The sequence below is a fragment of the Tamandua tetradactyla genome, chromosome 1, assembly GCF_023851605.1.
Source record: "Tamandua tetradactyla isolate mTamTet1 chromosome 1, mTamTet1.pri, whole genome shotgun sequence".
NCBI classification, from domain to species: domain Eukaryota; kingdom Metazoa; phylum Chordata; class Mammalia; order Pilosa; family Myrmecophagidae; genus Tamandua; species Tamandua tetradactyla.
This window is the reverse complement of record NC_135327.1, coordinates 201,681,508-201,809,367: the sequence shown is the minus strand read 5'-3', so window position 1 is coordinate 201,809,367 and position 127,860 is coordinate 201,681,508. Positions and strand designations below refer to the sequence as shown.

The window sequence follows — 127,860 nt, the reverse complement described above, 5'->3', positions numbered from 1 at the left end:
TAGAACCTCCAACACAATGTTGAATAATAGTGGTGATAGTGGACATCCTTGTCTTGTTCCTGATCTTAGGGGGAAAGTTTTCAATTTTTCCCCATTGAGGATGATATTAGCTGTGGGTTTTTCATATATTCCCTCTATCATTTTAAGGAAGTTCCCTTGTATTCCTATCTTTTGAAGTGTTTTCAACAGGAAAGGATGTTGAATCTTGTCGAATGCCTTCTCTGCATCAATTGAGATGATCATGTGATTTTTCTGCTTTGATTTGTTGATATGGTGTATTACATTAATTGATTTTCTTATGTTGAACCATCCTTGCATACCTGGGATGAATCCTACTTGGTCATGATGTATAATTCTTTTAATGTGTTGTTGGATACGATTTGCTAGAATTTTATTGAGGATTTTTGCATCTGTATTCATCAGAGAGATTGGTCTGTAGTTTTCTTTTTTTGTAATATCTTTGCCTGGTTTTGGTATGAGGGTGATGTTGGCTTCATAGAATGAATTAGGTAGTTTTCCCTCCACTTCGATTTTTTTGAAGAGTTTGAAGAGAATTGGTACTAATTCTTTCTGGAACGTTTGGTAGAATTCACATGTGAAGCCATCTGGTCCTGGACTTTTCTTTTTAGGAAGCTTTTGAATGACTAATTCAATTTCTTTACTTGTGATTGGTTTGTTGAGGTCATCTATGTCTTCTTGAGTCAAAGTTGGTTGTTCATGTCTTTCCAGGAACCCGTCCATTTCCTCTAAATTGTTGTATTTATTAGCGTAAAGTTGTTCATAGTATCCTGTTATTACCTCCTTTATTTCTGTGAGGTCAGTAGTTATGTCTCCTCTTCCATTTCTGATCTGATTTATTTGCATCCTCTCTCTTCTTCTTTTTGTCAATCTTGCTAAGGGCCCATCAATCTTATTGATTTTCTCATAGAACCAACTTCTGGCCTTATTGATTTTCTCTATTGTTTTCATGTTTTCAATTTCATTTATTTGTGCTCTAATCTTTGTTATTTCTTTCCTTTTGCTTGCTTTGGGGTTAGCTTGCTGTTCTTTCTCCAGTTCTTCCAAATGGATAGTTAATTCCTGAATTTTTGCCTTTTCTTCTTTTCTGATATAGGCATTTAGAGCAATAAATTTCCCTCTTAGCACTGCCTTTGCTGCGTCCCATAAGTTTTGATATGTTGTGTTTTCATTTTCATTCGCCTCGAGGTATTTGCTAATTTCTCTTGCAATTTCTTCTTTGACCCAGTCGTTGTTTAGGAGTGTGTTGTTGAGCCTCCACGTATTTGTGAATTTTCTGGCACTCTGCCTATTATTGATTTCCAACATCATTCCTTTATGGTCCGAGAAAGTGTTGTGTAAGATTTCAATCTTTTTAAATTTGTTGAGACTTGCTTTGTGACCCAGCATATGGTCTATCTTTGAGAATGATCCATGAGCACTTGAGAAAAAGGTGTATCCTGCTGTTGTGGGATGTAATGTCCTATAAATGTCTATTAAGTCTAGTTCATTTATAGTAATATTCAGATTCTCTATTTCTTTGTTGATCCTCTGTCTAGATGTTCTGTCCCTTGATGAGAGTGGTGAGTTGAAGTCTCCAACTATTATGGTATATGAGTCTATTTCCCTTTTCAGTGTTTGCAGTATATTCCTCACGTATTTTGGGGCATTCTGATTCGGTGCATAAATATTTATGATTGTTATGTCTTCTTGTTTAATTGTTCCTTTTATTAGTATATAGTGTCCTTCTTTGTCTCTTTTAACTGTTTTACATTTGAAGTCTAATTTGTTGGATATTAGTATAGCCACTCCTGCTCTTTTCTGGTTGTTATTTGCATGAAATATCTTTTCCCAACCTTTCACTTTCAACCTATGCTTATCTTTGGGTCTAAGATGTGTTTCCTGTAGACAGCATATAGAAGGATCCTGTTTTTTAATCCATTCTGCCAATCTATGTCTTTTGATTGGGGAATTCAGTCCATTGACATTTAGTGTTATTACTGTTTGGATAATATTTTCCTCTAACATTTTGCCTTTTGTATTATATATATCATATCTGATTTTCCTTCTTTCTACACTCTTTTCCATATCTCTCTCTTCTGTCTTTTTGTATCTGACTCTAGTGCTCCCTTTAGTATTTCTTGCAGAGCTGGTCTCTTGGTCACAAATTCTTTCAGTGACTTTTTGTCTGAGAATGTTTTAATTTCTCCCTCATTTTTGAAGGATAATTTTGCTGGATATAGGAGTCTTGGTTGGCAGTTTTTCTCTTTTAGTATTTTAAATATATCATCCCACTGTCTTCTAGCTTCCATGGTTTCTGCTGAGAAATCTACACAAAATCTTATTGGGTTTCCCTTGTATGTAATGGATTGTTTTTCTCTTGCTGCTTTCAAGATCTTCTCTTTCTCTTTGACCTCTGACATTCTAACTAGTAAGTGTCTTGGAGAACGCCTATTTGGGTCTAATCTCTTTGGGGTGCGCTGCACTTCTTGGATCTGTAATTTTAGGTCTTTCATAAGAGTTGGGAAATTTTCAGTGATAATTTCTTCCATTAGTTTTTCTCCTCCTTTTCCCTTCTCTTCTCCTTCTGGGACACCCACAACACGTATATTTGTGCGGTTCATATTGTCCTTGAGTTCCCTGATACCCTGTTCAAATTTTTCCATTCTTTTCCCTATAGTTTCTGTTTCTTTTTGGAATTCAGATGTTCCATCCTCCAAATCACTAATTCTATCTTCTGTCTCTTTAAATCTATCATTGTAGCTATCCATTATTTTTTCTATGTTTGCTACTTTATCCTTCACTTCCATAAGTTCTGCGATTTGTTTTTTCAGTTTTTCTATTTCTTCTTTATGTTCAGCCCATGTCCTCTTCATGTCCTCCCTCAATTTATCGATTTCATTTTTGAAGAGGTTTTCCATTTCTGTTCGTATATTCAGCATTAGTTGTCTCAGCTCTTGTGTCTCATTTGAGCTATTGGTTTGTTCCTTTGACTGAGCCATATTCTCAATCTTTTGAGCGTGGACAGTTATCTTCTGCTGCTGGCGTCTGGGCATTTATTCAGATTTCTCTTGGTGTTGGACCCAGCAAGGTTGTAATATTTTTCTGTGAAATCTCTGGGTTCTGTTTTTCTTATCCTGCCCAGTAGGTGGCGCTCGTGGCACACGTTTGTCTGCGGGTCCCACCAGTAAACGGTGCTGTGGGACCTTAAACTTTGGAAAACTCTCGCCGTCCTGGGGGTTCGCTAGCCGAAGCGGCTTGAGCTGGCCTGGGGTCCGAACGCAGGGAGGGTTGCTGGTCGCCGCAGCCAGGGAAAGAGCCCGTCCGAATTTCCTAGTCGGCCCTGGGCAACACGCGTGGCGGGAGGGCGCCAGCGGCAGCGGCCCGCCCGAGAGAGTGCACGTTCCCCGGGAGTCTCGGGTTTGGAAGGGGCCTCCCCCACCCGTCACCGTTCTCCGCGGCCTGGGGGTTTCCGATCCAATTCTCTCAGTTGGTCCGGGGGCTGCGCGTGGTGTGGGCACCAGCCGTCTTTGTTTCAGGGGACCGCCTCTCCAATTCTCCCAGCCGGCCCGGGAAGGGGGAAGGGAGTAACTCCGGCCGCTTGCCACCCCGCCCGGTAAGGCCCGCGCGCCTCGGCGATCTCACCCGAGCTGCTTCTCTCAGCCAGCCAGCCGTTCCAGGATGGGGTACGCTGTCTTTTTTATCTCTGTTGTGGCTTTGGGCGCTTTCTGTATCGTTTCTACTCCCCTAGTAGGTGTCCTGGAGAAGAAACTAAGATCCGCGCGTCTTACTAAGCTGCCATCTTCCCTGAGAGAAATCTTAATGCCAACATTTTGGAAACCAATGTTACTTGGGCCCCCAAAAATGTCTTTACATTTTTATAGTTTTACATAATCCTTAGAACATCCCAAACAGTAAGATAAGGTCATTATTAACATCTTTGCCTATAGATTATGAAACAAAAGGCACCCTGAGTTTAAATGGCTTCTTTGTCATGCAGTGCTTTCAATACATGACCAGGACAATCTTCCAACATTTGGTGAGGTGTCCTCTCACATGCCATGTAAGGTAACACATTCAGAGGCTCTAGAGATTAGGACATGGGGCGGGGTGGGGAGGCTGGTGGACATTATTCTGCTTATCACAACAGGAAAGTCTCATAGTAATCACGTCTTTAAATTACCCATACATGTTCTCACTGATTAATCATCTTCTTTGGCTATGAACTTGGTTTTTAGACTGTGTATATGACTCTTACCAAAGTAACTATCTTTATTTGGATAACTGGCTACAAAGACTTTTGTCTTTCAAGTGATACATGAATTGAGCACTTGTGATTACGGACCAGTTTTCAATGTCAATTATCACACTTCAAACAACATTTGTGTTCCTAAGTTGTGTGAAAACTGAATTTTAAAATAAGTTGACTCAATGTACGATTATTATATCATCAACATCTTTCATATGTACAAACTCCATACAGGTGCTGACCGGGGTACCAGTCAAAACCTTAAGGCTTTAAGTTTCCTCCCCTTCAGACTTAGGATATAATTGATACAGAATACAGTTATCAAAAAAAAAAAAAAAAAAGGAAAATAATAGAAACAAAAAGAAAAGGTGATGTATGTGTTCACATGTATGTGCATGTGTGTGTTTTCCTTTACTGTGGTTTCCAAAAAGCCTTTAAACAGAAACTTTATAAGTCCAATATGTTTGTTTAGGCTTTGGTTATGGTCAAACTTGGAATGCCTGAAAACTCTATTCTTTCTGATTTTTTTTTCTATTTTCAAACTATGTTTCATTTTGGCTCCAAAATAGTAGGAAAGGTTAAATTTACAGTGATCCATAATTACAGAGAACCAAGGTTTCTATGCCAAAGTAACAAGATTAATACCTTTTTGACAGAATTTAATAATATGGCTTTATAATATTTAATTTTGTTCAGAAAATGTCTCTCAGTAGGAAGCCTTTTTTTTCCTTTACTTACCTAAACATTATTGCTCTAAAACAATTTAATTCATATATCCTGGCACAAAGAATGTTTTATATAGCCTTGTCGTGATCTGATTTTTATAAGTCTTTGGAGGAGTGGATTAACTTGGAGTTAATTTGGATAGTCAACCAATTTTAACAAGCAACGCCTTCAGCCTACTGTCAGTAAAAGTAATTTGGTATGAAAGTATCTTATTTTAAGGACAACTAACTGAGATAAGCTTTGTTTTTTGCTTTAGATAACAGAAGTCCTTTTCATTTCCATTTCTCCTGTTTGAAATTGATACAGTTAGCCATGCTCCTTTCCTTTTCCCATTGTTTTCCAGATACAGTTATCAATAACAGCTGACAGTATGTGACATAGTATTTTTACTAAACAGCCTAATTACTTTCTTTAACATCCCAAACAACAATTTACCATCTATTAGGAAATTTCTAGTGGTTCCTCCTTGCTAATATCCTGGTGGTAAAACCAGTGGACATAAATCGGTTCTGTGAAATCCATTCTGATAAGGCTAAGGTCAACTATTCATACAGAAGAAAGAGATAAGAGACTCAAATTTTCCCAAAGGACAATTTTAGAAGATGCAAACAGCAGCCTTTCATAAGTACTGAAAAAACTGATTTTTTGAATTACTTAAACAGAATGTCTTCGGAACTATTATACTAAAGGTTCTTGAATGGAAAATGCCCTCACTATCTCACATCTTTTTCCAACAGTTTCTCTAGCTCCCCAGTGCTTAGTAGAAAGTAAATACAATAAGACCCTGTTGCAAGAGGGGGTTGCACAGGAGATGGAGAGGAAGGAGATCCAAGCCAGACTTTTCTTCCCTACCATCTTTGCTTTCAAATTGCTTGACAAAATATAGCCACATTGGAGGTGTCCAAATGCATTCACTTCAAAGGAAAAACTCCTGTGGAGAGATCAGAGCTGGTGGGAAAAAAGGATAAGAGAGAGGTCATTAGGATATCTGGGTGACAAGATTCAATTGCACAATTGCACTTTTTACAAAGGCATACTAGGGTGCAAAAATTATATATTAAAAGTTAATGTATATCATTGCTAACAAGGCACTGTGCTAAAAATTTTGCATGTATCTCATTAATCCTTGAAATAAATTCTATGAGTTAGATTCTATTATTATCCACATTTAACAAAAGGGATAATTGGGTACGATCACCCAACTACTTAGTGGTAAGGTTAGTTTTTGAAGTGAAACATTTTTATTCCAAGAATAATAAAACAAATATGGAAAATAAATGAATAAAAACACCTAGCAAGCTCTGTATTTGAATTCCATCCTTTTAAGGAAATCCTGCAACTTGAATTCTGTGGTGGGACCACTCAGACCTCTTTTCAGGCAAGTCACTCATCCCCCCAGCTGCCAGGAGCATTGTGTCCTGAAAGCGCACCTTCTCCAGGAACTGTCCTCAGCTGAAGGGAGCTGCCTTGTCCAAGGTTTTGGCCCCAACCTGGTGCCTCCTTCCACATACATTGACTAGGTAATGCAGAAATACAAAGGCCCAGGCCTTTGTCTTGATCTAGGATAGCTCTGAGATGATTTCATCTCAACTCCAGAGGTCCCACAGGCTCAGCTGAAGCTTCTTTTGCAACTTCACCACAGTTCAATTTTTTTCTCTATCTAATCCTGCTTCTTTTGCTTTGAAGGTGTTGATCCTAAGAATACTCCCCCAAACTTGCACACAAATCTCCACTTCACAGTTGGTTTCCTGGGGTCCTGATTTTTGGGGTTGATGCCAGGAATATTCCTGTGAAATAGACACTAAAATGGGATGTTGAAGTTGGATCACATGGCCAACTGGAAATAAGAATCTTACCAATGGTATTGGATGAAATGCTGATAGCCTCTGGCATACTGTGCAGGTACATTGATAAAAGCTTTATCACTGGGGGGCCATGGTGGCTCAGCAGGCAGAGATCTCGCCTACCACGCTAGAAACCCAGGTTTGATTCTGGTGCTTGCCCATGCAAAAAAAAACTTTCGCTGGTGGTGAACTGAGATGATGTGTCAGTACAAAGGAAAGATCTGTGCGATATCTCAGGCATGTGAAAGGTGTTGGAGAAGTGGTAATTATAAGGATCATGGAATTGAATGGCTTTTGCTGGGAGTTATTGAGGCTTTAAAGAATGACAATGAAAGGCTGAAGGCAATTAACCATCAAAGTGACGTATGAAAGCTATAATGCCTCTTGGACAGCATACTAAGAGACTCTCATCTCCCTCCAGTTGCAGTTCTCCCAGGAACTCATCTTCCTTATCCTTCCATACCAGATCAATTGCTAGGATCAAGTCACAACAGAATCCAGACATGAAAATGCTGGATCTTTAAAGGGAGAAAATGGACAAAATGCTGAAGCAGCTGTAGAACTTATCCAACCAGCAGAAGCCAGAATATATGTGGGACAGGATCCTAAGGATGCTAGAACAAAGTTGTCAAATCCATAAAGTTGGTAAGGAAGAGTTTATCGTATTGTTACATACAGGAAACTGTGTTAACACACTACTAGGATGGCTTTTGGATGCTTGGTGAAGGTGGTAGTTTACAATAAGGGAAGTCTAAATGGTAGAATAATGTAGATAATAGAAAGAATCCAAAGCCTTAGGGAAGTGGCCATGCTCAAATGGATATCCTAGATAAAGCCAGAGAACTCAGTTTTCTAGGTTCCACGGGAGTGCCCAGAGGAAATGCCAATTACCAAAGTCATAAGGAATATACTGGTGAGAAAGACATCAGCATTATTAAGATGTCCTTCAGTGGTGGCTTTCCTTTTAAATTAGGACTAATGGTAGAAGATTCTGTTACAGAATTTGATGACTTAATAAGCAATGACAGTGGTTTCACAATGAAACAAAAGAAGTCAGTTGGCACTGCTAAACAGCAGAAGCAAGATTGGCACATTATCATAACAAGCATCAAGGACAGAATTGCATCTGAGTGACCCACAAAGAAATGAACATGGTTGAAACAACACACTGTTCCTGGGAGTAATTTAGATGGGGCACCAACAAAGGTATTGCTTAATTTATACAACCAAAAGAAATCAAGGTAGGGATGACCAGGTAGCTAAAGGCAGCCACCTGGATAAAAAGTAAAAATGCATAGCAACCAGTGCTAATCTAATTTCTAGACTTGAGCCAATTCTCAGAACTGTAACCCAAAAATTGAAGGGAAGTCTGAGTTGGCAGCTGTGCCATGGGTAATGATTTCCCCATTCCTTTCTTTATGGGACCTATGGCCATTTAATGGGGTAATTGTCCAATGGGTAAAGGAGGATATCCAGACATTTTGATGACTCTCAGACATGGGATCTGTATTGACACTGATACTCAGAGACATGAAGTATCATCATAGCCCCCTGTTAGAGTGTACATATAGAGAGACCAGCTATAAATGGAGTAATGGCTCAGATAGAACTAACAATGTGATCACTGAGGCAAAGAATCCACTCTGTTGATCTTTTCCTGGTCCCCAAATTTATAAATCTAATGGACATAATTGGTAGTTGACAGTAACTCCACATTTGTCTGTTGTTCTGTGGAATAAGAACTGTTGTAGTAGAGAAGGTCAAGTGGAAGCCTCACAACTGCCCACCCCCCAGTGGAGTGAATCAAAAGCAATATTCCTTCCTGAGATGAATGGCAGTGATGAATGCCTCCCAGAAAATCCTAAAAACCTTCATTCCCTAATGGCCATTAATGGGGTAATTGTCCAATAGGTAAAGGGGGATATCCAGACATTCTGATGACTCTCAGACATGGGGTCTGTATTGACACTGATACTCAGAGACAATGAATTCCTTATTCCTAATCAATGAATTAGGAAATGGACAAACAGTGTGTTTTTGGAGAGGATAAGCAAAATTGATAAGCCCCTTAACTACACTGATCAAAAATAAATTACCAATATCAGGAATGAAAGAAGGTTTAGCACTATAAATCTTACAGAATTGAAATGATAAAGAGGGAATATTATGAATCAGTTTATGGCAACAAATTTAACAACACTGATGAAATGAACAAATTCCTTGATAAAATACAACTTACCATAAGGAATGCCCTGGCAAGAGGATGTCAGCACCCCTAAAGAGTTCATTGGGGAAGGCCAGTGCTGATGAAAAGAAAGGCCATTATTGAACTAGGCTCACAGAAGCCTGAAAAAATAGAAGCCAGGTGGTGGCACTCAGACATAACAAGCCAGGTGCATGAAATTATTAGTGGCAAGTTCAGAGGGGCAGCCAGGAGGACTGAATCACACAGAGTGAGGAAAAAGTCAAATAGCATAGTGTTTCTAGGAGCAAAATAAATGGGTAGCCAATAGGGGTACTACTAAGTTTCTGCCATGAAATAAATCAAGGATGGTTGAGGGCAGTTGCAATGAAACTGAAAAATTTCTTTCCCATTTTCTGGACCTGAGCCAGTTTCCAGACCCATTGATTGAAGAAGCAGCTATGTCTCCAAAAGATCCTGAAACTCCATAGCAAATATACACAGTAATATTTCCCCTAGTACTTCACAAAGAACTCTACAGCCATTTACTCAGGTGACCATACATTGGGGGAGAAAACAATACTAAATACTTTAAAGATTAGGATTGTTAGATACAGAGTCAGAGTAGACATTTTACCCAGAGACTTAAAGTGTCATCATGGCCCCCATTAGAGATGGTATATAGGGAACAGATAATAAATGAAATCCTGGCCAAGGGCTGACTCACATTAGGTTTCCTGGGCCCACAGACATATTTAGTAGGTTCCTGGTCCCTAAGTGTATAATTGGAATAGGCATACTTGGTAGATACAACTCCCTCATTGGTTTTGCTATCATAATGAGCAAAGTCAAATGGAAGCCTCTGATGTGTCCAATGACTCTCCCACTCCACTCAACATAGTAAATCAAAAACAACATATCCTGTTGAAGGTGGTGAAAATTAGCCTCACTCTTAATGTTCTATTAGATGCAAGAATGGCAGCACAATTATATCCTCATTTAACTTACCAGTCTAACCCCTTCAAAAATCAAACATATCTGGAAAATAATAGACTAATACAAACTTGACCACATAGTGGTCCCAAATGCAGCTGCTGGGCTAGATGTGGTATCTTTGCTAAAACGAATTAACACAATTTCAGGTACATGGAATGGAGCTATTAATTTGGAAAATTTTAACATCTCAATAAGAAAGAGGACCGGATGTAGTTTGCATTCATGTGAAATGGACAGCATTAGACATTTATATTAAGCCAAGGATGGTGGCATGTCCTGGGCCTATGTTAACTCTCCTACTGCCCTCTGTCATAATAGATTTGGAAGTAATACAATTGTCTAGACATTCTGTAGTTCATCCTATTGATCCAGTAGTTTGATGATATCATGCTAAGCACACCAGTTGAGCAAGAAATGACAATAATATTGGAGGCCTGAAGAACCACATGAGCTCCAGAGGGTAGAAGATAAACCCTTGGAAGATTCAAGGACCTGCCATACTGTAAAATTTGGGGGAGGGGAGGTTCAATGGTCCAGGGCATGCTAAGTATGATACTAAAGAAAAGAAAAATTACTTCACCCTGCCATAAATAAAGAATTTTAATGCCTGGTAGGCCTCTTTGTGTTCTAGAAGCAGCATATATTGCACCTGGGAATATTGTCCCAACTATCAGTTTTCAGTGGATCCCAGAGTAGGAAAGGGATGTGTCGCATATCCAGGATTATGTACAAGCAGCCCTGCTGGCCATACAGCCTGGTAGAACCTAAGAAATTAGCAGTATCATTGCTGAAATAAGATACAATGGGACCATCACACAATACAAGGCCATGGCAACTGCCCCAGAGAATTATATGTCTGTTAAAAAAATAACTCCTGGTATTCTATTGGACTCTGGTATAAATAGAACACCTGACCATGAGATATCAAGTGATCATACGGACACAACTGCCTGTCATAAGCTGGGTCCTGTCAGACCCACCAAAACAATTTTGAGTGAGCCCAACAATATTCCATCATCAGATGGAAGTGATACAGCTGGATTAAGCACAATCTCACAGGGCACAAAGAAGCTTCATAATCAGGTATCTCAGACCCCCTTGGCATTCATCATTGTTACAATTACACAATTCCTTCATCTTACACAATGCCAGATGGAGAATTCCGTACAACCAGCTGATGGGGTAAGAAAAGGTTTGAGCACTTGGTTTATGATTAGCTTGGCTTAGAATGTGAGTGACACCCAAAAATGGACAGCAACTGCATCATAGCATTATTCATAAGTAGTCATGAAAATTCTCTCAGTGAGTGAAACTTCATGTAGTTCACCTTGCCATTCACTTTGTGGAATAAGAAATGCCCAAGGTTAGAATACATATAGACTCATGGGCAATGAATGTCTAATAGCTTCACTGGATAGTCAGGGGCAAGGAAGGAGACAGATAGAAATATTGAGAACAAGGAGATCTGGTGAAAAGGCATGTGGCTAGACATATAGGACTAGACACAAAGTGTGAATATCTTTATATCAAAAGTTAATGTCTACCATAGAGAATCCATCACAGAAGAGGCACTAAAATCTACTAAAGTACAAAACTTTGACCAATTGGAGGTCAGCCCATTTCTATCACTGTGGGCACATAAACAGGGTAGTCATGGTGGCAGAAATGGAAGTTATGCATGTTGCCCAAGGCAGAGATTCCTCATCAAGGTTGATTTAGCTACTATCACTGCAAACATGACAACTGAATGTCCAACATGTCAGCAAGAGAAACCATCACTGTATTCCCAATACAATACCCATCTCTAAAGACTTTCCACCTACTTTATAGCAAGTTGATTACATTAGACCTCTTCAAGGGGAAGGGGAAGCAATGAATTTTTCAAGACTTCCAGGTATGGGTTTGTCTTTCCTTCCCGCAGAGCTACAAAATATTGGATACAGTATATGGCATAATATCTCCTTAGATGAAAGGATCTACCTCTACCAAAGTGCAGCAGTAGGCATAAGAAACAAGGCTTCCATTAGTCCGATCCTGAAGCCATCAACCTGATGGAGAATTTGTGTCATGCAGATGATTCACTGGAGTATCTTTTGGTATTTTCCTGTTCAATTTGATGGTAAATGGACAAGTGTAGCTGCTACAGCCTGAGAAGAACATTAGGATCAAGGATGAGAATTTAATCACCACCTCCAATAGCTAAACCATCTCAGACTTGGGTTGAGAGGAATCTGGAATATGTAGTTCAGGAGGGATATCTTGAGTATCTGCAGCAGCCTCAAGATCACCTCACTAATGTTTCTGGTCTAAGTTTCCCCAGGAAAAGAGGCTAGGATCCTGGTGGAGCTTTTCCCAGATAGGGTAAACTTACTACATGAAGCAAGTTGGCCTGAGATGTGTAGAGAGTATATTGTAGTGAGAGCCATGATGTGCCATTTGGATTCCCCCTTCAGGATTGAGGCACTTTTCTCACAGCTGCTGAACTTACAACAAAGTTACTCTCTAGAAATTGTTATCAGCTGAATAGAGCTGGTTCACTCCAGTTTATGGCCCTTCCTATGGGAAACTCATATCCAATGAATGGTTGATATGTAGATTCCTTTGTCTTGATTTGGGACAATTCTGAGGGCCCATCCAAGCTCCAGATCTCCCCATGGGATCGGTTGAGGTCTGTTGCTACTGGATCACAGTTCAAATTCACTCTCTGACCAATTAAACTTTTCTCCCTTCTTTAAAAGAATTTCTTTCTGAGAGCACTTCCCAATAAAGCTTTTGCAACTAATTTCTGTCTCAGATTCTATTTCTTAGTGAACCTGATTTATGATACATGATTTGAGCATCTTTTGAAAATCAGGAATGTCATTTCTAGCATTATGCTTTGTTCCACTCATGACAGGCAAATTTCAAATTCCCAAAGTCTTTCAATACCCTGTCTGAAGACTTACGATAGGTTTTACCCATCTCTAGATATCTAATCAGTAAATCTGAGCAGAGAAGGCTCTTTTCCAGGGAAACTCTAAACTGGCCCAGAAAATCCACTAACAGACTTACATCCCATTTTCTGTAATGCTCAGCCTGGGCACAATCAATATTTGCCCAATATATTCACTCATCAAGTTAAAAATGGTACAGGTATTGACTATAGCTAAGGAATAACTGAGGGGAAGATTGGGCACCAGAAGTATAAATGCTAGCCAAGCAGTTTCTGCTTCCCCAGGGGCACAAAAAATAAATTCCTTACTCCTAATGACCATTATTTGACAATTAGCATAGTCAAAACAGTAATTTAAAAAAAATTGCTATTCCACTAACTGATGTTAGATAACAGCATTACAAGTAATGTTACTACTATTAACACAAAATGCCTTATATTGGATAGAATTTTGTAGTTAATGAATTATCTCTAAGGTTTTCCAAATGTGTCCCTAAGTATCCTAGGGGTTTTGCAGAAATGTTTTGGAGTTGGGGGGAAGGGTAAATGGCAGGATGCTAGGTATCCCACACCAGCTTCAACCTAAGTGGCTCTGCTGTTAACTGTTTTATGTGTTGGACTTCTGCATAATATTTTCTCCAAGAAAACAATTAGCTGCTAAGAATTTCCATTTCCTTGTTGGCTTGTTTCTTCATATGAAAAATTACAGAGGTGTCCTGGATTATCTGTAGATTCCCTGATGACTCCAACTTTCATGATTTGTTTTGGGACTGAGGATGGAAACTTCCACCACAGCTGAGGCTCAGTGTAGAAGTTCTTTTGTCTGAATTTTCTCTGAGCCATGCTGTCCCCCAAATGACTTCTTGACATTTTCCTTATAGTGATTTTTCAGGAACTTAAATGATGACCTAGTCAAAACATCTTTCACAATATTTTTGTACTGCTAGGTTTTATGTGGCCAGAAACCATTATCTCCTTCATGCTGTTTTCTGAGCACGTGTGCCCTAGATAACTGAAGCTGAAGACACAGTTTGACTGGGGTGGAGGAAGATGTGACAGAGCAAGTTGGCATTACGGGTATCTATAAGGCAGTTTTCAGCATTGTAACATGACATGTTGCTCAAATCAAACTTTTTATTTTTAATAAAAAGACTGCATACATGCATTTAGGAGGATTTTTTCACTGGATAGCTTTCAAGAATCATTACTTAACAGTGGTTATTAGCACAATAATACCAGTAACATTTAATAACATAAATGCTCCTTATTAGTAATAATAATAGCACTAAAAGCTGTAATCATTTATATAGTGCTTACTATGCGCCAGACACTGTTCAAACTGCTTTGTTATAATAACCTATTTTATCCTCACAACAACTCAATTTTTTAGATGAGATAACTGGAGGCACACAAATAAAGTAATTTGCCCAAAGCCATGTTGCTAGGAAGTGATGGAACTTACATTCTAATTCAAACAGTCTGACTAGACTCTGCTTGAAATAGTACATGACAAACAACTTTGCTAATAATTCATTGACCATTGTTTTTTTCTGAAGAAAGTGAATACCAGGATAAAATAACAGAATGTAACTTTCCCTGGTTTAGCTATTTGTGTATCTCCTCTGAAGGGGTATTGTGGGCAAGAGAATATTCTTTAGAAAGATCAAATTTTAGGGCTTTCTTGTTAGACCTTCTTAAAATCCAATATCCTACTGGACCCTGCAGTGTTTGCCTGAAAGTACATCAAAAGATACATGGTATACCAGAGGAAAGACCATAAAATGTGGGCAGTTTGTTCTCCCAGAGACATGGGCCCTCTTCTTGTGACATTGAGTCAAATGGGTTAGACAGAGATGTTTAATACTGGTCAGTTTCCTATAGATAGTACAGGAAATATCCACCATTTGTGGCTTCACAATTTTCATTTAAAATCTTTGTAGTAAGCAGTACCAACCCATGCAACTAGTGCTGCAGCTAAGCAATCCATGTCTTTTCCAAACTCTCCTAACCCCCACTCCATAGCAGAGATATTCAGTTTGCTGATGACCCCACATCTCTAATCAAGCATTCATTGTTTATTATTACATGTACTTGTTAACCTTTATATTTATTCATTAGAGTGTGAGCTCCTTAGGATAGGGATCTATCCATGCAATTTAGGTCTTTAACACTAGTAGGGTCCCTGACACAGAAGAGATACTGGGGAAATATTTCCTGGGTAAATTCATTTATGAAAGAAAGCTCAGTGGAGGAAGAGATCCTTGGGATTTAGAAGAACAAATTTATGAATGGTGGATATATGCAGTTAAGTAAATAGTCTCAACTGATCCAAGGCTTCTCTTTGGAAAGGGCTACCTTTTTCATGAAGATTTCTTCAACCATCATGGACTACAGGGATTGCTCTCATCTCTAAATTCCTAAATTCCTGCAACAATTTTAAGTGGGCTGTAGAAGATTTTAAAATAAGATACCCAAATGCCAACTGAAAGTTAACACAAAGAGACCTTAAGACCTAGTGGGAGAGATTTCTACTTCTAGCTGTGATATAACAGTTGGTTTTTGACTGCCTTACTTTTCCTAAGGGTAACTATAAAATTTGTTTAAAAAATCTATAGATGAGAATCAAAGAACAACCAAGGTAACAAAGACTTGAGTGGGCAAAATCCTTTAATGAAGTAAAATGCATTGATGTGAGCCTTATAGTAACCATCGCTTTCCCTTCAGGAAATTTTCTAACTCTTGACACAAAGCACAAAGCTTGTGTCACTTAGGTCTTTCAGGAAGCAGACAATGAGACAAAATTAGATGTATAACTAATTTTTTGAAGATAATATCTATGAAATATGAAAGAAATGAGAAACAGAATTAGATCTATAAAGAAAAGGGGAACGAAGAAGGATTTGGCCAGTGATTAGAAACCATGACTCAGACCTGATAAAGTTTTGGCCAACTCAATAGGGAGCCTCAGAGCAAAAATTGTCCTTTAGAAGAATCATACTTAAAGCAGAAGTGATAATAATAAATAATAACCCTGTCATCAGCTGGCACAGATCAGAAAGAGCATGAGCTTAACTTAAAATCTAAGAGGGATCCTGAAGGCACTGAACTAGAGGCTGCCAGCCAACCACACTCATTGCAGATAACAGCAAGCTCTTTCTTGAAGGAAGATCCAAACAGAATACCTCCAAAACTGCCACAATTGCTGAATGTAAATGCCTAACATATATGTAGCTGGAGCTTCCTGTGGATAAAAGAAAGATATTTGGGAAATAAACAGTATTCAAAGAGAAATACTGGCCAAGACTTTTCCAAAATTGATGAAAGACAGCATCACCAATTCAGGAAGGCATGAAAAATTTTAAGTTGGATAAACATAAAGATCACAACACTTACATACATCAATGTAAAACTTAAAATTTAACAACAAAATTTGAGACAAAAATCTAAAAAGAAGGCAGAAGTAAGTACCTTGTTGAAAGTACCCAAACAAATAGCATTACTGATGATTTTTCCATGAAATGATGAAAACTGGAAAACAATGGAATGACATCTTCAAAGTGAGGTATTGTAATGGTCTATATCTTGATACTGGTGGTAGTTTCACAGATCTTATAAACTTGGTAAAACTGTATTGAACTGTATATTTAAAATTTTGTGCTTTACCGTTTGTATGTTATACTTTAATATACTATATGAAATAGTGTACCATGCAAATCCATTAAGTAGTTAAGCCAACAAAAATCATGATCTATTTACTATTTTAAAAGGTTATTGTGGATCTTGTGTAGAGAATGGCTTATAAGGGAGAGAGTGTAGAAGCTAGGAATAATTTAGGAAGCAATTGAAGTAGTGCAGGATGAATAGGGCTGTTATAGTAATAAAAAAGAGAGGGAAGAGAAAGGGTATCAGGTAAACTGGCAGGACAATTCACAAGCTTTCTGTATGTGGAGTGTGAAGGAAAGAATGAAATGAAGAATGGTTTCTAGAGTTTTGGCTTCAACTACTGGATGTATGTTTATGCCACTTACTGAGCTGCTGATGACTTTGGGCACATTTGGGTGGAAAATGAAGGATTCCATTTATGGCATATTTTATTTCAAATAGATAGTTATTAGACATCTAAATGAAGATGGCAGATCAATTTAGGTCATGTTACTACTTTGATCATTTTTAAATTTGAATTTCTATTAATTATACATAACATATATGCACAATATATAGTTTTTGGAAAGGCAAGATGGGATTGTCTTATATATCCTTTATTTATTAAAATTCATCTTCTTATCCTTCTAGAATTTACTTTTTTTTTTTTTTTTTTTTTTTTTTAAAGGAAAGACAGAGAGAAGGAAGGAAGGATAGAAGGAAGGAAGAGAGGAAGAAAGGGAAACATCTTTTAAACATTTTCTTGTTTTATTGTATTTTGTTTCTCCGTTTTCGTTACATGGGCTGGGGCCGGGAATCGAACCGAGGTCCTCCGGCATAGCAGGCAAGCACTTTGCCCGCTGAGCCACCGCGGCCCGCCCTCTTCTAGAATTTACTTTTATATGAGATAATTCTGAGTTGTCTATGATGCTTCCATGTACATAATACATTTTGCCAGCACCATTTATTAAACAGTCCATTATTTTTCCACTCTCATCGGCTTTGTCCTATATTAAATTCTTAAATATACTGAGATGAATTTCTGGACTAACTGTTTAGTACCACTGATCTCTTTGTCTATTTACATGCCAATAACAGTGATTTCATTTTAGCACCTTCATTTTATGTTCTGCAGGTGATGCAAGAGCCCTGTCTCTAGTCTTATTTTTCATGGTTTTTTGGCTATTTTGAGCATCTGTTCTTTCATATAAGCTTTATCTTTCTAAAACCTTTGGATTCTACTTGGAACTACTTTAAATTTGTATAATAGCAATTTGGGGAGAATTGCCAATTTTATATTAATAAATCTTCTCATGATTTATGAGAAGAATTAATAAATCTTCTCATGATTTTTGACTAGTACGGCTAGTCATTGGTCCAGATTTTCTTTTATGCCATTCTACACAATTTTATATATTTTTGTCTTATAAGTATTTTACCTTTCTTATGAATTTTAGTCCTAAGTATGTTATAATGTTTGGCATAGTTGTGAATATAGGTTTTTTTTCTCATTTCCATTTTTAGGTCCATATTGCTACAGTAGAGAAAAACTAATAATGTTTGCACATTTGATATATATTTGCCAACTGTTCTAGTTGGCTAGCTGCCAGAATGCAATATATCAGAAATGGAATGGTTTTTAAAGGAGAGATTTATTAAGTTTCAAGTTTATAGTTCTAAGGCCGTGCAAATGTCCCAGTTAAAGCAAGTCTATAAAAATGTCCATATTAAGGCACCAACAAGAGGTTACTCTCACTCAAGAAAGGTTGATGAAGTTCAGGATTTCTCTCTCACCTGGAAAGACACAGGGCAAGCATGGCAACATTTGCTTGCTTTCTCTCCAGGCTTCTTGTTTCATGATACTCTCCCTGGGACATCTCTGGCTGTGTGAGCTCTGCAGTTCTCATGGCTCTCTCTTTGTTCTCTCGTGGCTCTCTCAGAATCTCCAGCCTTTTCCAAAATGGTGTTTCTTTTAAAGATTACCAGCAAACTAATCAAGACCCACCTGGAATGGGTGGAGTCACAAGGCTAATACCCACAATTGGCTGAGTCACGTCTCCATGGAGATAACCTAATCAAGTGATTCCAAACTTATTGGATAGAGATTAAAACATCCACAAGATTGGATCAGGATTAAAACATGGTTTTTCTAGGGCGTATAATCTTTTCAAACCATCACACCAATTTACTAAGTTTTAAGATTAATTTTTGGGCGGTGCAACCATGGCTCAGTGGCAGAATTCTTGCCTGCCATGCCAGAGACCCGGGTTCAAGTCCCAGAGCCTGCCCATACCAAAAAAAAGATTAATTCTAATAGTTTTTTTTAAAAAAATATATAGTTTCTTTAGATTACCAGTATATAATCAATCCTCAGCAACAAGAGATAATTTCATTTCTATTTTGTCCCAATGTTTATACAACTTGATTCTCTTTCTTGAATTATTGAATTCACTAAAAATCTCTAGCACAATGTGAAACCATAATGTGATTAAAGGCACCCCTTTTCTACTCCCAGATTTTAATTTAGTGGTTTTAATATTTTTTCATTTAGCATAGTACTTACTGTTGAGGATTGATTAAACAATTTCCTCCTGTTCTATGTTTCTTAAATTTTTATTAGAAATTACTGTGTAGTTCTCAAATATCATTTAAGTATCTATTGATATGATTAATTTATTGAAATAATGATATATATTATTAGAACATTTTTAATGTTGATTTATTCTTGCATTCTGCTTGGTTATAGTGTTATACTTCTAATATGATGTTACTTGCTATTATTTTATCTATGATTTTTGAACTTATATTTTAAGTGAGATAAGTCTATAGTTTTTACGTTGTCTTTACTGGATTTTGGATTAAAAGTTATGTTGCTGTCATCACATGAATTTTCTATGATATGAAATAGTTTGAATAACACTGAAAGTACACATTTTCCAAATCTTTATTCAACTCTTATATTGTCATTTTTTAGTGCTCTTAATTCTGCAATTAGAATATGACCTGCAGTCAGTTAAGATAAAAATATAAAACCACTTGACACCAGGAAGATAGAGAATTGATCTCCTGTCTTGAAGTACATCTGATTTTTGCAATGGGAGGATCCACAGAAGAAAAACATCATAATTTACTTCAAAAGCCATTTCCTAAACCTTACATACTTGAGGGAGAGGTGGAGAAGGGCAGGGCATATAGAGACACATGCCAAATCTGAAGAGGGCTTATTTCTAGAACTGACAATTTATTCTAACTGCCTGGACTCGGGCCTTAGTTCCCATGACTATAAAAATAAATTTAAAAGGCTACCTTACATACCAGCTTCAGAGTACCCAAGAATGTCCCTAAACCTTCATGTAAATAACCCCACACAATCATAAAACCAAGCAGAACATAAGTTCAATGAAACTTATTTTTCATGCATCTTTCTATCACGCCAAGGAAAACCACACTAAGAGCAAGCCACTTTTTTATAAACCCGGTGATTTCATCCATCTCTTTTGGGAGTTTTAGATGTTCTTTAAGTATTTAGTGATTGGTGATATGTGGAACACAGGTACAAGGGAAGAGAAAGAGAACCATCATTCATTGTTCCTGTTTTATGTCCAATATCTGCATTTTTAAGATGATTTTAAACTTGAAGGTCAACCCCACTGTGATGGTTTTATTAAAATGTTCCATAGCCTGAATATATTTCAATTATGGCTATTTCAATTTGAGCCTTCCTCTGTATTTTAACTTCTCTCATTCTCAGCTTACTACTAAATAGTCTAAAGGTCAAGCTTAATGTAGACTTGCTGTAAATTATACTTCTTCAATTGCACGCTCAATACACCTCAATAACAAGTGTTCTAATGACTCCGTTCCTATTCCGTTCTTCCTTATTCTCACCCAGGGCTATTCAAGCATTCAGAAAATGGTTCAATTAGGACTGACTTTAGAATGTTTCTGCTGAATATTTGGAGTTGTGAGGGGGTGGGGAGGTAGAAAAATGTGCAGCTTTCTTCACCTCAAGAAAGTTCACATATAATTGTGATGAGTTATTTTCTCTTAAAATTAGACACAAAGAGGGGAACCTAATGAGTTGCCAATGGTTAGGTCTTGCCCTTGCTAAGGCACAGGAAGGTAATGACTCTATAAATAACCAGAAGGTGGAAATATTGGAAAAGAAGTAAAGGAAAATGTGGCCCTGCTGGCATGTGTCGTTTTGAGACTGTCTTGACTTTCCCTTTAGTGGAAATGCATGGCCTGTGGGTGGATTATCAGAGGACACAAGGAGTACCTGTGCCTTTGTCTTTCAAAATCTCTATAGCAAGGTTCCATTTAATAAATTTGACCTTAGGTTGAGTAAAATGTCTTGTCTTTCTAGCCCTGCCTAAATGATTACAATAGCTAAGGAGAATGTAGTCCTAGCAGATTCCTAACTCAGATGTAGTCCTAGCAGGCAAAGGACACAGTTGAGGTCCAGGCCATGGGCTTGGGGGCAGCACAATCTCAGCCTTGGCAGGCTTCACATTAGAAGGATGATCATCCCCAAAGAGGGAACATGGTATTCATCTCCTGCCTCTCCTGGCATGGAGAAATATGCCCATCTTTTATAGAGGAGAGTAGGAGGAACTACTCCCTCTAAGTGTGTCAAGTAGAGGAGACCACATTCTATAGGACACCTTGTATATTGGTTCTACCTTTAGTTAGAATTCCCAACAACAGAGTATTTCATTGGAACATACGTTTTCCACTAATAGCCATTTAATGACTATGCAACACTTTAAAATCAGTCTTTAAAAGCTTTCAGTCTCTTTATTAGTGTTGAGATATAAAATGTATTACTTATGAAAATGGCCTGCTTGTAGCAGTATTATGCTTATTCTATGAAGAGGTATAAAGTGTCAGTTATTTTGAAGGGTAATATAAATGTCTTTAATGAAAGTGGGAGGGGAAGAGAATAGGGCAAGGTGGGTAACAGAAGGTGAAATAGTTCTCTGAAGAAGTTATTCTACTTACTTCACCCTACTTTGAACCTTTCCCTTACTGGTTTGTATTATCTCATTTTGGTTCTTTTTTCATATTTGAAGTTGTCCCTTGGCTTCCCTCACAGAGCCCTCATCTCTGAAAAGTTGTTGCACCCCTTGGTGTCTTCTTCTTCTCACCCTATACCCTCTGTGGGGTGCTCATTTCTTGCTGGGGCATTGGCTTCCTGGTCCCCCTGCTCTGTTCTGGACTTCCCGCCCAGCCACTTTCCATGTACCAACAATTCTTTCTAAAGTTTGAATCTGATTCTGTCACTCCCTAGATTAAAACTCCTTCAGTGTTACCTCCGGGTTTTCAAACTAAAGTTGAAATTTTTCTAGCCTTATACACTGTTATTTTGCAGGTCCCACTCAGGTCTCTCTTTTATAGCCATGCCTTCTATGTTCTTCTTCTTCAATTTATCTTCTCCCTCTGGTCTTCACCTGGTGTGGACATCTTTCAAAGCTAAGAATAGCTGTCACCACCTACAGGAAATATTCTCAAATTTCCTCAAAGGACAGCTGTCATGAACTCGAGGACATTTTCCCTAAATATACTTGGGTTATGTGCCTGTCTTCTGGAGTCCTACAGTCATATAATTTATCCCCAGTGCCTCATAATAAACCCAAAGTGGCCCGTTCCAAATATCTGCAATGCAAGCTGTGACTATAAAGTAATGAGAGTAATGTTTTAACAAATAAACAAAAACTTGTGATCCGGGTAAGGGCTAGCCTCTCTAAAATAGTCTGTTTGGGAAAGTATCTCATTTAAATGATACTGCCATTGTACACTAATGTGTTTTGAAAGTTCTATTAGAATATCCACTTCAATGTGTATAGCTCACTCATTTGAATATTTTCACAGTAGCAAATATAAATCTTTGAAGTCTAGGTTTGATTTTCTGGAAGTAGTAAAAAAGTATTGAGACAATTTTATGAATAATGTGAGTAAACAAATTGCATTTGAGTTTAAAAGTTGGATGTGATTACAATGCATGTCTCCAAAGATAATTCCAAAAGGAGAATTCTAAGAATTTTATTAGCAGTAAGAACATTATTGAAATAAGGATGTAATGCTCTAAAGTGCTCTGCAATTTTTAAAAATATAAATATTTTTTAGTTAAAGTTATCCTTGCCTGTCAAATTACTTTGTTACTAGTCCCTCAGGCACTAGAGGAAAAACTGATCTCCTGGGGGCTTTGAGGGCATCTACGAAGATCCAATGGGGTGTTCCACTCCTTCTGGCTCAGTAAGAGAAAGACACAGTGGTTCCAGTTCCCACTTCTCACCAACCCCTTGACCTCTTAAGACTTTACAGAGCTCTGGGAGAAGCTCTGTACAATCTTTGACACTACAATGTTCTGCTCCTACAAGCAATTGAAATAATTCAATATGCCTAAACCAGTTGGGGAGTATCAAGTCTCTTCTGATATTGACATTGCAAAAGCACTTCTCACCATGACTGAATAATATATTATAGTAAAACAACAGCATCAAACAGGGTTTAGGAAGCCTTAGTTTTCCTAACCAGATGACTGTAGGCAATGTAACTCACCCTCTGTGATCTCCGTGTGCCAGTCAACTTTTTGTTTTCTCTTGAATCTACTGCCCCACCTTTCCCTGCTGTGATCTATACCATGACGAACCACACTTCTCAGGTGTGCTTGCTCTTTGGTCTCTTGGTACGTTGGGCCAACGGGAGAGCCTAATGGAAAACTGGAGTTTGGGAGGAAAGGCCAAACCATGTTATTTCTCCTGCCCTCTCTTTATGTGGTTTCTCTGACAGTGGCTGCATCTCTTCTGTGACTTCAGTTCTTACTAAATGACACTGATGACTGGGCTCTAATATCATCACCTCTTTCTGTTGTTCTTTCAGCCTGAGACATTAAAGTGGCTTCCTGCAGTTACTAATCTTAGGGTTGCTTCACCGTCCCATGTTTAGCTTCTCAGCACTCCCATCAATGTTATGGGCAATTTTCTGTATTAATTTTCCTCTCTTGAAAGCCTTAGTATGGTTTCTGTTTTCTTGACTGGAACGTAGCTTGGTTTCTTCATCTGTCAAATGGTGAGAATACCACTCCTACACACAAAGTTGTTACAAACACCTATGAACTAGTGGATATGAATGTACTTTGAAAAGTAAAAACTAGTGCATAAGTAAAAACTGTCATTATTGTTATTACAATTACTAAGCAAGATAGACCTGAGACTGCTCAGGTATTCCATATGCTACCAGCTGATATTCAGCATGAACCAAACTTTAACAAAAAAAATGGGTAAATGAAGGGACCATGGGCCTAGCTTTCCTTTTGAGAATGCAAAATCCAAGGCCAGTGTGCTAGTTTGCTAGTTGCTGGAATGCGATATGCCAGAAAAAGAACAGCTTTTTAAAAGGGGAATTCATCAAGTTGCAAGTCTACAGTTCTAAGGCCACGAAAATGTCCCAATAAAATAAGTCTATAAAAATGTCCAAATTAAGCCACCAACAAGAGGTTACCTTCACTCAAGAAAGTCCGATGAAGTTTAGGGTTTCTCTCTCAACTGGAAAGGCATCTGGCGAGGTCTGCTAGCTTTCTCTCCAGGCTTCTTGTTTCACGAAGCTCCCCCAGGGGCATTTTCCTTCTTCATCTCCAAATATCTTTGGCTGCATAGGCTCTCATGGTTCTCATAGCTCTCTCATTGCTCTCTCCAAAATGTTTCCTCTTTGAAAGAATTCCAGTAAACTAATCAAGACCCACCTGGAATGGGTGGAGCCACATCTCCCTCTAATCATGGTTAATGCCCACAATTGGGCATATCACATCTCTGTGGAGATAATCTAATCAAGTTTCCAGCCTACAGTCCTGAATAGGGATTAAAAGAAAAGGTTGCCTCCATGAGATGGATCAGGATTAAAACAGGCTTCTTTAGGGTACATAATCCCTTCAAACCAGTACAGCCAGCCTCTCAATATATACTCCCCATCTAGCTTTTTTTCTACCCTCTCCTCTTTCCTTCATTTCTCTTCACTCCTATATTCTTCTTTCTCCTTGCTAGTCTTATCTCTCCATTTTGTACAGATTCCAAGCTGGCTACTGGGTAAGATGTGATTGGAATCCCCAGAGGAATATTCCTTTATCCTTCCCTTAGCACCTTAAGCTCAATACTAAACAACTATTTAACCATTTAATTAATAAATAGGCCAGCAGTTACCATCAAGAATGTCTTCCAAAAGTCATGCTTCCTTTTACTCTGTGAAATGTAGAAATGTATCTTATTGGCCTACATGGGTGTCTGAGCATATATGAATTCTCTCTCTTTTTCTTCTTTCTCATTCTCTTTTCTGCTCCTCTGTCCCCTTCCCTCTGTCTGCTTTTCCCCTCTCCTCTCCTTATGTTTGCTTTCCTCCCTCTTCACTCTTCTCATCTCTTTTCTTTCTCTTTGCATTGCCACTTTTTTCCTTCCCGTCTACTCTCCTCCCCTTCTTTCTCTCTCCCCCTACCTTAGCATTTTCAAAGCAAAAGCAAAAGCAGTAAAGCATAAAATTACTGCCATTTCTACAGACTTTTCTCAAAGTGGGGATAAGGATATGTCTAAAATTCCCTGTCTGCTAACAAAGGAAAAGGTAGTAAAAGCTCTTTCTCTTTCAAGAAACCTGGCTGCTGCCCGCCGTCATCCTCTCTTTAGAATTAGAGATCATAGGCATCCAAAACAAAAACAGCAAATCCATCGCCGTCCATGAAATATACATTCCCTAATTGCTAATGTTTCCTTTTTGATAACTAAAAAGACTGTGCACATTAAATAAAAGGAGATTTAATTTCTAGTTAAATACAGCTGCTGTAATTCTTATGCACCACACAGCTGTTCAGAGACCTGGCAACCGGCCACGTCGTATATGCCCCATCATGTCTGCCTCTGCATTGTCTCCCTGACACACACGCAGAGAACATCTTTGAGTGTTTGGGAAATATTTTTATTCATTTTCAGGTCTGCACCGCACAACAGAGAGACGAGCCTCCCTAGCTCAACACCTCTAAGCTTTTTGCACCTGTCAATCCGCTTTCTTTATCTCCCCCGGCAATGTCTTTTTTTTTTCTTCTAGGAAGGAAAATAATTTGTTTTAACATTATTTTCCAATTCTGAGCAGGGACAGACCCAAAAGATAGAGTACAATATTTCTTAGGCCTGTGCAAAAAAAAAAAAAAAAGAAAGAAAGAAAGAAAAAGAAAAAATGAAAAGAAAAAGACTGATCACATGTTTTTATTTTGAAAACCACGAGAGCAAAATTTGAGGTTGGAGTCTCAAAGAGACATTGTCAATCTGGATATGTATTTTGAGGGGGTGGAGAAGAAAGTAAATTGCTGCCAACTGGTGTGTCATTCCCAATTCATTTCAGAGTGAAAATAATGTTAGAAGATATAGGAAAAAATTAGAAAGATTAAAGTCTTCAAGGACATCCTAACCACTTACTTTAATTTAGTAGTTCTCCTCTAGGAGGCCTGAAATATTTCCTGCTCACTTTCAATAAAAGAGAATTGTTGCCATTGGATCACCACTATGCGGTATTCACGAAAGCCTTCGCCGTGCCCTGCTGCAGGAAGTCTTCTTTTCTTGTGAGGATTGAATCTTAGGAAGGCCCCAACAGCCACATTAGACTTTGACAATTTCTCTGACTCCAAAGTCTGAAGACCACAGTCTTGTATTCCCATTCCTTTAGGAGACATCGCTCAATGCCCAGGCTCAGATACCTAAACACAGCCCTTACCATTTGGACCTTCAGAAACACTGATGCAGCCATGGGGGTGGGTGCTAGGTGGTGGAGGTTTCGTGCTGAACCTGTTTCCATTCTTTTACCCAGTTTCCTGGAAAATGAATGCCTTTTTCAAAGCAGCTTGCTAGAGTAAGGGTGTGGAGACTTATGGCCCTAAAAAGAAATAAGATAACTGTCCCCACTGAGTTAACTTTAAAATCTTGGCTTCTTTCTTCCTTATAATAATGTAACCCATCAAATCAAGTCACTAAAGGCAAGCCCAAAAGGACTGAAGGCAGCACTGGACAGGGAGTTTAGACCCATCTCAGTCACTAATTTTTATATCCTTGGGAAAATTACTGCATCTCTCTGTTAAAAAAAAAAAAAGTGGGGCCAAATGATCCCAGAGGGCCTTGGTACAAACTCATGGTGAACAGACAGAGGGAAGAAGTCCAGAGGACAGCAGGAGTCAGCAAACGGTGACTCACGGGCCAAATCTTATCTGCCACTTGTTGTGCCAATAAAGCTTTATTGAAACACAACCATGCTCATTCATTTATATTTTACTTGGCTGCTTTAGTGCTACAAAGCAATGTCGACAGGTTGCAACAGAGACCAGGTGGACCACAGAGTCTAAAATATTTACTCTCTGACCTATTCAGCCAAAGATTCAACATTCTTCAATTATTGGTTTTTGTTAAAAGGGTGGCAGTCTGGCAAAACTAACTTATTAAGTTTCAATTCATTTGCTGTAAAGTGCAATATTTGCATCAAGTCTGTGCAGGTTAATGTTGACATTTCAGGGACCCAAAGAGCAATAAATCATACTCCCCAGAGACTCACATCAGTGTGTGATTTCTTCATTCCTGGTCCACCTGATGGAATGTGAAATGGAGTCAACAAGAAGACATGAGAATGTTAAGGAAGAGGAATAAGTTGTCATTGGGCCTGATGTAGAGAAAAACAAGGGCAAAAGCAGATTGGGGATGGGAGGGGGGCAGGAGAGACCTTAAAATTCAATCTCACCAAGATTTCCTGCAAACTGAAGTCTTGGAATTGGATGCCAAGTACAATAACAACAAAACCCCACTATCAATGGGAAAAATCTAACCTTTGTTTTATTTCCTGTGTCATTAACAAACTAAATTTGAAAAAAAAAATAATAAACTTCATTTCAGCTGTCTTAATTAGAGAATAAAAATAAGTGTTAAACAGAGTCAGTATTTCATTGACATCCTAGTTCCAGGACTGGGAGCAAGGGTGAAGAAAGAGTCAAAGAGGATGCAGAGATTTTTGAGCTATTCCTCTAGCTTCTATCATTTATGAACTCTCAGAGGTCAGGGACTAGCACCTATGGTGATAATTCCTACTTTATAGGAAATAAATGGAGAAGTGGGTACAAAAGTGTTGTGTACATTACAAAGTGCTATACAAATACAGGAAATTACTTGTTTAATTATCCACCTGTCCTCTATGCATACGCTACATTGTTTTTGAAAAGGATGATTATATGTACTCCAAATATGCCTTCTAGTTTGCTTTTAGCTTTCTTAGACAAATTATTTAAGCCTGCAAAGCTTTGCCTATTGTAAACTGTCCGACCTTCTTAACCCTACTCAGATGCTGCCTTTTCCGTGCAAGCTTCCTTTTCACCATGGTGAAGAAACTGTACATTCTTCCAGGCTTACTCCCTTTGGTACACACAGAAGTGATGCCTAATTTCTCTCTGTACCTCACTGAGTGGCTGACTTAGTACTTTGTGCCTTGTAGGTTCCCAAACTTTTTAAATTGAAAGGTCAGCCTTGGTTGGGCTATATCAATTTTAGACCTACTCATTGAGTTTTCCCAACTCTGGAAATTAAGAGGTCCCTCTGCTATATTTGCTCATGGGTCCCTAAATTTCCCTTTTTATAACACTTACTATATTATTATTATTGCCCCCTTATTATTCTACCTGCCTATTATTTGTATTATCTACTTATATTTAATTGTATATCTTCTCTGCCTTACTCTAAGCTTCAGAAGGCGAGACAACTATACCTCGGTTTCCACTTTGTTGCCTGAATGTGGCAAATACTCCTTAGTATATGACAATTAATGCTAAAACTAAATTTACTGAATGCTCACTATGTGCTAAAGACAGTGCTAAGTGTATCATGTCTTCTATATCTTTCTCCATCATACTTCTATGAGATAGGCATGTACTCTATGAAATATATCATCTCCAGTAAGATCACACATGTCCATGCCCAACTATGGCATATTGCTGCCTGAATGAGTGAATGAAGGCAGAGAGGCAACAGATCATCAGCCTGTTTTGTTTTCTGATATGGGCAGGCTCCAGGAATCAGAGCTGGGTCTCTGGCATGACAGGTGAGAATTCTGCCACTGAGCCACCATCGCACCACCCATCAGCCTGTTTTTGCTGTGCCAGTAGTGACTGTCTCTAGTACTAGAATAATGCATGCAACATTGTAACTATGTCTGTTGGAGATGGAATTGCATGGTAGGGACAAACTACAAATTTATCAAAGTGATGGGTCTGTGTTTAGAGGGTAGTTGGTGAACCAAGATATTCAGAGAGGTCAAGAAACTCATAAAGTCTCTATTATTTATCAATTAAAGCAACAGGAGAAGCATCTGCACCCAATATATATAAGCTTTCTTTTCCCTGAGTCTAGTCATTTCAGCATCACTGCTCTTAAGCCTCAGTTCCCACCTGCACAAAATGAGGATGTTCAAGGCCTCAATTAGCCCATATCCTACCTTTGTGTGATTTAGAAAAGATTTCTTCTTCTGGGTAGATGCAGCTCAGGGGATGGGCTTGCCAACTGTAGGATGGACCTGTTTCCAGTGCACAGCCTCCAGGGGCCCTCAGGCAGGGCACATCTGTCCACAATAGGCAACTGGTTCAGATGATAGTAATAAGGCCTGTGTAGCAGGATCATTGTGAGAACTGATGAGATAAAACATGTAGAGACTTAACACATGCCCTGTACATACTACATGTTGCATACATGTATGCAGTCCTGAGCGGGAGCCCATCAATATGAGCAGATCCAGATGGCTTTGTTATAGAGATGGAGCCACCCAGCAGCCTCTGGTCCCTAGCCAGCACAGAGCACTTGCCCATCCCTCCATCCCCACTTACGTTTCTCTTCAAATATATTCACCAAGGGAAAGCACTTTGGGTAGACAGAGAACTTCCAAAAGTTCCAGTGTTCAAATGTCCTGGACTTCACTGTGGTTTGAGGGAAGTTTTTAATTTTTCCTTCAAGGATAAGAAAGTATCACCATTTCGGTGGTAGACAGTGCAGTCTCCCTGGGCCTGAATCGAGAGTCCTGTGTCCTCAGTCCCTGGTGGCCTCCAGGGCAATGTGGCCACTCACAGCCCTGCAGTTCTCCAGAGCTGTCAATACCAGGCTGACCCATGGGCTCCTCCACTTTAGAGAGCCTAAGTTCTGCTTGCTTCTAACCCATGAGTTAGTTGTTTGCAACAGTTCTGGTCTTACAAAGAGTTTTCTGTCTCATTCTCTTTCTGCTTTCTGGCTGTCCTGTGCTGCCCTGGCTGTCTGGGACCCCTGAAGGACCTATGCAGGGAGCAACAATTCCAGGGACGACCCCTACCCCTGACCTTTGCTTTCTTCATCATCCCCTTTCTCTTGGGTCTCTTTGGCCTTAACCTCTGCTGTCTAGTGACCACTCCATGTTCTAATAAATTCAGCTGTGGCACTGCTTTGGTGGGTGTTGTGTTGAGTGGGTGATCTCTCTCAAGGACTGGCAGTAGGGCTCTAGCAGTAGGATTTTCAATAGGAAAGCTCAAGCCTGCAGTAGAAAAGTCACCCTGGGCCGAAGACCTTTTGGAAACAACCTTCAAGGCACTACGCTGGCCAATAGCTTGGCCACCGTTGCCACTCCACTGGCACCAGCCACAGTGGAGTTGTGAATGGCAACCTTGTATCCCAACACAATCCAATGTGCATGACTCCCTCTCCCTGTTATGGGCTGAATTATATGTCCCCAGAAAGTCACGTTCAAATTGTAACCTCCAGTCCTGTGAATGGGTCCCTTTATGGAAATAGCATTTTTAAAGATGCTACTGGTTATGATGAGGCCACTTGGATTAGGGTGAGTCAAATCCAATATGACTGATGTTCTTATAAGCAGTAGAAATTTGAACACAGACAGACAGAGATAGAAATTGAGTTATGCCACCAGAAGCCAAGGAGGGTCATGGATTGTCAGCCACCTACCAGAAGCCAGAAAAGAGGCATGGGATGGGTTCTCCCCTTTTAGAGGAAGCATGGCCCTGCAACACATTGATTTTTCTCACCTCCAGAAATGGGATGAATTTATATTATTTAAGCCAATTAGTCTGCTGTACTTTGTGCCAGTAGCCCTGGCAAGTTAAGACACACTTTCAGTTGTGCTTCTAGGAGGCCCTGCTGACTAGAATCCTCAGTAATGCTAAGTACCAGAACATTGGGGCAGTCAGAAAGTGAAGGGCAGGAAAGCTGAACTGAAGCAGGTGACAAAACTCCCTAGGAGTTAACACCTCACCAAATTGCATTGGTCTATGATATAATTTATGGGGCACCTGCTATGCTAAAGGTTCTGAAAAACTTGAGTGCCTCATAGAATATACCAGCTAACTGGGATCTGAGAGGTGATCTACTTTCACTCTTCATTTTAGAGAATCATTCAATAATTTATTCATCCCTTCAACAAATACTCATTGAGCACCTTTTAAGGTGCTGTTCTAAGTGTTGTGGGCATAGCCATCCACAATAAAGTAGACTTACCATCCTTAAGGAGTAGACACCTACATACACACACACTACACCATGCACATACATACACCACACATGTCACTCTATGCACATACATCCCACACACACCCACACAGCACACTACACACACACACAGTACACAATACAGTAGTCCATATATGCACACCTTATACAGATCCCACACCACACCACACATGCACACACAGTACACCACAAACACACAGCACACCCTGCACTCCAGTCCATATACACATATCCCACACACACTCCATGCCACATATATATACACACACACATCACACCTAATACACACATGCCACATAGGCACACATGCACATACAATAAACAAATAAATATATTACATAGAAAAAATGAAGAAGAAAAGAAAAATGAGGCCCAAAGAGATGAACTGGTTAACATAAGCTAAGGAGAGGATTGCCACATCTCATAGGTAGTCTGCAAAAAGGATTTTATGGATTTTAATTTGCCACAATTGTCTCTCACTATCAAAAATGTCTGATCCACACTGAACTATGATAGAAGTGAAAATTTGAGATGGGGATTTCAAATCCATGGAAACAGATCATTCCTTCTATATGCATAATTCAAACAGAAACCTAGTTCTATTTCTAGCCAGAAGAGGCAGCAGGACAGGAGATGACTTCTAGAAGGTCCTCCCTCCCTCCCTCGTACACAACTACCTCTCCCGTGCTCCTGCCCTAGGGCTTAAAATTGCCAGGTTTCTTCTGCTTGGGATAAAAGGCTTCAAGATGTTGATGCAGCTGTGTTAGCTAGAGGGGAGACATTTTATCATTATCAGCCATTAGCACCTAGGCTTGAATCACTTTTCTCAGATGAACTCCACACACAGTGAAGCCTTGAAGAGAAAATCTAACTCATAAAGTGCTCTCCAGGGGAGACCGGGAGGAATGAGTGTCAGGACAGATTGAAGTTAACCAGGTGCTTGGAGGTAAATGGCAATGAATGGAAACAGGAAAGAGGCTGAAAAAAATAAAAGGCAAGATATTGAAAATCAGGTATTGCTAAAGTCTGCCCTGGACCTGCCAATCTATCACAACCTATGGCATAGGTTGAAAATAGGGAAAGAACTCTTTGTTTGCTGGGAAAGTGATTTTTTTACTTCTTTTCTTCCATTTTGATTCAAGAATGCTGAATATTTTGTGGAGTGTAAGCTCCATTTGGCCTTCAGAAATCCTGAGCTCAGGAAAGCCCCAGGGGATGCTGATGACCTCTGATCCCAGTTCTTATGAGATGGGTAGACATCTCTAATCAAATTTTCCCTGTGAGTAGCTTTTTTTTTCTTTATATATCTTGAGTCTTAATTATGCTGGAGTATTAGATTGTCTAGTCTGTGGGTTGTCCCAACTGAGAACTTGGACCGCTGGCAATAAGTGGACTCTTAAGCACCCTCTCTGAACGTGTACGGTATTGGGCATATTTCTCCTGCTTCTAAGGTTTGATCAAACACCAGTTCAGCAAGGACCCATAAGCACTGTCAAGTATCCTACCCCACAAGTTAGGAAATTTGTCCTGGCTATCCCACCTCTAGATACCTCTTTATTCCAACAGCAGCACCTATTGGCTGCATCAATTATTAGGCAATTATGATCATGACCTAAGTCATGAATTATATTTTTATATATTTAGTGTTCTCAACCCCAAATCAGTTGTAAGTTCTTTGGTTGACCCAGATGCATTAATGGTAGAACAAATAATTCCTACCTATAGGAGAAGCTGAAATCACACTGAGTAACTCTCGCAAGCATTTGACCGTTATCACATAAGTGTGTCCCAAATGATATTCTCCTTTACAGAATGAAACTAGGATCTACCCTCCAAGCAGAAAATCTGGGGCTGGAATAGTCTTTTAGGTGGACTGACATCCAAGAGGGATGATTGTACAGGGCTAGGGACAATGCCAATGGCCTAGTACAGCCCAGAAGTCAGCTGACAGAGAAACAATGGGGTGCTGGAACAAACTAAGCATGGATGGCAGGCCTTTAGCAAGAAGAGAATGGAGCAATTGTGAGGAGACAGGCAATCGGAGTGGCTGAGAGTTGAGAAAATTAGGGAAAGATTATTTTGCAGGTATGGTGCTAACTTTGATGGCTTTTCTCCCATTCATTTTCAATCCCCTTTCTGTTCCCCTGAAACGTGACAAAGAAAATCTATTTCAGTGCTCAAAAACCTAGGAAATCACCTATGTACTTTAAGTGGTACTTTCAGAGGCATGTGATTGAATTGGCCACATGGCAAAATGATAGCTTTAACAATACTGCATAAGGAGCTAGCTGTCAGCACTTAGATTACACTCTTGACAAGTAGCACCATCAAAGAGCAGACGGCGTGTGCATCCTCATTTGCTGACAGTGGGGAGAGCCCTATGTGCTAAGAGGAGTTGCTCATTACCATGTATTAGTTGATTATTTCCTTACCTCTCCAGATGTGTCATTCTTACAATCATTATGGTGATAACAATAATATAGAATTATTTCCCTGAATAGTTGGGTTAAAATGTAATTTATTATAATAAAAGGAAAGTCTCACTAATAAGTCATTTTTGGTTTTTTTTTGGTTTTTTTTTTTTAGTTCTCAAATACATCCATGTCTTCACTTCCCTTCTGAAATAATTTTAACCCTCTTGCTATTTTCATTTTGTGGGAAGTTTCTCTGCAGCTTATGCCACAGTCAATATTAAAACCGGGATTGGATCTTTCCCAGTTCCAACAAGCTTGCCCCAGAACTGAATTCACAAAGCACCCCCCACAGATGGCCGTGCTTGGAGGAAATTGGAACTAATTCCCTGTTTCTTTACTGTGGCTCTGCCCGGGCTAGGGATTGTCCAACCACTTCCCCTCAGCCTGCCTTCCCCATTCTTTCCACTGCCTTCTGACCATTTTTCTTTGTGGCCTGGACAGTGAGTCTTTTGCTGCCTGCCAAGCAGCTATCAAAGATATTGCCCACTGATGGTCTGCTTGGGGAAAAAGAAAACTCGACACAGTCAGAGTTCTGTAACTACTTTCGTTTTTGTTTGCAGCAACCAACCTGGGTGTTTAAGCAGAAGCCCCCTGTGTGGGGTGCTTGGTACTGAGCTGAGCTCACCTCTCCAAATTGGAACAAGTGCTGGATCTAATGATTAGGTGTTCTCCCTTTTTAAATAAAAGAAAACCCAAGCTATAAATGCACTTATGACAGCAAGAACATAGTGTGAGCCCCCAAAGCCCCTGTGCCTTGTCTCAAGTCTTCTCTCAAATGGAATTAGGCCTGAAGATCTTACCCCCACTTGTGCTTCATTATTCCCACAAATTTCTTTCCCTTTTGGTTCATGCTTCTCTGGCAAAGGCATCAGCATGGGCAGTGAGAAGCAACGAGGCCATACCCTCATGAGCAAGCAAGACCTGGCTTCATTTTCCAAGCCCTCTTTGTAGATAGTCTCTGTGCATGACTATTTTTCCATGGTTTACACTAAATCTAATATTTTGATATTTTACCCAATCTCATTACATAGCTTGGATGATGAAATAGCAGAAGCTTCAGTTTTGCTTTTGACATAATTCCATTCAGGTTTGTGTTTATATTATGTTCTGTGCTTAAAACCTCTAATTAGTCCAATAGTATATCAGGGAAACAAAAGAGATCAGGGCATAACAACATCAAAGATAACCTGGTCCTCTTACCCTCTTCTGAGTTGATAAATTTCCTTCTTGCCAATTTATCATGCTCTGCCTCAGAAAATATTTTCTATGATTATCCGTTGCCAGTTAGATTTATTTAGAAAACCTCAACTTTGGTTATGGTTCCAGGTCATGTAGGGATAATTTTGTTCATATTATTTCCTCAACCTAAAACTCCCTGCTTCCTCCTTTTTCCAAACCACCTTTCTCTTTCAGAAATGCTGGTCCATTATTTATGAATCTATGCTAGACTAAAGCACCTCAGCTCTTTTACTCGACTCACTGCAACTACTCTGTCAACATTGTCCAAGAAGTGTTTTCATGTACATTAGTTCTGCAGCCTCATTTTGATTGTCATGCCTTGGGTGAAAGAATGGAAGAATGGGACAAGGGTTGAAGAAATGTTTCTCCTTTCTATCCTTAGATATCTCCTCTTCAGTACAAAGCAGGCTAACTAATGAATGTTGCTTATTGAAAGTATAAGGCCCCAGCAGTGGTACCTTAGGAAGCAGCTTAGCCCTTAAACAATAGTAGGAATACTGATCATCATATTTCATATTTTAAGGCCTTGTTCTCACCTGTGCAAGCTTAGAAACGCTATTCAACCCATTCCCCCAAACATTTCAGATAACTGGTAAACTTCAAAGAACTAATAAACCAAGGGTCAGTTTAAATATTAAAGATGAAAGGGAGGTTTATACCTTTTAGGCACCAGAAGGTCCCCGAGCCACCTTCTTCCTGAAATAGGCATAGTGGAGTAATCTGACATTTGCTTGTGAGATGCACGAAAGGAGAGGGATGATATTGAGGGATATTTTAAATTTACTGCTAAGCTTGCAAAATCACCACTACATCATGGAGAACACATTCCTAGTGTCTGTGAACTTGGGTCTGCCAAATACAGGGTTTCTCTCTTCTAGACACAGCTAAGTAAAGACTGACCATCTTACCTAGCTAGGTAAAGACTGACCATCTTTCATTTGAAATGAAATAACTTTGATTTCAAAATATTTCCATCTTTCTCTACCACCATGAGTTGCAGTTAACTATGCCTGACAGAGGAGCTACTCCTGGTGGTAAATTAAGGCAAAGCAGTTCCCCCACCTTCAAAGGCCACCGCAGAAGGCAGAATACTCTATTTATAATTTAGGGGATTTTTTGAAATCATAACTCTTTCATTTATAAAGTGCCTTAAGCCTTCAGACACAGCAGTCAAATGCAGCAATATCTGGTGTCATTTAAGAAGTACCCGTGTATTTTTTAAAACATTATCAAAGAGCTTATGTCTAAATGATGTTCATTGAAGGAGCGCGTTGACAATATTTATGACTGAGAGGTTTGAATTTACTTATCAATAGGAAAACACAAAAGTGTTTCATAACCACGGATTATTTAATGTTCCTAATATCAGAGTCTTCCTTGATGTGATACTATTTTTGTTTTCAACATGAGTTTATAGATGTGTTCAAATGCCTCTGGTATAACCAACAATTTACAAATCAACCAGACATCTACTCGATGGGGTAATTCAGAATTTTTGCCTTTGAAATCCCCTCAGGAGACCTGAAAATCCAGTTTGTTATGTCTTTCTTTAAGACTTAAAATAAACTAACATTGAACTGAAACATGCTGAGGTTAATTTGCACACCAGCTTCTTCTGTAACAGGCATTTTTACATCCCGCTTACACAGTACTCTGCTTTGGACCTTAACTATTTAAAAATATCCCAAAGTTTAAAGAAGAAGAGCAGTTAAGAGTCTTTGCCATTTGGAAATACTTTAATGAAATTAGTAGGCATCCGTATTGTTTTGCCTGCTCCTGGGGAGAAGAGGTTATTACATATACTCCCTAATATTTCCTATGGTGCCTTGCACACATTTGATTCGTGGTTAGTGTTTGTTGATGACTGGCAGTATTGACTGAGTGGTATCTTAAAAGGTCAAGAAACTATTGCAGGTAGCAGGGGGAGAGGCCAATAACAAAGAAGGTATTCCAAATTGCTTGGAGCCCAGATGCACGACTCTCTAAAGCATACGAGGTAAACATAGAGATTTGGAGCAAACTTTATTTTTAATAGCAACCTTGAAAAATCAGTGACAGAAAGTATTATATCTGAAGTGGTATAAATGCCAGCACAAATTACCGTGGGTCATGAAAATATACAACAGAGTAGATTTGATCCCCATTATTTGCAGATTCCATAGTTATGAATTTGCATTTTTGTTATAACATATTTGTAACCCCCAGTCTTTTCAAGGTCATCTGTGGGCATGTACAGAGAAGCAAAACATTTGAATTGCCCAACACAAGTGTTCCCACCTGAGACTGAGTAAGGCAAAGCTCTGCCTTCTTGTTTCGTCTCTCAAACTGTAAGTGTGTCCTTCTCACAGTATTTAGTGCCATGTTTTCATATTTTTGTGCTTTAGTGGTTGATTTTACTGGTTGAAAGCATAGTGCTGACCTGCTTTCTGGTGTCCCTAAGCTGAAGAAGGCCATGATGTGCCTAATGGAGTAAATATGTGTGTTAGTTAAACTTTATTCAAGCATGAGTGATAGTTAAGTTTCAATAGGCATGCTATTAGCTGTGAGCTCAGTATTAATGAATTGACGATATATATTAAACAAAGTGTTGTTAAGCAAAACACACTCATAAAACAAGTTTATGTATTGATTGGTTGACAAAAATATGTCCAGATGGTCACAAAACCTGACCATATATATCTCCTAGGGGCAATAATTTGATATTCACTAATTCAGCATTTGCAGTGACTTTATAAAATGTAACTACCACAATAATGAGAATCAACTGTACTTAATGAGTAATTCATCGCATTTTTCAAAAATGCATCAAGGTCCTCTTATGTCTTTCCCAGTAGTCTAGCATTGAACTGTTTGATATGCTCACAAATAGCCTCTGAGGCTTCTAAGCAGTTGAAATGTGGTTAGTCTGAATTAAGATATGCTAAGATAGATTTTGAATGCTTAGTAAAAGGAAAAGAATGTAAAATATCTCCTTGATAATTTTCACATTTTTTATATATTAAAATGCAATATTTTGGATTACTGGTATAAACAAAATATGTTATTAAAATTAATTAACCTATTTATCTTTACATTTTTAAACATGGCTATTAGAAAATTTAAAGGTCATATGTGGCTCACATTTGTAGTTCTTCTTATATTTCTATTAAACAGCACTGTCTAAAATATAGATAAGCAAACAGGTATCATAGGAGGCAATATAAAAGTGGTCAAGGAATGATTTAAAGCAAGAAGTATTCTAGAATTTCACAGAAGAGAAACTCTAAAGCCAGATTAGTTGGAGAAAATTTCCTTAGAACACTTTTTTAAAATATCTCAACTTAAGAGAAAATATTTATATTTTAAATATAATATTTCAACTCAAAAATGATTACGATTTAAGAAAATGATCTAGAACTTAAAGGACATTTCAAGAAGAGGATTTGCATATGAGCAGTAGGACCTAGCAAAGAATGTAAATAAAATCGTTAGTAATAATAAAATATAGCTACTGTTTATTGAGGTCTTACTATGTACCAGGCATAGTGCTCATTTACTTCTATCATTTTACCCTCACAATAACTAATGAATTACATGCTAGTAGTAACCCCTCTTTACAGATGAAGGAACAAAGGTTTAGTGAGATTAAGTAAACTATTTGACGAAGGATTCACTTTAAAAGGGTGTCATCGTTTTCCAGGATGCTATCAGCAATACCACCCAATGAGTTGGCTGACTCAACAGGAATTTATTCCGCTCAGGTTTTGAGGCTAGAAGAAGTCCAAAATCAAGATATTGGCAAAGCTTGCTTTTTTCCCTGCATCCAACATTCTGGCATTGGCTGCCGGCAATCCTTGGGGTTCCATGGTTGATATCTGCACTCCTCTTGTCACATGTTCTCTCCTTTCCTGGCTTCTGTGGCTTCCAGACTCTCTTTTAAAGACCCCCAGTAATCCAGATTTAGATCCATCCTTACTCAGTTGAGCCACATCTTAATTAAAAATAACATCTTCAAGAGGTCCTATTTAGAATGGGTTCAAAACCAGGGGAATTCAGACTAAGGTTAAGAACTTGTCTAAATTGATGTACATAATTCAATCCACCAAAGAGGAAGACAGGGATTCTGACTCAGGCCATCTGGTCTCAAAGTCCAGGCTCTTAACCACGAAGCTGTCAAATATTTGTAATTGATGACTATATACTTACTGGGTAAGAGTTTTATAAGTCTCTCCCACTTCCCAACTCCAAAGTCCATGGGGTTGGGCATTTTGCTGGTTTTGTGTATTACAGCCCCAGGCCTTACCCCCAGAAGGCAGTTAGGCATCAGACCATGGTCCCATCACTCACTGGGCAGCCTGAGACACCTGTCCTAATGGCGATTCCAGAAGTAATTCTGTTTGGATTTTGATCATCCTACTGTCCAAATGTCCTGTCTGTCATTTTTTGGCAATTTCACTTCAGAGTTAGGAAACAGAGCCTGTTTGCAAAGTACTCAGTGCAGTTTCCCACAGTGTGTCAAGGAGGATTGTGAGCATTTATATATAGCTGGGAAGACATCAAGGTATCAGGCTGGTGATAAGGTAGAATTAGAAAGCAGGAGAGTTTGATTACCTATAAAATTATCTGCAGGCAGAAATTTGTCCTTTTCCAATGGTATAAGCATTCAAGTGGCAAGGGTCAAATGCTGTGGTTGTAGTGCCAGATAGAATTTTCAAGGACCCTCCTCTCCTTTTATAGATATCAGAAACACTTCAGGCTTTGCTAGATACCTCTGCTATCTATTTGGTATGCAGAGGTGTAATTTGACCCATGCTATGACAAACTGGTGTTACAGTAACATATTTATAAAGAGGTAAATGTTCAAAGTCACTTAAACCTTAAAGTTTCATTCTTTACCCTTCTTTTTCCAAAACACTGCCTCTCTGGCTATTCCGAACCAGGTGAGTCCATGGATGAGACTACTATAAATGTTCTCCCCCATACACTAACTTCTCCCTTGCTGCAGAAAAATAGAAAAAATGTTTCCTCACCACATCAAGGTAACCCCAATTCTGTATTATTCATTGCTTTTAGTAGTCACTAAAAAGCCTTTTTAGGGTTGTAAGACTATTTGGCTTTTGGGACACATTTTGCTATTATTATCCATTAGTATCTTGTCTTAGATTAATTAATCAGATGAGTTAGCACTTCACCTGGCAGCAGCTCCAAGCAATGTAGACAGGAAATAGTCAACAGTACAAGACTCTTTCAGAAAAGTTAGCAGAACCGAGTTTTACAATATAATGGAGAAAGGAGAGGGGGCAGACTCTTTGGCAGCATAAAAAGAAGACAGTTTATTAGCAATGTTAATTTTTTTTAATTTTCATTGTTATTGTGATTGTTATTACTAATTAACAGTTATCAAGTTCTTATTATACGTTGGTTACTGCCTAGGTGTCTTATTTTGTGTAATCCACACAATAGTCATTTTAAATAGTTATTATGAGCTCTATTTTACACATGGGGAAAAGAAGTCTTCCTGAGAAGGTAGATCATGCATCCAAAGCCACACAACTGGTAAATGGCAGAGCTGGACTTAAACAAGTCTGTGTCACACTGAAGCCTGTACCCTAAGTAAAATCACACTTCTTCCCCATGATAAGGATCTGGAGACACAGGTAGAGAAAGCTCAGGGTTGGCTATCAAAGGAGACTAAAATAGCACTGAAGATAATTTTGTCTGGAATGAGTTCTTGGCAGAAACGCCATGGTCCTGAGTTCTGTTCTTAGTGTCTCAGCTCACTCACCTCTATAACATCTGCCAAATCACTTCCTCTTTATAAGTCTCACTTTTCCCAGCTGTGGAAGGATGGTGATAATATCTACTACCCCAAAGGATTTGCTCAAGTTCACTGTATTATTGCACATAAACTGATGAAAGATCCTGTGGAAGTTCAAAGTCTCCAGAACTGTATAATTACTCTCTTAAGCAAAGCACTTTTTAGAAGCCTTGAATTAGCTTTCTCTCTGAAATGCATATTTCTTCTCAGATGTATACCTTTGGTAGAGTAGGGAGTTGGAAGTTGGCATTCGTTCTAGAGTAAATGCAAAATCTTTAAGGAATCTTATAAGATGGCTCAAACCTCGTGGAAAATTGACAACAAAGCCGCAACCTACATATATGACACCTTTTGATTTCAATAGCTATATCACATTTGAATTTTATAGAAGCCAGTTAGTTGTAAGAGCCTGAGGCCCAGAGTTTAAAAGAAAAAAAAAGAGGTATAATGCAAGCTCACAGTGTGACCTGCAACAATCATTTAATGCCTTTTCCCCTTACTCCCCTCACCTGTGAAATGGGGACTGGGGATGAGATCTTACATTTAGCTCTGTGATTCTCAAGTGAGCTGTTATCAGTGATTGCAATATCTGCCTGTTCTAGGCACAAGAGCACACGATGGTCAGGCAAAGAATTATAAATTGATTCAACTTCTTTAAATTAAAGGAAACTACTGGAGATAATTTATTTCATCAATTTTGTTAGTGGAAACAGAGTTGCTGAAAACTTTCTGAAAAATGTAATGTCTCCATCAAGTATAGTTGCCCAAGAATCTACATTCTCCATAATCTACCAGATTTACTGAACATAATGTGTTCAGTATTATGGGATAAAAATACAAGATAAATTTTTGCCTTGACCTTAAATAAACTTCAGCATATAAGAGTAGGCAAAGGAATAGATGCACCAAAGAAAATTATCCAAGGCAGAAAAAATTGATGGATTTCCCTACCACTGAAATATTATGAGCTGGCATACTTTGTATATATTACTTAATATTCTAGCTTTTGTATTTTATAAGTGAACATCAACTCCATTATTTCTTTGTCCTCTTTGGGGTTAGAGCATGGGGATACAGGAGAAACAAGGGGGTGAAATTACCATTTACCGAGAGTGGAACAAAGACACACAAAAAAATAAGCTATAATTACTAATTACAAGCTCACCCAGTAAGAATGTTTCAGAATCATTGCTTTTCTTGTCTGTGTGGCCAGGTCCTTGTGCTGGACCCAAAAAAACCATCCACAATCTGTAGGTATAACACGGAGTAGGATGAAACTGAAAGTCACACAGTTCACTTTCCCATTTCACTATTCCAGAATGATGTCAACACACAGTCAGTCTGTACCTCCGAGTCCCAAATTGAAGTAGGAGAAGGAATTAATAACAGCATATGGTAAATTTCTCTAATTTCATTCCATTGTATAAGACCTTTCAATGGTCCATAAGAATAAGGGTGGGGAGTACCTCATTGTCAGCCAAGGACCCCACAATCCATCAGTGGGCCACTCAGCAAAACATACTAAGCCCTTTACATGTAATAGAAGTTGTTCTGGGAAAGGAAGGCGCAAAGGTAAATAACCTGGTCTCCTCAGCACAGTCTTTTGATAGACACAGAAATGTTAGAAACAACTGAATCTAGCAAAAGGTATTGAGCGTTAAAGTAGCCATGTGTGAGAATCATTTGGGAACATAAAAGTTTATTCTTTCTGCTGAAATAAGGGAAGACTTCGGAAGGAAAGGCCATTTGAAGTAGGTTTTGAAGAATGGATTGGAACTTTCCAGGTGGACAAGTAAAAATGGAACGTATTCCAGGCAGGAGCACATGATTAGTAATAATCTACTATGTGTTTGATATTATCAGGTGTTACAGGGAACTCAAAAGTATGTAATAAACTGTTTCTTTCCTCAAGGAGCATCTAGTCTAGTTTGGGTGATTATAAATCATGAAGAATTTCAGGACTGGAAAACTAGGCCTGAGCGTGAGAGAAGATGGATAGAAATAACTCACGAGCTAATGAACAATCCCTGCCAAATGAACAGCATAGCCAAATGAACGGCATGGACTTTAAGTGACCTGGGATTGCAGTTGAAGAGAAAACACTGGTGACCATGACTCTAGAGGAACACTTTGTGGAGGTAAGGAAAGGGAGACCTTAAATGGGAATCTTATCTGAAGAATGATAGAGAGAGATCATTCCAGACAGAGATAAGTTACCAGAAAATGCTGGAAGGAAGAATTTGGTAAAATAAGCCACAATGTATGCAATAACTGTTTTGTGTAAGAAAGCAATTGGTGACAAGTTAGAGCCCTAAAGACAATGGTCTTAAAAACTTGAGAAGAACTGAACCGTGAAACTTCATAGGCTGGGGCACAGAAAGGGCATGTCCTCAAGAGTGACCAGATTAGAGATGAGCTGGAACCAAGGCATTTGCCCCCAGCCCATTGTTTTGGGGCACCAAATTATAGAAGGCCACATTAAGGATTTGGGACATTTATTTTTATTAATAACATTACTATTTGTTGAATATTTGCTATGTGTCAGGCTTTATATTGAGCAGTAGATGATGATCATTGCAATAACAGCAACAGCATTTATGAATACTCAGGATGCACCAGATGCCATTCAAAACATTTTACACACATTAAATAACTTTATGAGGCAGGTACTGTTGTTATCGCTGATTTACAGATGGCAAAACTAGGGCACAGAGAGGTTAATTACTCCCCCACGGTCGCTCATCTAAAAGTCACTGAGCCAAGACTAAAACTTAATCCAAACTGAATGCAGAGACTGTGTTCTTAATTGGTATGTTACATTAATTGTGAACTGTGTGTCTTTTAGATTCTATTCTAATTTAATATATGGGTTGCATATATTATTGCTGAGCCCTACACAGTAGACATTATTTTTCTGATTTTATGGATGACCAGACTGAGTCTCAGATAGCTGCCAAGAAAATACCATAGTAGGCAGCAAAGTCCATGATTGAAGCCTAGCCAGCACTGGTCCAAAGTCTGGGCTCCTCTCACTATGCGGGGCTCCTCTCCTGCATGTTGTAGGAACCACTAGAGATTGCTAGCAAAATGTTCAAAGCGACATCTTAGAAATCCATATCCCTGCAGTATACCAGGGAAATCATATACACTTCACCTCCCATATGGTAGTCTGAGTCCATCTATGGCAAATAGGAAACTAGGCAAAGAGTTCGCAATTGCTCCAGCCCTATAGCCCCTGGGAAGGTACCCAGGATCAAATGAAAAGACCCTGCAACAACCCTCTGATTATTATTATTGGTGATAATAATAATCTTTATGAACAACAGCAATAACTATAATGATAGATGTGTAAATGTGGATGGTGTTTTGCTTGCAATATCTCCTTTCATCTGAGGATATCAAAGTGCCTTACAAATATTAATTAAACCCTGGGAAATAAAGATTATGTCAATTTTATGAAGGGGGCAACTAAGTTACAGTGAGGTAAAGTGCTTTGTGATAGACCACCCAGAGGCAAAAGTCAAATGAGGAAGCAATATTTTCTCTCAACACTATACATTTTCCAAAAGTCTTTGGTCCAAAATATCTGTATTGAATTCCTCTAAGAACTCATTTTGGATCTAAAACTGTACTAAGTTACATGGCCCAGTGCATTAGTTTCCTAGAGCTGTGTAATAAGTTACCACAAACTGGGTTACTTAAAAGCAACAGGACTTCATTTTCTTGCAGATCTAGAGGACAGAAGTCTGAAATCAATATGGCAGCAAGGCCATGCTTCCTTTGGGTTTGTAGGGAAAAATCTGTTCCATGCTTTATCTTCTAGTATCTGGTAGTTGTAGGCAGTACTTGGTGCTCCTTGATTTATAGACACATCGTTCCAATCTTCATCCTCACATGACACCCCCCCTTTGTATGTATGTATCCAAATTTTCTTCTTCTTATAAAAACACTAGTCATATTGGATTAAGGCCCACCCTAACCCACTATGCCTCATTTAAACTTTGCAGTTATATCTGCAAAGACCCAATTTCCAAATGAGGTCAGATTTGTCTGGGGATTAGGCTTAAACATACCTTTTGGGTGGACACAATTCAACACACAACGTTCTTCTAAAATATATATTAAGGTTTATGGTTCCTATTATCGATCTATCTAATTGGGGGATTCATACACACACACACACATAGAGGATATCCTATCTGAGGACATGAAATATATGATCCATTATCAAAAAGCCAAAAGAACAGAACTCTACAGTGAAGGACATAGAGAGATGGCCCTTGAAGACAAAGCAGACTTTGTGGAAGTGGAAGCCCAGAGATGAGAGGTAAAAGAATAGAATAAGCATGTGCTAAGGTGAGAGACATTAGGGACAGAGGCTTAACTAGAGGGTGGTATGTATTGGGCAGGGCATTAAGCAGCAGATGTTCTCTGAGAGGTGACATCATGCTTAACCAGGAAACTTCTTGAATTTGAGCTAGAATTCTGAGCTTGATGCAAAAGCAAGAGGGTTTGTGTGAGTTTCCTGAATGCTAAGAGATGAGCTCCAGGAAGGTGAGAGTGGTAACAAGGTGAATGGCACAATGGGGTAACAAGAGCTCCCAAGAACAGATACTTAGAAGGTGTATTGTCTCTGGAGAATTTTAAAATTCTAACACCAATTAATAGTCTGTTTTTTGTTATCACCTAGCACTTGCAATTCTAAATAATGCCAGTGATTGGAAAATTGCTCTCCCAAAAAGATCTTTCGCTCTAAACTATTGCTGCGCTTACTGTTCAGTTTCAAATTATGTGAGCTTTAAATTAGCATATTTTTATTATTTATTCTTTAATAAGTATTTTATTTACATTGAAGTAAATTTGGAGAACCTCCGATTATGATGTACCCTCACCCAACTAGAATTGCTATATATGTTCTTTTAGGGAGTAAATTTGTAATAGTTCAAAATCATCTTGTCTCATTTCCGGTCATGTCTCTAACCCCTCATAATAAACAATAGTAGCCCATCAGTCATAAAGACAAAGAAACAGAGCTTGAGATTCATTAATTCTATGCATCCACTTGAAGTTCTTAATTTGTGATTTAAACAGTGAAACAGATTGCAAACAGCAAGATATAATATTTATTTGACAAGTACAAATTTTAGTTCATATGTGAAATAGTTCACTGAATTTTAATACTATCTTTAAATTTGAAATTTATTCTTATTTTAAAAGTGTTGTTTGTTTTGTAACTGAAGAATACATCAAAGAAACAAACATTATTACTGGCTATTACATGATTATTTCTGAAAATAATTTGTCATGTGGAAGAGGGAGGTTTTCAAAAATGATCCACTCCAGATGCCAAAACACAGTGAGTATGCCACTGGCAGGATTGAAAGATGCAGGGCAGAAGAGGTGAGAGCAGATGTAGGAGGTGGTTGTGGTTTTAAATCAGGGGTGAATGAGATGATAAAAGCCATTTCAAGGCATACAGGTCAGGAGAAAAAGGGAATCCAATATGCTTTATCTGTAAGAGACATCCAGAGACAGTAAAGGAGAGGAAAGTCTTTTCCTTGCACTGCTACATACAATCTGGAATTCGATTGTACTCTGAAATGGACTGCCCCATAATTGTTTTTGCTTCTTCTATGAGCCTCTGTCGGTCCAAAATTATAGGTTCCACAACAGAATCTGCACTATAATTTTTCTTTATATTTTCCCACTATGCCTAGAACACTCCTGGGTATAATTAACTGACATCCTTTAAGGTGTTTCCTTGGATGACTCTTTCAAAACAATGGTTTTTTCTCAAGGTCCTTTGCTTCTCCTTAGAAAGAGCTTTCTCAATTTAAGATTAAGGACTCAATTAAATTCAGCTCATCCAATCGCTCTCCAAATTTGTCATACCCTGCCATGTGCTTAGCATTGTACTCAACACATTGAGTGTGAAAGAAAAATATGACATTGTACCAGCCATGAGGAATTTATAGTCTAGTTGTAAGATGAGGTTACAGACATGAAGCAGCTCAGGCAAAATCAAGTGCTGGGGTGAGTGTAAAAAAGTGCTTTTCAGACTTGAGTGCTGTGGAATTTCAGCAAAGCCTTTATGAAGATTGTAGGTTCCAGGCTAAGTCTTGAAGAAAGTGTTGGGTTTAGAAAGGAGTAGAGAATAGTAAGGAAAATGTGATGGACAAAAACAAGGAGGTGAGAATAATTTCAGTGTTTTTTTAAAAAAGCAAGGTGTTGGAAGTTTTTCCTCAAGAATGCTATACTCCATCGTTTATATAAATGATACAGAATTGAATTCAGTAAGTGCTTTCCTGAATCCTTAACTAAAGGTAGAATTTCAAGTGCTTAGAAGTCTAAGGAAAGAAAGTGATTCAAAGGAAGGACATTTGTAAGGAGACATGAGTGAGGAACATTACAAAATATTTCTTGAGAACTCATCATTTAAACCTCTACCTCTGGGTGGGCCATGGTAGCTCAGCAGGCAGAGTTCCCACCTGCCATGCCAGAGACCTGCGTTCGATTCCCGGTAGCTGCCCATGCAGAAAAACAAAAACCAAAAACCTCTACCTCTGCCTAGATGGTTATTCACAGGAGTTCTGGTATACTCTTGTTTTTGTGACTTACCCAAGCCTTCCCTTAGAGTCAGTGTGGAGGGAGATGCTCAGGGAACATTATGTTAAATGATCAAATGTCAAAGCCAGGATTGGAAGCCAGGTCCAGGGTACATTCTGCTCCTCCAAGCCATCCTGACCACACAGCAGGTGTCCTTCAAAAAGCCTATGAGCTAAGTTCTGTTGGTCTAAGCCTTGTGCCAGGTAATTTACCTTAGGAAAATAAGTCATTTTTATACAGCGATTTAGGATTCTTTTTAATACTTAGAAAACACAGAATCTCATAGTCTAAGGCAAAACTGAGCTATAAGTTGATATGGTTTTTGGCATATTCTCTCCCCGTATCAACCCACCTTCCTCTCTCTTGGCACAGCCGATCTTCCTCCAGGCAATCTCTCACATCCTTGGCTGTGATCTATCCTTGCTCATCGCTGCTTTCAACTCAGCCCAGCTAATGTAGAAATGAGTATACAGGATATTAGCTAATAGCTTAACATTAGGGGCATTTTGAACTTTAAAAGGAAATTTTTACCATCAAAGAGTGCCCAAGGTCACAAAGAAAGGTGGGGTGAGGGTACACTGATAGCTGGTGGGTCTAATATTTTGAAGAGGAAGCTTTCTGAATGCCCCCTCAAGTCTCTCTCTCTTACACACACACACACACACACACACACACGCACACACACACACACAAACATGCAGAAAGAGAGCATGCCTTCTGCTCTTCCCTTGCAAGTCTTTAACAAATGGCCCATCCCCAGGCCGGAGAAGCAGCCCCTCACTACACACACCTGGGAAGAGTTGTAACCTCCTTGAGAGAGTGTCTGTCAGATCCCAGACAACAAGGAAGACTTGCCAGCAGTTCTTCGAGTCTGAGTTCTCCCTGGGGCTCACTGCCTTTCATAAGCACCCAGCCAAAGGCAGAGTGGGGCGAGCCAGCTGGTCCCTTCAGCTGGCTCGCCGATAGAATCTAGAGAGCTTGTTTCAACAACTGTTTTTTTTCTCCCTTTTAATAAGTGGTTGCTACAGGTAATCAGCAACAACCTAATGATATTGAAGGTATATTTCAAAGCCAAATGATGTGTTGTTGTTTTGGGTTATTTTTAAATGATCAAAACAGTCCAAATCATGGTAATCCCATACTTATCTGGTGATCAAATAGAAGCAGAATGTGGCTATCAGAAAAGCAACTGGGTAAACATTCAGTTTGGGAAACAAAGTCCCTAAGCACCTGTAGCTGCTAAAAGGACAGGGTAACGGTAAGAAGAATCTTAAAAATGCTATACTGGGCTGACATCTATTCCTCTTCACCTGACAGTCAGCCTTTTACAGTGATGCCTGTGAACATTTTATGCCACATCATGACTTGAACTTCTCCTGCAGAAATTATATTAGAGATGGCAAATAATTACTTCATTCACAGTTCTTTCAATAGTTACATACAAGTTCAAATGGAACTACTACTCCCTAAGCACCAAGTGTTGTGTTAGACCCTTTGTTTATTCATCCAAGGTCATATGTCTAGGGTCTAAGAGGATAAATATGAAAGTCTGGCTTGAAAAACTGTTCTCTGATGACTGAATGGAAGTTACCACCCATCTTGTAAAGTCCTATAGGGTGCCTTAGGTGTGACAGGAGAGTATGTAGTGCCATCGATCCCAAAGATGGATGGATGTAAATATCAGAGGTCTTCAGATCTTTCCTCTCCCCCAGTCTTTAGGCAGGTAAAACACTATTAATATCATCATTGCAGGGACTTGGTAACAGCAACAATAGCAAATGATACTTGTGTATAGCACACTTAAATTTTCTAGCTTTATCCTTAAGGTGAAAACCGGCAAATGAAAACTGGCTATGATTTACCATCTAAGGAATAATAACATAGGAGGGATGAAGGAAGGGTCTTTTACCTTTATTCCCAGGAGGGTAAAAAGACATATTAGTGAACTCCTGCTCCTGCTAGCCCTGGGCCCAAATGCCCCCTACTACTCACAGTCCACTAAAGCCTCTTTAGGGAATGCAATGGGTAAAAACTATTAGTCAGCCAATGATGGCCTTTCACATAGTAATTACTCAAAAAGTATATGTTGAATGAATGGATGAACAAAGAAACAAATGTACGTCTAATCCCCATTCATTCTTGGGCCAGAATCTGAAAACTGTAAGACTCAACCCAAGTGGGCAAAATAGCAGGTTCAAAGTCTAGGATGAAAGCTTGAGTTTGGAATCTGGTGTTGGACAGAACTGCTCTATCTCCTGATGTTTTACCCCAAACCTCCTCAGTCATACCCCTGGCACAGTATGGAAACTCAGAGGTGTTTGAAGATTAAAGACCTCTATGGACCAGGAGCTGACACCCAGGACATGAAAATCAGAGCAGGAACTGAGAGAGCCTACCTCTGTCCTCAGAACTACCCACCTGGAATTTTTATCTGCATTAAGGTAATCTGTAAGTAACATCTTGTACTTGTTGTAGATATACCTCTAGAAAGGGAAGTCCTATGTGGCTAGAACTAGTCAACAATGTGGCAATATAAATTAATACAGAGATATTTAGATATCTATCAGCTATTGCTGCAATGTCTACAAAAACTGTATTTTTCTTTAAATGAAAATCGTAAACTTTCCCTTGTGATAACCCAGTGCTCCTAAAGTAGGAAGATCCTCAAGAAAATGTACCTGTGGATTATAATGGTTCTATCTCTGATTCTGTCTTCCGATATTATACAACTTGGAAATAAAGTGGTTTTGCCTATGGGCTCACACTTGATTACCAGATCTGGATCCCTAGCTGCCTAATCGCTGCAAGGTGGAGAAGGAGTTAAATGTCAAAGTTAAACTTTTCTACAATTTTGTGAAAAATCAATGCCCTTCATCTTGCCTCCATCTAGGAAACTTCCACCCCCCTCCTGTCAACACCCACCATGGACTACATTGTTAGTGCCCCCTCCAACCAGCATGGACTTCTAAAAAGGGAAGCCACCTTTTCCTCTTCCCTCTAGCACCTTCCATATTGCCGAAATCTGTTTTCCTGCACCCTAAGTCAACTTTTTTTTTTTTTACTCTAACCTCCTTTAGTCCCTCATTTGTGAATGCCAGTAGTTTTGGGCTTCTAACTTGGTGCATTCTCAAGAATTTCTCCGATAATAAAGAAAATAATAGGTTCTGAATGTTGATTAACTTCGAACTTACTTATCATTCTTGGATCCTTTCCTACAACAGAATGAAAACACCATCTGTTCTTGTTGATTGCTCAACAAGCCATGTCAGTGGCAGTCCGCTTACTTGAGAACACAGGTTTACTTCCTGAGAGATTCAACTTCTGCTGCTCCATCCATCATCTAAAATGCAGTCCCTAAACCAACCTTTTTCCAAGACTCACCTTCTCCCACATCCTATTCCTTATGGTATGCCTCTTTGTCCTGCCTCAGGTCGTCTCTTTCAATTTCCCTTTAATCTTTGATAACTTTTCTGTTAGACTTTGTAGCAGTAGCCAACTTGCTCATGTAACATTCTTTTAATGTTCTTCTTCCCTCTAACCAGCCATACTTCCCCTGGCATCCAGCTATTGTTTGCTTTAAACATTAAATATTCAAGCCCTAAGCCTCTCATCCCAAGTGTGTTCATTGGTCTGTCGAATGTGTCATCATGGCCAGTTGCTTTCTATTATCCTTATTTACATGTTGAAAGGGAAATGTATTTCCATTGCTTATCTTGGCACTTTTCCCCATTTCTCCCTAATGCCACGCCTTTGTGTATCTGAAATATCTTTTGGTGAAAATATGGCACCAATTAATAGACATGGTCTTACATATGGAGGTGGAATAAGTTGATACCTCCCTAGTAGAATATGAAAAGGCATTAAGAAAGCCCACCTTGCCCCAAGTTCTAAGGGTTAAGGCAGTACAAATCCTCTAACAAAATGAAAACATCTTCTGGTTTGGAAAGTTCATCAGGCCACTATCACTCAATAAATAACTGAAATGAATTTATTAGGACAGCCATGGCAGAAACATGAGTTCCTGAGGGAGGGTAGGGAAGAAGAAAGAATAAGGACAATTCTATAGTAGGGGACACTGCCTTGGAAGAGGAGGCAGAGATGAGCAGCAAAGGTAAGTGACAGTCTGTGAACACTGGATCAATGTTGTGAAGAATCCAAAAAAGGAGGAAGGGCACATCAGCCAAAGAGAGAGGAGCCAAAGGCATGTCCCATCCACATCCCAGGATTACCAGGACCAGCCTTAAGCTTGTGAGCAAATGGCTTCCCAGTGAGCCCCCACATTAAAATATATATTATTTTCTGCTCTCAAGAAATCAGTTGATTTTCCCCCCACTCTGTTTAAATCAATCAGAGCCATCCACAAATGGCAATCTACAAATCTCCTTGTGTCTAGCCTCCGCCATCTGGCTTTCTGCCCAGGCAATCACTCATCTGCATCCTAATCCACTGCAATTCACCCATCCTATTCTCGAGTGGCCCATCTCAGATCTTTAAAATCAGTGTTTATCTTGCACACGTTTTCTCCAAACATTCTTCTGCCAAGGCTTCATGCAACAAAAGTTTCAAATGTTTCTCATATATACAGCTACCTTTAACTGGCTTCAGCACTGCTATCACAGGAAAGTAGAGATCACAGAGGTAGAAAAGGGAAGGATATGTGAGAATAAGCCCTTTTCTGGATCCACAGGATGCAACTATCACACCCTTTTCCTCCTGTACTAGGCCTGGTGACTATGTCTCCATCAGTCCAATATAACCAAGTTCAACAAGTGTTTGCCAAGTGCCTACAACACTTTGTGTTGTACAAGGTATTATAGAAGCTACAAAAGATTCAGCTTTAAGGAACTTACAGTATTATTGGGGATACTAAAATTACATGTATCAGTCTAGACCAGGGGTTAGCAAACTATGGCACACAGGCCAAATTCAGTCTGGTGCCTGGATTTTTTATGATTCATGAGCTAAAACTGGGTCTTACATTTTTAAGTCGTTGAAAAAAAGCCAAAAGAAGTATAATATTTCTGAAATTTATGTGCAATTCAAATTCAGTATCTATAAATAAAGTTTTATTGGGATACAGTCGTACTCATTCATTTATGAATGATCTATAGCTGCTTTGATGCTATAATGGTAGAGTTGAATAGCTGCAAAGCCTAAAATGTTTACTACCTGTTACTTCACAGTAAAAGTTTGCCAATCCCTGATCTAGACTATTCAATTCAGGAAGGCAGGGACCATGACTGTTTCTTGCTGACATTGTCTCTGTAGATATCACCCAGGTCTTTGAGCCAGTGACGACTTTAAATGTATTTATCAAATGAATGAATGAACACCTAAGCTCTTTAACTGAACTAATCTTAATGTTTAAACACTCCTTTCTTTACAGGAGTGGTCTACTTTCTAGGGGCTCCCTGTGGTCCTTTTGCAGATTTATTTTTGCCTTCAGTGTTTGAAAAAGTATTTCCCTTGGAGGTTCCATAATCAAAAGCTGATCTTGGGCTCATTCAGCAGCTTTGACATGCTGTAATGAGGGCATCCTTGACTCTTATTCTTTCCAAGACAGTACGGGAATAACTAACTGTGGTGGTTTGGAGCTATGTACCCCAGAAAAACATGTTCTTAACCTTAATTCATTCCTGTTGGGCCTTTTGAGGTTACTTCAGTAAAGGTGTGGCCTAGCTGAAACAAGATGGATCTTAATCCTATTACTGAAAGCATTAAAAGGAAGATCACAGAGAAAGAGAAGCAGCCACAAGCTGAAAGTCAACAGAACCCAGAAGAGAAGGGAGAAGCCAGAAGAGGCCACTATGTGCATTGCTATGTGACAGAAAAAACAAGGATCACAGATCACGATAGCTAGTCTCAAAATGCCACACTCTTCTGAGAAAAAGCATTGCCTTGATGAAGACTTGATTTTGGATTTCTTTTAGCCTCAAAATTATGAGCCAATAAATTGCCATTTTTAAGTCAATACATTGCATGGAGTTTGCTTTAGTAATGAGGGAACTAAAGAACTAACCCACTGACACTGGCAGCAGAGAAATATATCCCTAAGAGGTGAAAGAAACTATTCCAAAGTCAGGACATGGGAATTAACATTTACAAAGAATATATTATGTGACAAGAGCTATGTTACTCATGAAGAAATTTTGTAGAGATAATTTAATCCTTTCAAAAGCCCTCTGATGTAGGGATTATCACTCCCATTTTGCAGATGAAGAAAATACGCCTTTCAATATTAAATGACTGGCCCAAGACCACAAGAACTATACAACTTTGAATTCAAAGTGAGTGTTAATCCCCAGAAGCATCTGCTTCCTGCTCTTGATAACACTTCCAGACCTCAGGTTTTTATTACATTTGGGCTAACCAGATGGATAATCAGCCCAAATTCTTCTTATAATCTTGATGGTTTAGTGATGTCCAGGTTTGGCCATTGACTCCAGACTGGGACTCCTTTATTGAGAGAACCTGGCTTGTTAGTAGGGCACATCCAAAGGCAGCTTTCTTAAACATTGCCTGGAAACTTGGCTTTAGGTAATGAATGTTTTGAAACTTTTGTATGCAATTTTGTCTGTTTTGACCATAAAATTTGTGGACTAATGAAATGTTTGTAAGCTTCTAACCCTTAAGAAAATACATTTTAAGCAACTACAGAAGGAATTGCCTTTCTGATGCTGCTGTCAGGTACTCAAAGTCTTTCCAGGGTCCCTGACTTCAGAAGAGTTCAGCCTGCAGAATTGGGCAGGTGCTCTGAGATCTCTGGAGAGACCTCTAAACTTGAGAGGTCTTTAAGGTAAGATCTCTAAAGTTCTGGCCTGAAGATGTGTTCAAAGATCAGCCTTAGTCAGAGAAAGGATATGAGGTAGTCAGCATCATTTGGCAATTTCCAACTTTCCTTTTCATGGTTACATAAAAGTCAATTTTAATAAAAGCCAAATTTAAATAAACTCATATTAAGATCTAATTGATATGTTAACAATCTCTGACTCAAACAAATGCACCCAATGCCAGGCAGAAATATTCGGTTGAGAGGAGTAGGGCTTGATCTTTATATCATTGTCAAATTAAGTTTACCCATAGTGTTGCAAGAAAGGATTTTCAACTAAGTATCAGGGGAATTGGGTTCTGGTCCTAGCTTTCTTGTACATTTGTAAAAGTGGAATAGCAAAGCTCAAGTGCCCTGAACCTCAGAGCTGTTGAGAATGTTGCTGAGACAACGGATGGGAAGTTCTCCAGAAGGTCTAAAGCAATACCCATGGGAGGCATCAAAAGTTCTCAATTTGGAGTCAGAAGTGTGACTTCAAGAAAGTTATTTTATCTTCCTGGAGCTTGGTATTCTCATCTTTAAAATCATGGAAGTGAACCACATAATCTTTAGTGAACAAAATTCAAAATGGGTTCAAAATGTAACTCAGTCTTCATCAGGAGTTTATGTGGGGATGGTCAGTTTACAGAGGTTCATTTATTCTATCAACATTACTTGCCAATTCCTAATGGCTCAAATTTTTAATAAATTTAAACATTTTTTTAATTAAAAAATTTTAATTAAAAAAATTTAAATTTTTAAAAATTTTACTTTAATTAATTTTACTTTATCTATTTTGAACTGAATTCATACTCTGTAGTTCTGTCAATTTGGGATTAAAATGTGATGGAAATTTTTTGTGAAAGAAATCTCCTGACCAATCCTGATTTCGAATGTTTTAAATGACATATAATTTTTACCCCCTCCCACAAATACATCTGGATATGAATGTATTAATACACACAGCCCATGGCTCTGTGGCCTTTTAGACAATGTAAAATGTTAGCCCTAAAGGAAGAGGCCTCAGACTCCAAACCTACTGTGCTGGTTTGAAAGGATTATGTACCCTAGAAAAGCCATCTTTTAATTCTGACCCATTTTTAAAAGGCAGCCGTTTCTTTTAATCCCTAGCCAGTGCTATAGGTTGGAAACATAGATTAGGTTATCTCCACGGAGATGTGACCCACCCAATTGTGTATTAACCTTTCATTAGAGGGAGATGTGACTCCACCCATTCCAGGTGGGTCTTGATTAGTTTACTGGAATCCTTTAAAAGAGGAAGCATTTTGGAGAGAGTCCCTTTTTTAGAACCCTGAGAACTACTGAGAGCCTATGCAGTCAGAGACCTTTGGAGATGAAGGAAAATGCCCCTGGGGGAGCTTCATGAAACAAGAAGCTTGGAGAGAAAGCTAGCAGATGTCACCATGTCCACTATGTGCCTTCCCAGTTGAGAGAGAAACCCTGAACTTCATCAGCCTTTCTTGAATGAAGGTAACCTCTTGTTGGTGCCTTAATTTGGACATTTTTATAGACTTACTTTAATTGGGACATTTTCACACCCTTAGAACTGTAAACTGGCAACTTAATAAATTCCCCCTTTTAAAAATCATTCTGTTTCTGGTATATAGCATTCCTGCATCTAGCAAACTAGAACACCTACACACTGCCCCATTTTATAAATAAGGAAAATTCAGGCTCAGGGCTTAAGGAGTGATTTGTCTAGAATCACAGAGCTCTTTAGCAATAGATCAGGGTCTAATGCCAAGGTTTTTTTTCATCTAGTGTAATAGCTCTTTCCTCACCAACAAAATTTCCTCTTCCTTCTGTAAGTAAACCAAATATATTATCATTATTATTTTTATGACTTTGCACATTACAATAAATTCATAAGTTACAAGGAATCTTTTGTTGTAGTGGGAATTTTAGAGAGCAATAAAAGACCAATGATATCAAACCAAGCAGAAGTTATCTGGTCTTTTTCCATCCCTTTATTGGGTGTGATAGCCTTAAGCACTCAGAGGGGGATTAGTTTTCTTGCTAATAGATGCCTGATTTTGAGGGGGGGGGGGTTGGGCAGAGACCCAGTTACTTTGCCTCTATAGGACTGACAAGATAGATTCACTTCTTTCCAGGTCCCAGTGGTCTCACATTGCATCAGATCATAAGAAAAGAAAAAGATATCACTCATTTTCTCCTACTGCCTGCAAGGCAAATGCCCAGTTGCTTTCTGGGGCACATTAAGCCTGGATGGATGTCATAGTTCAAAAAATGACCTGTTAAACACCATGCCCCACCACCAACAACCCAGTCTGCATATTGTCACATGACAGTCTTTCACTGCTCTGTATTTCAGTTCAAACATCTCAAATCACTCCATATATATCCCCTTAAATAAATCTAACCCCCTAGGCCTAATTTGAAGGCACCTGCGGTGGCTTGGAGCTATGTATATCCGAAAAACAAGTCCTCAAACTTAATCCTTTCCTGTGGACATGAACCCTTGGAAACAGGATCTTTTGATGAGGTTACTTCATTGAAGGTATGGCTCAGTGGAATCAGATGGTTCTTAATCCTATTACTTATAGGAAACATCACAGAGAGAGCCAAGGGAAGCAAGAAGGTGAAAATCAACAGGGAGTAGAAGAGAAAGGAGCAGATGCTGCCATGTGCATTGTCATGGGACAAAAAAGCCAAGGACCAAGGATCACTGTCACCCAGCCCCAGAATGCCAGTCTTTGGGAAGAAAGCATTTCCTCACTTTTGGACTTCCAGCCTCAAACTGTGAGCCAATAAATTCCTGTTGTTTAAGACAAACCATTGCAGGGTATTTGTTTTGGTAGCTTGGAAAGGAAAACATCATCCACTAACAATCTCCACTGTACTTATGAAGACTCTAATCACCCTCCAAGGCTCCAGACAATCTCACCTTTTCCATGAAGCTGTTCCTGACCTTCATCTTCCAAGGATCTCTCTCCCCTCTCTCTCCATGGCCTCAATCTCTCTCCCACCCTGTTCTGTACTGTTCTTTCTGCATTTGATTCCCTTACAGAGATTAGCTGGGAAGAGAGCTGTGGGGGTTAGGTTCAGGTGTCACTTGGCCAGGTGATGATGCCCCATTTTTCTATGGCTGTGGACTTAAAATTAGTATGTGAAATTCATTTGTGGTTGATTACATTTGCAGTTTGCTAAGGGGAGTGCCTTCTACAATGAGTGAGGTTTAATTTAATTAGCTGAAGGCTTAAAAGAAAGAGGTCAGAAGAGAGCCCAAGCAGCTCAGCACACCTCATCTCAGTGCTCACAACTCAGTCCAGACATTTGGAGATGCAGAAAGGAATCACCCCAGGGAAAGCCATTGCAACACAGAAGCCAGGCAACAGCTGTTGAGAGAAGTCCAACAGCTGTTGCCATGTGCCTGCCCATTAACAGAGAAACTCAGATGAAAGCTAGCTGCCTTTCTTCTGAAGAACTGTAAGTATTTAACTAGATAAATTCCCTTATTAAAAGCCAATCCATTTCTGCTGTGTTGTATTCTGGCAGCTTTAGCAAACTAAAATAGGCACTCTCTCCTTATCTCTGGCCTTATCAATTGATTGCTTTGAAAGTTTTGTGGTTTTGTTCTTTTGTTTCTTGATACCCTAAACTCTATTATCTCTCTCTTAGGCAAACCCTGGGTAAATCTATGAAAGAATTATGACAAGTTTTACGTCAGTGCTTCCTCTTCTTCCTTTAACTAAACTGTGCCTCTGAACCTTGGTTCAATGCCATGATATTGTGCTTCAGCATATGTGAGATCTAGTCATTCATGCTCAAAATTCTAGAAATTTCTAAATAATTTATATTGCTATTATTCAGTTGCCTTTCTTAGGGTCCTTCCTCTTCGGGTCACCAGCACATTTTCCCTTTTTGTTTCACCCAGCTTTTACTGTTAGCTACTTAAATAACTTTCTAGATGTGTGGACTTCACAGTTGGACCCTGGGAAAACTGATGGGTAGGCTTCCAATCCCTTAGCATTTAATGCACAACACATGAACAAGTCTTGCTTGTGCTACGTCTACTTGCTCTTGGTTTTTAAATGTCTTTTTTCCTCAATTTTATAGTAGGCTTCTCTGAGGGTGATAGAAGGAGAGGAAAGTGCATGAACTTTAAATAGGTGCCAGGGTTTGGGTCATTGTGTTACTATTTATGAGCTATAATCCTATGTGCGGGTGAAAAAATAACAAATTCTTAGAGCTAAAATAAGAATTAGGTGAAAAAAATGTACACAAAGTGCAAAATTTTCAGCTTATGATGGATGGGCAATAAAGGTCCCCATTCCCCCAAGCTCCAAAAAGACAGAAAATAGGGTTTTCTTTTAAATTTTATCCTCTAGAGTGCCCAGGACAGTAGATGTATGGTTCAAGAAATGTTATGGAACTAGCTATTTACTTGAAACCTTTTAGAAGTCTGCTATGAAATGATTAGAGAAAGGAGATAGAGTCACCAAATTTGCTAAATAAAAGTAAACAATCATTTCCTGGTGCCTGCCCATGTAAATAAATAAATAAATAAATAAATAAATAAATAAATAAATAAATAAATAAATGATGCTCAGTTAAATTTTAATTTCAGATAAACAATGAATAATTTTTCAGTAAAAATATTTCACGTACACTACTTGGGGCATACTTATAGTAAAAAATTATTCATTATTTACCCGAAATTAAAATTTTCTAGGGCATCTTCTAATTTATCTGGCAACCCTAAAATGGAAAGGATTTCAAGAATTATGTCTATGGAAGGGTATAAGCATAGAGTGATCTGCCTTTCTTCCTGTCAGAAAGACCAACCAGATAACCTACCAGATTCACTGACAGATTTGATTCATTATTCTTTATGTGGATTTGCCTCAACTTGTTGATCTAGATCCAAAGCACCTAATCAGGAAGACGTGGGGACATGCCTGAGGTTGAAAAAAAAGGCTACAAAGATTGCTACACCTGGCACACAATCCTACACCCTAGAGCAATTCCATCAGAAATTAAAAAGAGTAGATACTTATTTTCAAGACGTTTGAAGGTAAATTGAACTAAACTTTAGGTGTCATTTTTCTCCCTAAAATTATAGGCATCTTATCAAAATGGTAATAAGATTTCTTATTGTGGTCTGATCTGATCTGAACTTCTTAAATCTTGTCAAAAATGCAGAAATAAATTTTCTGAGCCTTTGCATAAGTAAATACACATTTTTTCTGGAGTTTGGCTTTAAGGAATTCTTTTCAAAACCGTTTCCTGATTCTGCCTGATTAATGACTTTCTTATGCCTTAATGCTTCCTGATCAATCACAAAATATTTATCATTATTGTATTTATCTTCTTCCTTATTGTTTCTCACACTACTTTTTATGCAGGAAAATGCTGAAAGACAGCAACACAAATTAAGACGCAAAGCAGGCCTAAAGAATTCCTTCTTCGTAATAAGTTATCCATTAAATACCACTTAAGCTTTTCTTGTTTTAAAACGTATGTCAACATAATCTCAAATACTTTTTATAAAGTACTAGTAGTAAGACATTAAAAATGACAAAAATGTCTTTAATCTATAAAAAAAATTTTAATCACCTGAGTTATCATTTGCCTCACAATAAAATAAATATTATCCAGACAGGTCTATCCAGCTGACTGCTTCCATGCAGGGCAACATGACAATTACTTTCTAATAGATTATCAATAATAATTGCATCTTTTCTTCTCGCCTCCAATTAGGAGGGCTGCTCTTCTCATGATTCATAGCACATGAATGATTTGCAGGCACATCCTGTTCTTCTTTTGGGAAAAGTAAACAAACCATGTTTTAAAAGTTGAAATGCATCCATTAATCAGTCAGCAATCACTGCTTTAAAGAGCAAGAGAGAGAGAGAGTGATAAAGTGCTTTCCAATTTGAAAATCCAAGTCCTTCTATCACATTCAAATACCAAATCAACAATTATGCAAATACAGTCCTCCAATCAATCAATGCATCCATCACCCCATAGGTATTTACTGACCAACTATGTGCCATGAAAAACAGAGATGAATTAGACTTATCTTCTTTCAGGGAACTTAAAAGATTGAGGGAGAAGGCAAGGTATGCATGCACAAAACAATAACAGAATATGGAATATGCAAGTCCCATCCAGTTAAAAGAGAATGGAGAGAAGGAAAAGGTGAGCATTGACCAGGGTAATCAGGATAACTGCTCTTTGACTTTTCCATTATTCCCAGGCATAGTGAGCAGCTACTTTGAAAATCAGTCTCTTGTTAAATTTATCTGAACAATAAAATGAAATCAGCCAGTGACACATTGGCATTGAGAATTTGTTTATTCTAGAATGACAGGCCAATCTTATTTCCATATACTTTTCAGGGTTTTGAAGAAATGTATTCTCAACTATTTGTGCACCCCAATGCATCTGAGCGCTAAGACACTCTCCCAAAAGGCTGTGGTGGTTCACACTGTCAGCAATTGTTTTGGGGTGTTTTGGGGGGGGGGTTGCTGTCAAGTAGTGGGGAGGGGTGAGGGTTGGACTTGAATATATAGCTGGAAAAAGGCCTTCCTGGCAATTCTAATATGCCTCTTGAAAGATGTGCCTCTAACCTACACTGTCCTTCTCTTTTGAGATAATTTGATCTAAAGATATATTATATAGACAAAACAAAAGTAAAATGCAAACATGAGGCAATAACACAATATTTTGAGCCTTACAGACCGGATTGGAGTCTTGACTCTGCTGACCACAAACGTAATTAGGACAAGTTACTTAAACATACCAAGCCCCATTTTCCTTAACTACAAAATGAACATAACAATAGTAACTTCCAGAGGTTTTTCGGGGTTTAAATGAGATTATATAAAAAACATTCAGCATAGTTTGTGGCTCATATTACTAATGATGCTCATTAAACGGTAGCTATTGTTAGTACATTGCTTATGCAAAACTTTTTTTGTTTAATTTGTATCTGACAAATTCTGGGTTATATCACCCAACTTCAATGCAAAAATGTAAATGGAATCAACTGAGGAAATATGATAATATTAAATATCTCTAGTTCAGTGGTTTTTATTCTCAGTTGCACATTAGAATCACGTGGAAAACTTTTTAAAAATACTATGACTGGGCCTCACCCTGGTCAAATAAATTAGAATCTGTAGGCTTGGCGTGTTTGCCTAAATATATATTTTTTAATATCCCAAGTGTTTTTTAGAGTGAAGTCAAAGTTGAGAGTCACTGCTGTAGATAATAGGAACAATGAAAAATATTAGATAAAATCAGCGAAGAGATACTTCACTCCAAAAGGGCGATTTTGCTTTGTTTAAAGGGTGCCTTTATGAGGGGAAAGTTTGGCTACTTTGAGACACTTGGAAGAGGTATAATTCAAGAGAGTTCAAAATCTTAGGATTCTTAAAAGATGAGTAAATATCAAAAACAATACAGATATGGAATTCTAATTATTAAAAAAGAAGATATTCAAGAAAAAAAAGAATGAGTAAAAGTCATGGCAATTGTGCTCCTTGTACTTGTTAATTTTTTTAAATTAGTTTCCATTTACTTAGTCTAACTTCAAGACTGTTTAATTTCTTTTGCTAGGTTAAGAGACCATTTTTTATCATAAACAATACAGACAAGGCGTTTATATCCAGCTGCTATCACTTAACTAGTTGTGACAATGGGGACATTTCCTTGCACCTCAGTTCCTCATCTGTTGAATTTGGGGATTAAATAAAAGAATATGTATGAAAAAGTTTTATAAATTATTTTTTAAAAACTACATAAAATGGTATTATGCATATATCTTCAGAGTTCTTAGTTATTTAATCTTGATACTGAGTCTGAACTGCTGGTTTGGGGCCCCTGCTTGAGGACACCAAGCATATGGGGATTACAAATGAAATAAGAGACAAAGTTAAATCCGCAAGCCCTTCAAAATGTATCCTTACCTTTAGCCAAGGATAATGATATTTGCATACAAAGCCTACTCAACAGAATTGATACTGCAATAAGCCTAGAAGGTCCTCAATGAAGTGATTAAAAAGAACAGAGAATTCTCCGTGAGGAGTCCTCCAGTGATCTGAGTTTGCATGTGGCAGGAACTCATATTCGGGTACCAGGTTCCCTTCAGGATTTAACACCCAGGCTCAAACCACCTTTCCTTCAACAGAGAAATTAGCAAGGTTCTTTCTGCCTGATTTACTCAGCCATTGTCAAGGGCAAATTGAAGACCAATTTAAAGTTAGGGTTCTCTCCGGTAAAGGGTAGAGCAAATTAATTTATCTCCAGAAAAGCAGATCCATCTCCAGCCCTGGTACAAAATGTAAGACAATTCGGTCAGCATAATGTCCTCAGATTCTGACATTTTTTTTTCTAAAGCTCACTTGATGGCATATCTTTTTTACTCTCTGCACCTCCTAGCACTAGGTCCTTTTCCCTCCCAGGGCTGTTAAATTCTAATCTCTTCCAAATCCTTCATAAAAAAAAAAAAAGAAAAGAAAAAATGTGAAACTGTTAACAGTTTTATGATAATATCACCTTCCTGGGAATTCAAACTTTAACCAGAAAAGTTTTAAGCTAAAGAAGTGAAGCTTTAAAAATAGACATTAAGGCAGCCCATGCAGGCAGAGTAGTGGAGTGGTCTAAGAGGCCAGCAGGCTGCCCAGTATTCAAAGACGTTACACTAAATGTACAGACTCCTGTATATTTATAGCCGATAAACCTGTATATTTATACCCTGTATATCCAATAAACATGGCTGCCTACGTGGAGGGAAAAAATTACAGTGAAAGAGTTGTTGTGTTCAACCCAGTGCCCGCCCACTACAGCCCTTTTTGCCCAACCTTGCTCCATACAACGCATGGCTCCAATACCTCAGAAACTGCTTCAAGGGTAGACACCAGATTCAAGGGCAGGCCAATGACCAACAGTTGTTGACTTGAAGCAATATGCTAAGTTGTGACCTTCAGTTTTCTTTTTCAGGGACCTCACTTTGGAAACTGAATTTCTCAAATCAGTTATTCATGAGCTTTGCAATTGAAAGGTCACGTGGAGCTAGGCCTGATGTACAAGCCCAACTTGTGAGAGAGGAAACAGGAATAAGCAGAAGGAGCAGGTCAGTGAATACAGAAAATTGGAGCAAACGTTTGTAAGGAAGAAGGAGGTGTTGGGAGAGAGAAGGAGATAAAGATAGATTACCCATATGCCCAATGACCTGTGAGGAAGGGCTGCAGAGCTCCCTTTCCAGTGGGTTTTCTGAGAAAGGAGGCTGTACTTTGCTTTCTGTCATGTATTTCAGCAAGATTCCAAGAGTTATTCTGGAACTTGCCACCTACCACACACTGTTGCTGTTGTTTTTATTCCTGAGGTCACCTTCTATCTGTTCCTCAAAAGGCAAAGGGCCCTAAATACAGCTGCTTGACAGGAACCCCCTGATTAATTAAAAATGTCATTGGGGTGGCTAATGGAATTTGTGAGCTTGTTTCACTTTGGGTAAAAATCTTTGCAAAATGTCTGAGTTCTTTTTTTTTTTTTTTCTCTGCAGAAGAATTTAGTGTCTAAAATTGAATACCTGAGACTGAACAATTTGGAATGCTAGTACTTGTCCTCTTTGATCATAGCAATGGCAATTACATTTGATTCCATCCAATAACTTTGGAATAGAGAATCTTAAAGACCCTTGGGTCGCCACCTAAACTTTGATGCTCATTATAAAATGTCAGAGGATATCAAGTTTTGAGTGAGGACCTGAGAAGGTTTGTGAGTTATCCACGATCAACAGAGACACACTGAGTGACAGATGTTGCTATAAGTGGTCTAGGAGAAGGAGCTGAGGATAGAAGTGCTCCATGGAACTATTTTCTTTGGACAAATACTTTGTATCAACTAGCTTCTTTGTCATTTCAGAACTAGGGAAAAATAGATGGTTTGGCCTTCTCATCAGTCCCATTCATGTTAATCAAGTTTGGGCTGTGATTATTTGGCAGTGCCTTAGTGTGGCTCACTGTTTCACTGTGCTAAAATAAAACTAGTCTCTAAGGTTTCAGAATCGTAGGCACTTACCCAGTGCTCCCAATTCAGGAACCCAGTGATTCAGATAAGTATCTTTATCTCCCCAAAGAATTCTTCCCGTGGAATGGAAAGAACTCTATGTCACTCCAATCCTTCTTTTTAATGTTCAACCATGAATCGTTTTTACACTTTAGTGTAATTAAAGCATTTAATCCCACTTAATCCTCTGCCCAAGTGCCCTGCGCATCTTCTACATCTCCCCCACCCCCTCCTCACTGGACAGTGTCTATGTGCTTAGAATAAGCCATAAGGAATTGGAAGTTGTATTTAAATTTTTAGAAGTGAAGTTTTATTGAAAATGGCTTTAAGCTGTTTCAGTCTTCTTTTGCAGTAGGTTTTTCAGTGAACTGTGTGTATGCTGGAAAAAATAATAGGCTGAGTTCGAAGATAATAGAAATGATGATTTATGGTTTTCCAACATTCTCAGGTCTGAAAGGGTTTTGGGGGTTTCAGTGATTTTTTTTTTCCTTCAAGTGTATACAAAAGACATGCTTCTCCACTTCTTTAAAATGAAAGAAAAAAAAAACATATTCATGGAGGGTGGTCAGTTTGTGGCATGAAAAAACATTTTCTCTGGGTCTTTGAAACTCTTAAAGTTCAGATTAGTGGTGTGGCTTAATATCCTTCCTTCTTTGCAGAATTCTAGGCAGGGGAGATTTTTCAAACAGAATAATGTTGGTTTCAACCAATCAGGATAAACACATGACCAACCAGAAGAGATATCAGTGAGCACATCTCACAGACATGTCACAGCTCAATGTTACCTCCCTTCCTAACATTTTTCTAGACACTCAGATCAAAATTCAACCTTACCTATGATTTCTCCCCCTACCTCCCAATTTTCCTTAAGCTCCATCCACTAGTCACCCTGGTCTCAAACTCTCTTTGGAACAATTAACAATAAATAAGAACAGTTCAGCCAAGTTCCAGTGTCTCTTGATTCTTTCTTCCAAATGCGTTCTCATCACAGAGGAGAACCTAGTAGCCTTATTCGTAGGTTCACAAGGCTTAAAGCAGGGCCTCCGACCAGTGTTTACAAAAGTGCCCTGCTCATTCAAACCAGGAGCCAGCTAATTCAAGTCTTATTCATCCCATAAAGGTCAGTTTGGTTTCCACTTCTTCCTACAAGCCTTCTCTAACCATCCCATTTACCAGGATTGCCAGTACCACTGGCATAGCACTGAGCCTGAATTTTCTTGTGGGGTCGGCACTCTTTTTATAGTCTCCATGTTATATTTCTCTAATTACAATGCATGTTTCTGAGAACTAGAAATATTCTTCTTCCAGGCCAAAGCAAAAAGGGTAATCAAAATATGTTGATTAAAAGATTGATTGATTGAATTGATATAATAAAACAGGGATAATTCCAACTCACATTTTAATAGTACAAAAAAGTACCTGCCACATGGAACTATCATGACAATCTTTTATGATACTGTTTGTACTACATACAGTCAGACAGGAACCCAAAGGCAAATATTGATTAGTGTGTAGATTAACAGAGTGAAGTTTTCCAAGCAGTGAAAGAAAATGGAAGCATGGTTAAAACCCTGCCTTCCTTTAAAATCAGCCTAGAAATAAAACTAAAACAAAAGCGTTATTAAAAATATATGTTATACCCTACATGTGTATTGTTTGCCATCATTGCATTTTTTATAGAACACTCTATCTCTCTATACTCTAAATACATCTTTGCTTCTAGATTGATGGCTGAAATGCAATAGTGACTACATATTAGAATGCAAGGCAAAATATCATGGGATATACAAAACGAAATATTTATTTTCAAGTCACCATCTTCAAAGTAGAGCTTTTCTAAATTTGGGAGAAGGTTTTGGGAATATTAACGAAGAAGCACTCTACCCTCAATGTCATGTATAAGTTAAGAAAAATCAGTTGTTATGAGTGAAAAGTTCTATAGATACTGGCATGTCAGTATCTATAGAACAACATGCAGGAGTTTTGGTTGAGAACATAGAAGTCTTGCTCTACTCTTTGCTAATCAGTGTTGTATTCAGTTTGGGAGTTTACATTTTAAGAGGCTTGATAAATTGGAATGTCCCCAGGAGAAACAGGATTCTGAGAAATTTGTGGGCCATGTCATATATGAAAGAACTCAAAAGACTAATGGCTTTTATTTGTGCTGAAATAGATGATAGTGGCCTTTATCAGAACTTTATTTAGCAAATGTTTTGTGCTGCCTCCAAGGGTAGAAATAAAGGAGCCATACTTGAAGGAAGTGACGAGAAAGGAAATTTAAGATCTTTCCAGCAATTGAATAGGATGTTTCATGAAAAAGTGGATCCCATATTCTCATATTCCAGGAGAACTGAGCAGAAGTTGAACAACCATCTAGTTGAGACATTGTAGAGGAGGATACAGTGCTGGATTGACTCTTAGAGATCTTCCCAACCCTGAGTAGAGAAAATAAAGAACAATGAAGATGTAGGAAGTAGGGATGAATTATCCTATCATTTTCCCCTGCCATAGAGACCCATTCTCTTGGAAACTCAATGCCAGCAAGGTAAATATCAAGGATGAATGGTCTTCTTGGAGCAATAGAAAGGGTGACAAGTTCCTCTCTTGTGGAACTGGGACAGAACAGTGTATGAGGTGAAATTTCTCCTGCACCCATCTGTTCTAGTATGGTTTGCCTGCATCCTGTTAAAACCTTACTCTCAACCCACTCCTCCAGGGTCCTTAAGTCCTATTTCCCCAGGACCTTCTTTTCAGGTAAGGGCTTAAGTTATTATGCGATATGAAGGATTCCTAAATTTCTCTCCCCTGAGGAAGAACTCATTGAGAATGAAATTTTAGGATTTGGAGAACAATGTTCATACAAGAGCCATCATTCCCTAAAGTGGATATTGGTCAAAATTGTTCAAGAAACTAGTGCTTGTCTCAATATATCAAACCCTACAAGAAGCTTTGGGAAGACACATCTCTGACCACACCTATAATACTGTTTCAAGCACAACTGAACCAAATATTGAGAGTAAAACAGAAAATGCAAAGGTAGGAGAAAAGACCCGTTTCTTTTATAAGTACTAGGTGTCTTCATTTAATAGGCAACATGACTGAGCAGTGGCTTCCCTCTAGGAAACAAACTCTTAATTACGTTCAGAAGCTTTTCTGGAAAATCTGTGGAGGAAGGTGTGATAGGTTGAATTTTATACACCAACAAAAGACATGTTCTTAATCGTAATCTGTGTGCCTGTGGGTGTGAACTCATTTGAAAATAGAGCCTTTGAAGTAGCATTATCAGTTAAGGTGTGGACTCATTTGTGAATAGGATCTTCTAAAATCCTATTTAGGTGTGGCCCAATTGAATGAGAGCAGGCTTTAACCCATATGACTGGAGGCCTTATTAAGATTAGAAATTCAGACACAGCTAGAGGACCAGATACAGACAGAGGAGCAACAAGCTGGAAGTCAGTGGAAACCAGAGGAGGGGACTCAAGAAAAAGGAGCTAGCCATGTGATGAGAGGCAGACATGCAAGCAAATGAACCCAAGCCAGCACCTCAATACTACAGACCCCAGGAGAAAGTATGGCATTGCTGGTACATTGATTTTTTAATTCTAGCCTTCAAAACTGGTACCCAATAAATTCCTGTTGTTAATCCAATCCATTGTGTAGTATTTGTCATAACAGCCAAGCAAAAAGACAGAAGGTATAAGATTCTAAGTGTGACATTTCTTTTTTTTTTTTTTTTTTTTTTTTTTTTTTTTTATTTAGAGAAGGAAGGAAGGATAGAAGGAAGGAAAGGAGGAAGAAAGGGAAACATCTTTTAAACATTTTCTTGTTTTATTGTATTTTGTTTCTCCGTTTTTGTTACATGGGCTGGGGCCGGGAATCGAACCGAGGTCCTCCGGCATAGCAGGCAAGCACTTTGCCCGCTGAGCCACCGCGGCCCGCCCTAAGTGTGACATTTAATGATAATGAAATGAAATGAAAATGATACTAATGGAAACATAACATAATAGATGAAGATTAGATTGGGAATCAGAACATTTGCAATCTTGTATTAGTTTTTCCACTATCTCTGTGATCTTGAACAAGTCAGTTCCCAGAATTATAAAATTTTGGAAGGTTCAACTAAGTCTTCTCTGAAAATCTTCCAGCTCTTCAATTTTCTGTTTACATATTTTGTCTGTATTTGTATTATTGGAAAACATCAATAGCATACTTAAGATAATAGAAGCTGAGGGTTGGAAGAGTCTACTCACAAAAAGTTATATTTTGAAAGCTGTGAACAACTCTTTACTGTAACGGTTAAAAGCAAAATTTTATATAATTTTTATATTAATAAATATGTGGTCAGGATTGATGAGTTAATTTAATTAATTCAGTTAAATAAGGCAAGTTAACCATGGGATGGTTCCTCCTCTTTACTTAATGTTCTCCAAATATTTAGAAATATTTTGAATACGGAGACTTGAAAAAACATCAGGGATTTTTTTTTTAGATCACATTTTTCCAAGTAGATGATATTTTGCCTGCAATTTATTCTAATTGTCTTTCACTACTGCATTCAATAATCAAATTACAAAGCAAGATACACACAAAAGCATAGAAAAATCTAGTGATTATATAGAGTGTGCATTGCTGGGTAATCCATGCATACTCTAGAATGTTGTTACATTTTTAATAGAACTTTTGTTTTAGTTGAGCGTCTAAGCTGATTAGTAAGGATGACGGGATTTTAATTGGGGTCTCCATTTTCTTTTCATCTTTGGAAGACATCACGTTTTTTCAACCCACATAGCTAATCAGTCATGAAAATCTTCCCAGGAAGAGTTTTGTTCTTCCTTATTCATAGAGAGAATGTTACTGAGTTCTGGTCATGGCAGGTTAACGTTCCATACAAAAGATATCTTAACGATGTCAAAATAAAATGCGTAGTTCTCACCTTTGACCAAAGAAAATGGAAAAGTATCTCTCTCTGTCTCTCTTTTTTTAATAACAAATCTTTCCGAAGTATTCAACCCCTAACTTCGTTATAAATTGGACTTGTACAAATCCTTACAAGTACGGGTGCCCTTTGACAGTCCTTCCTGCTTGGGCCTTCGAGTGGCAGTGGGAATGGAACTCTCCATCGCAGCAGGAATGCATTTATGATCATGCATTGCTTAAGTCTGTTTTTATTTCTCGTTTTATGGAAAATGCAGCGGTAATCCCTTTAGAATTCCCCTCAGCTTAAATCTCAGAGACTGTTCACGGCAGCCTCTTAATGTCTCAAGAGTACTTCAAGTTGCATAAGCCCCATATTCAACAGGTAAAGCCCACTTTGTTCTATAGAGATGGCTGGAAATAATGTGAAATTAAAGATTTAATCTTCTGGGGGCAACGCAGCCTTTCCTTAGTCTGTCACAAAGAAACGAAAAAGTCTACTACCTTTTCAGTAAATAGAAAGATCTTTGATTGACAGGGGGCTGCTGCATTGATCCCTAAAACTATGTCGCTAAAAATTTTATTAATACAATTAGGCAAAGAGACTACACAGTCCTAAATGTTGGGGAGATTTCATTTCATGATGAAGTTGCCATGTATTATTAACCTAATTGACAGATTTATGGATGAAAAAAAAAAGGAATCAAGCTTTGGTGACAAATTAAGTACATTTTTTTTCCCAACTCACAAGAAAACCCCCAATTTAACAAACACAAATTAGAGGCGGTAGTCAAAGCAACAATGATATCAGCTGAAGGGACAGATGAGTAGAGATCATACTAAACTGAATGTACTCTTTGTTGATTTGATTATCAAGCACCATATTAGATTTTTTAAGCTGAATATTCCTTATCTAGTCTATAATTAATTCTTTTCCCATATTAAGCATTTTTTTTAAGCATTATAGGAAAACATCAAAAAAGATCTAATACCTTGTTTCTGGAATCCTGACGCCAAAACATTCCTTCTAGAGTTTTTTCCCATTGTTCTGACAGGGAGACTAAGCCCCAAATGGGATCATGCTTCCTATCAGCTCTCTTTAAATGCTGCAGCTCAGAACCATGGCATCTCTGCCACAGCACTGCCCTCCCTGCCTACCTCTGCTTCTCTGCAGGGAATAGATCTGCCTCTGCACCGACCTTTAGGTATTCCTGAAATTAAAGTTTTCTCTCCTCTTACGTTGTAAGATTTAGAAAGGAAGAGCCCATGGGAGTTTAAAGCAGTAAGGACATTTGCTGGAGTGGAGGGATTTTCAGGGACCAGACCCATGAACAGAGCACTGCTGTCAGGCAACCCCAGACCCAGGACATCACGTGTCATGGGGCCTGATAAAGCCACAGAGAGCACATACCAAAGAAGTGGCACCCTCCACTTCATTCACATGTCTGCAAGCATTGATAGTCTTCTGGAGAGGAGAGGAGATGCGTTTTGAAGCATTTTGATGACTGAGTTCACTGAGCTGTACACGGTCAGATATCTACTTAACATAAATAAAAACTATTATCTACCATATATGACATCATACTCAAGCATCCTGACTTCACCGATATCCATGCTGCAACAAAAATATTTGTGAATGCCCAGTGCTGACAAAGCAGACCCCAGAATTCAATGAAGCAGAGCCTCCAAATCCCCAGCAACCTGGGTAAGGATATACTCAGAGTGGTTTGCTTATACTAACTACCAGAACGTGGTAACCAAACAGCACTAGAAATGTTTTCAAAGCAATATAAATTAATTGAAAACCTGAAATAATCAGAGACAGATCACTGATTAAAAAAAAAGTTGATAGATCATTGTAAAAATATGTAATGAACAAGGGAGAAAGGAGAAAAAACAGAATATTTTATTTAGATTATATTAAAGGAAAAGGGCAAGCAATTCTACAAACATCGGGTTGCCCTTCCCTAGTATCAAGCCACCTTTGGAAGTCCCTGTGGGTCTGGGCACAGTTTTAGGTCCTGCCTAAACTGTTACAATGAGGGAGTGACCCTGCCCTTGAACAGTGAGAAGTTTTGAGGAATTTTTAGTCACTTCCCTCACCTGGTTTTTTAAATACTAAATTTGGCATATATTCACTGAAAGCTTCTGATGCACATATTTTTATTCCAAACATCTATATTGCAATAACACAAGCCCGTTTGGTGGCAAATGCACTAGTGGACACTCTAATACAAGGCTGTGGTTGTTTGATTCTTTGAAGTTGTTGATTCTTTGACTCCATCTCCCTCCCTGGGCTCTGAGTGAATTGTGTACTTACACAGAGCAACCTTCTGTTTTTCAGGTACCTTGAACGCAACCTGTAAACTCAACACCTCTTTCTCTTCTGTATTCTCTATCTTGGTGATGATAACATGATCAAGGCACTCAAATTAGAGGTTCAAACTGAATCACTCAAATGAAGAGCTTTGCTCATCTTTCTCTCTCCCCCATTTTCAATTCTGGTTACAATATCCACAAATCCCATCCTATTATTTTTGTCCCCAATGTCCTATTCTAAATCCTAGACATCTCTTCACTGGTCTACATCCCAAATCTATGTTGTATGTATATATGATATAGGTGCATACAAATGCACATACCCAGATATATGCATACATTGTGTATTACACCATCTTTATAGGCTCATTTTAGAAATCAAAGAAAACATTAACATAAGAAAATAAAAAGTCACAAACAAACTGATATTTGGATACTTCTGTTCAGTATTATTTCCATTGTATATTTTTTATAAAATTACATTTAGCATTATGTAATGATCACTTTCCTTTAAATTAAAATTATCTAATTAAAAAATTAATGACTAATAGTTCATTACATCCAGATATCTTAATTTGCATTTCATTAGAATTATGGAGGTTTTTTATTATTTATTTATGTATTTTAAAAATATTTTTATTGAGAAATCTTCACACACATACAGTCCATATATGGCATAGCAGTCAATGGCTCACATTATCATCACATACTTGTGTATATTATGCAACGTGACCATTTTTAGAACATTTGCATCACTCCAGTAAAAGAAATACAAAGAAAAAAAAAACCGAATACATTCCATACCCTCTACCCCTCCCTCTCACTGATGACCAATATTTAACCTACCCAATTTTTTACCCTTTATACGCCCCTATTATTTATTTATTTATTTTTATCCTTTTTAATTTTACTCATCTGTCCACACTCTAGATAAAAGGAGCATCAGATACAGGGTCTTCACAATCACACAGTCACATTGTAAAAGTTATATCTTTATACAGTCATTCTTCAAGAATCAAGGCTCTTGGAACACAGCTCAACAGTTTCAGGTACTTCCCTCCAGCCACTCCAATATACCATAAACTAAAAAGGGATATATATATATAATGCATAAGAATAACCTCCAGGATAACCTCCTGACTCTGTTTGAAATCTCTTAGTTACTAAAACTTTATTTTGCCTTATTTCTCTCTTTCCCCTTTCAGTCAAGAAGGCTTTCTCAATCCCATGATGCTGGGTCCTGGCTCATCCCAGGAGTTCTGTCCCACATTGCCAGGGATATTTACATTCCTGGGAGTCATGTCCCACATAAGGGGAAGGGCAATGAATGCACCTGCCAAGTTGTTTAGAGAGAGGGGCCACATCTGAGCAACAAAAGAGGTTCTCTGAGATGACTCTTAAGCATAATTATTAGTAGGCTTAGCTTTTCCACTGCAGAAATAAGTTTCATAGGGGCGAATCCCAAGATGGAGGGCTCAGCCTATTGATTTCAGTGCTTACAAGAATATCTGGGATGCCCCAAAAGGGGAAGTTGAATATTTCCTCTTTCTCCCCAGTCCCCCAAGGAGACTTTGAAAATACTTTTTTATTCACTGCCCAAATTGCTCTGGGATATATCAGGGCATCACACTAACCTGTACAAACCAACAAGATTTCATGCCCTCTTCAAGATTCCATGTACTATGGGGTTCAGTTAAACTGATGATATAAGTTAAATTAGGTAATGTGCTACCCAAAATATAAATTATGCACCAAATAAATATCTCCTCTTTTGGTTTCACATAGAAGTTGAAGTTTTAAACTATGGACGGTATCACCCTTTGTGTACTCTGGTTTACCTTAGTCCTATACATATCAGCTTCATTCATATCTCTAGTCAAAGTCTGATCATTTTTTTCAACTTTTTTAATAGTTGCTATATGGGGTACTGCTGACTTTCATAGTTTCTGAGCTCTAACTCCGAGTTTCAGGGGTCACACAAATACCCAAAATTTCTGGGACCGAACAGATTATATACAAACAGCTCAGTATCTCAGAATTTAGAAGTAACACTTAAAATTCCTGAATATATGTGACTGCTGTAAAAACTTGCCATCTAGGACATTTTGCAATAGGCCCCAACCTGATTACTCATGCTCTTGACTTCAATTCACCAAGTTTGTAATTATAGTAAGCCCACATGAGTGAGGCATGATAATATTAATTCTTTTGTTTCTTTTTACTTTTTTTTGTCTTTTTGTTTCTACCACTTCATTCAACATACAATCCTTAAGGTTCATTCACACCTAGTTGCATGCCTCACAAATATACTCCTTCTTCCAGCTGATCAGTAGTCCAATGTATTTATACACCTCAGCTCTCCCTTTCTTCCCTCAGTCTTTGTATCCTTAGGCCACCTCCATCTATTAATTGGGAACACTTGCAATAAACACCAGTGTGCAAATGTTCATTCATGTCCCCACATTCAGTGCCTGCAGGTATGTACCTAGTAACAAGGTTGCGGGATAATTGCAACCCCACCCCTACCTCCTGTGGAACCACCACACTGAGAGGGGCTGCACCTCTCAGTTTCCCTACCAACAGTGAATAGGTACATCTCTTTCTCCATATTTTCTCTAGGACTTGTTTCTCTCTGTTCATTTTTAAAGTTTTATTCACACATCATATAATCCAACCTAAATAAATAGACATGCCTTCACCACCATAATTTATATGAAGATATTTCCTTTTCTTTCACAAAGAATCTTTACCCTTCCTCCATACCACCCCGCCCACTTGTTGACATTTAGTTTTGGCATAATGTCTTTGCTATATTCAGTGGAAGCATATTACAACATTAGTGTTGACTATAGACCCTAGCTTGCATTAATTGTACTTTTTCCTGTATAACTATCAATTTTCAACACCTTGCAATGTTGACATTCATTTGTTCTCCCTCATGCAAATGTTTTTATATTTGTACATTTAATCACCATGATTTTCTCATTCCTAAGTTATATCATCTCAGTCTTTATCATCTGTCTTTCCTTCTGGTTTCATATGTGTCCCCAGCCCTTTTTCCTCAACCATACTCACATTCAGCTTCATTCAGTGTATTTATATTATTGTGCTGCAATCAGGTAGTGTTGTGCTATCCATTTCTGAATTTCTACAATCAGTCCTGTTGCACAATCTGTATTCCTTCAGCACCAAATGCCCAATCTCTACCTTAGTTTTATCTCCTGCTAACCTGTGTTCTTAAGTTTAACTCTCAAAGTTCACTCATTAACGTTTGTTCATATTTTTCCAGTATCTGTCCTTTTGTTTCTGGCTAATTTCACTCAGCATAATGTCCTCAACGTTCATCCACATTTTTACATACTTAATTACTATATTCTATCCTACAACTGTGTAATATTCCATCATATGTATATACCACAGCCTGTTTAGCCACTTTTCTGCTGATGGACATTTGGGCTATTTCCATCTTTTGGCAATCATAAATAATGCTCCTATAAACATCAGTGTGCAAATGTCCGTTTGTGCCCTTGCCTTCAGTTCCTCTGATTTTATACCTAGTAATGGCTTTGCTGGATCATATTGCAATTTTATACTTACCTTCCTGAGGAACTGCCAAACCGCCTTCCAGAGCAGTTGTACCATTTTACATTCCCACCAACAGTGAACAAGTGTACCTCTTTCCCCACATCCTCTCCAGCATTGGTCATTTCCTTTTTTTTTTTAATGGCCATTCTAATGGGTGTGAGATGATATCACATTTTGGTTTTGATTTCCATTTCCCTAATAGCCAGTGCAGTTGAGCATCTTTTCATGCACTTTTTAGCCATTTGTATTTCCTCTTCTGAGAAGTGTCTTTCTTATATTTTGCTCATTTTTAATTGGGGTGTTTGTCTTTTTGTTGTTGAGTTGAAGACTCTCTTTACATATTCTACATACTATATCCTTATCTGATACGTGGTTTCCAAATATTTTCTCCCATTGCGTATGCTGCCTTTTTACTTTCCTTAAAAAGTTCTTTGATGCACAACAGTGCTTAATTTTGAGGAGGTCCCATTTATCTATTTCTTTTTTGATTGTTTGTGCTTTGGGTGTAAGGCATAGAAAACTGCCTTCCATTACAAAATTTATAACATATTTCCCTACATTTTCTTCTAAAAGTTCCATGGTCTTAGCTCTAATGTCTATGTTTTTGATCCATTTTGAGTTAATTTTTATATAGGGTCTGAGATATGGATCCTAATTCATTCTTTTGCATTTGGATATCCAGTTCTCCAAGCACAATTTATTGAAGAGGCTTCTCTGTGCCAGGTGGGTTGGCTTGACTGCCTTATCAAAGATCAATCGTCCATAGATGAGAGGGTCTAATTCTAAACACTCAATTCGATTTCATTGGTCAGTATATGTATCTTTAAGTCAGTACCATGCTGTTTTAACCACTGTAGCTCCATAATAAGCTTTAAAGACAGGTAGTGTGAGATCTCCCACTTTTTTTTTCCTTTTCAAGATATTTTTTGCTATTTGAGGCACTCTACCCTTCCAAATAAATTTGGTTATTGATTTTTCTATTTCTGCGAAGTAAGTAATTGGGATTTTAGCTGGTATTGCATTGAATCTATAAATCAATTAGAATTGGCTGTATTCTAACTAAATACAGTTAAGATTTCTTAACTGTAGAAAGAAATTTAGTTAAGAAATCTTAACTGTATTTAGTCTTCCAATCCATGAACATGATATACACTTCCATTTATTTAGGTCTTCCATTATTTCTTCTAGCAATTTCTTGTAGCTTTCTCTGTATAGGTCTTTTGTATCCTTAGTCAAATTTACACCTAAATATTTTATTCTTTTGGTTCCTATTACAAATGGAATTTTTTTTCTTGATTTCCTCCTCAGATCACTCAGCATTAGGGTATAGAAACACTACTGATTTGGGGTGTTGATCTTGTACCCTTCCACCTTGCTATACTCACTTATTAGCTCTGTAGATTTTTCAGGATTTTCAACATATAATACCATGTCATCTGCAAACAGTGAGAATTTTACTTCTTCCTTTCCAATTTGATTGCCTTTTATTTCTTTTTCTTGTCTAATGGCTCAGGCTAGAACTTCCAGCATGATGTTAAATAACAATAGTTACAGTGGGCATCTCTTGTCTTGTTCCTGAACTTAGAGGGAAAGCTTTCAGTCTTTGCTCACTGAGGATGATGTTAGCTGTGGGTTTTCATATATTCCTTCCATCATGTTGAGGAAGTTCCCTTCTATTCCTATCTTTGAAGTGTTTTCATCAAGAAAAATTGCTGAATTTTGTCAAATGTCTTTTCTGCATTAATTGAGATGATCCTGTGGTTTTTCCACTCTGACTTATTGATATGGTGTATTAAATTAATTGATTTTCTTGTGTTGAACCAGACTTGCATATATGGAATAAATCCCACTTGGTCATGGTTTATACTTTCCTTAATGTACTGCTGCGTTCAATTTGCAAGTATTTTGTGGAGGGCTTTTGCATTTATATTCATGAAAGAGTTTGGTCTGTAATTTTCTTTTCTTGTAGTATCTTTATATGTAGCATCTGGCATTGGTATTAGGGTGATTCAGTGTTGTTTGTTCATGTCTTTCAAGGAAGTTGTCCATTTCATCTACATTGTCTAGTTTATTAGCATCTAATTGTTCAAGTATCCTATCATTTCCTCCTTCATTTATGTGGGGTCAGTGGTTATATCCCCTCTTTCATTCCTGATTTTATTTATTTACATCCTCTCTCTTTTCTTTGTCAGCCTCACTAAGGGTCCACTGATTTGGGGTGATGTCATCTGCATAGAATGAGTTAGGTAGCTTTCCCTCCTTGTTTTAGTCTACTAAAGCTGCGCGAATGCAGCATAACAGAAATGGGACAGTTTTTATTAAAAGGGTATTTATTTAGCTTACTTAGTTAAAAGGCAGCTAACTTTCATCTGAGGTTCTCTGTTACATGGGAAGGCACACTGTGATGTCTGCTGGCCTTCTCTCCTGGCTTCTGGGTTCCAACGGCCCTCCCTGGGGCAATTCCTTTCTGCATCTCCAAACGTCTGGGCTGAGCAACTAGTGCTGAAATGAGTTATGCTGAGCTTCTTGGGCTGTGCTGCATTGAGCTCTGTTCTGACCTCTCTCTTTTAAGCCTGAAGCTAATTAAATTAAACATCACTCATTGTGAAAGGCAATCCCCTTAGCCAACTGCAAATATAATCAGTCATAGATGAGTTTCATATGCTAGTGATTCAAGTCCACAGCAACAGAACTATGCACCATCATGTGGCCAAGTTGACACCTGAACATAACTACCACACTCCTCTTCAATTTTTTGAAGAATTTGAGCAGAAATGACACTAATTCTTTCTTGAATGCTTGATAGACTTCATATGTGATGCCATCTGGTCCTGGACTTTTCTTTTTTGGGGAGCTTTTTGATGACTGATTCCATCTCTGCTTGTGATTGGTTCATATGCATTTAAGGCAATAAATTTCCCTCTCAGCACTGCCTTTGCTGCATCCCATACATTTTAATATGGTGTGTTTTCATTTTCATTTACCTCAAGATATTTACTGGTTTCTCTTGTAAGTTCTCCTTGACCCACTGGTTATTTAGCCTCCATATATTTGTGAATTTTCTGGCCTTCTGCCTGTTATAGATTTCCAACTTCATCTGATTACAATCCCAGAAAGTGTTTTGTAAAATTTCAATCTTTTTAAATGTATTGAAACTTGCTTTGTGTCCCAGCATATGGTCTAGCCTTGAGATCCATGAGCACTTGAGAAAAATGTATATCCTGCTGTTGTGAGGTGTAATGTTCTATGAATGTCTGTTTAGTCTAGTTCATTTATCATATTATTCAAAATCTCTGTTTCTTTTTTGACACTCTGCCTGGATGTTCTATCCATTGACGACAGTGGGGAAGTGAATTCTCCAACTATTATGGTAGAGGTGTCTACTACTTTCAGTGTTTGTCTCATGTATATTAGAACACTCTGGCTCAGTGCATAATTATTTATGATTGTTATTTCTTCTTGTTCAATTGTTCCTTTTATTAATACATATTGTCTTTCTTTGTCTCTTTTAATTGTTTTACATTTGAAGTCTAATTTGTTGGATATTGATATAACTACCCCTGCTCTTTTCTGGTTGTTGTTTACATGAAATATCTTTTCCTAACCTTTCAATGTATTTTTATCCTTGGGTCTAAAGTGAGTTTCCTGTAGATAGCATATAGATGGGCCCTGTTTTTAACCAATTCTGCCAGTCTGTGTCTTTTGGTTGGGGAGTTTAATCCCTTAAATTTTATGTTATTACAGTACTTTCTTCTGCTATTTTATCTCTTGGAGTTTATATGTCATATCTAATTTTTTTTCTCTTTTTATCTTTACTGTTAGTCTTTATTTTTACACTCTTTTCCACACCTCTCTCTGCTGTCTTTTCCTACCTGCCTGTCAGGCTCTTACACAGGTAGTCTCCTAGTCACAAATTCTCTCAGTGACTCTTTGTCTGAAAATGTTTTAATTTCCCCTTCATTTTTCAAGGACAGTTTTGCTGGGTATAGAATTATTGGTTGGCAGTTTTTCTCTTTCAAAATCTTAAATATATCATATCACTGCCTTCTTGCCTCCATAGTTTCTGCTGAGAAATCCACACATGGTCTTATGGTGCTTCCCTTTTGTGTGATGGATTGCTTTTCTCTTGCTGCTCTCAAAATTCTCTCTTTGTCTTTGACATTTGACAATCTGATTTATAAGTGTCTTGGAGAATGTCTATTTGGATCTATTCTGTTTGGGGTATGCTGCACTTCTTGAACCTGTAATTTTATGTATTTCATAAGAAATGGGAAATATTCAGTGATTATTTCCTCCATTCATTGTAGGACACCCACAACACATATATTCATGTGCTTCATGTTGTCATTCAATTCCCTGAGGCCCTGTTCATAATTTTCCATTCTTTTCCCTATATTTTCTTTTGTGTATCGGATTTCAGATGTCCAGTCCTCTAGTTCACTGATCCTTTTTTCTGCCTTCTCACATCTAATGCTGTAGTTTTCTTTTTTTTCATCTTTTCTACTATGCCTTTCATTCTCATAAGTTCTATGATTTGGTTTTTAAAATTTTATGAGTTCTTCTTTGAGACATCTTCTTTAACTTGATGTCTTCTCTATATCTTCCCTCGACTCATTGATTTGATTTTTTATGAGATTTTTCATGTCTGCTTGAACATGCTGAATTGTTCCAACAATTGTCAATTGTTCCAACTCCTGTATCTCACTTGAACTGTTGGTTTGTACCTTAGACTGGCCATATCTTTGATTTTCCTAGTATGACTCATTATTTTCTGCTGGTGTCTAAGCATTTGACTTCCTTAATTAGTGTATTTGGGAGGCTTTCACTCTTTTACCTGTGGTTTTATTGCTAGATAGCTTTGTTCTCCATCTGTTCTTTGACATTCAGCTCAACTTATTCTAGACCTCTAGCATAGGTTCTATTTAATTGATTAGAATTTTCCATTTCCTGTTTTTCTGTTTCTTGTCCTGCCTATATGGAGCTTTTTTTCCTGAGTAAGAGCTCCTCAGATATTATCAATCCCAGTCAGGTTTTCTAAGACCAGAGAGGCACATGACCCAGGAGAGAACAGCCAACATAAGTTTTCCCTGAGGGTGAAACCCAGCAGGTTGTCAGACTTTCCTATGAAGCCTTTAGATTCTGTGTTTTGCCTATCCTTCCCAACAAGTGGAGCTTGTCTGCCCATGGCTTCCCACCAATACAAAATGATGCAGTGCTTTTAATTTCAGGAGACTCTCCCTGCCAGGGATGTGGTTGAGACAGGGGATGCAGTAGCAGGTGGACTTTGATTGCTTCTGTTTTCCAGCCCCTGGGGCCTGAATTCCCTGTAGGAGGGTCTCCACTTGGGTTGTGCTCTGCTCCCCTTTTCTTGGGGGAAAATATATCTTTGACCTGACTAGTTACTTTGTTTCTCAGACATGCCTTGGTTCTGCCTTACCTGGGGCAGTGTTGGAGCCTGAGAGTGCTTGCAGCTGTATCTAGTGAGCTCTTAAGAGGTAAAAATAAACCTTCTCAGAGCAGGACCCCTGCTCCCCATGTTTGTCAATCAAGAACTTGAGTTGGTATGTGGCTCTATATATCCCCAGGCCCTATGTCCCCTCTTTTCTTGTTTCCAGCCCTTTTCCAGTATTTTGTGCTTTCCAACTCAAAAAGCCTCTGTTTGTTCTGTTTTGTTTTGCCATCAGCCCCACCCTACCTCTGCCAGGTGAAAACTCCTGGATCTTTTAGTTATTATTCTAGGTTTATCTGTGCTTGAGACCTGTTTCTATAGTTAGAATTTGTTAATTAATTCTGCAATTTGAGCTTGGTTGAGCTAAGCCTTTGCTACTAGTAAAGTCTGTTTCCTTTCCCCTGGCAGAACCAGCCTGCCATGAACATGGGGGAGGGGTGCCAGCCTCCATGACATGGAGGACCTACATTTCTGCGTGGGAATTCAGCTGTTCCACCTGGTCCAGACTGGTGTACAATCTGTGGCTGGTCGCTGATGTTCTCCAGGAGTTGTTCTGTAAAGTTCCTGGCTATTTACTAGCTGCTCTGGAGGACAAATTAATGCCTGCCTCCTCCAGCCACTGGTGGAATTTTTTGCTATAATTAAAATTGCAGATTTAGCATTTAATACAAATATTCATCCATGTGAGATTACTTCCTGATGATTGAATTCTTTAAGCAAAGTAACTGAGTTAAAGGGTCTTCTGGAAAATGTGGATATATTACTTTGCATTTAAGTTGTGCTGCATTATATACCCATAGTGTGTAAAATTTACTTACTCTCAATTCTTTTGAACTCTAACTTCAATAGCTAATAATCATAATGGTTGACATCTTTGTGTGGACACTTTCACTTTTTCACTTCGGTAATGGATAACTAGGACAACTTTTAAAAAAGGTTGACACATTTTTAAGAAATTACTGGAGCAGTAGAAAATGGGCAAAATAAATGGACAGGCAATTAACAATAGTAGAAATTCAAAAAGCCAAGAAATAAAAAAATTATTCAAATTTAAAAGTCTGACAAAATTTGGCAAAGATATGGAGCAACAGGAGTTCTTAAACATTGTTGATATAAATGTAAATTGGTACAATGTCTTTGGTAAACAGTTTGTCATTGCCACTAAAGCTATAGATATCTATACCATATGATGCCAAAATTCTCTCCTGGATCCACAGAGAAATACATTTATACGTGAAATAGACAAAACCACAAAAATGTACATAGCAACATTATTTATAGTAGCCCAAACTATAAGCAATATAAATGTTATCTAATAGAATAAATAGATAATTTAATACATAGTCATACAGTGGAATAATATGCAGCAATAAAAATGAAAGAATTACATCTACTTGCAGCAACATGAATGGATCTTATAAATCTAATATTGTACAACAGAAGCAAAGAGACATGAATTTCCTTTGATTTCCTTTACCTAGATATAAAAATCAGGCAAAGCTAAGGTATATATTTTTAGGATGTAATAATGGATGTTGAAAATATTTCTTAAAAATCAAGGATGAGATAATAATTTGGTTAATTGTTACTTCTACAGGGGAGAATAGGGAAATTAATCAAGAAAAAAATACACGGGAGATCTGGGATGCTGGTGATTTTCTATTTTTTATTTGAGTAGTCATTGCATGGATATTCATTTTATGATAATTCAGTATACTGTGTAATTATGTTAATGCACTTTTCAGCATATGTTATATTTTGCAGGTTTAAAAAGTTTAAAAAAATGTTGAGGTATTATGCTAATGTTTTGTATGTGTTATTTTATTTAATCCCTCCAACAATCCTATAGCTAATGTCTTTCTGACTCTTGAGACTGTGCTCCAAACTTCTTTGCTATAATATATTATTCTGCAGTTTCAAAGAACATTAAAAATGAGGATGAGTATTATACTTTTATATTTGCTGGACACATATTTCAATTGTGAGCTGATTCTATCCTTGTCTATGTTTCTGTGGGGGTCATTGATAGTAGATTGATCATATAGGATTGAAAATCATGGATTATTTTAATTGAATAGATATTTTCTTAGTTTTTAATTGCCTTTGAAGCTTGTGTTTTGATGATCATAAGTTTTCAAAATAGATCTTTAAATTTATTAGTTTAAGTCTGTTATGAAATCTTCCATGAATTTTATGCTTGTGCCTAGTATATAAGGGTGTCCCTAAATACTTTGTTATATGTGCCCATATAAAAATGAGATTGAGCTCTCATTTTCTCCTGGGGTTTTGCTTGGTTAAATTTAGGTTATCAGAGTTAAGTTGGTTCATAACATTAACTGGCTAGCTCTCCTTCCTTTTCTATGTTCTAGAACAGTTAATAAAGCATGGACAGAAGTTCATGGTTATAATAATAATAAAGCATGGTTAGAAGTTCAAAATCAAGGTGTCTGCAGTATCACACTTTCCCCAGGGGTGGGAAGCATTTGGTGATGGCAGTCCTCCCTCACATGACAATCTCCCTTTCCCTTCTGGTTTCTTCTGAATTCTGGATTCTTTCTATGGCTTTCTCTAACTGTCTGTATCTGAATATCTTCTCTTATAAGACTTATAGTTATGGATTAAGATACACCCTGACTCAATTTGGCTACACCATAACAAATGATAATAATTTCAAAAGAACCTATTTATAAATGGGTTCATACCCACAGGAATGTGAATTATGATTTGAACATGTCTTTTGTGAAGGACATCATTCAATCCCTACTGAACTTTAAAGCAATGATAGGCCTGGATTTTTCTTACTGCATCATTTTAGATTTGATTCTCCAGAACACTTAGAAGAGAATTGGTGCATATGGTTTATTAAGAATATTCCTAGAGGAAAACAGTAAGGAAGTGGGAAGTAGCACAGTGGAGTCAGGGTAGCCAAGTAATGGTACAAATTTCTATAGAGGATTACTTAAACCTGATCACACTCGGGAGTATATATATCCATTCATCTGTTCACCACCAGTGGAGTGGGTCACATTAGGAGGGAGGGGCATTGTCTGGGGTACAGAAGAATCAGGTGGTTTCCTCAGTGGCTTCTGGAAAACCATGCTGAAACTCAGCTTCTTTTTCTTTGCTCATCACCTCCCCCTGACAGATTTTTCATCAATATAGGGCAGTTATAAATGAGGATGTGAATTTTTTATCATTTGGCTAAATGAAAGATGTCCCTGAGATAAAATGGATCTCTCTCTCTCTCTCTGTTTTAATTGAAGATACTGATGCCTTCAGCATTACTAATAGGAGTTCCCGTCCCTCACACAGAATCTATTTTTTTCAAGTTCCTGTTACTGTCCATTCTGTTTTGCTACAATCAATGCTTTCATATAGTCCCTCCAAGTTACAGCCAGGTGTGAGATTCAATGGGCACCCAAAGACCTACAAGGTGTTTGCTCCACTGTTCTTACTCTAAGGCAGTAGTTCTTGAAGTGTTGTCCATGGACCAACAGCATCAGCATCACCTGGGATTGGTTGGACATGCAGATGTTCAGACCCCACCCCAGACCTACTGAATGAGAAACTGTAGGACGGGGGCCCAGTGGTCTGTGTCTAAACAGCTCTCCAATTGCCTCATTGTTTGTGGAAGGTCTACTTTGACTACATCAGCTGAAAGGGAGCTGCTGAAGCAATGAAATAAGACACACCAGAATTTTTAAAGTGTGTGTGGGAAGGGGGGGGGATCTTTGCATAGAAGGTGAACTTAAAAGAAACAGCAATAAGGATGTGTTAGGCAGTCGGGAAGCAACATAAAGACTCTTGAAAGGGAACAAAATGAGAACCCTGAGGTGCTTCAAAATGAACCTCCTACTCTATTTTTTCTGGATTGTCCTTGGTTTTTCTCCTAAAAGAATGATTTATATTGTTCATTATTTTCTAAAGAAAGTGCCCTTAATCTGTGTAATCCAAGAAGAAGAACTTAAACTAGAGACCTTCTTATTGAAAAACCCAAGGCTCTATGTACATCTTTCCCCTTCTCCATCATTCTGAATATTGCACAGTGAATCTCTGAACTTCTAAAAGGGAAAGAGGTATCCCACCACCTGCCCTCTGAAGAGAAGTGGGTTCTCACGATATGGGAGGGGGTTTTGAGAATGTTAAGAGGGAGATTACTTCCAAAAATACACCAGCCTTCTTAAACCTACACTCCCCAAAGAGGAGGTTTGCCTTGCATTAGTGTCAGCCTGCCCACGAATGGTAGGACATAGGGGCTGTGATACGGGTCTGAGGGGACAGAACATCCCTGTGCTGGAGGAGCCGGGGTGCTTAGCAGCCCACTAAGAAAGACAAACAGCTCCGGGACAGAGTTCCATAAGAAGCCCAGGATTGGGAACCCGGGCACCTGGGTTTGGGAATTGAGATCAGAGATTTCACACTAACTCCCCAGGTGAGGTGGAGCCTGAGAATGGCTAATAGGAGGTAGTCTTAGCAGTAAAAAGGTTCTCTTTGTGGATGCTTTACTCTGAGGGGCTGTGGAGCTCCTCTCCTCTTTAAGCACAGCCTCCTGCCACCCAATCAGAGCCTCTAAAAGGGAAACTGGAGCAACTGGAAATAAATGACTGATCCCAGAGCCAGAGAAAGGAAGGGAGATGAAAGGGATCCCAGGTGGGAGGATAGAGAGGTTTGGAAATCAGTAGAACAGAGGGGAACAGAAGAGAGGGACTTTCATTCCTGTCTGAGAAGGATTCAGTGTGAGCTGGTTTGAGCGAGAAATGTTTTTAAAAGGACATCTTTTGTAGGAACCTCTGGATTCTGTGCACATGCTTGATCATTTAATAACATGTTGCTTTCAGTGACAGGACACACCTGCCCTTCCAAATGCTAAGAACATATTCGAAAGGTTAGGTGGGTACAGTGGCTGCACCACACCCAGACCAGGAGGCCGTCAGAATTGACAGTTCTTCTTAGCCCAGTTTCCTAAAATACGCAAAGGATTAGAAACATTGGGTAGGTTTCAGTGTCCTGGTCATATTATTGACTCTCTAAAACTACCTGCTTTGCCAAGGTTAGTTCTCTTTCTTCCTCTGCCTCTCTTACCCTTCCCCACCTCTTTCTTCTCTTAATATAAAACATACTTGGCCTCTCTTCTGTGATTTATCAATGATTTCCATCCTTACAGAGGGATGAATTTGCTCCCTGCCCAGAAAGGAGTTGGGCTAGGAAAGAAAAGTTCTAACCTGCCACATATATATCATCTTCCTAAATCAGGCACTTTCCCACCTGTGTACCTAGCATCACCTCTGCTTCCTCCAAGTTGGAGCAACTTGGGGTTTTCTGGGTCAGGGTAGGATTTTTTTAAGTTCATGTGTTTTAGGAAGAAAACCAAAGCAATGGTCCTAGTATCAGTCAGCAAGTAATTTTTTATTTAAAAAATTTTATTTTACTACCATATTACAACCTAACATTTCAAATAAAAATTCAGATAAATATTTTAGTGCTCTTAATGACATGCACAATACTGTGCTACCATCACTACCATCCATTACCAAAACATTTCCATCATTCCAAATAGGAACCCTGTTCATTTTAAGCCTTAACTTCCCATTTCTTATAGAGAATAGGACCATTTTTAAAAATTGTATTAGAGAAGTTGTGGGTTTACAAAACAATCATGCATAAAATACAAGATTCCCATACATATCCTGTGTTAGTTAGATTCAGTTGTCAACTTGGCCAGGTGAGCATACCTAGTCTTGTTACTGAGGACATAAGCCAATGGTGCGTGAACCTCATCTGTTGCCAGTTACATCTGCAGTCAGCTAGGAGGCGTGTCTGCTGCAATGAGTGACTTCTGACTTAATTGGCTGGTGCTTAAATGGGAGATTGCAACGTAGCACTGCTAGCAGCTTGGCATTCCTCATCTCAGCACTTGCAGCTCAGCCCGGGCCCTTGGAGATGGAGAAAGAAATTACCCCATGGAAAGTTGTTGGAACCCAGGGGCCTGGAGAGAAGACCAGCAGAGACCATCCTGTGCCTTCCACGTAAGAAAGAACCTCAGTGGAAAGTTAGCTGCCTTTCCTCTGAAGAACCAACACAATAAATCCCCTTTTATTAAAAGCCAATCCATCTCTGGTGTGTTGCATTCCGGCAGCTAGCAAACTATAACACATCCCCACCACCAACACTTGCATGGATGAGGAAAATTTGTTACAGTTGATGATAGCACTTTTTTGTAATTATACTATTTTAACAGTAGTTACATTTGTTACAATTAATGAAGGATTACCAAAGTAGTACAATTAACAATTGTCCATAGTTTATGTAGAGATACATTTCCCCATATTCCAAACCTATTTTTCTCAGGCATAAATCTTTATTTCATTACTCATCCACCCATACACTGGATAAAGAGGGTGTCCGTCAAAGGATTTTTCCAATCACATGCTCAGAGTGAAAGCTATGTAGTTATACAATTATTATAAAAGATCAAGACTACTGGATGACAGTTCAGCAATTTCAGGTATTCCTTTCTAACTATTCTAATACACTAGAAATGAAAAAGAAATATCTATATAATGAGTCAGTAATCACAATCATTTGTTAAATCCTAACTTCTCAGTTACAACTCCTACCTCTCATTTGATCATTCTCTCAATCTTTAGCATATTTGGGCAATGACCATTCTAACTTCTTCATGCTGAAAAGGAGTGTCAACATTATGGAGTAGAGGAATGAAACTTGTTGATGTTCTTGGATGGACTGGTACCTCTGGGTTTCAGGGCATATCTAGCATAGGACCCAGCTGGAGGTTTTAAATTCCTGGAAAAAAAAACTTAATGGGTAAAACTTTTATAGATTCTCAGATAGAGTCCAAAGTATTTGCATTGGTTTGTTAATGCTGCTGGAATGCAATATACCAGAAATGGGTTGGCTTTTATAAAGGGAATTTATTAAGTTGCAAGTTTAAGGCTGTAAAAATATCCAAACCAAGGCATCCAGAGAAAGATTCTGTTTTAGTTTGTAAGCTGCCAGAACACAATATACCATAAATAGAACAGCCTTTTAAAAGGGGAATTTATTAAGTTGGAGTTTACAATTTTAAGGATGTGAAAATGTCCAAATTAAGGCCAGGGTATTAAAATGTCCAAACTATGGCATCCAGGGAAAAATACTTGGGTTCAAGAAGGCTAATGATGTTTGGGGTTTCTCTCTCATCTGGAAAGGCACATGGTGACATCTGCTAGCTTTCTTCCCAGGCTTCTTCAACAGCTTCCTCGGGGTCTTCTTAATGCATCTCCAAAGGTCTCTGGCTGTGTGAGATCTGTTGGTTCTAAAGCTTTTGCCAAAATGTTTCCCTCTTAAAGGGCTCCACAGGTAGAGACACATTTCCATGGAAACCAGTTAATCAAAAGTTACCACCCACAATTGGGTTGGGTCACATATCCATGGAAACAATAAAAAAGATCCTACCCAGCAATATTGAATGAAGATTAAAGAACTTGGCTTTTCTGGGGTACACAGAGATTCAAACTTGCACAGATACCTTGACTCAGGAAAGGCCAGTGGGTCCAGACACTTCTGTCAACTTTGAAGGCACATGGCTGGTGTCTTCTGCTCTTTTGGCTTCTGGTTTCAAACTGCTTCCACAGAAGCTTTTTCTCTCTGCATCTCCAAATGTATAGGTCTTGTGTTGACTCTGTCTACTCTGAAATCTCTCCAAAATGTTTTACCTTTTAAAGGACTCCACTAAACTAAACAAGACACACTTTAAATGGGTGGAGTCACAGCTCCATCTAATCAAAAGGTCACACCCACAACTGAGTGGATTATATTTCCATGGAAACAATCTAATCAAGGGGTTCCACCCAAAACCATATTAAATGAGGATTAAGAGAGCATGGCTTTTCTTTGTTATATAACATTTTTAAACCAGCATACTATTCTTTAGGGTTTTCAGGAATATTGTTGGTTGGGACTTGGCATACTGTGGCAATTTACATTATCTGGCTGAAACTTGCATAAGAATATCCTCCATAATTACCTCTCAACTCTATTTGAAATCTCTTAGCCACTTAAACTTTATTTTGTTTCATTTCTCTTATCCCTTTTTTTTAGGTAGGCATTGACAACCCCATGATGCCAGGGCCAAGCTCATCCCTGGGAGTCATGTTCCATGTAGGGGAGAGAGTAGTGAGTTAATTTGCAGAGTTGATTTAAAAAGAGAGGCCACATTTGAGCAACAAAAGAGATTCCCTGGGGGTTATAATATAATAATTATAAGTAGACTTAGCATCACCATTTCAGAAATAAGTTTCATAAGAGCAAGCCTCAAGATTGAGGGCTTGGCTTATTAAATTGGGAGTCCCTAAAGCTTGAGAGACAGTGGGGAAGTTTAGTAGTTTCAAATTTTTTCTCCAGTCCCTCCAGGGGACATTGAAAATATTTTAAAAGTTTCTTCCCAAAATACTGTGGAATATATCAGCGTATTTCAATAACCTGTACAGAATAACAAGATCTCATTCCCTATTCTAGGGTCCATGTAATTAGGTTGTTTAAATAAACTGACCAGACAGGTTAAATTAGATAGTGTAGAAAAAAAATTTAAATTTTGGACAAAATAAGCATCCCTTCCAGCAAATAATTTTTGATACAAGTTGTGTCCTATCCTATAAATTATTGAGTGAGAATTCTAGAAACTGATGGTACTAGTGGCAAACACTGTTAATTAATCCAATAGACATTGTCAAATCCCTCCTCCCTCACTAGACTCCCATTATACATGTTAACAAAGCCAAGCAAGAAATTCCTTAGCCTCCCTTGAAGCTAAGTAGATGTGCAATTCAGCCCTGGTCCGTGCTACATAATGAAAGCTTGCGAAAAAGCATCTGGGAATTTCATGCTTTTTAAAATAAATGGAACTGATGTGAAGGAAGAATGGCTGGTACTCCCTTTTCCCTTTTCTTACTGTCAGCCATTTTCCAACAATGAATTGATAGACTTAAGGATGAAAATGTGCATACTGGATCTATGGTCATGTAAGTGAGCTGCTGCACCAGCCCTGGACTACAAACCTCCAGATTATGCAGAGGATTAAAGCATGCTATTGCTTATGACATGTTATTTGAGTTTTACTTACAGTTGAAAACTTCCTTAACTGATAAGAGAGCATTGAACAATTTTTCTTTTTTAACAATATTTTTTCGTTGTTCAAGAATTCAAGAAGTATATAGTTTGTTTTTCTCCCTTAGCAGTATCACTGAAATTGTGCTCTTTAACTTTTTTACTTTGACATACCTCAAGTGAGTGTAATAGTTGCATTGTGGTTAGAAATATATTAGGACCTCTTTTATCCTAAATAACCATTTTAGCTGTATTTACAAATAAATCAAGACTTGTTTTGCTGACACATTTTCAATGATTGATAAGAAAATTGGAGATTTTATTGCACCCATTTATTTAATTCATTCACAGATCATGTTGGTTTTGCTTTTACATCTTAACAGTTTCTTTTAAAACTTTGGAATTATTTTTCTAAGCTAAAAAAAACACTTACCTTCTATTGAGCATTCACTATGTGCCAAAACCAAATCTAACTATGCTAGGTAACTCATAGGTTCTCATTAAGTCATCAAAACCATCCTATGAGGTAGGCACTATTATTGTTTTGAGAAAACTGAGTCTTAGCTAGAATAACTTGCTAAGAATAATGTTAGTAAGCAGATATATATATATATATTTTTTTTTTCTTTTTCCTCGCATGGGTGGGCCCTAGGAATCAAACCCGGGTCTCCAGCATGGCAGGCAAGAACTCTGCCTGCTGGGCCACCATGGCCTGCCCTGAAGTCCATATTTTTAACCATAATGTTTTATTGCCTTTCTAGTCAAAACACATCTTGATTCAGGAATTATAAGCTGCAAAGATGGGTGAAAGGCCTCTACCAAACTATGTTCCCAGGTAGAATTAGACCTATTTCTTGTCTATATTTATTTGGGTTCTCCCAAAAACAGACATTGAGGAAATTATTTCAGTGAAGTTGTTTATTTGGAATAGACTTCCAGTAAACATTGGTGGGGAATAGACATGTGAAACTATAATGGGAAGATAGCCAATAAAGGACACATTAACAAGCAAACTATCACTGTGGGCAAGTAGAGACTGATCCATCTGGGGGACTGTGAAAGTCAATGTAGAACACATACCTCAGAGTTATCCTACCTGAGGGATATTTGTACACTGACTTCTGTTTTTCATATGTTGAGAATTGATCCTGGGAGACATTAATTCCTGGCACTTCCATCCTCCCACACATACTGGTTTAGTGGGTTCCTGAAGCTAAAGAAAGTCCTCAGGCAAAGAGATGCAGATGCTGTCAGTTTGAAGTTGGATGGTGTACACTGAAGTGGTAACACCTGAGAAGGTATGGGTGGGGCACCAATGTCATATTCTAAATAAATTTTTCACACTATCCACTTTCCAATTAATTTTAATTTTTACCAAAATATTTCATGTACACAGTTTTAAAGAGTTAGGTAATATAGCCTTCATTCAATGTGGCTTTGTAAGTTTTATCTTAGAAATAAATATAGTCATTGAAAAAAAAAATCCATAGATGGACTAAACACAGTCAAAGAGAAAATCAGTTAATTTAAGTTCTTATGTTGGAACTCAAGAATGCATGCCAAGCACAGAACAGAGGCCCAAAAATGAAGCATGTGTAAAGCAGATAAGAACACATAGGGATAGAATTTACAACTTATGTTAAATAAGAATTCCAAATGGAAAGAAAAGAGAAAATTTTGAAGAAGCAGTATTTGAAGAGAGTATGACTGGAAACTTTCCAGAATTAAAAAAAAAACAAAACACAGTTCTCACATTGAAAGTGCACTCTGAAATCAAAGAAAGGTAACTAAAATTAAACGCATTCTAAATTCTACACATGAAACTGTGAAATATCAATAATAAAAATATAGCATCTTAAAAGCCACTTAAGAGAAAAATAGAGATATTAACAAATAGAACAGTAGTTAAACCAAAAGCAGATTTCCTATCAACAAAAAAATGCTAAAAACCACACAACTAGAACATAGAATTCTGAATTTTGTACCCAAAAAATCTGTCAATGTTAGACCTGCATTTTTGCAAAGCAATGACTGATGAGGTTGAGTGGCAGCTTTCTCCTTTAGGCGGGTATATTAGTCAGGATTCTCCAGAAAAACAGAACTGTCAGGAGATATATATAAAGAGTTTTAATATAGGAACTGATTCACACTACAGTTAGAATTGACAAATCTGAATTCTGTAAGGCAGACAGCAAACTCGGATAAGAGTGATTCGGAAGTTGAGTCCAAATTTCTCAGGGGAAGCTCGTCGACTAAAACTGAGGCAGAAATTCTTTCTGCCTTCTGAAGTCCTCAGTTTGGCTTTCAAGACCGCCAGCTGATTGGATGAGGAGACTCTATGTTACAGAGTTCAACCTCCTTTGTTGATTGTAGATGCAATCAGCCATAAATATAATCAAATAATTATAGATGCAAATTGATCTACAAAATACCCTTACGGTAACAATCAGGTCTATGCTTGCTTGACCAAACAACTGCACAACAAAACTTAACCAAGTTGACACATGAACTTCACCACAAATGCAACAGGCCATCTTGAGGCTGCCAGAGTCCCCATATGACACCTTCATTCAATTGTGATACTTCTCTGGCCCCTGGGCATTTGCCTGTGTTGCTCTGGTACAGATTAATTCAGTGATGGTCACAGGCTAACACAGTTAATCTCAGACCTGAGTGTCCTCATTGCCCATCCCAGAACTTCCACTTAGTATTGTAAGTGCGAAATCTCATTTTCTCTACTTCCTTTTCCTGGCATCTTTCAGAGACCCTACCTAAAAATCTGTGGTAGTCATTGTTTGGATTTTAGGTATATGAGATGACTCTATCTTAATGAGAATTATGCAAACTCAGGGGTCTTTGACTTTGGGGATGGCCTATGACTGTCATTATTAATTTAAGGATTGACAGTGGAGATGAGGCTTGATGTCCTTCCTCTGAATATTCATCCTGGAGGTTTTCTTTTTATTGTTATTGTTATTTTTGTTTGTTGTTTAACAAACAAAATTGTTTATTTTATTGTTTTTGTTTTTATTGTTATTGTTTTTAACACATTCTAATATGGTTATAAGAAAGCTTCCTTTGGCAAATGTACCATATGGTTTTGCTTTTCCTTGGATAATTTTTCTATACAGAACAATAAAAGGTGCATTAAAAGCTGTCATGATCTAGAGATTCTGAAAATTATGTCGTTTTGGGATTTTTAAAGGCCAGGTGTTAACATTAAACTCTAGTCACTAGTTTCTGATTCAAGATTAGAACTGGTGAGTAGGACACATGGAAAACTATAATTCCATTTCTGGAGACTGATTTAAAGTTCAGTTTAATTTGAAGTTAGCCATTTCAGACCTTATAGACCCTAGACACTTTTCAAACACTTAGCTTCTTAGAGAATTGGCAGATAGTATGATTCCTTGACCCTGAAACCACTGACAACATCCTAATAAAGAGGTAAAGATAGTGTGTTTATAATTTATGCCAATCAAAAATAGCCATTTTTATTCTAACATGCTTATTCTTAGAACCTGTTTCCCTATGAAAAATAAAATTGACCATCCATGTTAACACAAAAACTTTAAAATAACAAAACATATAAACTGTTACATTCATCATTTTGGGGTGGCAAGCAAGTATGGTTGGCATTGTGCTACATCTACATTAAAGTAAGAAAAGCACCCCATTTGAACAGGAATCGGTTTTCTAGGCTAGCCACAAATACCTATTTAAATCATAATGAAGGTGCAATATTTCATTTCTAGATTTATTTCTATATTTATGTATTTCTACAATTGAAATAAAGACTTTAAAAATAAACTACAAATATAAATGTTCTAACCCAAGTATACTGAGTTCCTCCTAGTGAGCTAGCCTGAGAACCTAAGCAGAGCCAATATTTCCCATGAGAAAACCTTTCCTAAATGACAAACAACTGACATGTAAATAAACATTAGGAGCACAATTGATTTATCTTTTGGAGATTAATGTAGAAATACTCCTTACCAGCATCTCTGTTGTTGCTCAGATGCGGCCTCAGTCTCTCTAAACCCAACTCTGCAAGTGGGATCATTGCCCTCCTCCTTACGTGGGACAGGACATGCAGGGGTGAAAGTCTCCTTGGAGATGTGGGAGATAACTACCAGGGATGAATCCAGACCTGGCACCATGGGATCAACAATTACATCCTGATCAAAGAGGGGGAAAGAAGTGTAATTAATAAAGTATCAGTGGCAGAGAGAGTTCAAACAGTACTAAAAATAGAGTAGAGAGGCTACTCTGGAGGTTGCTCTTACATAAGCTTCAGGTAGACCTTATTAGCTATCATAACCTGCCAACCCCCAACCAGGACCATCCCAGACAATCCTAAAGAACACCTAAGGAAACATATAAGATTCCACAAGTGTTCCAGGCACTAGAGTAACTTTCCTGAAACCTACAACCTCCAGATGGGTCCCTGGTCCCAGATAAGTCCTGAAACCTAGCCCAGCCTCTCTGGAACATCCTACAGTTCCATCTCCCTACCCCATATTAGTGACAGACCATTCCAATAGCGAAGATTTAGAATTGCCATAGCCCAAATAACCCCAAAGAGAGGTAAGGGAAGATCAAAGGTAATGGTGGAATTATACATAGAAGATAAGACTTAACAAATGAATATGAATGCTGAATCATTAAATTGATATCTCTTTTAGTCTCCAGTATTTTAGAGAAGCTAGAAGTAAAAACTTAAAATTGTGAAACTATAACCCATGTCAAAGTTTGAAATATGTTCTACAACTAATTGTGGGCTGTGCTTTGAAATTTATAGCTTTTTTTGTATGTATGTTATTGTTCACTAAAAAAGAAGGAAAAAAAGTTGATTGTCATGATAAAAAAAGTGTTTAAGCCCTCTAGCCTCCTATTTTCTGGAGCAGCTAGAAAGAAAAATATGAGAGGATCGTATGGTAGCCCATGACAAACTCTGGGATCTGTCTTGTAATCACTTGTTGAAGAGTGCTTTGAAAACTATTGCTTTTTTATTTCTTTGCTTTGTATTTATGTTATCCTACACAATAAAAAAAGTTAAAAAAGAAAAGAAAAAGAAATACTCCTTACCAAGTTCTGGACAATTGCAAAGTATAGAAAACATTTACTTATCTAAAAATGGACAGACGTATTTATAATTATTATTATTTTCTAGACATAGTAGCAATTTACTTCATAAAAATAAATATGTTCTGATCTGGCAGAAATTTTTGGTAACTGGGAAGAATCGTAACTGGGGAGATTAACGGGGCATCTCTCCTGCTGCCTAAAATGAGTGCAGTATGAGGCGGTTCTCCTGATTCCCTCAGGGATTTCTGCTAAAAAGTTTTTTTCTCTAGGTTGGCTCTGTTCTCTTGTTGTGAATCAGGTAAGAAATGGCAAAGACCATTTGGCACTGAAGAAATACCTACAGCCCTATTTTCAATACTCCAGTATGGAGGCAGGCTGAGGGGCTGTAGTGTTCCAAACTCTAACTCATTCCTAGCCCCAGGGTCATGGGCTTCTAACCCCAAGCTCTTTGTCATCAGGTCCTAAGGATATAGACTCCCACCCTGTTTTTGTTCTGTTTGGCTGAGCTGTTGTTGGTTATCCCAGATTGCATTTAGCATATCATCTTAAAGGCCAGATGAGGAGAAAATGACAAATGCCCCAGCATTTATTAATCCGGATAAGAAGCAGAGTTCCCAGCGTTTACAATTTATAACTGGACTTTGAATCCTCTTCCACATGGGGAGATGAATCCTACATGAGATGACTCAAAAGGGAAGTAAATTTATCTAAAAACGTAAAGACAAATGCAAAACAGAATATGAACAAGGTAGGACGATATGTTGTTCAAAAAGGGATCCTGGTTCCCCAACAACATTTTTAAAATGCATATATTTTCTTAAAAATTGCACTGCTCGCTCTTCAGTGCCCCCATTCCCCAATCTTGACTTCTTTCTCCTTTTGTCTTTTTCCATTTTCTCTTCCCATTTCTCCCATCGAACCCAATCCTGCATCCCAGAAAACACCCCTTTGCTCTCATTATTTCCAGCATCTATCCCTTGAGCAACATGTTTTCACTTCTTCATTTATACCAAGGCATAAGATCTTTCCACATTACTTTTCCCAAGAAATTTTTTCATAAAAGGGAATACAGAAAAAGAGCAATACTGTCTTAAAGGAATGAATCATTAATAGTAAAAGTTTTAGGACTCCATAGGCAAACTTTTGGAAAGGAGTATGTTCCTTTTCCACAATCTATATAATGTTCCTGCTGGGTAAAGACCTAGTTTGCCTCCCCACTAGGCCAATCTCCCTAGACATACTAGTTTGGCTAGCTTAGATCAACAATAGGAAAACTGAGCCAAGAATGGTGGGCTTCCCATTATGACACCATTATTTTCATCAACCACTCATTGAATAGTGTCATCTGTGCCTGTAGGAGTTGTTCCTTGCCATAGTGATATATTCCTCATCTAATAGCATGATCTATTCTCCTATTTCTGGTATCAAGTCAGCTGAGCAATCAACAAGTTTTATTTAACAATGGGCATTGCAGTTACTGTAAAAACTTTGGTGGGAAGTTTTTCCTTTTGTCAAAGTGGACTGAGGCTCTGGTTGTCATCATTCACACGCCTGTTGCTTCCCTGGTCAGGAAGCTCATCTCTGACTGGTTTATGGTGTCATAGCCATTAGAATGCTTTGCTATTAATGATGTACAGTGAAAGTGCTTGCACATGTTCATTTCACTGGGTCCACCACAATATTGAGAGATAAGTAGAAAGGTATTATTATACTCATTCTACAAATGAGAAAAATGGGACACAGAGGTTGTGACATCATGAAGTTCATTTCACGCCTCAGGTCACCTGAGTATTTATACTAGCATGCCCTTCAATACTGCCCAGCCACCTTGCCAAAATAACCCACCTTCCACAGATTTTCTCTGAGTTAAAATAATTGAACACTTTTAGATTTGCTGAACTGAGCATTAATTTCTTATGATTATTAGAAATTAATACTGGAGAAAATATTTCTGGCTGTCTAGGTACAATTAGGCAAAGTAATGATACAGACAACTACAGTGTTTACATACAGAAAGGAGGCAGATGTGCAGGGATAAAAATTCACTAATTTCTACTGAGACGCTATGCCTTATGCTGCAACCTTCACATACATTGCCTGAATCATCATTGCATTATTATTCCCAGATAAAGTAACTAATGTTTAGAATGTTTTTTATCCAAAGCCAGACAACCAAAAGGTAACAAACCCAAGATGAGAACTATCTGTCTGACTTAATATACTTGAATTTCATCAGCAAAGGAGGGATTCTTTTCATTAGTCTGGTAGGCTAATTTGAGTTTATACATAGGCCAGGTTTATGTTCTATAACTTGAGGGGGTGGTAAAGTCCTTCATTAAATATCATCACCATCCCCTATCCCACTAACATGACAACAGAAAAGCCTTCTTTATGGTTACTGTTAAAATGCTAGTGCTATCCTAGCTCTGGGTGGTTAGGATTCAGAGCAAAAATTGATGGTGGTAGATGGGGGGGGGTGGTGGAGAGGATGACAACAATCTGCGAATAAACATGTACAAAGAGCCTGTTACCAAGATCAGGAACTTCGCAATGCCCAAGCTGGCTGGGCACCTCCGTGGATAGCTCAAAAAAGAAAGAGAATGGACATGGGGAAAGGTGGTTCAGGGAGAGGGACATCCAAGGGATAAGGAGGTACGTAGAGGCATAGGGCATGCTGGGAGCAAACCAATGCAAAAACAAGTTATAGTTCCATCATAGGAAGATTGGCTAGCTGTCAAGGTCTTTGCCTCCCACGTCCCCAATGAGCACATTTTTTTGTTTTTCCAAAGCCACATTTAGAAGCAGATTTCTTCTAGCCTCCTTCAGTCATCACAGTGGAGACAGGGAACAACCCCCAAATTATTTGAGCCTCTTCAAAGAAACAAACGGTTGTGTTGAAGTGTCACTGACTGGCACTGATGTAAAAGTAATGTCTTTGTAAAAATCCATGCTGAATGATGTTCTTGCTTTATCCACCTATTCATTGAGTGGCTACTGACATTTTAGATTCATGACAAGGAAACCCCCTGACTTCAGGAGAAATTTTTTTTTTTTAAAAGCAACCATAACACAGTGAGGTAAGAATGGTTTAGAAGAGTAGTGAGCCCTTAAAGGCCCTTTCTGATAACAATATCTAAACTGTACTGTGACTTCTTCCAAACACCCAAACTGGGGAAAAATTAGTAATGGTCAAAGGAAGACCATTTCATCTTAACAATAGCATAACTAACAAATAGTATTATATTAAACAGTGCTGTTGTCAGGCTACATGTGGTGTATATTTTAAGTATTTAATCTACATATGCTCTCAATGGTCTCTGCTCTCCTGGTATTTTGCCTCCACCAGTCACTTTTAAGGATGGCTACATCCTAGCCTATAAGGAAGTTTTAGTTTAAATGTTTATTACCAGACAGTGTATTTTCCTAAACAGAGTAACTGTGTGTTTGATCCAGTGGTTTCCAAATTGAATTTTGCAGAGCCTTAGGGTTTTGCGGTAGTTCCTCAGAGGCTAAGTGCAGTAAGAGAGAAACCAGGTGGGAAATTGATTCTATTGTATCCTTTTCTTCAACCTACCCACTTCTTGTCCTATAATCAGATACTCTATCGAGTGGTTTAAGAGAGGAGTAAGGCAAAACCAGTAAGACATGAACCTGAATACTCTCCTGGCTTCCAGGTGATTCCCATTTCCCTGTGGGAAACACCTGAATTTGACCTGTAACTTTAAATTGCCATGGTATCAGAGCCACTTCAGTTTCCATGGCACCACTTATCAAAGGTAGCGTAGATGGATCACTGGTTTTGTCTGTACATGATTTTTCTTATATAAAAAGTAAGCAAACAATGAGATCTGAAAAGGGGCTAAAACCATCAAAGAAGAAAAGCATCTGAACCTGTACTAAAGACTATGCTTTCTAGGACAAGAAGCATGGCTAAAAATTGTAGAGGTGAGTGAACATGAGCTTCAGTGGGATGTCCTCCATATATTAGGGAAGAGAGAGAGTTGGGACAGCATCTCTTTAGCCTACTCACTGGCCCCAACTCAATATACTTCCATTTCACTAATTACCCAGGTTTTCTTCAGAAATAATTGAAATTTTTAATACTTTAGGGGTTGGTATTGTGACAAATGGGGCAGATTAGAAGTTAGATTCAATTGACATCACCAAATTGACCTCCACCAGGGTCCTTCAACAAACAAATGTTTTTGAGTTTGTTTGTTTGACTAGCTAATATGGTTTGATCCAGCCTCTCCCAGGCTCTTCAGCTCCTCTATTAGACACACCATCCTCACTTTCAGAACATACTTTCTTACAATTTACTCAAGCCCCATAATCCACTAGAAAAATCTCCTAAAGAGAAAAGCCCTCATCCTTCTTGTTAACCACTGTATCCCCTACCTCTTGACAGTACTTGGCACATATTAGTGGTTTAATATATATTAGCTAGATGAATGAACAAATAAGCAGAGTAAGCACTTTTCCCCCTTATTTTGCATTTAGAACAGAAGAATATCTCTTCACATAATTTTTTTTGTATACTCAAACACAGTAATTCAAGATACCTACAAGCATCCTCTTCTCCAGACTAAATCTCTCTAGGGCCTGTCACCTTTATTTCAAATTGTCTTTGCAAACCTTTTAGCCTCATTTGGAGTTCTTTTCTATGCTCTCTCCAGGTTCTCTGGACCAAGGCTAGATAAAATTTTATAATAAAGTTCTGACTCATTCAAAGGTTGATAGAAGGATTATCTCATAAACACCTTAGGTAATCCTACTATTTTTATACCTCCAAGAAATCTTAGTCACCACTACTGCACTGAGGCCTGGTTTGTCTTGATTTGCCCTGAACTCTTCCCATCTGAATGTACACCAACTAGCCACTTCCAATTTTACTGGGACCTGCCTTTTTCCACTTCTTCGGTATCTATCTCAGCCTGGCTTCCCTCTTGCATTTTCTAGCTTATCAAGCCTATAAGCCAGGAGCCAGTCAGGATAACAGAATCCCCCCTCCATTTTTAAGAGAGAGAAATTAATATAAGGAATTGATTAAACAAGACTGGGGGACTCAAAAGGCACAAGGTAACACTGAAGTAATAAAAAGATAAGAACCACATTAAGCAATTACCACCCCTAGGGTAAGGGAAACCAGCAGAAGAGGGTGAGATTAAGAGAACCTAGTAGTTTGGAAGGGGAGCCCTGCAGAGATGAGCTCAAACCTCAGGAAGAGGAGCTAGCTTCTCATGCTGCGATATATAAATAAAACAAAACCAAAACAAACTATGGCTGCCAGAGTGAAGAACAGTATCTGGGGCGATGCTGACAGAAAGAGGAAGCAAATAAGAATGGGCAAGTACCTTTTTCCTCCTCCAGCCTTTCCTCTCTCTCTAGTGCCCCCTATTAGCAGATCCAGCAGGCAAAGGAAAAATGTGCTATGCAGGTTCCCAGTCCCAGATGCCCATGGCAGAGCACAGAAGGATAGGTTTGAAGATGAGATGCAATGCCTTAATAACAGACTTACTAAGGTTTTCCTAATTCTCTTCTGAAACAGACACCATTGATATCCCACCCCACACCTCTTCTGCCCTCCTCTGCTTCCAGCTGCAGTGAAGAGTCTCGTGCACAGTAATAGCCTCACACCTCAAATGTCTATGCATTTGAGCTTATGTGAGCACAAGTTTGTAAATTTTCCCTGCCTGGTGTTTTCTCTACTCCAGAGGAGCTTGCTCAGCCAGTGCATAGAGCTGGGGATGATCCTCAAGCAGAGGCCAGAATAATTCCCAGCTCCTCACATTACACAGTGAGACAGTTCTTAGTCTTGGCATTTATAGAGTTTCTCCCAAGGATTAAGCTCTGGTCTTCCAGAGGGGTAACCTGACCATTGATGCATACTTTTCCCCCTTCCTCTTCTCACTGGTGCCACTCCTTAACCTGCATTTCCTGAGATCACCTCCCAAAAATCCACTTGCACCCAAGTCCTCATCTCAGAGTCTACTTTGTGGGGAACCCAACCAAGACATCCTTCTGTAGTTTGGCCAGTGACCCTTTTTTGCCTGTAGCTCAGTGTCATCAGCAGAAGTAATAAGCATATATTCTGAGTACTGAATTCTATAGCTTTCCTCTGTCTCGGGTTTTCTCCACTTTAGAGGAGCTTGCTCAGCCAGAGCACAGGGCATCTGGAAGTGCTGGGGATGAACCTCAAGTATTCAACAATATTCTGCTTGCTAGACTCTTGTGGGAAATTTTAAGGTTCATGGATTTTGTGACTTTACTGGCTTTATTTAATAATTTAAGCCTGTATGAAGTTATTATTTCTGATTCTAGCTACTTCTCTAATGTTAGCTCATTGATACATTAGTTCAGAGGCACAATCTAGGACAACCCAAGAGAGTAGATAGTCTAAGTATCACCATGCTTGACTAGAATTTGTCTAGTCAAGAAATAACAGATATGATAAAAAATGGAGACATTCTGTAACAATCTCTATGCTTTCCCTCCCAATCTTACTACCTTGATATTTATTTGTTTTATGCCAGCTCCTCAGTGGTCATCCCATCACTGCCCCCTTATGTAGATCATTATCTACAAATGTGTGTATGTATCTTCACATGCTCTGTATTAACTCATGATCAAGATTCCAGGATTTTTTTAATGGAATGAGCCTGTGTCTGCAAACTGGTTAAATTTGTCCCTTAGATGACCACTCCTTGCCATTCCTCTACATATTTGTTTTTTGCAATCCACACTATATTTCTTCCACTTCATGAAAATAATTCTGTGCATCGGAAGCAAAAGCCTCCCTTTTCAAAGCCTGACACTTTAACAGTGTGAAGTGGATACTAGAAAAAGTAGACAGTCTTAGGCAACTTTAATAGAATTGTTTTTAGACAAGAGAAGTATTACTAGTCCTCCTCATCTCTGAGCTGGAAAGATGTGTCTTCACTAATACTTTTCATATCTGGCACCACATTTGAGTGTCACAGTTGAACAGTCACCAAGGCCAGGTATCTGGCAAGCATGTCAAGTATAAGGAATGGAGGAAACAATTAGGAGTGTTCTAATCTAGAGGGGAAAAAAAGAGAGGATGGAGAGACAAAGACAGGCCATTCTCAAGTATCAAGGGGAAAGTCAGGTGACATCATCAACATGGCAATGTAAGATCTTGCCTCAGAAATTCAGCAAATAAAAGGACAAATCTCATTTTCTCAGAACTTTAGAGGAAGGTAGACTAGATAAGGATCCACAAATGCTGAATTGAAGAAAGAGAAAAATATCAGGTAGTAAACATTCATCCCAGACTGACTAGTCCTCTCTCCTCCCCCACACTTGGTTCCATGCAGCTTGGGAAGTGCCCAGAGGCAGTGACTAGGATCCCTTCCACTTCCCACCAGGAATACAAACTATAAATTCTCTCACAACAGTGAGACACATCCCCACCTATATATCCAGACACAGAGACCCAAACCCACAGGGACCCATGGCAGGATATAAGCTGCTGGGGAGGGTGGAATACAAAAGGTCAGCAAGGAAGAACTTCCAAAATGGAAGATTATGGAGGGAACTGCGAAACCTAGTTCTTCCCCAAAAGCAGCAAGTAGCCAGGCAGAAATTGTCCAAAGCAATGGTTTGGGGACCTGGGAGACAGAGGAGGACATTTCAATGCCCAGGTTGGTGTGGAAAAAGGGGCTGAGGAAACATGGACAAAGACTGTAATTCTGGTGGTGGCTTCTAGCACCCACGCCCCATTCTTGAGGGAAGCAGAAGGCCTAATCCCTGCCTAGGGGAAAACTGAAGCTTAGAGCGGCTGTAGGAGTCCTCCACCCTAAGTACAGAGAGGGACACAGCCCAAAACTGAGCCAGATATTTGCAGGAGAAGTGAGATCCCTACAGTTTCAGCTCTGTTGTGTCCAACACTTACTAAATACTCTGAGGATGAATAAGTAACTGAAGCATGCCACCTACTGGGATGGCTGGAAAGTGCAGGGGAAAAAATCAGGGCTTTTCAGAGCTTCTCCAGACCCTAACCCAGGCTCATCAGAGCTGGTCTATACCCCCTGCATGAGTACCCAGCCCTAACTTGTTGGGAAATACTGACAATCCAACTGTCAAAGCAGTGTCCTAATACAAACTCAGGCAACAACTATATCCTAGTTAAGAGGGAGAAAACAACCTTCAGATAGACCCATCAAAATAATCAAATGACCAGTTATCAGCAAAAAAGCTGATACAAAAAAGCATACAAAAACACAAGAAGATGTGTCCCCATCAAAGGAGAAAATTTAAAAAGTCATAGGAGACACAGAATTTGGAACAACTAATCAAAGATGTTCAAACAAATCTAAATTCAAAGAAATGAAGGAAAATATTCATTAAGAGGTAAAGGATATTAAGAAGACCCTAAGAAAGCATAAAAAGGAATTTGGAAGAATACATAGAAAAGTAACAGACACTATGGAAATGAAAGCCACTGCAAATGAAATTTAAAATATAATAGAGACAGAGAACAGCAGGTGTTGAGGAGGCAGAAGAAAGGGTCAGTAAGTTAGAAAAGAGGAACCAAATTTGAACAGACAAAAGAATAAATGGAAAAATTTGAGGAGGGTCTCAGGGAAGTTATTGACACCACAAAGCTTACAAATATGTGCATTATGGGTGTCCCAGAAGGCAAAGAGAAGGAAAAAGGGTCAGGAAGAATATTCAAGGAAATAATGGCTGAAAATTTCCCAACCCTTATAAAAAACATAATTATGCAAATCCAAGAAGCCCAACATATTCTAAACAGAATAAATCCAAATAGACCCACTCCAAGACACATATTAATCAGTCTGTCAAATGCCAAAGAGAAGGAGAAAATTCTGAAAGCAGCAAGAGAAAAGTGATTCGATTCACCACATACAAGGGAAGCCAAATAAGATTAAGTCTGATTTCTCATCAGACACCATGAAGGAAGAAGATAGGGTACAAAATATTGAGGATAGAAAAACTGCCCCCCAAGAATTCTCTATCCAGCAAAGCTATCCTTCAAAAATAAGAAGAGAGTTTAAAATATTCACAGGTAAACAGAGGCTGAGAGATTTTATTATCAAGAGATCTGCCGGAGAAGAATGACTAAAGGGAATTCTACCAGCTGAAAAGAAGACAGGACAGAGAGGCCTGGAGGAGGGTACAGAAATGAAGATTTTGGAGGAACCATGAAGAGAATGATGGAGAAGTCCTGGAGGGTTTGAAGAGACTGTTGGTGTAAATGGAACTACTACCAATCTTGACAAAGGAGGACACAAAAGGGAGAGATTGGAGTTTGCAGAGTGAGAACCATGGAAGTTCGGGTCTGAAGCCAAGAAAAGAATAAAAAGAGAAGATAAAATAGATCTGACAAATAAGAGCCAAAGAATAAAATAGTTATAGTAAGTACGGCCTTTACAGTAATAACACTGAATGTTAATGGATTAGATTCTCCAATCAAAAGACTCAGATTGACAGAATATATTTTAAAATATGAGAAATCTATGGTCTGTTTACAAGAGACTCATTTCGGGCCCCAAAATACAAAAAGACTGAAAGTGAAAGGATGGGGAAAGACATTCCATGCAAACAGTAACCAAAAAAAAAAAAGCTGGAGTAGCTATATTAATAACAGACAAAATACACTTTAAATGCAAAAATATTTTAGGAGACAAATGAAACTAAATATTAATAAACAGGGTAAATTGACAGGAGGAAATAACAATCATAAATATTTGTGCATCTAATCGGGTGCCCCAAAGTATATGAAGCAAATACTGGCTGGGGAGTAACAGATGTCTCTATAATAATACTGGAAGACTGCAACATACCACACTCTCCAGTAGATAAAACATCTAAATGGAGGATCATTAAGGAAACAAAGAATGTAGATACCATGATAAATGAACTAGACCTAACTGACAAACATAGAACACTGCCTCCAAACACAGCAGGATATACATTCTTCTCAAGCACGCATAGTACAGTCTCCAGGGAATATCACATGCTGGCGCCTAACACAGGTCTTAATTGTGTTAGTTAGATGGAGTTGTCAACTTGGCCAGGTGAGCATACCTACTCTTGTTGCTGCGGACATAAGCCAATGGTACGTGAACCTCATCTGTTGCTAATTACATCTGCAGTTGGCTAGGAGGCATGTCTGTTACAATGAGTGACATTTGACTTAATTGGCTGGTGCTTAAATGAGAGATTGCAATGTAGCACAGCCTAAGCAGCTCGGCATTCCTCATCTCAGCACTCGCAGCTCAGCCCAGGTCTTTGGAGATGCAGAAAAAAGTCATCCCAGGGAAAGTTGTTGGAACCCAGGGGCCTGGAGAAAAGACCAGCAGAGACTATTCTGTGCCTTCCACGTAAGAAAGAACCTCAGTGGAAAGTTAGCTGCCTTTTCTCTGAAGAACCAACAAAATAAATCCCCTTTTATTAAAAGCCAATCCATCTCTGGTGTGTTGCATTCCAGCAGCTAGCAAACTAGAACATTAATAAATATTAAAAGACTGATCATAATGGAATGAAGGTGGAAATAAATAATAACCAGAGAATCTGAAAGTTTGCACATATAAAGAGGTTATTGACACCACAAAGCTTACAAACATGTGCATTATGGGTGTCCCAGAAGGTGAAGAGAAGGGAAAAGGATCAGGAAGAATATTCAAGGAAATAATGGCTGAAAAATTCCCAACCCTTATAAAAAAAACATAATTATGCAAATCCAAGAAGCCAAACATATTCTAAAGAGAATAAATCCAAATAAACCTACTCCAAGACACAATCTTGTGTCTTGCTCCTAAACAATCCATGGGTCAGAGAAGAAATTTCAAGAGATATCAGTAAATATCTCAACACCATTAAAAACAAAACACAACGTATCAAAACTTTTGGGATGTAGCAAAGGAAGAGCAGAGAGGAAATTTATAGCCCTAAAACAGGAAAATTGTAACAATCATTCCAGGAAGAATTAATACCATCCCTGCTCAAAATCTTCCAAAAAATTGAAGAGGGAACACTGCAACTCATTCTATGAAACCAACATCATCCTAATACTAAAACAAGATAAAAATACTACATGAATAGAAAATTGCAGAACAATTCCTCTAGTGAGTATAGATACAAAAATCCTCACCAAAATACCTGCAAATCAAATCCAACAGCACAATTAAGGAATATATACCATGACCAAATGGGTTTTATTCCAGCTATGCAAGGGTGGTTCAACCCAAGAAACTCAATTAATGTAATACAGCACAATAACAAATAAAAAAGTAAAAACCACATGATCATCTTGATTGATGCAGAAAAAGCATTTGATGAAATTCAGCATCATTTATTGATAAAAACATTTTGAAAAGTAGGAATCAAAGGAAACTTCTTCAACATGATAAAGGGCATATATGAAAAACCCACAGCTAACATCAGACTCAATGCTGAAAGACTGAAAGCTTTTCCTCTAGGATTGGGAACAAGACAAGGATGCCCAGTGTCACTATTGTTATTCAACATCACCCTAGAAGCTCTGGCCAAAGCAATTAGGCAAGAAAAAGAAATAAAAGGTATCTTAAACAGCAAGGAAGAAATAAAACTTTCACAGTTGCAAATGACATGACCCTATATTTAGAAAATCCTGTAAAAAAACAGAACAGAACAACTTGAGCTAATAAATGAGTTCAGCAAAGTGGCAGGATACAAGATCAACGTGCAAAAATCAGTAGTGTTTTTATACAGTAGTAATGAGCTATCCAAGGAGGTAATCAAGAAAAAAAAACCCATTTACAATAGCAACGGAAAGAATCAAATATCTAGGAACTTAACCAAAGTTGTAAAGGACCTTTACACAGAGAACTACAAAACATTGCTAAAAGGAGTTGGGACAGAACAATCTCTTCAATAAGTGGTGTTGGGAGAATAGGATATCCCTATCCAAAATAATGAAAGAGAACCCCTAGCTCACTCCCTGTAAAAAATAAACTCAAAATGGATCAAAAACCTAAGTATAAGAATGAGTAGCATAAAAATCCTAGGAGAAAATGTAAGATCTTCAAGATCTATTGATAGGTGGCAGTTTCTTAGACCTTATACCCAAAGCACAACAATGAAAGAAAAAATAAATTAATAGGGACCTCCTCAAAACTGAATACTTCTGTGCTTCAATGTACTTTGTCAAAAGGGTGAAAAGGCAGCCAACTTAGTGGGAGAAAATATTTGGCAACTACATATCTGATAAGAGTTTGATATTCAAAATATGTAAAATCCTACAACGCAACAATAAAAAGACAACCCAATTAAAAAATGGGCTAAAGACATAAATAGACATTTTTCCAAAGAGGAAAATGGCTAAAAAGCACATGAAAAGATGCTCAGCTTCACTAGCTATTAGGAAAATGCAAATCAAAACCACAATGAGGTATCATTTCACACCTATTAGAATGCCCGCTATTAAACAAACGGGAAACCACAAGCGTTAGAGGATGTGGAGAAACAGCAATGCTTACTCACTGCTGGTGGGAATGTAAAATGGTAAGCTGCTGTGGAAGACTGTTTTCTGGTTCCTCAGAAAGCTAATTATAGAGCTGTCCCAGGACCCTGCAATCCCACTGCTTTGTACATACACAGAACATCTGAAAGCAGGGACGTTAACAGACATTTGTACACCACTGTTTATAGCAGCATTATTCATGATTGCCAAAAGGTGGAAACAAACCAAGCATCCATCAATCGATACAAAATGTGTTATACACCTATGATTGAATGTTATTCAGTAGTAGAAAGGAATGAATTCCTAAAGCACATGGCAGCATGGATGAACCATGAGTACATTATGTTAAGTGAAATAAGTAAGATACAAAAGAACAAATATTGTATGATCTCACTAATATATATATGAACTAATTATAATATGTAAACTCACAGAGAGAAAATCTTGAATATAGGTTACCAGGATATAGAATAAGGCTAAAGAATGGGGAGCAGTTGCTTAATGTTTGCAGAATTTTTAACTAGGTCAAACTAAAAAATTTGGAAATGGATAGAGGTGATGGCAGCACATTATTGTGAATATAATTGACAGTGCTGAATTGTGGGTGAGTGTGGTGGAAAGGGGAAGTTTAGAGTCATGAATGTCACCAGAAGGAAAGCTGGAGGTTAAAACTTGAGAATGTATAACACAGTGAATCTTATGGTGGATGATAACTCTGATTCAACTGTACAAATATAAAAAAGTTCTTTCATGAACTAGAACAAATGCATGACACTATTACAAGGAGTTAATAATAGAGGGGTATATGGGAAAAATCTACCTCTGCAAACTATGAACTATAGTTAATAGTAATATCTTAATATTCTCTCATCAACATTAACAAATGTACCACACCAACACTAGGGTCAATATTAAGGGAGAACAGGGATGTGGGATACCTGAGGTTTTCTTTTTTATTTTTATTTCTTTTTCTGGAGTAATGAAAATGTTTTAAAATTGATCATGGTGATGAGTGCAAATTGATGAGACTAGGAGTCATTGGTTGTATACTTTGGATAGATTGTATAGTGTGTGACTATAGCTCATTAAAATTGCATTTAAAAAAAAATGTCAAGGGAAGGGAATTGTGCTAAGTGACTCCAAAGATCAGAACCAAGACCAGAAGTTAGAGGGAGAGATTCCGGCACTCAGCATAAGAAAGAATTGTCCAGCAGCTCAAGCTGCCTAGAAATGGAACAACAAGATTTCAGGCAGATGCTGCCTAGATTAGCCTCTAGAGTTCTTAATGGGTTAGACTTTTTTTTCAGATGAGCTTCTACAATCCCACCTCTCCCTCTAATGATATCTAAGTCTGTTCAGTTCACTTTATAAAATCTAATCTTCACCAACCTTATTAGTTGTTGCCTAAAATCTTATTCTATTTTAAGGTCTTGAACAATGATTATGTGTTTAATTTTCTTAGTAGTTTTTAGCTTCAGAGTAAAGTTGTAGGATTATTACCTTTCCAAAAACATTTAAATAGTAACACATTAGTTTCCTTCTATTTTCAGTGTCTCATCCAAATTCTCTTGAAATCTCAAAGTTAACTAGTAGGGCTAACAGTTGTCCAAAGCTTACAGTTTATTGAAACATATTTTCTAATATGACAGATAGGATCTCATAGAGTTTAAATGATTTTGAACTATAATATTGAAACTTTGCCATAAGGAATTTGGAGGAAGAAGGGTTGAGATGGTGGCTTTGTTGAAAGTTTTCTGAAATGTTTGTGTATCTTTCTCTTGGTAAAAGAATCTAGCCAGTAGAGTAAAACTTTAAGGATACTGACATCTCTCAGAATCCGTACTACAACTAGCAATGCTAACTAGTCAGGACCAGAGGTTGCAAAACAGATTTAGGTGTTACGAGGGCTTATCGAATTTAGAATATACTGCTTGTCTTTCAATATTTGACATTTGCCTCTTTATTTAAAGTAGGGGATAAGGAAAATGGAGAAACTTGACCCATAAATTTTATGGGTGTATTGTGTTCCTATTAATGGAAATTCTACTCTATACACAAGACATTATTCTTTATGTTCAAAGTTGAAGGTAGGTGTCATAATCTGTGTGTATTGAAATACCCACACATATACTGCCCATTGGTTTTGTAATAATGGTTACCATCAGAGCAGAACAAATCACAAAGTGAATATCAATCTGCTATTTTTTTTTGCTTCCTCTTTTACATTTTCTCCCTGCAGTAATGACCTTCATCTGTTGCCCAGTGCCCTTCCATTCTAGAAAAGCCTGAGCCATGTTCTGAGTCTCAATCACTGTGTTCTCTACTTGGAGCATTGATACATGATGCCTTAAGTCATGTTGTGGAAAAGAAGTCTCAGGTGGGAAATTCAGGCATCAGAGAGCAAAAGGGAGAGGAATCTGTTTTAGGATGGAAGAATGAAAATTGATGCCCCTGACATCACACTGTCGTTTTGCAAATCGGTTTCAGGGACCCCCTACTAAGGGCTTCCCAGCATTCCAATAATATTCTCTATTTCCTGCTGGCTGAGAATCCTACTCAGTTAACTGCAAGGTCACTCTTTTGAAGTCCAGTTTCGTTTAGTCTCTGCTCTTGATGAATGGATGTGTTTGAATGAACAGAATGTTCTGTCCCACCACTAAAGATAAAGTGTATAGATAGCATTTTTAAAGGCTAGTGAGCACAGACCCTACCAACAAAGACATTTCATTTCATTTGCTTTAATTTTGGCTATTTTAATGCACATTGGTGGTTCGAATCTATAAATGTTCTATGAGATAATGCAATTGTGCTAAAAACAACTTTCCAGTTTTATAAATTTGAGAAATTAATCACATTAAAATAGTCTTGAGATAGCTCTCTGTGGGATTCGATCCAAGTAGTCAACAAGATCTTAGCCTTTTAGATGGTAAAGTGCCTGAACCCTTTCCCTGACACAGTCACTCTGGTCGCAGGGCAGTGTGGCTCGTCAAAGCGAGTCAGCTCAGTGGGGCTGTCACAGTGGCTTGAATAATATAACATTAATATTGTTACTTTGAACAAATTCAAGATAAAATGGCAGCTGTATTGACATTTAAATGTCTTCTTATAATAGTTTTGACTTTTAGAAATATCCAGGAGTTGCTGACCAAAGAAGATAAAATATTTTCCCTTATCAATATAATAGAAGAAAATATAAAGCCATTGTTTTGTTGCATTTCTTTGATTACTTAAGAGGATTGAGATATTTTCAGGATTTTATTGACCATGTTTGTTTGTTTTTTTTATCCTTTTGTGCATTGCCTTCTTCTGTCTCCCAACTCTTCTTAATGATTCATGTCTTTTATATAGAAAGCCTCTTTTATGTAGGAAGGCCCTTTCACATATGTTTCATCAACTTACCAGTTTTGTACGGCAAGCATTTTATTTTTCCAAAATAAAAAATACCTTTATTGTTTCCATAAAATATAAAAAGTATACATTTATTACAAAAAAAAGAGGATGAGGATTAAACATACAAAATATTATAAAGAAGAGGACAAAAAGCTCCCAAGATAACAGGGAAAACTGCATTAAACATGTTGGTAAAAACTCTTCCAGATGATTTTGTATGAATTATAATTTTACATAAACATTATTATATATAATGCATATAGTGTATATATATATATACACACACATACTATATATATATATAATGTATATAGTGTTATGCTAATAATCTCTATTCACAAATAATCTCTATATTACAAATCATTTTGCCATGCCAATGAAAATAGATATGTCATCGTTTTTTATGATTACCAATTATGCTAGTTTAAAGGAGTACTAGATCACTGTAATATATCCCTTTTATTAGGCTTTTAAGTTGTTAAACTTTTTTGGCTGTATTACAAACAATGAATGGACAATTTTAAGCATGCATTTTTGTACAGTTCTGATATTTGCCTTTAAATAAATTCCCAGAAGTGGGATTGCTAGGCCAATTTTATATTTTGATGCATTTTATGAAAATATATTCTCAAAATTTTGTACCAAAAAATACTCTCACCCACCATATGGGATAATGTCCTTTTCCTCATACTTTCTTCAACCCTAAATTTTGTCAATCTTTTAGTTCACTCTAAAAACAAAGAAATTATCAAAGCAAAATTTTTTCTTCCAGTTCTGGATGTCGGAAGTGCTAAAAAAGTCAAGAGTGCTGCTTTCCTTCTGGAAACTTCAGAGAATAATCTGTTTCCTTGACTTTTCCAGCTTCTAGAGGGCATCTACATTCCTTGGCTCATGGCTCCTGTTCTAGTTTGCTAGCTGCTGGAATGCAATATACTAGAAACAGAATGGCTTTTAAAAAGGGGAATTTAATGAGTTGCTAGTTTACAGTTCTAAGGCCAAGAAAATGTCCCAATTAAAACAAGTCTAAAGAAATGTCCAATCAAAGGCATCTAGGGAAAGATACCTTGGTTCAAGAAGGCCGATGAAGTTCAGGGTTTCTCTCTCAAGTGAGAAGGCACATGGTGAACACAGTCAGGGCTTCTCTCTCAGCTGGAAGGGCACATGGCAACAAGCTCCCCGGGAGGTGTCTTCCTTCTTCATCTCCAAAGGTCGCTGACTGGTGGACTCTCTGCTTTGTAGTGTTGCTCTCTCTGAATCTCTCTGAATCTCTCATTCTCCAAAATGTTTCCTCTTTTATAGGACTTCAGAAACTAATCAAGGCCCACTCAGATTGGTGGAGACATGTCATCCCCTAATCCAGTTTAACAACCATTCTTGACTAAATCACATCAACCAGGGAGATGATCTCATTACAATTTCATATATACAGTATTGAATAAGGATTATTCTACCTTTAAGAAATGGGATTTATATCAAAACATGGCTTTTCTTAGGGGACATATATCCTTTCAAACCAGCACAGCTCCTTATTTCATGTTCAAAGCCAGTCGTATAGCATCTTCAAATTGCCTTCTCTCTCTGACCTCTGCTCCCATTATCACATTTCCTTCTTATGTTAACACTCTTAACTCTTTCTTATAAGGACTCTTGTGATTACATTGGACCCACTTGGATAAATCCAGGATAATCTTTCCATTTTACAATCCTAAACTTAATCACATTTACAAAGTCCCATTTTCCATGTACAGTAGCATACTCACAGATTTCAGGGATCAAGATGTGGACAACATTTGGGGGAGGGGAATTATTCCACCTACCATATAGAACAGGGCCACCATTATGATGACGGTTTTTAAGTATCCTGTCTGTGCTGGTTTGAAGCTGTTATATACCACAGAAAAGGCCATGTTCTTTTAATCCATTCCTGTAGGTGTGGGCGTATTGTGGGTGGGCCGTTTGATTAGGTTGCTTCAATTGAGATGTAACCCACCCAATTCAAGGTGGGTCTTCATCTTTTACTGTAGTCATTCATGAGAGGATGAAAGACAGAGGAGCCAAGAGAACTCAGAGAGAGAAACACCGAGAGAGGGGGCTTAGAGAGAAATGTCCTGGAGATGCTAAGAGAGGTTCCATAGACACTCAGAGAGAAAGTAACTTTAATCAGAAGCTGAAAGCAATGGAACCCAGGAGTAAAGGACCAGCAGATGCTGGCTACGTGCCTTCACATGTGACAGAGGTATCCTAGATATCAGTGGCTTTCTTTAGAGTCCTGGTATCATCATATTAATGGCTTAATTGGGATATTTTCACACCCTAACAAGTATAAATTGTAAGTTAATGTGCTCATTTGAAACGATGTATGCCCCTAGAAAAGCCATGTTTTAATCAAAATTCCATTTCATAAAGGTAGAATAATCCCTATTCAATACTGTATATTTGAAACTGTAATCAGATCATCTCCCTGGATGAAGTGATTTAGTCAAGAGTGGTTGTTAAGCTGGATTGGGTCACGACATATCTCCACCCATTTCAGTGGGTCTTGATTGGTTTATTGGAGTCCTATAAAAGAGGAAACGTTTTGGAGAAAAGAGATTCAGAGAGAGCAACACCACAAAACAGAGAGTCCAAGATCCAGCGACCTTTGGAGATGACAAGGGAGAACGCTTCCCGGGGAGCATCATGAAGTCAAAGGTCAGGAGAGAAGGCTAGCAGATGAGGCCGTGTTTGCCATGTGCCCTTCCAGCTGAGAGAAAAACTCTTTGTTTGCCATGTGCCCGTCCACTTGAGAAAGAAACCATGAACTTCATTGGCCTTCTTGAACCAAGGTATCTTTCCATGGATGCCTTTGAATGGACGTTTCTATAGACTTGTTTTAACTGGAACATTTTCTTGGCCTTAGAACTGTAAACTAGCAACTTATTAAATTCCCCTTTTTAAAAGCCATTCTGTTTCTGGTATATTGCATTCCAGCAACTAGCAAACTAGAACAGTTAATAAACCCCCATTGTAAAAGCCAACCCATTTCTGGTATATTGCATTCCAGTAGCTTTAGCAAACCCAAACATTACTTATTCTCATGAACTTATTATTCAAGATAAGTCATTTATTCAAGATTCAACAATGATTATATATTAGGACTTTATAGGATGTCATACATTTAAAATGATTCCTGTTATTTTTTTCTTCCTCAGAAGCAAAGAGTTACGTTAATCACATTCTTCAATTTATAACATACCATCTCTGATGGTTAATAGCATGTGTCAACTTGGCTAGGCTATGGTGTCTGGTTGTTTGGTCAAGTTCTGGCCAAAGCACTGGTCAAGCACTGGCCTGCTTGCTAAGATGAGGATATTTTGTAGATGGTATTTGCATCTACAATCAGTTAATTGCATCTATAAGCAACAGAAGAGATCTTGCAAAATAGGTAATCTCCTCGTCCTTTCAGTAGGACGTCTTAGAAACCAAGAAATGAAGATTTCAGAGGTCAGAAGAATCTCTACCTCAACTTCAACATTGGCTCTTGCCAGAATTTCCGGTCGACCAGCATCCCCTAGGGAATTCAGACTAAGGACTTCAACACTGGAGTTTTTAGTTTGTGGCTGCCCTACAGAGTTCAGATTTGCCACCCTCCCAGGGTCATGAGAGCCAATTCCTTACAATAAATTCCTTTACATATATTCTGTTGGCTCTGTTTCACTGATAAGCCTGACTAATACACTATCACCACTTGTTCTTACAGTGCCCATCTCTTGTTTTATTTTTCCATTCACTTCCTTTTCTCCCCATCCACCAATCTCTGGAATAGAAAACCATCCTATATGTACCATTTTGTTGATGTATGTTCTTTAAAAAGTGCATTGTTTGCATGTATTTTAAAATGTATAAAATTTTGCCGCAGGTCTTTTATAGTCTGTTACTCTTTTCACCCAGAATCATATTTTAAGACCTATCCTTGTTGCTGTATATATCTGACAGATATTCTAATTGCTGCAAAACACTCTATATTATGAATCTAAAGCACACTCCAGTGAAGAGCAAGAAGATATTTTGCTTCTTTTTTACATTTTTCTATTTTAGGATCTTTTCCCCATTTTTTTCAAATTATTTTTATTCTATATGCAAATTCCATTTTATATATTTATTTCTAATCTAGCAATCTCACTTATTTCATTCATTCTATTAGTTTTTTAGCTGATTATTTTGAGGTTATGGAAAATGGTCCATTTATAAGTAATAATAATTAAGTCTCCTGTTTTCCAAGATTTATAGCTTCCATTAATTTTTCTTGTTTCACTGCTTTGCCTTGAACTTTAAGAACAATGGTTAATAATAGGTCCTGAAGCAGCCATCCTTGCATTATTATTCTGGAGATTAATGGAACTATCTCACTGTTAATCATGGAATAATAATTGCTGTGAAAGAGCTCTATTCTATTTTTCAGAGCTATATTCTAATTTGCTAAGAGGTTTTCTTTTTATTTTAATGAGGAATGGATATTGTTTTTAATCAATGTATTGTTAACATTTATTGAATTTATGCTTTACATCTTTTGAAAATCTATATGTTGAATTATATTACCATTACACCTAATATGCAATCAATATTGCATTGTAAGAAAAAAGCATAACTTGGATTTCATGTGTTATTCTTTAACCATAATGCTAAATTACTATTTACTCATATATTACTTAAAATTTTTGCATCTTTATTGATCAGTGAAATTGGTGTGTAGGAATTGATATCTTTTTGTAGTTGATATTTTGAGCATTTACCATATACCAAGAAATGCTAAATAATTTTAGATTCACATCGTTTAATCTTCATAATAACCTTATTAAGAAAATACCATTGTTTCCCTCATTTTATAGGACAAAAACAGGTTAAGCTACTTGTTCAAAGATACGGAGCTACATTAGAATTCTCACCTGCCATGTGGGTGACCCGGATTCGATTCCTGCCCACGCACGTCCCCCACCCCAAAAAAATTCAGCAAACGGTGCTGCAATAACGGAGGATCATGTGAAAAAAGAAGGAAATGTGACTCCTACCTCACAGTATATATAAAAAAAAAGATACGCAGCTCACAGCTAGTAAATGCATTATCTTTTCTTCTTGCTTGGATGTATGAGTTTATTTTGTAACTACTTTCTTTTTCTTTTCTCCTTCCTTTCTTCCTTCATCCCTTCCTTTCTTCTTTCTTTCCTTCCTTCTGTCCTTCCTTCCCTCCTTCCTTCTTCCTTTATCCCCCCCCCTCCACGATCTTCCTTTATTTCAAGGGCCAACTCGTAGGTTTATTTATCAATGCTACCATATCTCTTTTCTAATTCAGTAATTTCCAATTTTATTTTTAAGTTCGTTTCATTTTAGAGCTGAATAAAGACTCCATAACTGGTGGTAGGTGGAGAACTGATAGTCCTAGCACATTGTTCTGGTAAAATTATTTAAACCTTTACTGGTTAGCAAACTAGAACACTCTGGAAGCTGTGGCTTAAAATACTATCCAATATGCATTGGGTGGACTCTAAGGTTTTTGGAAGGTAACACTGAAGAAATCTTGAGTATGCTAGCTGCAAAAAGAAAAATAGAAAAAGAATGTTATTTTGATAATCACCAAGGACTGAAAAAGAAGAAGGAGAAGAAAGAGGCAGAGGAAGAAGAAAACAAAACCAGTCAGCTGTGATTGTTTTCATGATAAACTCTTGGAAGAAAAAATAAATTATTTTTGGCTATATAAGTATTTGTTGAACCTGAAAAAGTAATAATAACAAATAAAAAGTCAAACAGTTAAAAAAAACCTTTACTGGTAATGGCCTGAGATGTGATCCCTGTAAAAAACAATACACTGGTGGATGCAATATTTCACGTGTTTGAGAAGTACAAAGGAGTTTGTATTTTAAGGATTATGAATCAAATAACTGTTTCTTAGTGCTTTGTATGCTTTGGAAAAAAGATAATAAAAGGCTGATGGTGATTAGTCACCAATTTAAAGGAAAGTGTGAAATTCAAGGGCCTCCTTGTTTCCTACATGTAAAAGGGAGGGAAAGCTGTGATTTAAACCCAGGAGTTAATAAGTGAGGCAGAACTCAGAGAAGATTGGATATTAACTGATGGCAAGTGCCCTATGCTAACAGCAAGCCATGATGGAATTAGGAGAACCCTTTTGACTTGGAAGGCATTGGTCTGTGCACTTAGAACAATAGAATTTCAGATCCTCCTGAAGAAGTACCCCAATCCTCCATGACAAAAGCAGTGCACCCTCCTTGCTTGAAAACAGTGACTTGGCCTTGCAGGACCTCAGCCCTCTCCCCTTCTAGGATATGTCCCAATATCCTCTCTTGTACATTAAACCAATAACTAGGACTATGTGATGACTTAAGCCCATCAGTGAAGTCCTGGGCCTACTAAGGGAGAAAAGGGACTGTATGTCAAAGGAGCTATAGGTTCTACACAGTAGAGTATTGTGGGATTAGATGCTGAAGGTGCTAGGTCAAAGGGGACTGAATATAAAGTTAAGTAAGAAAGGCTTATTGATGTAGGAACATTCTCAGGGTACAGTACTTACCCTGGCAATGACCCTAGGAGTGGTCCTCAGTTTTGGTAGCTTAAAAAAAGTGATGGTTCACCCAAAAAGTATTAGACATGTCAAATGCCTTGGCAGATGGTAGAAGAAGGTATCAAAAGGCTTAGGGAAGTACATACACTAAAATGAATATACTTAATAAGACCAAGAAACAAACTGGCCAACTCTATAGTACAAGAGGGCATAGAGCATAGACACTTCATTTACCAAAGTAGTACAGATTTTTCTTTGGAAGGGGGTATCATTGAGAAGTTCATTGGTAGCAATCCTCAATAGGCAGGACTCACAATAGTAGAAGCCATTACAGGACTGGGCACACTGATAGCACTGGAGAGCATAGGATTCCAAAATACTAAAGGTTGAGGGATGTCACTTAATATTAAGAGGCAATATAGGTATAATTATTTTAATGAGATGTAAGCTAGAATGTTACCATAAGATACAATATGGTGTTCCTAAGTACAAGATAGATAGGTAGCTGTTCTAGTTTGCTAGCTGCTGGAATGCAACACACTGGAGACAGATTTGCTTTTAATAAAAGGGTTTTATTTCATTAGTTCTTCAGAGGAAAGGCAGCCAGCTTTCATCTGAGGTTCTTTCTTATGTGGGAAGGCTTAGAGTAATCTCTGCTGACCTTTACTCAGGCCTCTGGGTTCCAACAACTTTCCCCGGGGTGATTCCTTTCTGCATGTCCAAAGGCCTGGGCTGAGCTGTGAGTGCTGAGATGAAGTATGCCGAGCTGCTTGGGCTGTGCTACGTTGAGCGCTCTCATTTAAGCACCAGCCAATTAAGTCTCTTGTCATTCATTGCAGCAGGCACACCTCCCAGCTGACTGCAGATGTAATCAGCAACAGATGAGGTTCATGTACCATTGGCTCATGCCCACAACAACAGAACTACGTGCCTTCACCTGGCCAAGTTGACAACTGAATCTAACTACCACATGTCCACCCCTTGTCAACTTGGCAACTACACATATCACCTTAAACAATATTGAGGTGCAAAAAATTCTCTTCTGGCTGTGGACCTGTGAATCTCAAAACAAGTTATCTGGTGCCAATATGCAAAGGAGGATATTCACAGGATACAGGCTTTCCTCTCCATGGGGAGAAATTGGAAGGAACACAGATGTAAAACCTGCAGGGCAAACGCCATTGGATTTCAAAGTCTGAAAGTCATTCATCCTTCAGTTTTAGAAAGTGGCCATCCCACCCTTTCCAAGGGCCTATGCAGTGGCCCGCCTTTTTCCGAATCAACCTTGGGGTACATTGAGGAGACCACCTTTTTCTCTGCTCCACCCTCTCCAAGCATCAGGGCCATACCTAGGCTCTCTGTCATTTCTGGGGCACATGCTCAACCCCTCCATGCAGTGACAGCCAGGCTCTCCCCAGTCCCCCAAAGAGGGTGCTGTACCTTCTCCAAGGCCTGAGGCTGCACGACTCTTCCACTGCAACGAGGTGGAAGACTCATCCTCACCCTTCAGGGTAAACTCACCCTCTCCATGTATATGGGTGGGTCCACTCTCCTGGCTGAGGTTTCTTGGCTTCAGACCCAAGCATCCATGGTTCTTACTCTGCAAACTCCAATTTGTCCCTTTGTGTCCCCCTTTGTCCAGAGTAGCAGTGGTTCTGTTTACACCAACAGTCTCTTCAAGCACTCCAGGCCTTCTCCATTATTCTCTTCACAGTTCCTCCAAAATCTTCCCCTTAGCCATCCAAAAAACCATTCCAATATAGCTGGTATTTTCAAACCACAGCAGCACCCCATTCTACAGTACCAAATCTGTTCTAGTTTGCTAGCTGCCAGAATGCAACACACCAGAGACGGATTGACTTTTAATAAAAGGGTTTTATTTTGTTAGTTCTTCAGAGGAAACTTTCATCTGAGGTTCTTTCCTACGTGGGAAGGCTCAGGGTAATCTTACCCCGCTCCTGGTACCAAGATGTATTAGTTAGGCTTCTCTAGAGAAACAGAATCAACAGGAAACACTTGCAAATATAAAATTTATAAAAGTGTCTCACGTGACCACGAGAATGCAGAGTCAAAATCCACAGGGCATGCTGTGAAGCCGATGATTCCAAAGGAGGGTCTGGATGAACTCCACAGGAGTGGGTCGCAAGCCAAAGCAGGAATAGAGCCTATCTCTTCTGAATCCTCCTTAAAAGGCTTCCCATGATTAGATTAAGCATCACTTATTGCAGAAGGCACTCCCCTTTGTCTGATTACAAATAGAATCAGCTGTGGATGCAGCTGATATGCTCATGATTTAATTCTATGAAATGTCCTCATTGCAACAGACAGGCCAGCACTTGCCCAACCAGACAAACAGGTACCACAACTTGGCCAAGTTGACACATGAACCCAACCATGACAGTAGCCAACACTGGCATTGCTTAATATATAAAATCAAAAGAAATCTATTATAGATCAGGAAAAAGAGGGCATGCACCCTAATAAAATATTATATGTTTTGCTCCATTTATCAGGCCTAGAACTGAATGGCTGAAAGAGAGGCTGGGTCGCTGGTAGGAAGATAACTGAAATACTGTGCCACCAGTTGTGGTAGACTGATCAGTGCCCTCACCCCCAGTCCTGTGGATGTGAATTCATTTGTAAATAGGATCTTCAAAGACACTACTAAAATGAGGCCGAGTTGGATGAGAGTGGGTCTTAATCCAATATGATTGTAGACCTAACAAGCAGAGGGAATTTGGATATCTTCAGTCAGTAGAAGCCAGAAAAGGAGCCAGGAAGAGACAGATCCCTATGAGACAGAGGCAGAGATCAAGCCACCACCATTACACAGAGAAAGCATGGTCTGCCTATACCTTGATGTTAGACTTTTAAGCTCCAAAGCGATGAGACAATAAATTCCTTTAGTTTAGGCCAACAAACCTGTGGTATTTGTCACAGAAGCCCTGGCAAGCAAGACACCATTATATGATAGTAATTTTTCCAGATCTGCTCCCCCATCAAAAAACATAGAGACTTTTACCCTGGTAACCATCCATTAGGAATGCTAAGAATTCAAACATTTCAAACACATGTTGGACAGAGGATCTTGTTTTGACATCAGTAGTCTGATTCTCCAAGTATCATCACTGCCCGCATGTTAGAGAGAGGGTCATATGGAGACCAGGTAATACATGGACTCCTGTCCAGTTTTGGCTCACAGTGGGACCACTATGGTGGTCCTGTCTCTGGTCCCTGAATATAAAATTGGAACAGACAAATTTGGTAGTTAGAAGAATCCATAAATTGGTTATTTGGTCTTTGCATAAAGCCTATGAAACTCTTAACCCTGCCAAGGTAGTAAATAAATAACAATAGCACAACCCAAAGGGGTTGAAAGACAGTTGTACCATACTTGAAAAGTTAAAGAATGCAGGGGAAGTGGTCCTCATCATATCCCCCATTTAATTTGACAGTTTGGCCCCTATAAAAACCAGATGGATTCTGGTAGGTAACAGTGGACTAGTGCAAACTCAACCAACTAATAATAGTAGCCCCAATGGCAGCTCTTGTGACAGATTTGGTATCTTTACTATAACAGATTAATACAACTTCAGGTAGCTGATGTGCAATTAGTGATTAAATACACCCATTCTTTTTCATCTCTATTAAGAAGCAAGGTCAGAAGCAGTTTTCATTCACATTCAGGGGACAACAGTGATATTAACGAACAGGAATACAGACAGGGCCTGGTTGGTGGTTCTTCTGTTCCGCGTACATTGAATTGGATACATGAGGTTGAAATTCATGGTAGTTAGAAACTTTCAGGAGTCTTCACTCATTTGTGTGCCATTTTGGGGGGTTCCACCCTCCCCACATAGCTAGCTTGGGCTTCTTGGCATGGCAGCTGGATCCCAAAAGCAAGTATTGCAAACAGCAATAGCAGAAATTGCAGATCTCTGAAGACCCAGTCCTGACAGTAACATGGTAAGTGTCACTTCAACTGTATTCTATCAGACGAAACAGGTAACAGAGTCTGTCTGAATTCAAGGGGAAAGGAAAGCAGATTTCCTCTCTTGATGGAGGAGTGACTTTGTCACCTTACAAAAGTAGCATGAGGAAGGAGAAATATTGTTGCAGTCATTTTTGGAGACTCAATCTACCACAACAGAGCTTTCAATGTCATTATAATCCAACTAATCTATATTTGCAATTTGGGGGTTTTCTTAGTTTGGGATTATTACAAAGGAGAGTATTTTATTTTCTAATTTTCAAAGGATACATTTTTTAAAATGTGAGCATTTTTTTGCTCCTTCCTCCTTCTTTTCCTCTTTCCTTTCTCTCTGTTTGTCTTAGAATATAACCTGTATATATTCTGCTTTGGCCAATTTATGATTTATTTATGGTATAATACTATACATGTTTTAGCCAATTTTATTCAGACATTGAAAAAATGGTTATATTTTCTCTAGGGTATTAATTTCTAAATTAAATCATTCTTAATTTCTTTATTCATTCCTTCTATATCTTTGTTTACTATTAGCTGAAATGATCTTTCAAAGACAGATAGAAGTATTCTGAGTCTCCTATTACATTTTGTTTCTGCCAATGTCTCTTGAATTGCTAACAGGTTTAGTCATCCATTTAGAGACAATGTAATTCAATGCTTAAAAGTTCATAGCAATTATATCTTTGTTGTGCATAGTACATTTATAATATAAAATTACCATTCTTGTCCTTTTAATTATTTTTACTTTGATGTCTACAATGCACGATATTAATTCTGTGATCTCCTCTTTTCTTTATTCCTGAACATAATACACCTTTCAAATCCTATTCCGTCACTTTATTTTCTTATAAATGGCATATATTTGGTTTGGTTGGGTTTTTACAACTCAATCCGAGCGTTGTTATTTAATTGAAAGATGAGTTAACTTATCCAAAACTGATCCCCTGCATGCTAGCTTCCTAGAAAAGGAAGTAGCCTCCTGCAAGGCTCCGTGGAAAACAGCCTGGAGCCATCAACTTGGAACCCAGCCCCTGACCATAGCACAGTACAGCTCAGGGCTATGTCAGCCACAAAAGCTGAGCTGTCAGGACAGAGAGGAAGCCAAGGTTTCTCCATATCATAGTGCTATAGGACCCCAGTTCCTGATAATGCAAGAGAGGGGCTTACATGCCCCAGAGTTCAGGATCTCTCTCCTGGAGTCTAACATCCGGTTCTTCTAGATTTCTGTGTGTTGCCGTTGAATGAAGCGGGTGATGAGCCTGCATGCCTACTACTGCTCCTGTATGAGTTCTCTCCAACGACACTATTCTAGAAGATCTGGTCTGTTGGCTGCTTAGCCATTGGTCCTTGTTTGCCTGATAATCAGGTCCTTATTTTTTAAGTGACACTTTCAGTCATCTTATATTGCACATGGCATTCTGATATTTGTGTATTAATATCTTAACTACTTGGAACTCTTTAGCAACCTCATTTATTGAGGACATGTCTCCAAATCAAGAAATAATTGGGATTAAAGGCATCTTAGGAGTCAAAATAATGCTGGCCTCAACTATGTGTCACTTACTATATCGGTAAATGGTGCTCCCACCCCTTCCCCAAGTAAAATCCAAATTCTTTAAGCTGGTTTATAAAATGTATGTGGTTCACCCCTCACTTCCTTTCTGATTTCATCAATCCCATTCTTCCCCTCTCTGCCTATGATTCAGCTACACTGGTCTTCCTTGGTTCTTGAAATACTCCAAGTGTGTTTCTGATTTGACCTTTGCATTAGGTGTCCTCTGACCGGAATGCTCCCTCCCCCCACCTTATTTAGTAGGAAAGGGTCCTCCTTATCATTCAAAGCTAAATTTAAAGGTCCTCTCCTCCAAGGCACCTTTCCTGGACGTACAAACTAAAGTAGACTTCCGCTCATTTTTTAATCATCATCTGACTATAATTCTCTGCATAATACATATCTAATATTTATCTTGTTATTCATTTGTTAGCTTATTTATTGTCTGCCTCCCCCACTAGAGGAAATGCCTAAGAAAGTCTGCATTGTACCAGTCTGACTGGACCAGGACATGCTGCCATAACAACTACAACATAAAAGTGGCTTAACTTGAAAAAATTTACTTCTCACTTATGCTGTGTTTCATGTGGGTGGGCAGGCCTGCGGTGCACACAGTCACATGGAAAAGTGGGCTGACCCAGTCTCCACGGTTTCGTTACTGCACACAGATGTCACAAGGTATGTTCATCATCATAGAAGCAAAGAGAGAGTATGGAATAATTCATGGGCTTTTGCTTCCTCAGCCAGGAATTGACACATATCCTTTCCATTCCTGTTTCATGGGCCAGAACTACTCTTAGTCCCATGAAGGGAAGCAAACTTAACAATGTTCAGTGAACATTATTATCGCTGCCAAAGGAATTTTGTCTCTGTTGCCAGTAACTATAAAAGGACTTGACATATATTAGTTGCTCAATAAGAATATGTTGATTGAGAGAAAGAAAATATTAACCTGGTCTTTGCCTTCAAGACTGTGGGTTCTACTGAGAAACACATGAAACAAATGAGTAAATAAATGTAAGCAGTTTCCTAATGGAGACAAGCATGATGTGCAACATATAGGTCTGCCTGGTGATGTGTGAGGGAGCATGACAGAGCAGACAAACTCTGAGTCAAGTCTTACAAGAGGAGAAATAATTTGCCAGGACAACAAAAGTAAAGCGCATTTGAGGAAGAGGATGATCATGGGCACACTAAGGTAAGAGAGCACATTCAGGGAGCTCTAAGTGACTTGGAATCTTATGCACCAAGTTACCGAGGGTTCCTAGGTTATCATTTCAGTATAGTGAACTGTTGAAAATATTGAAGAACGGGAGTTATACAATATGGTTGTAATTGGAAAGATCATTCTACCAGCTGTCTGACGATGGAATGGTTAGATCAGGTAAGAGAGGTGTTACAAGAAAGGAGGCCTATGAATTGATTATACCAATAGTCTAGGCAAGAAGGCTGCAGAGAATACAGAGTAGATAAATGATGATTTAAGGAGGAAAACAAAAGGTCTTAGCGATTGTTGATTTAGATATTGGTTAGTATAATAACAGGTACAGTTCCCTAGTTTGCTAAGCAGCTATAACGAATACCACACAAGACATTGGCTTAAACAAGAATTTATTGTCTCACAGTTTCAGAGGATAGAAGTCCAAAATCAAAGTGGAAAAGGCCATCCTTTATCCCCAAGTTCTGTAGTGTTTGGGGGTTGGCTTGCCGCAATCCTTAGGAATCCTTGGCTTGCATTTCTGCCTCCATTGCATGGCAATATCTCTGTCCTTGTGGCTCTTCTTCCAGTTTCCACTGACTTCTGGCCAGGCTCTGGGTCTTCTTGTCTTTCTCTGGCTTCTGGCTCCTGGTTTCTTCTCTTTATGAGGCCTCCAGTAATATGGATTAAGACATACTCTGATTCAGCGGGGCCACCACTTTAACTAAAAGTAATATATCCTAAAGGTCCTACTTACAAGTGGTTTCACACCCACAGGAATGTGGATTAAAATTAAGAATGTGCCTTTACAGGAGATGGCAACTCAATCCACCACAGGAGAGGTGGGGTGGAACAAATTCCCAGCTTGCACTGATGTTTCTCCATTTTAATGAGAGACGATCCTTCAAAACCCCAACCAACCTTACTACTACTCCGTATGCTACTGTTAGAAATTGCTTTCTGATTCTTAAGTTTACAGCAGAAATGTTTCCATTCTAGACTCTCTTTTTTTTTCTAATGGTGGCCAATAAACTAATCTCTCATCTAGGCAGAAAACTCTGCTCGACCGAAAGACTCATTCTCTAAGAGTTCCACAGAGATGAGTTTTCAATACATAAATTCCTGGTTTGTTTGTTTAAAAATCAGATATCTTCCTTTATGGATATATCTCCCAGCTCATCACTTGAAATTAAAATTCTCTAAGTAGGGGAACCATTGAAACTCATTTGGCAGATGCAGCACCAGTTCTGGAAGCCTCATCTCTAGAATGCTGAATAATCAATCAGAACAGTGATCAGAGGTGGCCTGATGCATAGCATGAGCTTCCAGGTCAGCAATGTCCTCAGCTGACTCAATCTCATCCCGCAAACAATGGTGAGTTAGCAGAAGCCTTTCAGGGTCTCAAGAACAGTATTTGTTTCCAGAAAGATCAGTGAGAGCTGGAGAGCACAACTGTCACTTTGTCTACCCCACGCCTAAGCAGACACACATAGTTCCAAAATTTCAAGACTAGAAAAGCACAACACTCATTGTTTGACCACATAGGAATACCAAGCTCTGCTGCTACTAAATTATCCTGGGATTCTCTGGAGATAACCACCATAATTACCTCCAGGTCCACAGTTCCTCTCCTGATCACCAAAGGGTAGACCAAAGCTACATCTTAAGAGTCGACTGGCAGACTTGGTTATCCACCTTAATTAAGAATTTTTTGATCAACCATTCTCATTTGCAAAGAATTTTAGTTCATATGTTATATATGGGAGTTACCAATAGCAAAGAGAATAAAATATCCTCAGTATCTACACTTGTTGTCGTTCTATTCAGAATGCACCTTATCTAAAATTCCCTTCATGACTTTCATCTAATCTGAAAAATATTTTCTGAAACTTCATATTATATACTGCTTGTGCTACTCAGAGCATTTATCAAATATTGCCTAATTTAAAGTTATTTCTGTGTTTCTTTTCCCTGAATAATTTAATTTTAAGATCTAAGAAAGACTGCCTTATTCTTTGTTTCATTGGGTATTTCATTAAATTCAGTTATTTTACCTAGTTCCCATTGTGCATGACCACTGGGCTAACTACTGGAGATAAGTGAAAATGATTAGGTGAAGTCCATGATATCGGCAAGAGGAAAAAATGAGAAGAGCACTATGCTATCAGAGAGAATATATATACTAAATGCTGAGATATATAATAGAATACTGTTATACTATAATATAATAGAAATGCAAATGATATGATCCAGAATGTAGAGAAGGAAGTAATTAGTTCAGGGAAAACGAGGATGAGAGAAGCCTCTATGAAAGTGGCCACATTTGAGCTGGTTCTGGAAGGATGAGTGCATTTGGAAAATGAGGGGCCTTTCATTGCCTGAAGAATAGAGCCCATAGTCTTAAAGCAACAGTCAACGTCCTCCATGATCTGTCCAGCCAGTGCTTGGGCACAGTGGTCTGCCCTTAATAAGCTCCCTAACAAATTAGTTGTTGAATGCTACCAACAGGTTGTTCTACAATTACTGGCACAGATAGTACTAATTTAACCTACTGAGACCACAGTGTTAAAAATACCAATGACTAATGACTTAGAGAAGCATATATGGCACAAGTTAGAGTTTCCAGCTTATGAAGGAATATTGGACAAAGCAGCTTTTAATCCAGACATATTATCTATTTAGAAAATAATGAGATTTATTGCCATGATTGCCACAAGGAAATCTCTCTCTCTCCATATTTGTATATGGACATATATATACACACACACACAAATATATATATCATATTGCTTATTAACTGATTGCCACATTGCACATATATATATGTATATATAGACACATATATGCCTAAGTTTAATCATAAAATATTAGAGGTATTTTAACATTGCTAAGATACATTATTTCATATTTCATCTCTGAAATCAGAGTAAATCTTAAAATCAATGACACAAAGTCATCTAATTGCAAGCACCCTTCCTTTCTCAGTGTTACATACGATAATGAAGCATTCTTACAGTAAAGACATCTTAGATTCTGTGGAATAAATGATATGGAACTTTGAAATAATCTAGAATAGACACTTAATTGAAAGACCCTAAATTACTTCCCCAAAATGGAAGAGGTAGCAAATGGGAGAAATGAGACATGAACAAAGATCAATGATTTCTTCTCTTCCTTCACACTGCCCCGCCCATTTACCCACCTAGACACACACGTACGCACACACAGCAGTTACCTGGATGACTCGTTAGATGATACATTGTTATTAAATATATATATATATATTATACTTAATGTTGAAAAATTCTTTCCCCTTACTATTGGATTTCTGAAAAACAGCCCTTACCAATATTGAATTTTAACCTGAATAAGCTGCATAATATTAAATATCAAGACCGTACTACTGGCTTACTTTATTTAGACAGCATTAGAACCGCAAAGAAAGGGAGAGAATTAGACTAAATACCCTCTCTTTACCCTTCCCTGCTCTAAAATCTGTAGGTCTCCAATCTGAAGTATTGCAAAAAGCATTTAGAGGACCACTGAGAGGCCTCTGCTAAGCTATCCATAGCTACAAAGCAAACCATCTCATTGAAGAGGGGGAAATGACACATGCCATACCTTATAATACTGTATAGAATGCATGTTTCCTTTGGTGCTCCTAAAGCCATTCTCACCCAATTACAGAGAGTAATTCCTATTTGTCAGGAACTGTATCATGTAGTCTGCCTTCTACCAGATACACTCTATTCTAAAATCAGTTTGCTATTGTGATATTTACTGTAATTGCAATTCTTTATCACCCTGTCTCCTCCACTAGGATGGTTATTTTCAAGTGTTTCCTTGGCTAGATTATGGTGCCTAGTTGTTTGGTCCAGCAAGCACTGGTCTGATTGTTACTATGAGGGTATTTCCAGGATTTAATTGATCAACCAGGTGATTGCATTGGTTACCTCTAAAATGTAAATCTACAACAAAGGAGGTTGTCTTCAGCAATGAGAAGAATCCCCTCATCCAATCAACTGGAAGCTTTAAAGGGACAACTAAGGATTTCAGCAGGCAGAAATAATATCTATCTCCTACTTCTGTCAGGCATTTCTCCTAGGGAATTCAACATCACTTTCATTGG

General features: G+C 38.3%; 1 long non-coding RNA gene across 6 annotated transcripts; it reads left to right on the top strand.

Moving 5' to 3' along the window:
• The first annotated feature begins 7,868 nt into the window (after positions 1–7,868).
• Positions 7,869–115,505, top strand: LOC143687871 (uncharacterized). Of its 6 annotated transcripts, none has more exons than XR_013177717.1 (6): positions 7,869–8,022; positions 13,874–14,003; positions 37,049–37,160; positions 42,543–42,768; positions 49,519–49,677; positions 115,309–115,505. It is a non-coding gene; the product is annotated as an uncharacterized LOC143687871 (long non-coding RNA). The 6 variants fall into 6 exon arrangements; XR_013177719.1 differs by lacking the exon at positions 115,309–115,505 and adding an exon at positions 58,948–59,040; XR_013177718.1 differs by lacking the exon at positions 115,309–115,505 and adding an exon at positions 56,630–56,947.
• Positions 115,506–127,860: the final 12,355 nt, after the last annotated feature.